This window comes from Papilio machaon, chromosome 2 (assembly GCF_912999745.1).
Source record: "Papilio machaon chromosome 2, ilPapMach1.1, whole genome shotgun sequence".
Taxonomy (NCBI): Eukaryota; Metazoa; Arthropoda; class Insecta; order Lepidoptera; family Papilionidae; genus Papilio; species Papilio machaon.
In genome coordinates, this window is record NC_059987.1 from 1,354,827 (window position 1) to 1,499,005 (window position 144,179).

Sequence of the window (144,179 nt, forward strand, 5' to 3'; positions counted from 1 at the left end):
TGTTGACTTTTTATTTTCCCTAGTTTATCCCAGTGGCACATTAAAATAGATGTGAGGAGAGAAAAAATATGCCTTACAATTTACAAGCATTTATGTCTTTATTGTACATCATAATGTTATCCATATTTAAAGCAATAATAATCCAAGTAGTCAAATACTTTTCAGTGATCTTTGGTACACGGTGTACAAGATTTATGAAAAAATTTAGCAGCACAAATTAAAATGTTAAAAATATTGTTTGTGGCAATGAGTTCATTACATTTATTGAAATACAATATACCGGACAATAACAGCAAAAACTCATTAAGAACAATTCCTTAATTCAAAATTAAATTTTAAACTTATTCTCGATAAGATTTTACAAAATCATTTTCATTTAAATAAATGACATAGTATTTAACATAAAAAAAAACAAGAATTAAAAGTTATCAATTTGTAACTTGACTTTTAACATTAGATTCAAAATGCGTGGGAATCTCAGATCTTTATTCAGAATATTTTACATGTTATCCCAATTAAAGCTAATTATTGAAAATGACTAACACTACGTAAAACAAAAATGGCACTTACTATAAAAAAAAACAAATAATCATAACGTAAATATAAAAAAAACAATTGAGCAATTTAATGTAGCATAATACATACAACAAAACACAAAATGCGTGTAAAGCGCACTTAAACTTGTCTTTTATTTCAGATCTTCAATAATAATTATATTTTAAAATACTTAATTTAATAAAGGCGGTGTATTATATCTTATAGTTTGAAGGCCTTACGCGATAAATTCTAAGACAAAATCTCTTTAGAAAACACGATATTCGTTGAAAAATGTCTAAATCAACAACTTGAGATTCATTTCTTAAGAGATTGCTTTCAAAACAGAACTGATCCCTATTACTTGGAAATTTCGGGAACGCTTCCGTACAAAAGTGCGGGTAGTACGAAAATTCATGTTCTATATCAATATATGTGTACATTCTGGAGACGGCTCGAATATCTTTTTCCAAAGAGCAAGGAGATGCTACATAAAATCTGTACTGTCTTTTATATTTATGCAACAACATTTCAGCATCAGTTAAAACTTCATCTATTTTTCCAAACAAGTCCTCTATTGGTATGGATCCATATTTATAAATGAATGTTGTCGGAGTCAATCTGTATTTTCGACCTGTGTTTTTGTCCTTCCAAATTTTTGTCGTACTCTCTAATTGTAATAAATAACTAGGTATACTATAACTGTGTGTTGTAATTACATGAGTATGGACACCATAATAACTTTTAATTTCCCGATGTAAGGTATTCGTAAAAGGGATGATTCCGCCTTGATGTATATAACCGAAAAATATAGTAAGCAATATATTTAATATATACCAAATATAACATAGAGTACTTTTTACTCTTCGCTTTATCTTTGTGTCCGCTTCATTGGGATGAAGATGATTCCCGTAAAGATAAATAAGGGGAATCAAAACGGGGATGATAAACCTTGCCTCTTGATGCGGGATGAGGGATAGCAATGCAACAGGTGTTACTAGAGAGAATAACATAAGACCTGTAATGCTTTGTATTCTAGGCAATTTACTGTACTGTCCACGGATGAACCTGGAACAAAATTGAATAATATATAATCCACATTTATCAGTGTTGATGCATTCTGCATACTTAAGCAATAATTGTCCAAGTATATGCTTATTGTTTTTATTTTCTGCTATTCTTTCAAATGTAAATGACAAACAATACACCTATTCAATAGCTGTGAATGGGAACAGAAACAGTTTTCACAACAATATGGTGTCATGCGTCTTTTTTTGTTCTACAAAATTAGCAATAGAAATTAAATTAACAATACCATTTTCTACAATGTTCTTTAAAGTTCTCTTGTAAACTTAAATTTAATCTTAAGAAATCATACCATGTATACCATACACATCTACTGCGTAATTAATTTAAAAATGTGTAATTTTAAATATTAGTAATTTTTAATGTGTATATTTGGATTTATGGATGGATGAATATCTCAACAGATTTCAATGAAATTTGCACAGATATAGAACATAGTCTGGAAGAACACATAGCCTACTTATTAAGTGTTTTTTTAATTCCGCGTGAACGTAGTCGAGGGCAAAAGTTAGTAAATAATAAAAGTAAAATTACCTGTAAGCATTGCCAGATAGGGTGATGAAAGCAATTATTCCCAAAACATTGAATAAAAGTGGTATGTTGACGACTAAATGAAGCCAACGGGGATGTAGCCCGTGTTCCTTGAGATTCTTTGTATCCATATTGTATCTGAGAAAGTTGAGCGGAGTAACAACCCAATTGTCCCATGACAGCTTTAGAGATTCCACCTCCGCACTTGTTAAGTAACCATAGTAACAAGAATCAACTAATATAAGGACTAGTGCCATGGGTATACCGCAAAGCATAAATGTGAATATTCTGAAGTGAAAATCTTTAAAACTAACAACTTTGGACCCCAATCCTCTATGCAACCAGAAGAATACTGGAGCGAACGCAAAACAGATAAATGTTGGACGGTTAAATATACCAATTACAACTAAACTAGCAAGTATAAATACCCTATTCAAGGAATGTTCAGGCAAATGTGTCTTAAGTTTAAAAATTTTTACTTTCTCAACTGGAGTTTCTGCCTTATTATATTTCTCAGTCAGAAATTCATCATGATAGATGACTTTATCCGATTTGTACATACATTCAGCAACTAACAGAAGTAGCAAGGAAAAAAATATCATTTCAAACGTATTGGAAAAACTTCTACAGCAATAAACAAATACAACATAAGAACTTGCAAATATTTTTAGTCTATTCCTAAAATTTTGACCATAAAGAACGCATATTTTGTACAAACAATAATCATTTATCAGAGATAGAAGACAGATAAAGAGTCTAGGTATAGTCAACAAGTAATATGGAGTTTGTAGATCAATATTAAGGTAGGCTTTTGAGTATGGATTTAAGATTTGTATGAAATGTAATGGCAGTCCAAGTACAATCTTTGGTACAAACATATTTCTGATTGGAAACTTTGGATTGAACTCCCATGTTCTTGCAACATCAATTGTGAAGATATCACCTGAAAAGTTACAAAATTCATTTTATACTAAACTAGCTTTTACCCGCGACTCCGCCCGCGCGGAATAAAAAATAGAAAACGGCGTAAAAATTATCCTATGTCCGTTTCCTGGTTCTAAGCTACCTGCCCACCAATTTTCAGTCAAATCGATTCAGCCGTTCTTGAGTTATAAATAGTGTAACTAACACAACTTTCTTTTATATATATAGATATATTTATTATTATAAAATTTACATTTAATGACTCATTTATTTTCTTCCAATCCATTACTATTATAATTGTATTAAACACAACAATTCATAGATCTCTCACAAATTCAATTGTTTATTGCATACTTCATGAACAATGTTGAATAAACAAAAAAAAAATGTTTTGTTAATATATTCAGTAGGAGAAATGGTTATTTATCAAAAAGTAAAGATTAAAATTATAACATTGAAAGTAGTTAAATATTACCGTTTCTTACCGGCAATAACTTCCACATTTTGAAAGAATTCATCAGGATGTATGTAGCCCAACTGCGGTAGTAAAGTTAAAACAAATCTTGTAACCACTAACAACCAATACGATAAAGGTAGTGTTATGGGTTTTTTGAATGAAATAGCCTTAAATATTTCAGTTTTTAGAAACATTTTATCTTGGCGCTACTTTACGATGATGTTGAAAGTTATTGAATGCAGGTAAATATTCCATTGAAATGAATTTATTCCAATTAAAAACGGACGTTTTCAATTGGACATTTTTCAGTAAGAACTGACATGTGACATCTTTATTATGACTTTGACAACAAGACATTTTTTTTAATTTACCACAAAAGACAAACTTATTAAGGTGTTACTCTATGAAAAGAAGGTGTAGAAAAAACGCTGGTTCCAAAAATAACTAAACACCATTATTATTCTCGATTTGTTATTTCTCGAATCAATTTCATATCAATATTTTGGTGCATAAAATAATTCTTTAAGCTGGTTGGTATAAAATATATTGAATCGCATCAATTTCCTTCAATTTTAAGAAAAATAATTGAAAACTGCTTCATGATATGCCTTTATTAGTTACATAAAATTGAGAAAAAAAATAGTAGCTAAAATTACATAGATTAATTCGATGATAGTTTAATCATTAATACTGGATGTAATCAAAAAATGCACAAACTCACACTCGGTAAAGAATACATACCATTTTACAATTTTGTTTTAGGGTTTGACAAACTTAACTGGATTCCAAAAGTGACATTATAAGATGGATATGTAACTATTTCGTAGTATGACCATATGCCACAACCGACTAGAGAAGATATATTCCTGTTACATGAAACAAATAATGTGAATTGCAATCGAACCCAAAACCCACTTAAATGCTAAGTTATTACCACTAAGCTACAAATTAGTTTTGATAATTTTTAATGATACTCGAAATACACACAGAAATGTTTAGTATTTATATTGTGCCCTAAGGTTAATCTTATCCAATTAAAAACTGGAGGTATAGTACTCGACATGGATATTTATATATCTGACATTGGAAATAAGTAGAAAAAAGAAAGCACTAACTCATAGACAGACAGTATGTTGTCTTGCTCACTCATACATACAAATCCTTAACGAATAATTAACTTTTATGAGTACCGTTGATAGTCGAATCTGGATATGCGAGAGCCTTTGTCTGGTCCCAATGGACGACCTCCATAAGCGAAAAACTCGGTATTGAACTTCTTTATGCGAGAAAAATATTGTGGGTTTGACTGTACAATATAATGTTCACTGATTGCAAATCAATTTAGAAAAACTATAAAAATAAGACTAACTTTTTTTTAATTTGTGCAAGTCCATGCTATGAAAATTAATTAACAAAAAATTTTTGATATAAAATTTTTATTGAGATTAAAAAATTACTGGCCCATATGGGCCAGTAAAGTTAAAGTATATACTTTAATACGTCTTATAGTTAAGAATTAAAAATAAGTTAAATAATTAGAATTATAATTTATTAAAATAAATTAAAAATAATAAAGAAAAAAGATGGGGTCATTGTCTTGTCACTCTATGGCAGGTTTTAATTACAGGTTGCAATATCGGTTAGATTGATGTAGTTCTTTTCATTTATCTTGGCGGTCCAAGGTCATGCGCGCGGTACGCAATGCCCTTCTCTCGCATATAATCCCCTAACATTATGTTTGCGAAGTCACGAGCCGCCGAGCCGAGATATTTGAAAATTACATTACCAATACAAACCGTTAATGTGACATTTATAGTCAGAGCTAGATGTTTAACTAGGATTTTAAAGTTTTTAATATAAACATTTAATTGGGTGTTTTATTTACATAATAAATTGTATTTTTTTTTACTTTTTTTTTCAGAATTATATTTATGTATATAATAAAAAACTTTTGTTGATAATACTTTATATTAGTCATAATTTTTTTTAGCCAACTAACTCAAATGATATGATTTTTTTAAAGATCTACATATTGAGTCAATCGGGTTTTTTGTTTTTAATTTACTTAAGCCTATTGTTATGTTGTATATTTTTTGATTAGGCCAGTTATTTGTGCAATTATAATATTAATTAAGAATACAATAATGACATAGTCACAAGTGACAATTCCTTTACTTTTTCTAAGATATATGCTGTTAAAAATATAAATGCATGTATAAGACTTTAAAATGACTAATTTTATTTATTTTGTTAGTTGAAAAACGTCTTAAGAATAGTTTTAAATGTCTTTTCTAAAATTATTTATATATATAAATACAGTCGAACCTAGATAAGCGAGTCATTGTCCGGTCCCGAAGGACATGAAACCTCTAGAAGCGAGAAAAATATCGCGGTCTCTTGGATTCTCGCTAATCCAGGTTTGACAGGACATATAAATATGATGGTAGTAAATTAAATATAGCTGAATTCCAGAAATGGAATTTAATTATAATACATAGTATTCAAGATACCAGGGCCGTATTAACATATTGGGCGCCCGAGTTAAAGTAAAACGTTTTTGCGGGCGCCTCTAAAGCCAGGCGCCCTTGCACCTTTAGGTTAATACGACCCTGAAATATTCATGTACATTATGCCATATGTATATCTGTTTTATAACACCATGGCATGTCTTCGCCGAATTTACATTTATGTGCGTTGTTCTTAGCGTCATAGAGCAGTGGGTTGTCGACATACGCGTCGCAAATGTTACACCACACGGACAGGTCGAGGAGGGAGAGGACTAACGGGTGTTGAGTTGCTCTGTGGTGCGCTTGCATGTGCCCGTTTATACTGCGACCGCATGCAGTCTGTGGAACAAGTTATGTGTTAAACCCTATTTCCACTGGCGCTGCTAGCTAATAAAAGAAAATGTCCACTTAATGCTTTGTTGTTTTTTATTATATAGGAAAATATATTAAATTGAATTATAATTTCTTTAAACTGTATACAAGATTCCGAATTTATAGTAATGACCTCAAAAAGGATGTTAATCTATCTTTTTTTATAAAGGTGTTCTATGTAGTAATAAATGTTTTTTTTCTTTGCCATAATATTAAAGAAAATTTAACTAAAAAAAAAAAAAGTTTATACTCACAACATAACAATGCAGACACACCCAATTCTCATCCTTCTCTTCGCAATCCACACATTTGACGCCTTGTTCAAACTTAACCGACTCTGGTATAGCGAACAGAGTATCTAAATGTGGGCACCACGGCACTGGCACCACTGCAAACATCTCCCCATCAACTAGAGCCTGCATATTCTCTGATAAATAATCCACAAGAGTTTGTTTCTCACTCTCTTTGTTACCTTTGTCTGAGACAGTTTTAGAACTACCCTCACCTGAAGATTTCGAACAACCCGCATTTTTATCTGTACCGTTATCTTCTTCGTCATCTGTACCACAGTGTATACCATCTGCACATTTGTTTATGGTCAAATTCATCATATCACTTTCCAGTGATTGCAGACCATTGGATGATTTAGAAGTGACATTTGATGACAGTGACTTTTGCGGAACTGGACTGCTGACAATTAAACCTCTAGAAGGTGAAGGTTTGTCTAGAACGTTCTTTATCGGTAGCGCTAATTGGAATTTGAGATTTTTCCAGTATTTCTTTTGTGTTTTGATGACGTTATTTATAGTTTCTACGGCGGACCAGTGGATTTCTTCTTCTGGGTTGTAATTGAACTCTATGGGGTCTCCGAGTAAGGCTTTTGTGCACATTGTCATAGCGTACGAAGTGCTCACTATATTATATCCGCCCTCTAAGCAGAGGATAATTTTGCCTCCCGCTAATCCTTTCAACATTTGTGTCATCCGTCCGTAGCATTCTGGTAACACTTTGCAACCTGTTTTTTTTATTCAAAATTAATGACATTTAAATTGATTATGTGTATATATTCAACATTACTTACCAAGTTTTAAAACTCTGTAATTACTATATTTTCTACAAATAAAATTGCATATTAAATTTATTTAATAACAGAGTTTATTGCTACGACTTACCGCCTAATGGATCATTGATACAGGCGTCAAATCCTGCGGAGACAATGACCAGCTCCGGATTGTATTCATAGGCAATGGGCAGCACTACTTGTGTGAACGCCGCCATGTACTCCGCGTTACCCATTCCACGCTACAATACAATCATCATCAGCTCACTATACATCCCCACTGAGGGGCACAGAGTCTACCCTAAGTTAGGGGTGACTAGGACATAGTTAATGCTGGCCAAGTGCGGGTTGACTTCACACATATCATTGAATTTCTTCTCAGATATGTGCAGCATCTCGATATTTTCCTTCACCGTAAGGTTTCGGATAAATGTACATATGTAAATCGAAAAATACATTGGTTCATGAAGGGATGCGAACCCAGTTTCTGCTAATTGCAAGTCAACGCCCTGAGCCACCGACACTACAATACCAAATGGTAAAATGAAATAAACTATTTATTACTAGTCTTGTGAAATATAGATTAAATTTGAATAAATTTTAAAATATAGATAATAATAGATTGGAAATAATATAGACGATTGTTTTTTTTTACAATAATTTATAGGCATAAGCATCTTATAGACGGAACGTTAGATAAAGTTTGACATTTAAAAGTAAGACCATTTTTAAAATCAAAATTTTAGATAAAGTATTTTCGTGTCTATTAAATGTCAATGAGTAAAATACATTATAAAGATACCTTATTCCAGGGAATATTGACATTGTACCCCTCCCCCGCCCCCTCCCCCACTGCCACGTAGTCTGCGTCCTTCGAGTGAGGGAAGAAGGTACCGTTGTCGTAACGATGTATCGAAATGTACAGAATCTAAAATACAACGTTACACAATTAAAAATATTCTAAAGGAAACATGAAAATTTATTTTTAATTGTTTGTTGTGATCCGTGATCTAACAAACATCCATACATCCATCCATCTAAACATTCTTCTTATGAGAAATCTACACTAAGGGTCGTCCTAAGTGAACAACTAAAGACACAGTACAATACTTACTCTATTATCATCGTAAGTGATCTTCTGTGTGCCATTCCCATGATGTACGTCCCAGTCCAGTATGAGCAATCTGTTGACGTCGTGCGCCTGCGCCGCGTACTTGGCCGCCATCGCCGCGTTGTTCAGTAAACAGAACCCGCTCGGTACATCCGCGTCCGCGTGATGTCCCGGCGGACGCACCACGCATACACCCGCACCCGCTACTTTACTTAAAACTGCATCTACCGTCTATTGAAAGAAGGTTCAAATTTGAATGCATAATTTTACGCCATTCAACTATACCCACAAACTAGCTATCTTAATAATACGTCTACGGTCTATAGGAATAAGGTTCAAATTAGAATGCATTTTACGTGATTCAATTATACGCACAAACCAGTGATCTTAATAATGAGTCTACAGTCTATGGAAATAAGGTTCAAATTCGAATATACCTACGATAAGACGAAGTTGTTCAATACTATGTCTATAGAAATAAAGTTCAAAATAGAATACACCACAAGACCAGTAATGTTCGTTAATACTGTGTCTTCTTCATATGGAAATAAGGTTCAAATTAGAATGCACAACGCATTCTATCATACAATACTATCTAAGTGCAAACAAATACGTAAGTCTATTAAAGAAAATTATTTTGATTTCATGTATTATTATATTTTTATGAATATAAATTGTAAGGTGACCTGTAAAACACATCCGGCGGCCACAGCTGCGCTCTCCAGTGTATCCGGATGGAAGTACACTGAGTTGTAATCATCTTTCTGACTGTTTAGATAACGCAGTTTGGTACTCGCCAACTCTTTTAGTCTAAAAAAATATTGTTACAACATAAAAAAAAATCAAGTGTGTTAAAAAGAGGACCAAGTCCTTCTAAACCAAGCTCCTATAACCAATATTAAATTGCGAACGAAAATTTATATTTTTACATTGCGTATATGGTATTTCATCGTTAATAGGTTAAGGTCATTAACATCTATACATGGACAGGCTATAACCTTGATATTTCGTGCCTATTTGATTTTTCGCCATTTTGGCGCTAACGGTTACGGTTGCGGTATCTATTTATAGAGATCCGAGGGTCAAGGTTAATTGGTGATGTACCTATCGAGATGCTTCTGTGTATGAACGGCCAGTATCTCGTGGTCTGTGGCGGGGCGCGCGGTCAGCGGGTGCAGGCGCTGCAGCAGCCCGAAGTCTCGGAGCCGCTCGTGGATGCGCATTATACGCTCCGGGCACTCCACATGAGCTCTGTGTTGAAAATATAAAATTATAATGAGGCTGTCAAATATCAAGTGTCGGTAAAGCACTTGAATTGCAATGTGCAGGTCATGGGTTCAAATCCCGCCATGTACCAATTTATTTTTGATTTACATTTGTAGATCCGACGTTCCTACGGTGAAGGAAAACATCGTGATGCTGCCCATATCTGAGATGAAATTCAAAGATATGTGTGAAGTCAACCCGCACTTGGCCAGCGTAGTTGACTATGGTCTAGTCACCCCTAACTTAGGGTAAGCACGGAGCCCCTCAGTGGGGCTGATTATGATGAAATTATGTCATATATCTTAGTGTTCAACATATTTAAAAACACTTATACAAAATTAGTTTAATGAAATTCTAGATAAAACAAATGAGACAAAAAAATCACATTTTAGTGGGCAATAAAAATGTATTTTTAACTTCAGTACAGAAATATGAAAATAAATTTAAACAAATTAAATATGAATAGTAAGTACTTACGGCTCGCAAATATTTTTATGTTTGAGCATAGCTTCGTCGAAAATGTAACACACAGCGTGCTGAGGTAATGATAAGTCCGTTACTGTAATAAAAAATACATAATAACTTAATTCTGTATATTAAATTGGTTTAAAATAATGTACATTTAATTTAAATAATGTTACCTATCCTTAAATGATTCAATCTATCCTCATTTTTTCTCTTTGTCTCGTTGTCTTGCATCGGATAGCAATCTCTAGTAGCGAACTTGTCAGGTCTAGTTTCGTCTCCCTCCCACTTGTGTACGACTATATGCTTCTGTTTCACTTCGTCGCTGATCTCCAATACATTGCCTACATTGTACGTAGGCTGATATTTGAAACAACGCCAATATGGCTTCTGTACGTAAATGCAGTTTAGTATCGATTCGCGGATCCTGGAAAATATATCAATATTTTCTATAATTTATTTAAATATTATAAAAAGGTGTGATTTTTATGCTTGTAATGAATAAATTCAAAAATTATTAGACAGATTTTAAAAATACTTTCGTCACAACTAATATACTATTAGTAAAGGCAAAACTAGGACGGTTCCCTAAACAAGGGACAAAACTAGGTATTAAATTTGTGCTGAATGATTAAAAACTAGGTTGGCTGAATTAATGTTACCTCCCACCGACCAAAGAAACACCCTCTAGACTGGCGCCATATTTGATTTATTACAATGCAAATGGTAGACAATTAAGCTTTGTGATTTTAAGATAAGAACTAGTTATTTAATAATTTTATATATAGTGTAATACTGACGAGTCGCTAGGTTCTCCAGTTTGAATGAGCATTGGTGGCGGATGTCCTAACAGCGTGCGAAGTGTGAGCGCGGCGCCTTCCGCCAACGAGGGTAAGCAGTAGCCACCCTCCAGCACCACGCACAGCGCGGGGCACACAGACATCAGTAAATGCAGCAAGGTCGCATAACATGCGGGAGTCACTTGCATCTCACCCTGAATTACCAAATATCCCCTATATTTTAATATGGACTTGAAGTCCATACGCATATATAATTTACATCAATAAGGATTTTTTTTAGTTCAGATACGGCCAAAAATTACTGAATCGATTTAAAAAATTCTATCGCTATTACAATGTTATATAATTTTTAGTCACATTCAAAAGATATCAAGTAAATGTGATATAAATAAGGACAGCTCGCTTAACATCCAAAACAGGTAAGTAAAATATGATCGAAACAGACCTAAAATTTTCTCTGCTCATAATGATTATTTGACCAAAGTTGATATTTTGATATTGACTTACTTTTTCATCGCCCAAAGCCGAGTCAAATCCCGCGGAAATAATGACCAGTTGTGGCTGGTACTGAAAGAGAGAGATATAGAAAGAAGTAATACCTCAGGACAGCCGATGGCAGCGTCGTAGCCCGCAGATATAATTATCAGCTCCGGTTGGTACTGGCGTTGTTGGGAAAACATATTATGTTAGCATAAATATGGATAGAAACTTTTTTTTAATATTTTAATGATATACCATATCATTAAAACTTATTTGAGTAATTTTACGATTGAAATAATATTAAAAAAAAAATTAAAGAACTCTGAGTTATAGCTAACTGGCTGTCACCTACAATTCCATCCGTGTGAAATTTCAAAAAACTTAATTATTAGCCTATATTTTGTTCTTTCTTCTAAATTTATGCCAAATTTCAGCAAGATCCGTTAAGTCGTTAAAACAAACATCCATCCATCTATACATAGTATGAATGAAAATTTGACAGTTTCGATTGAGTACTTCACTTAACAAAAGTAAAAAAGCTGTAATATTTACTCTTATAAATTCATACTATTCCTGCATTTATAAATAATACTGGCATTACATCGTTTGATGGTGGCATATGTTTTTTTTTTTTATTAAGATACCCTTCGTCTTTATCTATTAGTTTACTAACCTCAAAAGCCATAGGCATGAGAAGTTGATGCCATATAGCGAGGTAGTCTGCGTCTCCCAAACCGGTCGTGTTGAGTGGCACATTGAAGTTGTACCCTTTGCCGCGACCCTCCCCCACATAATTGAAGTCCGACTGACGCAGACTCGGCCAGAACTTACCGTGCTCGTAGCGATGGATAGAGAAATATACCACCCTAGGAAAAATAACCAACTCTTTAACTTTTGTCGTATATTTTGTCTTTATTATTGAAACCCGACCTAAAAATTAGAACCTATCTATTAAGTTCTATTGGACGAAGTAAACATAACATTATTCTTATGCCCGCAATTTATTTCCATTCATCTCATGATAATTTAAAACGATCTCGTATAAGTGTGCACTAAGGTTTAGGCTTAAATTCATTTAATATCACTTAAGAAATGCGTACAATTTTTACAATAGTTAACCAGAAACAATACGAAAACAATATAATAAGAACAGCTTTACAAAAATCTAAAAGTTTATTTTGTATATAAGTCACAATAATCTAAGTAGCATAAATAAGAAAAGAATAAATAAATATAGTATTCAAATTTTAATGTCGTAATTTCAGTCAAACGTCTGATGTAGTTTTGTGAAAGAAAAGATAATACTAAGATTTTTTTTGTTATAATTAATAAATAAATAAAATACCTGTCGTCCTCATAGAACATCTGCTGAGTGGCTTGTCCGTGATGTACATCCCAATCCACTATCAGAATCCTAAAAGGAAAAAAACTTTTTGACATCTAAAATTAAAGATACATTGACTTAAAAAAGTTAGAAACTTGAATCGTCATTTTATAATTGCGTCCATTCGCCAACCGAAACTATGGATACTTATTGTTAGAAACAGTCCGTGTATTCCAGCTGTTTACTTACCTAGTAAGTCCTCTATTGTCAATAGCATGTTTGGCTGCGAGTGCGACATTGTTGTAGAAGCAGTAGCCGCAGGGTTCAGCGCGCATGGCGTGGTGTCCGGGAGGCCGGACTAGAGCCGCACCGTTCTGTACCTCACCACTTACAATACGGTCTACCATGTCGATGGTAGAACCTGCTGCGAGGAGCGCTAGCTCGTGGGTACTCTATAAGAACGGGACGGGATTCCAAATTTAATATCGAAATTTTATGTTTTTTTTTTTTTAATATTTTTTATAGTCAGGACTTTATGAGATAGTGTAAGGGTTAACGCTCGACAACTCTTTACTTCATCGGCGACGTGGAGGTGAACGAGGAGTAGACGATTGCGCGTTAACCTTAAAACTAATAAAAATGGAACTAATAAAAGGATATAATGGAGATTAAAGTACACACTTCAAAACGAGAAAAATTTTGGACATCATTCTTTATTTGTAAAATTTGCGAGGTTTTGTTCCACTCGGTTATCGAATTTTGACATAAACAACAATTGAGATTAGATAAATGTTTTGTTGATAAGCAATAAAAAATAAAAATGTCCCAAAACATTACGAGGAATTCCCCTAAATGTGCTTAGTGTGTTAATGTGACAGATTAAGATGGTGATAATATTAATAAGATATATTCTTAGTTAATATGATGGAAATACATTCTGAAAATTTGGCCATACATGCATAGGGGCTACGCAGTTATTACTAGAAAAAAAACCTTTAACACATTTTTTGCACATAAGCAACTTACTTGATTACAATAGTTTACCATACATGAGCATCTCTGTTCAACTCTCTCATTAATAAACGGATTTTTGTAGGTGAGTGTGTGTGTGTGTGTTAAATATTAATCTGTATTCTTAAGATATCTTATGTAATGTTAATTATATTCAAAAGCTTGTATATACTTACAGGATGTATATAAATAGCATCATATTTTGAAGAGACTTCTTCTAAATATTCAATATCATTATTTTGGTGTGTAGCCTCCAGAGTTTCGTACACAGAAGCCGAGTGTAGGGTGAGTAGTTCTTCTTTAGTCGCCGCTCTTGGTGCATACTGCTTGCATTGCTCTATTAAATTCAACTCACGACATCTACAAGAAAACTTTAGCATGATACTCCTGGATATCTATTTTATTAATATTATAGATAAATTAAAAAATAAATATTTAGGTGGATGGCTGGATGTTTGTTGCTAGCTATCTCTGGAATGATGAAACGGATATTTATGAAATTTTGTACAGATATAGAAGACATTCTGGGAGAATACATAGGGCACGGACATAGTCACAGGCAAAATCTAGTATTTTTTATAATGTAAAAAAAAAAATTACAGTTTAGTATTTTTTGTGAAGTTGCAGATGTTAATGACAACAATATTATATATTATGTACTTACTACATACTAAGTGTATAATAAAATTTAAGTAACATTTTTTTTATCCTTATTACAAAACATCTGCATTTATTATACAGTAAACTTTAATTAAATATGGTAACTTACCTCTGCAAAACTTCAATTAATCTTTCCGGACATTCTGGATAATTCTCATCCCACAGGCACCTGTGCTCTGCCATACGAGGCTCTGTTACAAGGCCCGTGGGACCTTTGACCTTTGCTTTGGAATCCATTGCCTGTTAGCAAAAAAAAAAAAAAATTTGCAAAGTTATATTACAATTAAAACTAGGCAAATTGAATTTATTATTTTTAATATTGTGAAAAGAAATTAAATTAAGAATAAGTAGATTTGTGATCAGGTGCTTATTTAAATATAAAAAAAAACAATTTGACTTACAATTTGGTAAAAATCCTTTAAAAGTGTATCAATAACTTGTTTCTTCTTAAAATTCTTCCTCTTTGCAGCAATAATAACGGCAGATGGCTACAATATGAAAATATATATCTCATATACTTACTATCTAACAAGTCCGATAACAATGATAAACTTATATGACTGTTTAAACTGAAATTGTCTTATGTAAACATTAATAAATTTCTATTTACGCATACTACAATTTTGATTTAAGTATCAAGTTAAGTAATTAAATGCGTTTGTGTGTGTAATGCACACATAAGGTAAATGCAGAGGGGTTTGTCCAAAAAATACTTTAAAAAAATTATTTAGACACATACTGGTATGGCGTTTTATATTACCTTAGCACCTGCTGACATAGCCCTTGTTTGAATTTTTGCTTTTCGTGCACCGTTTCTTGTAAGTATATTCGACGGTGGTGTACATTTTTTACTCTCTCCAGCAGAACGACGTTGCTGTTGCGGTGGTAGAGGGGTGGACTGGATAACCAAAGAATTAATTACTGTCGATCACAAACAAAACATGAATATTAAATAAGAAATACTAACCATTATTATGAAACGTGCTCAAAAATAATTGCATGTGCAAGAAACGAAAATAAAAAAATCCTTTTAATTATTGCAAAATATATTCGAACACATCATTTTTCATTATTTAATAGATTTTTTTGAATTATAAACATTTGTCCTATTCCGTCGCAATTACTTTGACATTTGGGCATGGTCTTGACAGTTGACGTTTAGTTTAGCCTTTTAAAACTAGACAAATCTAAAAGTTACAAAATAGTTCAGCCAGAAAAACTTCAAACATCATGTATACAGGAAAAGAGCAGTTTCTAGAAGTTTTTAGTATTTATCGGATTAGTTTGTAAGATAATTCAAGTTAAAGGTAGTTTATTCCCTTACTGAACTCAAAATAACACAGAAAGTGGAAATTGGCATACTTATAAAGGACTGTCATAGAGATGACAGATGACATTTATGAGATAAAAATATCTTGCAATCTTATCAAATAATCCATATAACCTGTCTTATAATATCACTAAAGTGCGAAAGCAAATATAAGTTTCAACAGTATTTTAAATGAAAAGCTTTCTATAATCGTTGAAATTGTGACTGAAAGCTTGATTATAACCAGTATTCAAGTAATAAACAATATCACTTGGTAAGTAGAATTCAACTACTTATGTTTAGGTACTTTTACGGTTACCTTCAGAATCTTTTATAGAAAGGAAATTTTATTAAATGGTTTCCCATATTATTAATCAGGTACGATATGACTTAAGCCTTATGTATTTTATTAAAATTTATTGAATAGGTAAAAGGTTAAGTGCTCTTACTTAATTTGAAAAGTGAAAGGAATCATAACATCTTAGTGATATATGAATATCAAATCCCTTTGTGTTAAAATTCTTTAGTATGAAACTTAAATTTGGATACATTAGTGTAATGGACCTTAAATGTAATTTTTGTTTTCATTCTTTTTACTTTTTAGATTTATACATGTGGCTATGAAGCTGTTTAAGCCAATATCAGTATTGCGACATGGCCGAAAACGCAGGGTGTCACGAGGAGTCAGCACATGGTCCCCGCTGGCCACTGCCTTCAACACAAGACCAAACTCTCAGCCTATCTTTGATACTTTGAGGGAAAGAACAGTAAGTTCCATTGAGGTATATTTCAAGAAATTGTTTCAAAATTGCTCTTTTCAATAAGTTGAAATGTATCTAACTGTTTCTTTTCAGGGACTTTTTAACAAACCAGAACTAACAAGTTTTGAAGGTTTCTATACATTGAAGGATCAGGCTATTGCATCAACGGACAGATTGATAGAGGAAGCAATATCTGGTCCCACGAGGCCTATGGTGGAAGTGTTTGATGAGCTGTCGGATACATTATGCAAAGTAGCAGATTTAGCTGAGTTTGTGAGGATTGCTCATCCACAACCGCACTTTGCGAGTGCTGCTGAAGACGCTTGTATCAGTATCAGTGGAGTTGTGGAAAAGTAAGAATTTAAAAAAGATATTATATTTTTAATACTTTTAGTCTAGTAATTAAAGGGAAATATTGTTTGAACTCCCGGGAGTATCATGGATGCGGGTTGCACAGGACTGATCATCATGGCGATGTTTGGAGGAGGCCTATGCCCAGCAGTGGGCGTTACGAGGCTGAAATGATGATGATGATTGTTTGAAAAATATTTTTTTACAATTTGTTCAATATTATAAATTTATCCATGATATGTCTAAAATCTCATAAATATATTTCAAATCCGTTATACATTATTTCCAGATTAAACACGCACAAGGGTTTATATGAAGCGTTGCGTGATTCAGTCAGACGTGGAACATCTGGTGATCAGCATTTAGCCGAATTGTTTTTATTTGACTTTGAACAGAGTGGAATACAGCTGGAGGATGAGCCTCGCAAGCGAGTGGTGGCGCTCAACGACCTCATACTGCAAACAGGGCAGCGCTTCATGGCTGGTGCCGCTAAGCCACGACGTGTACCCAGATCTGCTGTTCCGCAGAATGTCAGGCAGTTGTAAGTCTATGGAAAATTTTTGTTCCTATGTTATTTTGTACTTGTATAAATTGAGAAGAAATAATTGAATTCCTGTTTTATTTTTCTTTTTGTGTAGTTTCAGCAGCGAAGGTGACAGTGTGATTGTGAGTGGGGTGTATGCGGAGTGCGGCGAAGCAGCAGCTCGTGAGGCTGCTTACCGCTTGTATCTGGCGCCTGAGCCCTCGCAGGACCGTCTGTTGCACACCACATTGACTGCCAGACATGAGATGGCCACTATATGCGGCTTCCAGAGCTATGCGGACAGGTATGTCTTAACTTCAGATGAATTTTACAAAAATTGAATTAGATTTTCAGGGTGTTTACTGGGATATTAAAATCATTTTAAAAATCAATAAAATGTAACCTGCATATTTTATTTCCAGAGCAATTAAAGCAAGTATAATGGAAAATGCGGCTAATGTACGTGAATTCCTTGACATACTGTCTGACAACTTGTATGACAGAGCAAAGATGGATTTTGATACTATGTTAAGTATGAAGAAGAAGGAAACTCCATACCAAGACTCTCTGATGTGTTGGGACACGCCATACTACACTCACAAGGCGAAGACACAACTCCTCAATGTAGCTAACTCGGATTTCAGTCCATATTTCTCGCTGGGTGGATGTATGGAAGGGTTGAATATGCTATGTCAAGAATTGTATGGGATCACATTGAAATCTGAAGAGATGCTGCCAGGTAACTAAACTAAACTGTTGATACTCTATTAGATTGTTGGTTCCTATTTTTGATCCTTATTGTGTCTGATATATGACCATTTAAACACATTTTGACTTCAGTATTATTTGTATAAAATTGTCGATATACTCTACATATCTAAATGGATGATTAAATATATATAATATCAAAGTTTCGGCAATGTAAACTCACAGTAAAAATGTTTGCAGGCGAGTCGTGGTCCCCGGACGTATACAAGCTGGCGGTGGTGCACGAGTCCGAGGGTCTGCTGGGGTACATATACTGTGACCTGTATGAGAGGCCCGGCAAACCACACCAGGACTGCCACTTCACCATACAAGGTGGAAAACTGCTGCCAGACGGCACTTACCAGGTCGGAAATCATTTATACAAGAGTCCAATGTTAAATGTACTCAAGGTTAATGTAGCATTCTAATGGTGAAAGAATTTGTGAATTTGGTCTACTTTTTGAGATTATATGTTACAAATTAAAATTAAAAACTTTCCTCTATATAACTGTCGCCCGCGACTCTGTCCGAGCGGAATTAAAAAAAATCATAAGTAGCCTATGTGGTCTTCCAGACTATGTACTATATCTGTGCCAAATTTCAACAAGATCCGTTGAGTCGTTCCGGAGATATCTTCATACAAATATCCATCCATCCAAATATCATACGAATTGGTCTCGCTCAGTGAAATATCACGACCACTCAGATGTTTATGGGCAGCGGTCGCTTCGCTATTTTGCCGAATTCATGTGGCCACTTGCTCGTTTGCCACCTTGTAACATAAAAAAAATCCAACTATCAATCCATCTAAACATTCCCATTTATAATATAAATAAGATAAGACGATGTGTTGGATCGATGGGCGAAATTGTGTGGAGATGGCGAAAGGTATGACCGAGAAAGTCAATTGTGCGTCTGGTCTATAATATTGTAATTTTGTTGCTTTCAGAACCCAATAGTGGTAATAATGTTATCACTGAGCGGCGGACACCGGTGCGGGCCGGCGCTGCTGAGTGCGGGCGCTGTGGACAACCTGTTCCATGAGGCGGGCCACGCGCTGCACTCCATGCTGGGCAGGGCTCCGCACCAGCACGTGGCCGGCACGCGCTGCGCCACAGACCTCGCCGAGCTGCCCAGTGTACTGCTGGAGCACTTCGCCTCAGAGCCGCAGGTGGTGCGCCGCTTCGCACGTCACTTCCAAACCAGGGAGCCCATGCCCGAGGACATGCTGCAGCGGCTCTGCGCCTCCAAACATCTGTTCGGCGCCAGCGAGATGCAGCTGCAGGTATTGACACTGAAAACTTGGTTTAGACCGTAATTCTCCTTTCCCTTTCCTTTTCCTTGAAGAATTTTGGTGATTTTAGTAAAATTGATGTGTAAATCCATATTTTTAGGTATTTTATTCAGCACTAGACCAGAAGTATCACGGTCCGGAGGCGGCGCTCGGTCGCTCCACAACAGACGTACTCAAACAAGTACAGAAACAGTACTACGGCTTGCCTTATGTAGAAAACACGGTATGTTGCTATTTATATTTCCCTTTTATTAACTCTTCTGCATATTAATGTAATCAATATCATGTTACTTAAAAGGCTTATAAATATAAGTATGGTTTAGTACGGATGTACTAGCTGTAGCCCGCGACTTTGTCCACGTGGAATAAAAAAATAACTTAATTAATAGCGTATGTGTTCTTCCAGATTATGTTCTACATCTGTGCCAAATGTCATTAAGATCCGTTTCGATCCTAGGGACGGCTGAGCTATAGATTGTCGGCTCGAGGCCCTTCCCCTAGTATCCCTTTACGATCTGCTACAGCATAAAATCTGCCCAGTAACTTGTACTAGATTCTGAGCCGTCAAGATATTTAAAAAAAAACGTACCTATTTGTGTTGGTTTAATACTTCAAGTATACTGACAATAGAGGGCGCTGTTATCGATATTTGATTGTCTATGCACAAGCTTAGTCTATAGCGGAACCAATATTTATGGTATCAGGCGTGGCAACATCGCTTCAGCCATCTGGTAGGTTACGGGGCGAAGTACTACTCGTACTTGATCTCGCGCGCGGCGGCCTGGGGCGCCTGGAGCTCACAGTTTGCTTCACAACCGCTCAACAGGCGCGCCGGTGACGCCTTCCGACATGGCGTGCTGAGACATGGCGGGGCGAAGCCTCCACAAGTACGTCTTTATTTCATCATCATCAGCTCACTATACGTCCCCACTGAGGGACTCGAAATCTAAACTAAGTTAGGGGTGACTAGGACATAGTTAACGCTGGCCAAGTCCGGGTTGACTTCACACATATCATTGAATTACTTCTCAGATATGTGCAGCATCACGATGTTTTCCTTCAACGTAAGAACGTCGGATAAATGTACATATGTAAATCTAAAAACACAGTGTACATGGCGGGATTCGAACCCAAGATATGCAGATTGCAAGTCAAATGCTTAACCCCTGAGCCACCGACGCTTTTTTATTTACACAAGTTAAAATAACCTTGAGATGATTTCATTATATGAGAAAAACAACTTGGAAAACTTGGATCATATAATTGTTTTTAATTGGTCGCTAAAAGAGACATAAGTGTAGATTACTTATGCTAAATTAGTCATTTAAAGACTTTGAGTGTGATTTAGTTTTCGAATGAATTTAATCTAAGATTCCTATCTATTTATCCTTTTACTTTGTGCAATAAATCTAATATTTTCTTATCAGAAACTTCTACGAGACTACTTAGGAATGGAGATCACACCGAAAGCGCTTGCCACAGCACTGACAGATGAACTCGACCACCACAAAGATAACTTGGACAGGGTGTTCAGAATATCTGAGAAATAAATATTCCTTCATTTTCTGTCTAATGGAATATATAAACATCATGTATATAGATGAAGATTTTTAGACATTTTTCATTGTACATGTACATTTCTCATACGAGTCTCATGTTTTATTTTTTAGGTTGTTAGAATTTATTTTTAGTGTTATTAGTATAGCTAGATTTTTTTTATCAAATTTGAACTACCTTTATACTCGCACTAGTGTAATTAGTTTTTTTTTTTGGAAATAAATGCATTATATATTATGAAAACTTTAACAAACTTTAATATTTTATGTAAAAATTACGGACGTAGTGTTGTAATTCTTACGGGTTTCCATTGTCGAGACACTTGTCGAAATATTGATTTTAAAACAGAATAATATTTTTAAATAAGTTCTCTGATAATGGAAATAGACAGTAGTTAAAAATTATCAAATTATAATTGATTATTTCATATATCTATATATATATATAAAAGAAAGTCGTGTTAGTTACACTATTTATAACTCAAGATCGGTCGAACTGATTTAGCTGAAAATTGATGGGGAGGTAGCTTAGAACTAGGAGGCGGGCATAGGAACTTTTTTATGTTGTATGCATTTTTTTTATTCCGCGCGGACGGAGTCGCGGGAAAAAGCTAGTATTTAATATTTGAAGATTGAAGATTTTAAATATTGTATTGTTTTGCATTATTATTTAAAATCAATAATAAAACAAAATTTAAAATTATAAATATATTTAATTGGTGATCCCTGTTGAAACTGAAATAACTTCATAAAACAGCACATTGTTATATTTTCTTATATATAAGAAATAAATTAATACAATTTTGGCATCTTATTGATTTTTCACTAAGATATGCAATAATAATATTGTATTTGCTATATGTGGAACGGCAGTGCCCCCGCCGAGTTGAACCTTTACGTAATACGTCATATAAAGACAGTAGAACATTTGACAATTACATTTGTTAATAATACTCTCATTTATTAGAAAAGCTTTTTTTATTTATTATAGAATTATCAAAAACAGATCCCAGTAGTGAATTATGTCTTTGATTTTTAAGGTTTTTCTAAATTTATTCAAATGGAAATTTTAAGATAGCTTCGACGATATCCCGACAAACTGATATAAATTAAATATATAAAATATTGTCATAGATATATGAACCGTTTATTTTGAAAGTGGTGTAAGTCCATATTCTGTTATTTCGAGAAAATTAGAGGTTAGTATATCTGTGAATTAAACAATTCAGGCAAATTATATGAAGTCTGGCAATGTCTCTATTGTTTTATAAATATTTAATTTCATTCATTAGACTACAATAATATATATGGGCTGTAAATGGACTTACACCACTTTCGAAAAAAAAAAGGTCCATATATATAAATTAATATTTTGTGTATAAAATTTTATTGACCATAGACACTACAAGTTAAAACAATTATTGTTTATGAAAACATTTATTGCACTATATTTTGGATATTGAATAATTTGGATACAATTTATGTTTCACAGAGGATCAACAATTGTCTAAAATATCACACGTTATCCTATCGTGTTAAGTTTTCAGTTATAAATATATATAAAGCGGGGGCAGCAATTAGTTCGGATGAAGCTAAATCTATCTACAATTAAAGACGTCAAAAGGGTTCAGCTCTGGTTTCAGCCGCAATTTTTTTTTTAATTATTTTTTTAATATTCACTGAACGATACAAAGTTTAGGTCACTATAGTCACTTCAGTGCGATGTCTCCTGTGTCGTGTGCGGGGGGTTGCCGCGGGGGGTGCCGCGGGGGGTGCCGCAGGGGGTGCTTGGGGGGCACGGGGGGTTCTTATGCCACGTAGTTGTACTGGTTGGGGTTGTCCTTATCGCGCTCCATGTAGTCTCTATCGATCAGCGACTCTATACGCTTCTTTAGGTCGGCGGGCTGAGAACGGATTACAAAAAAAAAGTTATAAACGAGAAAAAATATATATATCTATATATATAAAAGAAAGTCGTGTTAGTTACGCCATTTATAACTCAAGAACGGCTGAATCGATTTGACTGAAAATTGGTGGGCAGGTAGCTTAGAACCAGGAAACGGACATAGGATAATTTTTACCCCGTTTTCTATTTTTTATTCCGCGCGGACGGAGTCGCGGGTAAAAGCTAGTATTAGATAATTTTTATATTAGTTTATTAACTTTCTATTTACAGATAAAATAACTTGTCTATGGAGAATTAAAAAAAAATGTAATAAATATAGCCTACTATGTTACTCAGTGATAATCTAGCTTTCTAATGTCAAAATAGTTTTTTGTAACCGGTCCGGTAGTTTTTGAGTTTATTAGCTAGGGTCAGTAATATTGTTCTAATATGTTACCTTGACTGGGAACTTGAGCTGGTTGTAGAGTTCAGAGATGAGGAGGTTGTGCGACAGAGCCTTGCGCATCTTCATGACGCGTACAATGGCCGCATCAATCTGGTACTGCCTGTCCTGGAACACGCGCTCCTCTGTCGCCTTCTGTTCCTCACTCTGCAAACAATACAAATATAAATATATGAGGGAACAAGCTATCTTATGAAGGTCGAAGAAATGTCTTTTAGAAGGTTTCCTTAGCTACGAAGTTAATCAACTTATATTCCGTTAAAATGTATTACAAATACTAAAATTACTAATGACTCGCGGTTAGTTTCTTAGTGAAAATTAGATTTATCTGTATAAATGTTTTCAGATATCTTAACTGCTCTTAACTTCGCGCGAGTCCGCGCAGAACAAAATATTAGGTTAGGGATGCGTGGGGAGGGTACGGCGCAGGGGATGACCTTGGGCTGCTAATATATTTAAAAAGAGTTATACGTAAAATAACAATGGTAGACGCCAGCAACATCTGTTACGACGACAATGACGTGAAATACCACGACCACACAGAAGAAAAGCGTCAAGTGGAAGTAATTCCGTGTTTCAACTGATGAGTGTGGTGCCGGAGGCCTAATTTTAGTCTTCTTTCCCTTCCCAGCCATTTTCTTATAAGGAAAGGATGGGAAGGGCAGGTGGATTTGATGGAGGAGATGCATAGGAAGGTTAAGTATTCTCTTTTTGTGTCTCTCTTCCTTCGTCGATTGAGGGTAGGTAACGCATCTGCATTTGCGAATGTCCTATGGGCAGCGGTCGCTTCGCCATTTCGGCGAATTCATGTAACCGCTTGTTCGTTTGCCACCTTGTAATTTATATATATATAAAAAAAAATACTAACAGTCTCCTTCATCTGTATCTGGTTGATCTTGATGCGGAAGAGTTTGTTGGTGAATTCATTGTTGAAGGCGAAGTGATCTGCGTCGTGAACTTCGCGACCTCGCGGCGCTTTGCTCAGTACACGAGCTTTGCCGCAAGCCAGAGACTGCAGAGTACGTCGCAGCTCACCTTCCTATAAACATCAATTTAATATTGTTAGGTGTTAGGACTGTTGAGGGTAGCCACACAAAAAAAAGGTTTTATAAGGAAGTATGCGCTGCTGCTAGAGGCAGTCTCTTTCCATCCGTCATTGCGGAACGTCTGACATTTTTGTTTATTTACGTTCGGTTTGAGTTTATACTACAGCGAGGATTATTTAGAAGTAGAGTTAAATTCACTATTTTGCTGTTAATTTATTTCTTTTAAAATACTTTTGCACCAAATATCTAACAATATAATAACTAACAGTCGCCTGTGACTTTGTCAATGTAGAATTATAAATATAAAGTAGCCTATAACATTCCTGTATGCATCAGCTACCTTCCTGTCCTAGTTCCGTCAAAATCGGTAAAGTAGTTCTGGAGATTACGAGGAACATACGCGGCTATGTGGACAGACATACTACATGCAAATATGTCATATATGATTACGAAATATTTTTTTTCGATATTACATACATTCACTTCAATTTTATTAATATGTATATACAATGATGTCAATGGATACTGACATATATATTATTTCTACTGAATGTCGGATCAAATAAAATATTGCGATATTTTTTAATTAGTTAAAAATGAAGTGCAACAATTAATTGTCATCTAAACAATAGATCTTGTTTTTTATTGTAATTTACCAGTAAATTAAGTGAGTTTAAAATATATACTTTATTTATAAAATAATAAATAATATTTACCTCAATGTTAGTAGCAGTTTTAATATCTTCAAAAGAGAGATTGTCTCCGTCGTTGAAGAGAAGGAGAACGAGAGCTTGGAATAGAGATACCTGTAATTCTTTTTTACCCTAAAACCATACAAATATATTCAGTAATAATATGCACACATAAATTAATATCATATACAAAAGTTTGAATCATGAAAATTGTTATTCGAAACAGCTGTTACACTTGAGTTGGCACATCGGGTACAAGAGCACTCTACAGTCAGACGTACCAACTGCAAATATGGAGTGTTTCAATTTAGTGGTTAACCTTAAGTTCTGAACCGTAAAGATATTTAAAATAAACTATACTATAAGTAAGTTAATTTGCCAGTATTTACCTGTGCGAAATGCGCCCGCAGTACGCAATGTCCGAGCGTGGCCTGCCACTGCAGCTTCCGACCTGAGTGTTTGGCTAGATAGAACTTAGCGAAGTGGTCCTGGTGGCGAGTCAGCTCGGCCGGCAGCCGCACCTCACCAGCCGGGTATGTCGGCCAGAAACCCATCGTCAGGATATACACGGACAGCTCCAGCCCACCACTCTCTTGACTCGCAGCCAAGTGCTGAAAATATACCAAAATAGACATTAAAGTCCCGTTTAGAAAATACAACTTCTATACAAGATATTAATTCATCATCAGCTCACTATATGTCCCCACCGAGGGGCTCGGAGCCTACCCCAATTTAGGGGTGACTAAGCCATAGTCAACCACGCTGGCCAAGTGCGGGTTGACTTCACACATATCATTGAATATCTTCTCAGATATGTGCAGCATCACGATGTTTTCCTTCACCGGTTTCGGATAAATGTACATATGTAAATCGAAACACACATTGGTACATGGCGGGATTCGAACCCAGGACCTGCAGATTGCAAGTCAAGTGCTTAACCCCTGAGCCACAGACGCTATATTAATTGATTCAATTTAATTGTATGGAACTTGAATTTATCTTCTTTAACAAATAATAAAAATCAACATACCTGTTTATACGTAATATTAATATCCTTAGACAACTCCATATCTTTGAACATTCCTTCCAATTTACATGTGAAGCCTCCACCGCATTCCTGTTTCAGTTTGCTGAGCATTGATTTCTCAGCATCGACTGAAGCGGACTTGCCAACGAGCAGTCTCTTCGCCAAGTCCTTCTTGTAGAAAGCTTCGAAAACATCCTTGCCGTGTATAAACCGGAATAAAACCATTATTTTGTCAAGGAGTCTTTCCAGTTCTTCCTCTGTCGCTTCTTTGTTACCAGCCCGAAGCTTTAGATCGACAAATTTGGCTGAGAAAAAGGTAATTAAAGTTTAATGAAGCCTTTTGAACTTTAAGGAAAATGATTTATCATAACAATAATTTTGTTGATAGAGTTTTTCATACTTTTATTTTTAATATTTTAATTATATTTTGACTTCTTATACCTTAAATAGCTTGATTAAAAAAAAAGTAATTTTGTAGCCTGTGTTTAATAGTACCAAATAGAACAAATAGTTACCAATAAGTTCAGCCGGCTTGTTCTGCCGCTGGTTGATGAAGTACTCGAAGGCCTCCCGCATGGAGTACACGAACTTTGAGTTGCGTTGGAAGCAGACGCTGACCACATGGTCCAGTCGCTCCTTGAACTCCAACAGCTCAGACACCATCGTCTTGTCCCGCTCCGGCTCTATCACTATCGTACGACCTTTTTTCTGAAAAATTTTTGTGAGTTATACTAATTTTTAATTCAGAAGATTTTATTGAATGGAAGAAAAGAGAATGTTTATTATAATCTCTAATCTATATATATAAAAGAAAGTTGTGTTAGTTACACCATTTATAACTCAAGAACGGCTGAATCGATTTGACTGAAAATTGGTGGGCAGGTAGCTTAGAACCAGGAATAGGACATAGGATAATTTTTACCCCGTTTTCTTTTCTTTTTTTTTTTTATTCCGCGCGGACGGAGTCGCGGGTAAAAGCTAGTCTCTAATATGCTCATTTTTGTCTGTACATTAACAGATATATTTTAAAAAAGCGCTCCATTTTCATTTTTTCTAAATAAACCATGTAAAAAATAACTAACCTTGATATATGCATTGAAATGATTGCACAATTCATTAAGACCATCCTTGACTTTGCTGAAGAGATTGTACAGTGTAGTGAGGTCAGACAGCCGGGGTCCGTCCATAAGGGCCTCCAAGCCTTTGGTCAGTATTCCAGAGAGGTGCTCACTGAGCAACTGTCGCTCTATTGTGTGAATCAGTTGCCATCTGAAAAGTAAATACAGATTAATTTGCTTATTTGTCAGCATCTTTTGACTTCAACAGATAGACTTCATAGCTGTTTTTTTTAATTTATTTCTGACCTGGATTCAAAGTCTTTTAGCCGTACACATCAATAAGACAACTTTATACAAATCATAGCTGTTAGATATTTGAAATTACCAGAGTATGTTTCTTAAATTCCCCAATTTATGTTTAAGACATGCACGCATCATCTTAGGCTCACTATACGTACCTACTGAGAGGCTCCGGCCTACCCTAAGTTAGGGGTAACCCCCACAAATTAATTGATGAAAATATATCAAGGCCTCTTTAATATTTTTAATGTTATGTCAATATTTTTATTGACTTACTGGTAAAGATATATATTTGTTCTAAACTAGTTGTATGTACAGTCAAAACCGTTTATAGCGACATCGTTTAGAACAACATACCGGTTAAATTGACCAAAATCAAAGGTCCTGGCTGAATGTTATATACATATCTTTCCTATTAATACCTGTCACCGGTTGTTGCAACTATCGGTTTTTACGACTCAATATGAGTAGTCCCTTCGATGTCGTTATAACAGATTTTGACTGTAGTTTGTTATTTTTATTACTGCAAGCAAATAGTGCAATAGAAAACAGTGTACTAACTTAGTAGATGGGTCTAGATAGTGCAGCAGCCTCTCATTCTCCTCTTTTAGCCTCTTCTCGACATGGGCAAGGTACTGTGCTACCGAGAGCTCGCGCATCAGCCGCTGGCCTTCCGCCGCGTACAGACGTTCTGTCGCTTGCAGGAACCTACAACATATAATAATGGACTCTTAACTTGTAACATAAAAAAATTATCTAATCTGCATATCTCTTCTACTAAATGTAGACAGATACTGTCTTTAATACTACTATTATTTGGCAACTTGTCACAGTAATGTGGCCATACTAATGTACTTGCAAGAGACAACCGGTCTAATCTAGGTGAAAACCAAAGAACATAACAAATTTGAGATCGTTTGAGTGTAAACACTTGTAATTTTAACACATTAAAAGAAAGGTATGCCCGTAGTGTCTATGCCTGTAGGTGTGCTTGTATCTAGATTAATTGTACATAATATTACTTGTGTTCGAAGGCATCTTGGTATATCTGGAGATCAGAGAGCATTCGCAGCAGACTTTTGAGCAGAGAGATGTCGACAGCGTCGCCACCACGTTCTCGTTCAATCAGCAGCAGCAAGCCGTCCACAGTGCGTGTCTGCACCAGAGTGTTCATAGCTATGTGATGCCGGAACAAGTCTAGACCCATGTCCCTGTTGTAATTATATCATGTTTCATTGTGAAAGTTATTAATACATTCTATGTATGTATGTTTGTGCATAAATAATGCAAATAAATAGTGCATATTTAATAAAACATTTCAATGTTTTTAAACCAAGTTTTAGTAAGAAATGATAAATACAATTTTTTTTTCATATCTCCAAGCAGATATGCAAATCTATATATATAAAATTAGTTAGTATACACTATTTATAACTCAAGAACGGCTGAATCGATTTGACTGAAAATTGGTGGGCAGGTAGATTAGAACCAGGAAACGGACATAGGATAATTTTTACCCCGTTTTCTATTTTTTATTCCGCGCAGACAGAGTCGCGTGTAAAAGCTAGTCTATATATATAAAAGAAAGTCGTGTTAGTTACACTATTTATAACTCAAGATCGGTCGAACTGATTTAGCTGAAAATTGATGGGGAGTTAGCTTAGAACTAGGAGACAGACATAGGACCTTTTTTATCATGTGTTTTTTTTATTCCGCGCAGATGGAGTCGCGGGTAAAAGCTAGTTCCTTATAAAAATAAATAGAAGGATAAATAAATGGGCTGTAATAACATCCATACTCAACGTAATCTTATCATTATGATCATGTTTGTTATGTAAAAGAATGCTTAACTTACAAATGCATTGTGGTATATCTCAATACTGGTTATTATTTACCTTTACAGATATGGGAGCACACAGTACAACATATCTTCTAATATATAAAATTCTCGTGTCACAGTTTTCTTTCCCGTACTCCTCCGAAACGGCTTGACCGATTCTCATGAAATTTTGTGAGCATATTCAGTAGGTCTGAGAATCGGCCAACATCTATTTTTCATAAACCCCCCTATTTTTTTTTTAACTGCGCGCGGACGGAGTCGCGGGCGACAGCTAGTATCCTTATATTATTTCAGTGAGTACATAATATTCACTTACCATATAGAGTGTATACTAGGATTTTGTAACACATAAGTTCTGTCTAGGTATAGGAATATGCTGCGTATCATGATCATCTGTCGGCAGTGAGCTCGCCAGCAGTCATCCATCCTCTTGAGAAACACCTGGCGGTCCATGCTCTCCGAGAGGAACTGTTCTATGTTGGCCTTTACATGGGCTTCAACTAGGTTTGTTAAGTTGACATACAATTGCGATGCCATCTGTAAAGTTTAAATACTAGTCAAAACCAGTTATAACATTGACGGGATTAGATCAATTCAGTTGTAATAAGCTACAGTCTTTATAGCTAATATAGAATTGTTTATAAAATGTTGGTTTTGTAGCAAAATCTTTGTCCTAATCTTGAAACAAGATATGTAAAGGGTTGTTAAAAATTAAAAAAATTAGTTACGATTTTAGTTAGACCTTATGGCTGCACATATTTTCTACTGCTTGATACAGCTCTTCCAGGGAATATGCGATAGCCTTTGATGTCTGAATAGCGATCACGGCTTCTCTTAGTTTGCTCCATGTTGTTTCTTGGTAATTTTCTGGAAGGTTCGGTTTACCTAGAAAAAGTATGCACTTTTACCGATAAAATGTCATTAAGGTTAGGTCATGACTATACGTATAGCAAAATTCGTAAACACACTTTTAAAGTTTTTTATAACCAGTTTCTTTGTTGCTACACCGGGTTTAATCGTGGTCGCCGACATCTTAATAGCGCCATTTGTGTTTGGAGTTAACAAGGAGAAGTTTGATTTCTTCTCATTGACATTCATTTCGTCTAATTTTGCTCTCTTGCTGGATTGTTCGTTATTGACTTGTGAACGTTTTCTACACTGATTACCACCCTCCTCAACCAAAACAGGAGTCTTAGGTAAACCCGACATAAGAAAGCATGTTATGGTCACGGCCACAAAAGTATATAATTTGATTTACACTATTTAATTAAACACTACAAATAAAAATAATGCAGTTCGTCAATATTCTCCACAATCACCACCATTACGCTAAATTAACTTGTAAGTCTACAGATGGCGCTGAAAGCGTTGAACACCTGTCAGTTTTTGAAAAAAAAAAAACGTAAGAAACCTATGCTTTGGATACATGTCTTTTCGCAGGCTTGTGAGATGTTTATAACAGTGAAATTAAATATTTCAAAGAGTCAATAATACTACAAAAAAATTGTAACTATATAAATTTGTGTTTCATCCTAACCGAAAACCTAAATTTTTTAATAACAGAAACATGAAATTTCATACATGGCGGCCTTTCGGTCTTTACGCTTGGTTTACATTATGCCAGTACAGTAGGACCTTAGCGCTGTTCTGGCATGGACTGTTTGGGTCACTGGCGCCAGTTGGTGTTTACATTATGCCAGTTGTATGCCAGCGCTGATTTTGAGCGCTACTGTCCTGGAAATATTGTAACAAGGAATAGATCTTTTCCAATAAGCGTTTTGTATGAAAATTGACATCGCACCGGTAGAAATGGAGCCAACGACTTTGGCTTTTCATGCTACTACTATGGGATCCATAGTAACTTAAAAATTAACTAATATATAAACACTCACGTACATTTGTCTGGTATCGGCACCGACTAATTGAGTGAGAGACGGGCCGCGTCCGCGAAATAACACCAGTCCCACTCACCCTGATGAAGGGTCCCCGTTGGACTCGAAACTTGTCAGTGCCGACACCGGACAAACGTACGTGAGTGTTTTAGCCGTATTCTATATTAGTTAATGATAATTTCTCACAAAAGGTTGAATAATTTAATAACTTTAAAATCGATAAAAAACACTGTAAAATAAAAGATCTTCTATTCTATCTTCTTCTTACTGGATAATACATAAGTTTGTACAATCTAAATATGATACGGTCTTTAAACCATTAATGTTTATCATAATACCATACTGTAATGAAAGATATTGTAAAAATAAATCTGATTTATTATGGACTATTCATTTTTGTATTTTTGATTGTCACAGTCCATGTGCGAAGTAAGTCAGTTTTTAGTCGGACTAGATATTTTCTAAGTTGTGTGAATTTTGTGCACTAAACGAATCAGTGACATATATAGGTAGAAGTGTGATTAAACGAGAGTTAATGAACTTTCTATGATGCTGTGCCGAATAAAATTGTTTAATAATCATTGATTTATTTACTTCATAATTTACTTTAATAACTGATTAAAGTAAAAAATACTTTAATTTATTCAGTCCAGTATTTTGTAGTTACTCAATTTTCAACCCCAATCACGGCATATTGCTCTTTTTAGACACAATATAAAATAATATCTGTATATGTCGAATATTTTGTGCTGCTTGTTTAATATTTTAGTGCTTTTTTTTTAAAGTTGTCATTGTTCATGCTTTGGCAATTAAGAATTTATTTTGTTCTTAATTGGCTAGCTCGTAGGATTCGATTTTGATTCACCCTAGCTAAAATGTGCAGGTCCGGAGGGGCGATGGCGGGGGCGTAACAAGTGTCGGGGGCACATGTGCGTTGTGCCCAGTGCGCCCGGCACCGGCTCCGCTTCTCCATTCATTCAGTGCTCCTTCATTCAGCACAAGTGCCGGTTCACTTCGGAACGGGCCGCGCTACTGCGTGGGCGGGAATACGTGACAGGAGCGTTTCGCGCGCATTTTCAAAAGTTTTTTTTTAATGCGGCAGAGGCAAACAGTTTTTGTCTGAAAAATATGTTTGAGGTTTAGTTTTTTTTAACATTTTAAAATGGGTGAACAAACTTTTAATATCACGGACGATAATATCGAGCAGCATATTATTACGTTGTTTGAAAAATTGGAGTGTATGCGTAAAGATGCGAATTCGGATGGATTGTCGGGCAAGGTGCCGGCGCGGCTGGAAGTGAGGACTTTATCATTATGGAAGGCAGTGGTGGCGGAGTGCGCGGCGTCCTTCCTCTACGTGTTTATAGTGTGTGGGGCGGCGGGCGGCGCGGGCGTCGGCGCCTCCGCCTCAGCAGTGTTGCTCGCCACCGCTCTCGCTTCCGGCTGTGCCATAGCCACTATCACATTATGCTTCGCTCATATATCTGGTAAGAAAAATCTTGTATGCTGTTTTAGCCTTTGTAAGGTCCTTGCAAGTGATAGTCTTCTTGATAGGATTTCTAAACGTTTTCTTACGGCTAAGTATTATGTTTCGCTATCGTGTATTTGTAAGTGCCTTTTGCCTACGGTTTTTAGTAGGTACTGCGAAAGAAAAAGTTGTTCGTTCGAAATCGGACATTCGTCTATTGTTAATAAACATTTCCTCGCATATTTAATAGTTGGTAATACAGTTTAAGTTCAAAAATATGTAGTCTATGAAAACGCTCTACGAAAAGAGTAAAAATTTAAAATAACCTGCTCCGTTTAAAACCTGATGCACATATACACATTTAAACGTAGTGCTTAATATAATTTATAAACCCGTTATTCGCGAGGATACTGGCAGCTGTTTGCCCGAAGAGGATATCGCTCTGCGCCGGCTTTGGTATAAAAACAAAAAAAAAAATACAAAAGCCCGACCAACATACGGCCACGTGTTCTGCTATGTTTTTTTATTTTTTCTTTTTATACAAATTGAAAGTTCTAGTAGTTAGAAGTTATAACATATTTTTCTATTAATTTTTCAATGTTATTTTAAGAAATGAGTAACCTCAGGGTATTAGAAAATCATATTATTAATAAAGCTACAGTGCTACCTTTTCCTACTATTATTGGATTCCAAACGTATTATATATCGATAATATTATTCACAACATCAAATGTCTTTTGAGGCGGCTGCACGAGGCTTGTAATTTAGCTTCAATTGCAGACATCAGAAGCAGACGAATTGCGGTCGAGATACAAATCGACTCGCAACACGCAGATGTTCTTAATTATCTGATTTTTAACAAGCTAACCTAACGTCGGGTAAAAGTATCGTGCATCTGCTCGTCTCACAATTTAGTTATTAATTGTTTTTCTACATCCTGTATGTGTTCTTCTCCAGCCAGTTTTTCTGTTGTCCATTTAAAAAATTCAATACGATTGAAATAATTTTAATATTTATAGACACGACACGTGTACGCACCCTTCACCCTTTAGCCCCACATATTAATGGCAGGAATAATGTCATTTTAAATTGTGTTATAATATCCGTGGCATGTCGCGATCGCCTCAACAATTGAGTACTAATTCGAGTGTTAGCTAATGTCCGCGAGTTGATGTTATAAATCTTTAAAAGTTCAAGCGGTGTCCGCGCGCCCTAATTTTCACTAATGGCTGAGCAAGTGAACATCGTCCCATCCCTATTTAAAGATCGCACTAATGTACTCTGAAGTTTCGATCAATGTTCACTTCAGTTAGCGTTTAAATACTTTCGATTTTCTTTTATTTACTTTTAATGTATTTGATTATTTTTATTTTAGGCGAGTACACTATACTATTTTGCTACTTATAAAATTTGTATGAAGGCATTAGAAATACAAGTTCGAGTTGAAATTTCTTGCTTTGACGGTTTTAAAATATACACCGTAGCCACTGCGGAAATAGTAAAAAATATACAACGGGATTGAGGAAATCTGTCCTTTGTGGATTTTAAAAAATTCTCTTTTGATTTGTAACTGGAATTTCCATTGCGCTGGCTTACACAGCTTGAATACTAAAATTTCATCTCTATGACATTTGTTATTCCGCCCGTTTCTAGCCTCTACCTCTATTATAGGTGAAGTTCTTGCTACCTGTTTTTGTAATGCATCGAGGGTCGAAGCGTAGCGAACAAGGGCCATAACGGACAATAATGTTATTTATTATCTACGCTAGTAATCTATTTTGGTAGAAACCGCATTAATAGTTAGAAATTGTTTGTCTGTATCTTACAAGAAAAGTTTCTTTTATTAGTTAAATGTTTAGTATTTTGTTTGATAGTTTAATTTGAAACAAAGATAGCTTGCAATAAATGTTGGATGTTTTTGAGAGGCTACAATAAAGTTAAGAAAATGGTAGTGACAGTAGTTTTGTATACAGCAAAGTGGCTTGAACACCAGTCTGTCTAGTCAATGATTGAAACGCCGTACGTGTTTGTAAGTTTTATCACTAAGTCGTCAGTTTCCTATGGGTCCAGATGCAGAGTATAAAATTCAATAAAGCTTATTTAGGTTGATAGTAATAAAACAGGATGTTATATAAGATAGATAACCTTTATACTTCATTAACTATGTTTTTTGTAATTCCTAATATCTACGCCTGAAGTTCCCTTTAGAGCTTAGTTTATCAAATTATTTCGTTGCGACACGAATTTCATAAAGCCTAATTCTCTTATTGTGGTCTATAGACCGCATATATGTCCGTATATATGCGGAGAATAATAAAATATCGCTCCTGTGATACTACAGATTTCCTCAAGAAATGTACTTTCTGTGTTATATCACTTTGTGTTGGTACTTTATATTTAAGTACTTATCTTCTTTGTGATTGTGAAAGTTAATTTTTATGACCGATAAAGCTGTCGACAGGTTTTAAAAAAAACTTAGTATGTAGCTAATGTGTTCTACTAGTCTATGGTCTACATTTGTGCCAAATTTCATTGTGATCTGTTGAACAATTCTGGAGATACCTTATAATTAACATCCATCCATACATTCAAACTTTCGTATTTGTAATATTAGTATGATTTATAGAATTATTAAAGCTCTTTAGCAATTTATTATTAAAATCTAATGCAACATGATATTACCTTCTAAAATAATGGTTACAAAATTGATGAAAATATCTAATTTCTTTATAAAATTATAATTATTTCGTCTTCGTAAGTATAATTTTCTCGAGCAATGTTTTAGACTTTATAATTGCCGTGTATGCTTCGTATGTGAGTAATTGCTCCGTCTGGAAGTCCGCATTGTCGCGTTTTCAGCACTCGTACGCGCGAATCGCCCGGGAAGGAGTTAACACGTCCATTTCTTTTTTGAGTTCTTCAGACAACGTTATAAATTTAAGATCTAGGTATTCAGAGTTATTTTTTCTTATGTTTTACGTATTTTTTAAAGATGGATAGAGATGTGGCGCGATCAGTTTTATCTACTTTTCGGTGGTCTATTATACTGGTCTTAATTAATCCGTTTACAGGATTTTTAATAAATAATACTTGAACAAGTAACTAGGATCTTTTAAACTAATTGAAATATAAAGAAAATATTTTTTTTCGTAATCTGAACTTCTGTAAATTATTTTGGTTGTCATGGAATTCGCACACACCACATGGTGTTGCGTTACTTCACCCGAGCTTCTTTTGTTCGAGATGTATAAAAACAAGAGTTCAACTTGTTGGGAAAATATATCTGTTATTCCTGTCTGGCGTTAAATGTGAATCGACTTCAAAAACGGAAAAGAATCATCGCTACATTTTTAATTCAATGTAGATGTCTCTGTGTGTGAATTCTTTATTTTATGTAAATAATTACGTTGAAATTTATTTTCCTTTCAATTTTGGTAAATAAACACGATATTGAAAGACAAATTATAACATAAATTACTAATGTCATCTCAAAAGTAAGTAACACTCAGGGTTCTTTAGGGAATTTTGGCTCGGGTTACTGGATTAGTTAGTAAACTTGTTTGAACAATAAGTTTTGAGTAAAATAATATTTTATGTCACCGTTAATTAAAAATAAAGAAGACTATGTTAATACATAATATTTTACCCTTGTTTTTTACAAGAGGAATAAGAGAGTTGGTTAGTTTTTCAGGGTTAAACACTTAGTTAAATTAGTAACATTATTTGTTGATGCTACAAAGGTACAATTACAGAGTAGAATATGTTATCATTGTTCATATGTTCTTGTTGTGAACAGGTGCTCACGTGAACCCCGCAGTGTCCGCGGCGCTCTGCGTACGGCGGAGGGTATCACCGCTGCGCGCAGCACTGTACGTGGCCGCGCAGTGCGGGGGCGCTATCGCCGGGGCTGCTGCGATTTATGGGTAAGTTTGTTATAAATTATTTACCTTCCAGAGACATATATTTTTTAACATATAAAACTTTATTTATAACAGTGGCAAGTTTTTGAAACTAGGAATATTTTTTATTAATCCATCTAAGGAAGAGTACTTACTTTGGAATTTAACTTACCTATTAAGTGATCTCTCAGATTCATAATTGGTTCATTGTACTAACTTAAAAGCTAAAAGAAATCTTTTAAAAATAACATAAACTATGAAATTAATTTGTAACACTAATTTAATAATTAGTAACATTATTTTAATAATTATAACATGATTTATTATAAACGAGGCATTAATTGCAATAACATTGCGTTCTATTTCATTTTATCATACTTATCCGAAATCGTACACATAAATAATGATACAGGATGTTTCGCGTCTTTTGTACCCTTGGAGAGATAAGAAAAAAATGTCGGTTAAGAAATGGAGGAAGATCTTACTTAATGGAATTGAATTTTCTGCTCCAAAGATATAGACATATGCGCTACTTATCTCTGCCAAAGGTGCCTTGCTAAATTGAATGTGGATTATACTGAGATCAATATTATATTGACAAATTTTAGAGTTAAACTTAATTCGGAGAAAAACTGGAAGCTCTAAGTAGGTGGCGCCTAAGTAGGTTGATACTTCTCTGTCAAGATGTCTATATGTGATTCTAGTGATTTAAAATAAAAAAATGTATTTCTTATTGACTGTGCCAGAATTAAAAAAAAGAACCTCGAAGCCGGAATACATGTACAGTTGGAAATGAGACATTTTTTGTTTTAATAATCTATGAGTTATGTTTAAAAAAAATCTCTTCTTTTCGAATTATTTGTGTGAAAATTGACGGAGGACAATGCCATAACTACAGTCCACGGTGTAATTTGTACTTTATACATGAAATAAAGTGGTTTTTGTATATCTGTGGTATATTTAGATCTACTGTCAATCTTGATTGTGCTGACATCTATAGTGAGCAAAAGGCATTTTTTCTTTCCATTGCAAACAGATATTAACGTAATTATATTATTATGCGGTTAGTTATACATTTAATTAATAAGTTTCATTTCAAGAATATTCATAAAACATCTTATATTTTACCAAAGGACTATAAAATAATAAAAACTTCTCTAATATTACACCATAAATTAGATTTAAAAATAGCATAAACGTCACATATTTTAGCATATTCCATTAAATTTTTCTCGCGTCTAAAATTTATTCGCTGCAACGCCAGTATATCGTAAAATAAAAAACGACGTGCTATAGCCGCGAGTCTTTTGCAACTTAAATTTAATTAGGTCCCTAGCGGTTTTTTTTTTAAAATCTGGAATTGAATAATTTAATTAGTATTTTAGGGACAAAGAAACTATCGTTATAAAAATACTTCGACTCTAGAAATAATTGAATTCCAATTGATTTTATTCTTAGACCCTTATCTAAGTTTTTAACCAGTTGTTAAGACCTTAGGTTAATGTCGTTAGTCAGTGAATGTTTGGAGAAATGAGTGGGATTTAAATTTTTTGTATTTTTGATTTTATAGTTTTAAAATGGAACACATTTATGGTACGGACTTCATCAATTTACTTGTATGAACTTTCTTTAGGTGAATTGTTCCCTAAACGTTAGACTATCATAAATTTTATCGTATACTTTCTATCAGTTTGCTGTCCGTCTTGAGAAAGCAAATATTGACAAATAAATATTGGTCTTCTAAATATCTATCGTATCTCCTATCTATGCAGAAATGACATTTGAAGAGGGCCAGGACGTGTTTAAATAAGCCGACATGTTTATACTCTGTTTAAATTGTGATAACATTAAAAAAAAGAAATATAAATAAGTGTATTTGATAAACAGTATTCCTAAATGAATCAGCTTTTTGTTTCCTTGAATTTATTAAGTAACCGCATTTTGTTGGTATGATAAAAATTTCTAAGTAGACTTTTGGAGAAATGAGAAAATACGAAAATCCCAAACATCGTAGGCGGCTCTGTGGATTTTTGTAAGAATTTTTTCCCTCGACTGTATTTTACCTTATATTATTGTATGAAGCTCGTAGCTGTGGCATTATTATCTTAAGAATATACCCTTACCCTTTTTCTTACTCTATTATGGGATAAGACAGCAAACGAGTGTGTGGTTTAACTATGGTTAGTAAGGAAGTCTTCGCAAGTTATGATAGACCTAGGAGAAGATACAAGTTCAGTGTAATAAGACTTAAGATGTATTATTATTGACAACTGTATTAGAATTATATGGTGGTGTTTTTTTTTCATTGCATTGATTATATAATTGTTATATGAAACGATGACTTCAAAGTATCCACCGCTCCATTTCATCCCGGGAGACTCGTAAAAATAGTCTGCCGGAAACGCGGACGATTCCCTTCGGTTGGTGACAGATGGCGCGGAGAACTCTAATTGAAGACGATTTATTACACAGTGTAAAAATAATGAAAATCACTTTGATATCAAATACGTTCTACGGCGACAGGAAAAAAAATGCGTTTTTATAAAAGCGTCATAACCGTGGACATCTACTGGCGACATATCTGTACTTGTACTATATTACCATCGCTCTCGTTTCTATTTGAACCAACAGAAAAAACAATGTTTTAACAGTGTAAATCCACTGTAAGAGTTTAGTATCCGATGGGTAAATTGTACGTAATTAATTAAAAGGTTGCTAAAGCATCATTCATTCAACGTTGTAAAATAGTTTGTGGCTTAGTTACAAAATACAGGATAAAATACGATAAATTAGAAGAACGAGATGATAATCTTGTGAAAGTTTTTCGTAAAACAAGTAGCAACAAATTACTTTATCTTTGTTTAAGTTACGAGGAAAATCTTTGTGCGGCAATCGTTTACCCTTGGGCATTAGAACTTTATTATTCTCATTTTTTAGTAATTTTTACTCTATTAATAATAAATTAGAAAAGTAATTTATTTTACTTTACGAGATTTCGATGTAGAGTATTAGACATAGCGTTATCCTAATTATGGAGTGGTCAGAAAATAGTAGTAAGTCGACTTTTATCTTTGTCTCATCAAAGCAAGTAAGAGAAATGACAAAACTATTTTGTATATATATTTTATATCGATACATTATAGAAATAACTTTAAATATAATCTGTAAGATTTCTATAGATGTATATAGTTGTCCATACGGCAGATGAATCTCCAAGGCTTATTGTACTAATTGTATAGAGGGGGCTTTATACTTGTAACAAAGGAATGGGTGCTTTGTTAGTAAATGTGTGGAGTGTTCCGTTTCTCAGAAAAAAAGTGATGCAAGGTGTTCCAACTATAGATTTATACATTGGTAAATTGGTGAAGAGAGAGGTAAAACATAAATTGCGTAAATCAGAAAGAGATAGAAGGATGAGTTTCAACTCCACGTTTCTACACCGATACTTTAAATGAAATAAAACACCTCAACTTTAAATGTAAGAAACAATAGATCTCAATCCTCTTATAGCAAGGTACAATAACAGAAAAGTTATATTTTGTAAATCTATTGGAGTTTTCTAGAACCTAATTGCATAACTAGATTGCTCAATTTTTTTAACCAAACAAGAAACGATCGCAGTTAAACCTCAATAAAATCTTATCGTGTATTTTAAATGTTCTTGCTTCAAAAGTTACGACAAATACTTTAAGCTTTGTATGTTGTAAAACTTTTGAGAAATGTACTTTGTGTAACTAAAGTTAGTTACCGAAGTTAGTTGTAGCGTTGTAGCGTTTACAGACAAATTAGGATAGTTTTTATTAGCTGTCGCCCGCGACTCCGTACGCGTGGAATTAAAAAAAAAGTAAAAAAGTAGCCTATGTTTTCTTCCAGAATATTTTCTACATCTGTGCCAAATTTCATCAAGATCCGTTCAGCCGTTCCGGAGATACCTTTTAACAAACATCTATCCATCCATCCAAACATTCGCATTTATAATATTAATAAGATTGAATAGGACATGATAACCCGATAAGTTCGGTGTTTCAAGTTGTTAGAGAAAAACTATATGAAATGACAATTACTTTAAAAAGTATTAAAATCATTTTCTAGTAAGTGTTGCAAAAAGTAATATTTGAAAGTAAGAAATAAAATCCCAAAATCGTGAGTAGTATTTTGTAAAATTTAAAAATCATTTTTATTAAATCGAATAATTTATATAAATAAATTTTGAAAACAACATGTTAAATCAAAAATCTCATTGTAAATTTTAAGCGGCCTACGAGATTACCAATGAGAAGTTAAAAAATTAAAAGCTCGTAATTAAAATTAACCGACCCAAAAGGATATTCCTCCATTATGTAGGCTCAACAAACTTTTCCAAAAATAAAATACACCTGCAACTTTTTTTACGGTTAATGTTTAATTTTAAATAATAATATTTTGCTTTTATAATTTAGAAAATAAGCAATCCCTATTTTTACTAACTTTTGCCCGCGACACCGTCCGGGGGGAATTAAAAAAACTTAATAAGTAGGCTATGCGTTCTTCCAGACCGTCATAAAAATACCTTCAAACAAAAATCCATCTATCCCTCCAATATTGGTAAGATATACAAAGGATCGTTTGTATACATTTTAATAGAGTTAACTTGTGATATTTGACATGTAAATTCAGTTACCAAATAGATATTCAATATCGTCTCCAGAAGGGACGGCCGGCGAGAGACGAGGTAAAGAGTATTTGTTGCGAGGCGACAGTGATCGATGTACCCTTTGTTATATTTATTGGTTAATAAATTATAAATGAATCTTTAACATAGAATAATATATCAATAAACAAAGCTGTTATTAGAAAATGAAATGATTATCTTTACATGAAAGTACTATGACTACGACTAGTTTACGACTAGTTTTTGAATACGTAAAAATTCCGGAATGGGTAACCTTAAAATACATATAGAAAACCAAGCAAAAAATTTTAAAGTTATCGTTTAAAGTTAATACTAATTTATTTGATCTGATCATTAGAATGTTTAACATGTAACTTATTATATGAAAACGATGTAATCTCGTGATATTACACTGGGCTAAAACAATTTGTGGTCCATCCAGGTAATAAAGAGCGTAGTCGGTTTTCACGGTAACGACCTCCGCTAAACATTTAAGACTGATCCCACCTATTAGCCGGAATATTGCCTTGATACTTACGAATACGATAAACATTATTTTATAATATTAGGTATTTATTTCATTTGTGTAACACTGGATTTAAGTTACAACTAGCTAGAATACTAGAATTCGAACGCATTGAAATAAAAGACAAGTAGTTAGTAAAAATAAGTAGCCTATGTAATGCACTATTCCAGAGTTAAATCTAACTCAGTTCTAATTACTGTCTAGTTCTAGAGTTAGGTGGTTTAAAAATATTCATACATTCATCCAAATTAATATTAGTAAAATGTTTTATTTGCATTATTTTATCTGCCTACTATTTCCACAAAACATATTTTTGTTTCCATTATTTTTGTAAAACAAAATAAAAGAAACGAAGTAAAAAAGTTGTAACTGTAGCTAAATGTAATTTTATTTTAGTAGAAACAAATGGTGTTTAATAAAATGTTTAATAATACAATATGTTGCAATGATAATTTCTCTGGTGATGTGAGCTCAGGTGTGTCTACATTGCTGGTTACGAACAAATACTTGGTACTCATTTGTTCGTAACCAGCAGCAAACATGTGTTGTGTAATTTTTAATACAAACAGACATATTTGCTTTTGTTTTTTTATTTTTTTTATATTGTTAACTTAAAATATGACTCTTAAAAAGCTTTAGTAAATCGGAATCTTTTAGTAATCGTTAGTACTAAATTTTACAATCTATATGTCATAAAGATTTCATAAGGATTTCAATGAGTTTTATTCTACTCGTAGTACATTGAATTAAAAAGCTAAAAAAAAGGATTTTCATATTCGAAGCGCAAAGAGTAAAGATAAATTGTTATTTGATAAATTGACCTATATAATCTGTCAATGGTTTGACCGATTTTTTCCGTATTTGAATGGATAATGCCGTATTGCTGCATTTTAACATTACTCCAAACGAGACGCGGCGGGACGACTGCCAGCACTAATTGCATAGCTTTCTTTCTACGAAAAAAATAGACTTTTAAAAAGAAACGAACTAATTGTTATTTTTTTAAATTAAGATTTAAATTTTTTGTTTATATGTTGGTAATTTTTTGACTAGGAAATAATTAAAACACACAACGATTAAAACAGCTCAAGTTATTGCTCTACTGTTCATACTTATATTATAAATGCGAATGTTTAGATGGATAGATGGATGTTTGTTTGAAGGTATCTCCAGAACGGCTAAACGGATCTTGATGAAATTTGGCAAATATGTAGAACATAGTCTGGAAGAACACATAGGCTACTAAGTTTCTTTTTAATAGCGCGCGGATGGAGCCGCGGGCGACAGCTTGTAATTAACTAATTCTATTTGGATAAATAACTGTATCTATTTAAATTTAGTTATATTGGAGCGAAGCTCTAAATATATGACCTGTTAGGTCTGATCGATACGTTCTATTTATTGTCTTTGTAGTTCAAATTTAAATAGCTCTGTCTGATATATGGCTTTTAATAGACAATATATATAAAGTTGAATAATTTTAGAACTCTTTCAAAACATGGCGCAAGTCTATTAGTCAAGTAAAAAATTACTAGAACGAAAAGTATTCCAGAAAATATAAAATGGATTAAGAAAGTAAAATGTTACGCATTAAAAATAAGTTTTTATATTACGTAGTGTAAATGTTATCTCAGTAATTTTAAGTAAAGTTTGGAACATTGTTGAAATTCTGTGAAAATGTACGAATACTTCTAGTATTGTGTTCTTCTCGGTTTTTATTTTATCTTAAGCTGTAATGAGCACCAAGAGACATTAAAACATATACGAAAGTTAAAATAAACGTTTCATTTATGTCATCATTGTCACACAGTTATCCTTAATTCAGGTGTATTTATAAACATGTAAAGTCTTTTCAATAAATAAATAAATAAATTTTATTGATCCACAAAAATTTTAAAATTTTTTAGGACTCTGCTCCTGTGGTAGGTGGGGATATGTGTTACAGGAGGTAGTGCCTTCTCTTAATCTAAGTCTTAAATAGGTACTTATCTATACAATATGTTTGTATGTGTGCGCGAGCGCGCACGTGTGTGTATGTGTATGTATGTGTATGTATGTGTATGTACCTTAACGTATATCAAATCACTTCTTGCAACGATCGATTAAACTTTTATTTGTTATAATATATTATATTTGTGGTTGATATCGATACTCAGTATATCAGTACGTCTTATTTTAAAGTACTTGTATGTATGAGGCTAAATAGCGGTTGAGGTTTTAAATTCTACCTAGTTTATGTATCAAGGTAGCACGGTATGTAAAACGTTATCTCATACTAAGATAACATGTGTCTTGGTCAGTAATTACTTACCTCCCCCCTTACATTACTAATGTCCTCATCCCCTTTAGTTGCTATGTCTTGACTTCGCAGCAATTAAGCGTGCTAATTACTGGCGTATACTTGAGACTTCTCTTAGATTGCATTCAGTACTTATATTTAGATAAGTTATAAATTCAACGAAATGCTTTTGAACTTTGTTCTTTATTATTGAACTTTACTCGTGTTTGTGTTTCTCAGACTTAAAAAGTTGCAACTTGTATAATGAATATATACTAGCTGTCGCCCGCGTCTCTGTCCGCGCGTAATTTATAAAAAAAACGTAATAAGTATGTGTTCTTCCAGACTGTTCTGTGCCAAATTTCATCAAGTTCCGTTGAGCCTGTCCGTAGATACCTTCAAACAAACATCTATCTAAACATTCGCATTTATAATATTAGTAAGATTTTTTTTTAATAACAAGAAAATTTCAAAAATATTAGAAACATTTCTGGAAAATATTATGAGCATAAGTCACATCGGATTTTAGGTAATAGTATTTTAAAAGATTCTTACTTCTAATCATAATAACTTCATGCTTTTTTAAACGTAGACGAAATTGACGTGTTACTGTAAATTATAGATAGGTACAGAAGTTTATGTACAACAACTTGTATAATATTTCACACGACAAACTTTAATGTGTTGGCGGAACACGATGTATTGTTTGTGCGGAGTTCGCGTCGCCTTCCTCCACTAATTAGATATAGTTTACACAACTTGTATTTAACCTACATGTCTAGATATTACGTGTAATTAATGTTAATACCATGCTGAAGACTATAACCTACATTTGCACATATACAGGATGACCAGGAAAGACTTTTACAACGGAATGACAAAAATTCCTTGGTCGAAAACTGGAAAATATGACGATTTAACCCAACATATATCCAAAGTTACATAGTTAAGGCGCTAGAGGTCTTCAAAGTTTATAAATTATTTTATTAATTTAAATATCTCGAAAACTTAAAGATATGTGTGAAGTCAACCAACCCGCATTGGGCCAGTGTGGTTGACTATCTTTGGGTAGGCTCCGAGCTCCTCGGCAGGTATAGTCAGCTGATAATGATGAGTGTTAAAATTGCTGTGCGTTAATATTTGTTGCGCGTTCCGCCGATGTGCGCAGGTGTTAATGCACCTGCTCAATGCGCCTGCGCATCCAAACAGTCTTGGGGCGTCAAATTATAAATATAGCATTGTCCTGGTATCTTAACATGATTTATAACTTTTGTTAACACGTGTATAAATTCGGGTACAAATTAATTTTGTACAAACAAAACAAATATGTAACTAATCAAAATAAAGTTACAAATAAATGTAGTGATTCAAAATAACTAATAAGATTTGAAGTCTGGTGCCTGATGGCAATGGCAGTAAAAGCAATAAAATTGTACTTCTAAGTATGTATTATATGTATGTAGTCTGCGCAGACTTAAATATAAAACACGTAATAAGTAGTCTACGTGTTCTTCCAGACTATGTTCAACATCTGTGCCAAATTTTGTCAATATCCGTTAAGCCGTTTCGGAGATACCTTCAAACATCCATCCATCTAAACAATCACATTTATAATATTAGTATTTTTGTGTTTTAATAATACTATAGAATGTAAATTAAAATTACAGAAATAAGAAAAATGATAACAAGAACAAGAAAAATGCATACATAAAACCTTTTTTTGTCGTATAATTTGCGTTCGAATTTCACATTACGGGCGGCAGATGTCGCGTTCTTCCACGTGCTGACGCATGCGTTGTCTGACACATGCTTCCTCTGACGCACGTGCAGCCTCCCCTCATTTGCATAGCCAGTGCCTCTCTCTGCTCAACTGTGAGATGGTTTAATCCCACGCACTAAAGACTGCGTTGTACTTGGCAATATGAGGGTTAAAAGTACCTTTTTAAAGTCTTTGCAAGTACAGATTATATCATGCAACATAATTTTGTCAAATTGTAATAGTTTTCTAAAGATTAAAAATCGACATTTATTCGTGGATTATGTAGTTATGAGTGAATTGAACCACTCTTTTTTTATAAATACTTAAAATAAATAAATCTAAAATTCAAAGATTTTTAAGATATTCATTAAATATGTACAAAGCAGCATTACGACGTGAAACGGAGATGAGTAAAGACGTTTGAGTGAGAGTTTATTTTTCATCATAAGAATTTTGAATTTATTATCTATGCATAAGTAAACAGTTATGTTCAGCGTTACTTAATTCTGTATATAATAAGTCTTCTTTGATTCTATAATTAATTACATTTTCTTAAGCATTACTATACTTCTAAGTATTCACTAACGATTTTAAAGTGGATTGTGGAAGTAAGAACATTGTAGCATGATGTCAGATCGTATAAAGCCCTTTGTCGGCACATAACCGGGTCCGGTGAAATAAAGAGCTCGTAACATCCTCGATTTCTACAGCAACGGCGCGACCACATCGTACCGTATACGCCGGATCTACGCCGATAAGTCAGTCATTAAGCTCGGGATAAAGCTTGATTAAAAACTTATATATTTACGTGTAACTTTTTTTGAAATTATTTACATTTGCAACTTGTTCTTTTAACGCTTTAAAAAGCTTTACAAAGTTGCGCATTAACTTGGTTTTATACATTTTGCTCAATGTGTGTTTTCTGAGGGGTTCGCAAAAATTGGTATATATTATTACAGTCAAAATCTGTTATAACGACATCGAAGGGACTACTCATATTGAGTCGTAAAAACCGTTAGTTGTAACAACCGGTGACAGGTATTAATAGGACCTTTGATTTTGGTCAATTTAACCGGTATGTTGTTCTAAACGATGTCGCCATAAACGGTTTTGACTGTATTAATAAAATAATAAAAGGGTAATAAATAGTTCCAGAGGAATATGCATCAAAAGTTTAAATATTACGTATTATTAATTAATAATAAGGAAATTAAGCTGTGTTTGTTTATTCAAGGGTTCCATCAATTACTTCGCTGTCCAAAAGGGTTTTAGCCAAAAAAGTTATATACATACATATATAGAAAAATATATATTATAACTATGACGTTAGTAATCATTTACTAAAATAAACTTAGTTTCTTGAGACATTTTTAACAATGTAATTTTACATCGGTGCTCTGAAGATTTTAAAATAGACTTGAAAATGTTCCCTTAGAAACGTACTCAATAAATGGCGCTCATTCGAGTACAAAGGAAAACTTTTAAATCCGAGTTACGAAATCTCCGACAAATGATACGGAGTTGAAAATACTACATTTATCCTTTGTGTATATATCGTTGCCATTAACTGGGTTTCCACTATCGAAATACTTGTATCAAAACATATTGCTATTTCTTTTAATCTCTTGGAAAAAAAGAGACAATATGATATGTTACAAGTATTAAGTAAACTGCAAGGATTTTTTTTTGTTACGTACGAGTGTTGTAAATGTTTTTATTTATAAAAAAACAAACATTTAATGCCAACTTTAGCTAACACTGTTATAAAATTTAAAAAAAAAAAAAAAGGTCTCACCGTGGCTTTCTGAGTCCAAAATCTCTGTATAAAATATATCGTCATCCCTGTCATTATCTTAGACAACTGAGAGATAGCTTTATATTTTAAATACAACAGTGGTAGATCCCGCAACAACAATATTTGTTGGGTGCACGAATTGGCCGGGTCGACCGGTGCAATACCACGACCACACAGAAGACAGTCGTGAAGTGGAAGCAATTCCGTGTTTCGTCTGATGAGTGTGGTTCCGTAGGCCTAATTTTAGTCCTCTTTCCCTTCCCACCCTTTCCTTATAAGGAAAGGATGGGAAGGGGAGTGGATTTGGCGGAAGATGGGACGCATAGGAAGGAGAAATATCCTCTTTCTGTGCGTCCTCTTCTCCGTTGATTAAAGGTAGGCAACGTATCTGCATTTTCGGATGTCTATGGGCAACGGTCGCCTCACTATTGCGGCGAATCCAGGTGGCCGTTTGCTCGTTTGCCACCTTATGATATAAAAAAGAGCTTTTTAATAGATAGGTAATTTAACCTTTTTTAATTCCAGTTCGAATAGTAAACTAAAAATAAAAGCTATTCTTTTATTAAGTTTCACTACAAAGAGTTAAAAAATAAAATGTTTTCAAGTTGAATGAATTCCTGTGTTAGTTAGTGACCCGTACTGTTACATAGGCGAATAAAAGTTGATAGATCGGACAAGCTGATATAGTTTGCTAACGTTTATCAAATAAATTATTCAAAGTTTCAAATCGAGTGGAAATATTGAAGTATACCGATAGCCGTAAATTTAATGTACAACAACAATTTTATAAGTATAAAATTGTTGTTATTTATAAGTATAAAATTGTTTCATTCAACCATAACCTTAATTCAAGTATAAAATTGTTTAATTCAACCATAACAACAATTTTATAAGTATAAAATTGTTGTTATGGTTGAATAGAATAAAGTTACTTTAACAGTTAAAACTTTATGTGTGTACTACAAACAACAGCTATCACAATAATCATAGACCTCTGAAGATACTGTAGCTGCGTAGCAAATCTCGTAGCATAGATACTAGCAAGCCATCTAACAAAGGTTGTAGAAGTTATTCGAATAACAATTTCTTAAACATTTACAGTTAAAATTGTTTTAATAAGATGTTATCATGTCAGAAATCTTTCCTCGACGAATTAAAATTGTATACTTCAGTACTTACTGATCAAGTACTTTATATAGAAATGTTGCGCGTTGTTAAAATTATTATGACATATATCGATATTCATAGTATAAAGGGGGATAATTTTGTTGTTTCTTTGTTTGTTTGTATTTAAAAGCACTACACTACTGAACCGATTTGAAAAATAATTTTACTGTAGGGAAGCTACACTATTTCCGAGTGAATAGGTCATATTTATTACTAGATTTTTTTTAATTACGCACGGACGAAGTCGCAGGTCACTGCTATATAATAAAAAAACAAATGAAAACAATGATTTTTATTTGTATAGATAAACTAGGTTACAACATTTGTAAGTTATTGATACTAAATTAAATCTTAGTAATATCATAAATGCGAATGTTTAGATGGATGGATGAATGGATGGATGTTTGTTTGAAGGTATATCCGGAACGGCTGAACGGATTTTGATGAAATTCGACACGATGTAGAACATAGTCTGGAAGAACACATAGGTTACTTATTACGTTTTTTTTTAATTCCGCGCTGACGGAGTCACGACCTCTAATGCTTTATAAAACAAATGTAACACATCTAATCATCAACACTGCGCTAATTATTTAAATCAAGGTAATATTCGTGAAGTTAGAATTGTAACCACACGTGGAAACTTCCCGTAGTATTGTCTTAAGAGCGTAACATAAATTAATAGTTGGGATCGTGATGAGAACCGCACGAGGCATTTCCTTCTGCAACTTTATGGTTATGACTTTAACTTGATTAGTTTAATGTGATTACGTTTAATGATGTAATTTATTGATCTGATGTTGGTGTTTGTATGTAGTTTGTATTATAACTTTAAAAGCGATCAGTGGATTTGATTTCGTGGGCAGAAAGAATACGTAACTTAAGGAATATTTCCTAATATTCCTTAAGTTACGTATTTGTGGTACGTTCTTTAGTGGTACTTAGTGTAAAATCCTTTTTACACTAAGTACCACTAAAGAATTAATCTAATTTTTTTTCATAATAATATTAATTAATTATTTTAATGAAAGCGAAAGTAGTTTTCAATTTATTACTATTCTAAATTTTATATGACTACCAAAGGCATATGTTGATTAAAGTTTTCAATTACCAACACGCCTCGAAACCCGACGCAGTGACCTACCGCCATACACTGTTTATATTAAAACTTTGCGGTAAAATTAAATGTGCGTAAAAGTTATATTTTTTTGTTACTTTAATTCGTACCTTTATTAAAAAACGCAACTGTTATCCGACTTAAATGTGTGAAATGTAGGTATCGTTTTAAATATTTAAATAGCTAACAATTTTTTTTATCATACATCATACTAATATTGTAAATGTGAATGTTTAGATGAATGGATGTTTGTTTGGCGCAGATGGTAGAACCTAGTCTGGAAGAACACATAGACAACTAATTAAGTTTTTTTTAATTCGCGCGGATTGAGTCGTGGGCGACAGCTAGTACTGTCAATCAATATTTTGTGCAAATTGATACCAGAGACAAATTTACATAGATATGACGTTTATTAAAACTATGCAATAAATGTGGGGAATTTTACTGATCCGCCTTTTTTTATTTTACTTTTTTTCACAAACAATCAAGACTTTATCCACCTTAATGTTTAACATGTAGTGGCTCTTTATACGTAATTGGGTCTTCGTCGCTTTTACGTAAAGTCAGGTACGTTTTACTGGCACTTGACGTCGGGCTGGAGAGTCACCATCTCAACGGCCAAGTCGACCTATTTACGTGTACAACTATTTACTTACCGTACATCTTACGAGGTAAACTCACTCAAGTAGAATGCGCTGGCTAAATTGTGAATTGAAATCGTAAAGTTGCTCGTATTCTATGAGAAACTTTGAGCCAATTTTTATCCAAAAGAGCGATAAACTTTTTGACATTCGATCAAATTATATATAAGTAAATCAGTTTGTTTCCGAATTCATGTTATGGTTTATTTTATGTAAAATTTAATTTATTTCAAACATTAAAGAATAGTTAACTTTTATATGAACTCATTTACTAAAGCAAAAAATGGCAGCAAAATTATATTTTTATTGTTATACGCAAGTAAAAATATTTTTAAAATTTTAAAATCTTGCTAAATTAAACTATCAGTTAAACTTTCAATTGCTTAGGATTAAGTACGTTTTTCAGACGTGTTTTATTTATGAACCAAAGAGAACAGAAATGTCTGTACATTGAACACCTGGGAGTGACATCTAATCAATTTGTCGAGAAAAAATGTTTTTGCTTTACGAAAGCGTCGTGTTGACATCGGATCGGTGAGATACGACTACATACGAGTATGTCGAAGGAAAGAGGATTATTGCTCGTTGCTTTGGTTCGATTAGTGTCTGCGTGAATTAATCTGTTTGATATAGCCCGTTTTATTTTTTGATCCTTTTGTTAAAATTATATCGATAAAAGTGAAAGGATATATAAGTAGGATTTAGAAAGATAAGTATTTATATTTTTTAATAACAAGAAATTTAGCATAATTCCCTCTCATTCAGACTTTATTTTGAATCCATTTAAAAATAGGATTATACTTTTAAAATATGAATAGATAACACGTAAAGAAGCTAGAATTACTAAGTAAATTTTTAAGAAAGCAACCAACTTAAAATAGGATAAAATCGCTATGGTAATTCAAATATTTTCAAGAGTTCCTTTAGAACTTTTCATAAAAAAACTTGGTTACGGAGTAAAATTAATTAAAGTTTCAATAAAGTTGCGGTGGATTGTTCACGGATGAAGTGAACAAAATTGATCATCTTAACACATCCCATCTGCGGTCAGTTCCCACGACCGAGGGCTCCCAGCTTGCAGTGATCTGCAGAACAAATAATAATAAACCATTCAAACACAAATTCCCCATTCATTAACGCGATACTCGTCATCTTGGTACAAGTGTTAAATATTATTTGCTTATTCAAATAAACAATTCCATTAAACCGTGATAAAAAAAAACATAGAATCGCTGTCGCGGTAATTTAACAGTTAATTGATAAAGTTTTAACTGTTTATCTTAGTGTCGATTTCTAATATTAAATCGACCGAAGGACTTACCTCAGTGATCACTTAATTACTTTTAGTGTAATAGCGAGATTTTCAATTAATTTACCTTAAATTAGCCGTCACTCGCAACTCCGTCTGCGAGAAAAAAAAACTTAATTAGTAGACTATGTATTCTTTCAAAATATGGTTTTGTTGTTTTTTTTACATCTATGCCAAATTTCAGGTACGATTCATGTGAACATTCATCCATCCATCCATTTAAACATTCGCATTTATAATATTGGTAAGAGTTAGTAAGAAGTAATCATATATTAACATATTTAAACCTCAAAAGATTTACTGAAAAATACTTTTTAAATAGCTCATTAATAAAGTAAAGAAAACTGGACGAAGTTACCGGTATTAATTAAATGAGTTTTTGCTTAAATTAAATGAAATTCGATGCCGTGCCAGTAACAAAGCTGACGAACTTTGGACCGTAATTTTAATACAAGTTTGTGAGTTAGAAAAGTTTTAAAATTTAATTTGTGGTTGCTTGCGACCGCTAGTTAACCTCTAGACACAATGGTGTTTCTGTAATGTTGTTTATATATAGAGTACTAGCTGTTGCCCGCGACTCCGATCGCGCGGTATTAATAATTAACGTAATAAGTAGCCTATGTGTTATTCCAGACTATGTTTTATATCTATGCCTAATGTCATCAAGATCCGTTCAGCCGTTCTGGAGATATCTTCAAACATCCATCCATCCATCCATCTAAACATTAGCAATTATAATATTAAGTTTTACATGAGAACTTAAATTAGGGTTACGTTTAACAGCTGTTTATGACATATTTAAGGGTTAAATGATGTATTAAATATTTATTATTATGTATCCCCTGTGACGAATTATGTGAACCCGGAACGATAAATATAATTTCTCGACCTACAATAAACTTAATTACACATATGAGTAGTTCGAATGTCTTTGTCTATTTGGATTTTTATGTTAGATAAATAACTAGTTACATATATCTTACTAATATTATAAATGCGAATATTAAGATGGATGGATGGATGTTTGTTTGAATGTATCTCCAGAGGGGCTCAACGAATCTTGGTAAAATTTGGCATAGATGTAGATCATAGTCTGAAAGGACACATAATTAATAAGTTTTTTCTTAATTCCGCACGGACGGAGTCTCGGACGTCAGCCAGTTGGTTTAATAACTGTGAGAAAGTCATTGTATGCAAGTAGTTGAATCGATGATTCGTCTATTAAAATTTTAAATATTTTAAATATTTTCATAATCACGATAGGACTTGGAACTCGTCTCTCGTTTTTAACTAAATAATAAGCAAGAAAGGTAAAAGTCATCAGCGAACAATACGATATATATTGAAGTCAAAGGGTCCTAAAGTTTAGTATCATCTCATTATAAAATAGATAAACAAAGGGTTCATTATAACACTTAAAATAGGTGAGAAATGTAACCGCTTTGAGAAAGTCCAGAGCGCGAGAAGGGCATACGCCTTCCATCATTAGTGCTTATGTTTGCCCGTGCTCTAACAAAACAAATTTGCCCGTAAGGCAACTGCCGTGGGAACCGACGCCCACGTGCTGAGAAACTTTCACACACAATTGTTTATAACTTTGACTTTTAAGAGACTGGACCAGTCCACTGGACTTACCCATTCAAATACAAACGAGCAATAAGATCTAAAATTTCTCGATTGTGTGCTCATTTTGAGTAAGTATGGAGATTTTTGAGTCAGTATGCATTCATAGACGTTTTAATTTTACGTAAGTGACAGTCTGATATGCAAATGTGTGCCTTTACTTCGCCCCTCGCGATTCGATTTGATTAACTTAGTACATCTGCTCTTTGTCTAGTCCGTTTCTCTGCTGTCAAAGATTTTTAACAGCAACACGCCCACGGGATTATACGCCTTGACTGCTAACAATATAACTTAGTTTTTGCTTTTTTCAGTTTACACCGTTGTGTATAATGGAATGTTAAGTTCCACGACTATGATATGATTATCACGTCTAAACTTTTGTACGGATCGAGGCTACTATAAATTAGTTTGTTACATGTGTTACATTGTTAATTAGAACGCAAAAACAGAAAATAGATAACTATTTGATCTATTTTCTGTCTTTAGTCTATTTGCAACCGTTTAACTTCAAACGGATAGGTAGGGTTGTTTTCCATCTTTTACTATAAGAAAAAAAAAACAGTAATTCTGGCAATATGTGCTACATAAAAATATGTATTCAAATATGTACATTTAAATCTAAATTAATTAAATTTACTCATTATTGTACTTCTGTTGTCAGATTATGTTCGTAAATTAGAAATAAGTTACTAAACTTCGGAAATCTGAATATAATATCGATATAATGGTTTGTTAAATTAATATTCAGATATTGTAGGTGTTAATAAACGTTATGCGGTTAACTGGTATTATACGAGGTCCATTTACTGCATGTTTCAGCAGAGCAGCCGGATGCGTTGCAGTAGGAAGACCGTACTCACATCTAATGAATTATTCAGATGACTGCTGTACGCCTCCTGCAGCTGTTGTACTGTATTTATTTACTCTGTAGTTGTTTAGGCCAGTTCATTCTCTTGAATAAAGGCAGCCGCACACGTTTAGTTCTCACTGACAGTTTTAACTGAACAGTTAAAATGTTGCCTACAAACACACGCAGAACTGAACGTCTGTCGCGGGATTTATGTACTCGCCAATAACGCGATTTTATTACATAATTTGCAGTAATTGACACTTTTCTTCAACGTTTGTTTATAAATCTGAAGGTTTTAACCTGGGGAAGTATAAGAAAAACTTCCATATTAAACTGTTGTAGTTTTCGCTAAGCGTGAATGTTTACTAAACATAACAAGAAACATCCTAAACAAACAAAATTACAATCCACATTTTACCGATATTCTATCTATACTTTTATCTGATTATTAAAAATAAATGAAATTACAAAGAACGATTTATAAAAAAGGGAAAAGAATAGTTTATATTACAGGTAATAAGACTTGTAACCACATGCATGAGGTGAGTTTGTAAGAGTCATGTTCCTTTGTTAAACAAATGAAGCGTATCTGTTACTGAAGACCACTGTTGTGTTCAATTTAACTCGAGAACAAAGGCACTGGCAGCTTACCGTTTAATTAACTTGTTCACAAGCAAATGTTTTCAGTTGTTTAAGTTACCATTGAATTCCACTTGTAATATTGCATATTTTCATCGCTTTAACAAAACAGACAACAATATGCATTAATACAAGTACAGTCAAAACCGTTTATGGCGACATCGTTTAGAACAACATACCGGTTAAATTGACCAAAATCAAAGGTCCTGGCTGAATGTTATATACATATCTTTCCTATTAATACCTGTCACCGGTTGTTAGAACTATCGGTTTTTACGACTCAATATGAGTAGTCCCTTCGATGTCGTTATTTCGATATTTCGATGTTTCGTCGTCGATTTTGACTGTATGCAAATAAAATTGCTTATTAGAATATTAAGTATGAATAAAACATACTATTTGATTTCCATTTGACTACGCGACTCTGGCCGCCTTTTACATGAAGTCACGTGTTTTATTGCCGCGGTTGCTATACAAAATTACAACCGTACAAAGTTAAAGTCGCGTCGTTAGCGCTTTTAATAAGCACTTAAAGGCTGCTAAAGATTAGGCTACCTTTAAAAGATTTAACTATAAATTACTTTAATTTCTTTGCGTTATAATCATTATGTTTAAAATTTGTCAATATAAAATAACTAGCTTTTACCCGCGACTCCGTCCGCGCGGAATAAAAAATAGAAAACGGGGTAAAAATTATCCTATGTCCGTTTCCTGGTTCTAAGCTACCTGCCCACCAATTTTCAGTCAAATCGATTCAGCCGTTCTTGAGTTATAAATAGTGTAACTAACAAGACTTTCTTTTATATATATAGATTATGGCAGACATAATAAGTTACTTAGAATACCAAAGTTTTCATATAAAAGGGATTATCTTAACGTGGATGAGTGAAGCTTGGGGCTTAAACTTTATGAAGTAATGATTTTTTAATATCACCTTACAAGCTCTTAATGCGTGGTATAAAGCAAGTTACTTTGTTATGCACAGAGTAGACATGCAATAGACCCTCCTAAAAATATTAAATTAATTCATTTATATAACAGATACTCTACAATTATTATAATTGTTTAGACAATGTTTTTGAAACACTGAACATAAAATTTTATTTTAAGAAAATTACGGCTTTTCTATTTTGTTTCATAGCTATGGTTTTTAATCGGTAATAAAACTTAGAAGGTATTTCCTACCCGTATGAAGCTTGTAAAAAAATGTTATTAAGTACCTGATAATAAATATCTACTTGATAATGTAACAAGGAGTTTTATTGTTTTTTATCTTGTGAAGAATATCTGAATGAGGGTTCTGTTCTGTAGATAGTCTGTGCATCCGGGAAGTGCCTTATTTCTACGCGAGGAAGTTACAAGGAATTATTAAGAGACAACCACCTTACTTCTACATAAAAGTACTGGCCCACATCCCCCGCCCTGTTTGCTGATATTGTGACGTTTAGCTTAGCTTATTCTTTCGTTCTTATTTATATATCTCAGTGTATTCTAAAAATAAGTAAATATAAGTGACTTTTAAATTATGAATTTGTCTCTAAATGTCTATTAAAAATTTAACAGTAAATTAACTAGGGACTGCAAAGAGTCTTGACTAAGCAGCAACTATAAGATAAGATCCGTAGAGCTCTCCATTTCGCAATGCAGCAGACTGCACAAGCGGCTTAAAGCATTAATTTCTGCGTTCAGTAAATTGTTCTGCGAATCTTTAAGCTATTATTTGTAGATAGAAACGTAAATGTAGGTCTAAAAGGAGAATTTATAAAATAGTGTCATAGATTAAAAAATAAAACGGTTACATTGCTCTTTAACCGACTTCAAAAAGGAGGTTATGTATACGATTTTCATTTGAAACCCAGTATTGTTATATACTAAAATCATACTAAATAAGCTAAGTTAGTAAACGGTACGTTCAAAGTTTCCAATTACCACATTTAAGATGGGGTTCATAGAATAACAATATTTATGAAATCATGAAAAATATAAAAATAGTTTATACATAGACTATGTCTATTTCTATACATAGAAACTATTTTTATTACTTTAATGAGTATTACCCTTCTGAATTACGGATGCAAGATAATACAAACGGAAACTACGACCAGAAACCTCGTATCAAATGTAACATCATATTACCGGTGTAAGATATCACAAATCCACCTGTTTTACAATAAACAACCGACCACAAATATACACTATGACAATGTGGTAAGGGTGTTCGATGACAAACACCTGTAGCACGAACTGTCGAACTCAGAGACGTTAATTGGTCAATTAGGAAAACACTTAATTTAGATTTAAATCTTCTAAATACAATAAGACAAAATACTTGTGATAAATCATAGTGTTAAGAATAGAGAGGGATAAGAATATGTTCTTATGCAAGTGTGTGTGGAAACCCACAGATAATTAAACTGCCATTAAAGAAATAAGAAAGGCGTTAGCGTCGTCTTTCTAAACTTTAACGTTTTGTAATTTTCAAATAGTCGTCATGCGGAAATACTTTTAAGAATGCATTTAGAACGATTTGGAACGTACGTTTTAGTGTTTTGAATATAGAATAGTACATTACGAGAGACACATTAAAAATTTATTGCAATTTAATATCTAAAAGAAACATACTCCCAAAGTAATTTGCGATAACGTATCGTAAATCATGTCGTGTAATAAATATATGCTAAGCAAGATTTTTTACAAGAAAAACAATATTGTTATAAATAACGAAAGCTTTCATCGAAAAACACTTACACATAAATCCACATATTTTTTCTCAAAGCTCATGTTCACGAAATTTTATATTAAATATTCATAGTATTATATAAACGTATTGGCGAATATCATATTATGTATTTTTTTCTTTTAAGATGGACTGACAGTTAAAGGTTGCCAGAATGCGTAGAAACTACATTACAGAAAAGAGTAAAGATGTAAAAAAATATTAATAGGCTTGGTAATTAATTTTGAATTAGAGGAACTAATACGCAGAGAAATATTTCTTGCGCAAAAACTAGTATAACAAGCAATTTCTTTGGTTAATTCCTTTGTATTAAGTTCTTAATGTTCTCTAAGGCGTATATTAATAGTGTTCTCTGTTACTCGGCCGCTTTGCTCTATCTGTTAATTATGACGTCACGGCTCTCCCTTTGCTCTTTTGTCTTCGCTACAATATTTATCGAAACATTCATTTTATATGAAACTAGCTTTTTCCCGCGACTCCGTCCGCGCGGAATAAAAAATAGAAAACGGGGTAAAAATTATCCTATGTCCGTTTCCTGGTTCTAAGCTACCTGCCCACCAATTTTCAGTCAAATCGATTCAGCCGTTCTTGAGTTATAAATAGTGTAACTAACACGACTTTCTTTTATATATATAGATATAGATAGATTGGATTTTTTATATTTTTACTTGGTTCTGTTTGTTACATTCTAGTTCTAGTGTTACATATTAATGTATTTAAGTAAATCAATTTAATATAAAGAAGCAATCTAACTTGTATTTTCCAAGATAAAAATAAAATTGCATAGGAAGTGAAAACAAAAATGCGCAGTGAATTTTATTTATCATTTAGTTTTATGTATCAAATGTAAAGTGCACACCGCAGAAGAAGCGTCTCGTAAATAGTTGTCTAGTGCAAACACTGGCTTGCAGATGGCTTGCACAAGGCTTGCGCTTGGCTTATACTCACGTCAGCGTATCTACGGAGGACGAATTTGTTAACCGCAGTGTTAATTAACTCTTACTTCGCTCCTTTATGCTCTCGGCTTTACGATGTGTAACAATTACGTTATTTGTATTCCTTTATTTCCTTGTAGTTCGCTGAATAATAAATGAATGTAGTTTATTAACGTAAGTAGAGGTAATTTGGGAATTTTATCTTTCACGGCTAATTTGATGATTTTTTGACCATACCTAATTCAAAATTTCGTGTAAGTTGACATATCTAACGAATTATATTATAATATAAAATAATATTATTTCTTGTCGAATTACTAAACTGAAATACATTGTACGGTTGAATTTAGAGCCATTCCTGTTAGTTATTATATCTGATCTATTATTTGTTTTAGAAAATAGCTCAATTCGGAAATAATGAAGTGTTTGTTCTTTAGAAATATTAATATTAAACAATACAATAAACATTTATGATACACACAAACAATAGAGCGGAAGTAATTATTTTTCATTGAATAGCTAAAATGTGTATTAATTTAATCAAATATGCCCGATAATTATGCCCATCGAATAATCCGCGTAGCAATTTTAGTTTTTGAATTATCCATTGTTATGATTAATCTGAGGCTATGATTGAATGCAAAATGTTGTTGAATGTATTATGTATGTTGTTTATTAACTATATATATACTATATATAATACATAATTCAAATTTTATCCTTACAAAAATAACATACGAGTTTTAATACAATTTGAAGAACATCAAACATGTAAACCCTAGAACGTAGTAAAAACTCCGAAACAACTCAGTAATTCAAAAAGTTCACATAAATCTTATTTTAATTTTAATGAAAGTCAAGTTAAATATTTTAATCCTATTCAATGACTGAATGAATCTTCAAATTAAGACAGTTCATATTTCCACTACTTGCAATTTGATCGAGCTAGTCACTGCCTTAGTTATATCTAGAAGAACGTATTACGTAACTAATATTTATCTTCATGAATATTGAGAATACGATGCTGCTAGCTATTACCTACTTACTAGCTATTTTACCTATACTTGTCTATCTAATCTATGCTTTGTGACAGTAAAATCAATCGATGTGTTGTATAAGGGCCAAAGTAACAAATTGATGATTTTTACTTTTTTATATTAAAAGCTACTTCTTATTTTAGTTAACAACATGCACTAAACACAAATGTACATTTACAGGTGTAAACGTGTTTTTTTTGCTATAATAAAAGGGCGGCATCTTTTCCTGCATGGTTCAAACTTTGAAAGCCTCTCCTGTAAAGTTGTCAATTTGCACAATGGTCTTTATTCGTAGGAGCCATCGCGATCATGATTTATAAATGCGTTGTATACTTTATGGCTGAAGTGAAATATTTACTACTACTTGTCGAGAAAGGTGAAATGATTAATAAGGGAGTGGTGACTGAATTGATGAAATATCGATCTGTAGGTCAAAAACTAGTGCACTGTCCGCATATGTGGGATAAGGAGAGGAATATGATCATTTAGGTACTATTACTTATCTTTCGAAAATTTTAAATAAATTTCTTAATCTTCTTCTATTCTTCTTAAAATAACAGAATGAATGCTTTAATTCTTTTGTTATCAGGTTCTCTTTCGATCGTGATTCGCTGCGAGTTCGGAAACGCAATCACGGCCATTGTCCAATGGAATGGTTTATAGTTCGTAGACAGTAATGTACTTCGTTACCTAAATGTCTTTTCACAATTTAAAATCTTATTTTTAAAGGAAAAAAATAGTTTTTTTTGAAGGATTTAACTTGTGAAATATATATATATAATACATGAGAAAAATTATTTTAGTTTTAGACTTTGACGAAAAAAAATAAGCGTGCCATCAACCGTTGGTTTCTGAGATCAAAATGTCCGTATAAAACATATGATAAACAAAGATAAAAAACTTTTTAAACGGGGATTATGATCTCAGAAACCAAGGGTTAGAGAAGTACAATAAAAAGTATTTATTAAGTACACAAGTGACATAACTTTAACGTCAAAAGCGTAAGTGTTGTAACACAATGCGGCAAGTTATAGGCAATAATTGATCGGCTTGCCTTTGATGTGTGAGCCGCAGTTGTCGTAAATTAATAACATTGCTCTGGAATGTCAGAGTCACGCGACCTCTGTTAGCGGCAAGACGAACGCTTTACGAATTAGTACATACTCGTACATACTTACTCGTATACATATGTGTAGGTAACCTTTATGACTCCAATGAATATGTAATAATATATCTTAATATTACAAACATAAGATGTACCTATAAGGGTAGTTAGTTAATGTGGCGCAAAGAAAGAAGATATAAAGGACACAGGTAGAATGATAATGAAGTTTGTTGAAAAAAAATTAAGTACTGTGTAGAGCGGACGTGGCTTACACTTCTGAGAAACTGGAAATGTGTCAGACAGGCAGCAGGAAAGTAGGATGCTTCCCAGGGCAGTCTCTGTGACGTCCTTTCACTCGTGTTCCTTTCACGTCGGCTCATTCACGCTTTCTTTATACCTCGTTTAAGTCTCCGAAAATATGCCAACGTGAAGTTTCATTATGATTGTACACGCAAGTGCTCTAATTTTAAACTCGCAGTGTTATGACAATTAAGCAACTAGGTTTTTTTTCGATCCAGGGATTTTTGTAGATGTTTGCAAAACGTGTCTAAAGAGTCTTGCCATCTTAGTCTGCATGACGTGACCTAACGTAGGCGAGTGAAAGATGAGTTTTTATCACAGTTCGTTGTCACGTGTATGATATTAAAATATTGGCTAGGTGCTTTTTGCTAGATTTAAAATGTACTTTTTTTGTAAGTACAAAAATCAGATGTTCATTTATCGAAGCATATTGAATCTGTAACCCCTTTTATCGTAAGCGATCATTTATGTCGTTGGCAACGCCTTTATTCCATCAATTCTGAGCTGATTCTTTTTTGTCTACACAGCTGTCATACAAGCAGCCATCAGCATCTCATTTGAATAGGATTGAATTAGAAGTACACTGTTCTATATTTTAAAAGAATGGAACAATTCAGCAAAATTGTTTGCTAGTAAGATTCAAAAGAGGTTGTATCGAATGGCTGCAATAAATAATTAGTTGCTAAAGAGCTGTATATTTATCATACTAAATCTATACTAAAGTAAGTTTAAGTAACGACTCTTATTGCAGCAGTTAATTTATTATTACTTTTTTTAATAATCGAGGACACAATAATTTGTGTGATATCAAAATATGGAACATAAAATTGTTTACGAGCCATAAAATACAGCAGGATGAACATTTCATATAAAGTTAATTGTCATTTTTGCTAAGCTTGTATAAATTGATGATTGAGGATGACTAGCCCTTTGTTGCCTTGTTCTCTCACAGAACCCCATGGGAAAGGGAACACGATGGAGAAGGGTTATTTGTTCGCGTACTTCACGCTAACAAAGGAAATTTCGAAATATACTTAGTGTTCAGTTATTATAAGTTTGTCTACAGATCTTAAAGTCATGGATTCATTTTCAGTTACGTTCCTTCCAATTTTTTTTTATAGCTAATGCACCAAATATAAAATTTGTCTTAAAGTTGAAATGAATGCTGACTAAATCTTGAAGTATAACTATTATTTCTTTATAAGCACTAACACTCGTAAATCTCTACACTTCATAAATCTCGTAATAACTAAAGCAATTTAACAACTCTACTTACCGAACGTAAGCTCGATCAATTTCCGTTCCCAATATTTCCAAAGGCTTCTTTTCCGTTTGGAGCTTTATTTAAACGGAGCTTCGACTTGGTAACTTTTTGTCTCTGTCTAAATTTACCCGGAATGTTGAAAAGGTCATCAGCTGCTAAGTTTTGAGCAAAAAAAAAAGTGGTAAAAACATTTTTTGAAGAGGGTGCCGCGTACGTAATTAGGGGATTATGGTTGGCCCCGTTCTTCTGACTCTACTGTCGTTAAGTTTTTTGACTAGTAAACTTATAATTTTCATTTTTAAAGTTATTCCAAGGAATATTCGGATATATAATTTTAACTAATCACGGTCATATTTTAGTACAAAAACAGTACAAAACGTTATTGTGTGATTTCCTGTTACAATTTTTTTTGTGATCTATTCACAGCGGAAATAATTACTTTAACCTAAAGTTTTCTTACATGTAACAACACAATTACATAATAAGTAGGTTTGTTCATATTGTGGTTTGTTTATATTTTTCTTTTTAACTCTATTAACAACATTACAATTTGTCCAAATACAATCCGTTCATTTTTACTAAATTCTTGATACACGATCTTTGGATAATTCGGATAATATATCAAGAATCCATGATAGCTTAAACTTTGAAATATATTCTATCAAGGTAACGATCCGTGACTCGCATCGTTCGAAAACCTTTTGTTGAAAACCCTTGAAGAGATTTAATCTAACCGACTTTCTTAAAGTAGTCGTTATCAAAGTTAAATAAAAACACAGTAACAACAACATTATTGAGGCAATTCCTTGTTAATGTGTTCGCCATTGTAATATATTAAACTTTCATTAACATTTTGCAATGAAATCCATCCGAGTAGAAGTAATATCAATGAATCTAATGATGACCCGCACAAATGTATGCCGCACCGCCATCATTGCCATACTGTTACATTATTCATTTCATGAATTGCGAATGAACTATTACAGTCTCTATTATGTTACCTATTTGCATTATCGGCGAGGTAATTAAAATTTTAAGAAGTCGAATAACGAAGTCGAACATTTTGTGGGGTTATCCTTAGTATTAAATAATTTAAGCCATTAAGTATGTCATTTTTTTCTATATATATTTTTCTTCATTGTCTTTTCTTTTCTTTATTTTTTATTTTTGCTTATTATTACTATTATTTTTTATAAAGGTGCCAGCTGAAAACCAGCGCAGGGGCAGTTTAGTCTGTCCCTGCTTCGCTGAGTTGGCTCCCTTTTGCCGCACTTTGTGCTTTGTATGTGTGTTTTTTTTCTTTTTTGGTTGTATATTTCTTTTTGAGTGGCATTAAATGTTTTTTCTTTCTTTCTTTCTTTCTTTCTTTCTTTCTTTCTTTCTTTCTTTCTTTCTTTCTTTCTTTCTTTCTTTCTTTCTTTCTTTCTTTCTTTCTTTCTTTCTTTATTTCTTTCTTTCTTTCTTTCTTTCTTTCTTCTTTCTTCTTTCTTATTTCTTCTTTCTTTTTTCTTCTTTCTTCTTTCGTCTTTCTTTCTTTCCTTCTTTCTTCCAGTAGTCTGATTAGCTGGTATGTTAAGTTATAAAATCCAGGTCGAATAAGTTCAGATTTATATCAAGTAAAAGCCGGCGCTTGAGTTGGCATGTCAAGCAGAAGATTTGACAGTTCTTTTTACTCTTGTCGCTGACGTATCAAATCATATTCTTGGGTCTGCCTCTGTTAGAAAAATGTGGATACAACAGACTCATACGCGTACATACGAGTTGATGTTTTCCGGTATATAACTTTCGTTCATAAATCTAAAAGCCATGTATTTTATTCACACACTCGAAAAAGCACACGTTTTTATTTTTAACTATAAACATACGAAACTGAAATACGAGGTACGTGAATGTTGCAGGAATTTTGTAACGAACGTATAAAATCTGATTTCAGTTAGTTTGTTAAAATCAATGTTTTAATTCAGATTTCCTGCTAGCTCCAGAACGTGCCTGAAATGTGTAATGCCTACGAAAATACTAGAGTTCATTACGAACTATTACGTGTTGAAAACTTTGCATATTAGTGTACATAGTTAACAACGTTAGTTATAAATAGTCTCTATAAATATAAACATAAAGGATATATTTGTTTGCATTTGATAAATTTTGAACAGATGTTATTATTTTTTTCGCTAGGGGAACATACTACTATCTTGTTATAAGAGTCGTGAAGTGCTAATTAACAACGGATGTATTTTAACCTGGGTTTGTACTGTACTAAACTAAAACTGTCTTTCATCCCTTTACTCTCATTTAATAAAAACAAGATATTATTTTATAAGTAATTCGACAGTGAAAACCAACCAGTCTTGTCTCTAGTGACTCGTATGTTCCAACATACACATAAATCCATTTTCCATAAATTGTTAATATCATGTAAATTTATTTTATCCCAAAATATTGTTATAAATTGTCAAGCTTAAAGTAGATCGTAAACTTGTCCGGAATGTCCCAAGTGTGCGGGTAGCTGTAACATAAAGATATATGTAACATAGAACGACGCAGGCTAACTCTCGCACGCCCCCTGGCGGGTAATATTCGTAATATTGTGTTTTAATGAAAAAATATAAAGAGTTTTCAGTAGTTTTATCACTCTATAAGTTGGTTACTCGTTTAAGAATGAATAATTGAAGAAATTGTTAAGACTCTAAAGTCATTTAATTTTGCTGGTGTTATCAAAAATTGGTACCTACAATTGTTCGTTAACAAGAATTTAGTAGAGTTCGTTAACTCTACTAAATTCTTAAGTAATAGACATAAAACTTACATTGTAAAATTTAAAACGTATCTAATTAATTTAAAAAAGATCTTCAAATAAATCTAGCGAAAAATTTTCTCCGCTGTGAGTCGCAACCCACAGCTACTTACACTCAAATGATAAATAAAGCGCGGGCACTTCGCGCCTGTCTCCAGATAATAATGTTACTTTTACACAAGGGCTGAATAATAAAACAGAAGAATAGGATAGTACAGTTCTGCTATTGAACGTACACTTACCAAAACAATACTCTTCTCTTTCAGAGTTAGGTTATTAGTTAATACTGCATTATACTAATGCTCTACGTAACTGTATACCCTCGTGTGAAGATCATAATACATCAAGACGTACCAACGGAAACGAACCTGCGGCTCGCTCCATTGTGCTGCGGTCCAAGCGAAGTGCTTTCTTTTAACTTAATTTCAAGTTACTAAGTAGGTTAATGAGTGTTCTTGTTCACGAGTTTTGGCTGGCAAATGAGACAATTCACCTAAGGGACGAATAATACGACGTAGAGAATTTTGATGTAGTTCACTAATAAAAAAAAACTTATTGTAACGTTCCGTTCGGTACCTTTTCATTTCCATTTCTTTAATAATCACAACTTTGCATATTAACAAAAGTTCTGAATAGTAGTTTTATTGATATTTTTCTTCGGAAGATAAACGAACGGAAAAAATGTGACGATTCGAACTGTGATCAGTGACAGAAACTTTCGACGTAACAATTCTATCTTTGTTTTTCAGTCTGAAATCTATTGGCTAATAATAAATAATTTCTTCGAAAAGAAATGAAGTCAATACAAAGATGCAGTTTACTTGATAATAATTATTACGAAGTAAACTTTTTTTATTATCGAATTCGCCGAAATAGCGAAGCATGTTTTAAATCCTAAAACACATACAAATTCATTAATCATTTAACATAAACATTAATTAATTATCGAACAATGACATTCGTAAATTCCGCAACGCGCAACGGTCAAATTCAAGCCGGTCGTAAACGGATATATCCGGATCACTTGGCAACCTGATTATTGTCCGGACACACGGATATAATGTCGTTACATGCGTGTATCGCTTTCGTCTGCCCTCAGCATATCCGGGTCTAATGCAATACGATATACCCGGATTATACGATTTGTATTCCAGAATAAGTTAACTGGACAATATTGAACTAATTTTGTGTTTCATAAATTGTGTTGTGTTATCTAGAATATGTTTTATACTCGTAGTAGTGACTAGTTGTCGTCCACGACTTCGTGCGCGCAGCATAAAAAAAACTTAGCTAGTAGCCTATGTATTCTTCCAGACTATGTTCTATAATCTATGCTAAATTTCATCAAGACCCGTTGAGCAAATCTGGAGATACCTTCAAACAAACATCCATCCATCTAATAAACATTCGCATTTATAAATTTGTATGATTTATATAATAATGTATTAAAATTATTATATATTGTTATCTCATGATAATTAAATGTATTTTGTCATTAATAAAAAATCCTAAACTGTAGAATTATTTTCCTCGATTAAATTAATTGTACTTTGAACTTTGAATTGAAACTTAAATCTGCTTTAGTGAACAACCTACAGAGGTTGAAAGATCGCGAAAGAGCTTTTAGCAAAGTTCAAAGGTATAAATCATTGCTAGCCCTTCACCGCACCAAAAGGCTAAGCTTTATTGTATGACATAAGAGAAACCTTACCATTTCTAATTAATTAATCAACTTTTAAAGAACAAAAATTTTATATTTTCTAGAAAATAATTTACTTTTAGCTAACTTCAATCATATGAAAATGAACAATGAAAGCCTTTGTTATATTGAAGAATTTTTTCTTTAAGACTATTTATTACATTAAATAAAAGTAAAGAAAAACGTATTTTATTCGATGTTTCAATATTGTTTTTAATAAAAAAGGAGTCTCGTAACGTTTAACATATCTGTTTATTTCTTTTATTCAACCTTTTTTTTCTTTTATAAAGCCTGTAATCTTTCTCTCCGGCCATTTAATATTTAAGACGTGCCTTTCTATTATGCTACACATGTCTTCAGTAAAACCTTGACATACAATGATGCGAGACGTAGCAAAAATATGTTTGCGTAATTTTTTTTAAATAAATATAAAGGATATAAATTTTACCTTAATATTCTGTATTGATTGTTGATTTTATTTTTGTTTTGGCAAACAATAGTCATTAACATCATCAGGTATAGTTGAATTGTATACTTATGATTAACTAATGAATTTATCTTAGTTCTTACTAATATTATAAATGCGAATGTTTAGATGGATTGATGTTTGTTTGAAGGTATCTCCGAAACGGCTAAACGGATCTTGACTAAATTTAGCATAGATGTAGAACATAGTCTGGAAGAATATATAGACTAATTGTAAAGTTTGTTTTTAATTCAGCGTGGACGGAGTCGCGGGAGAAAGCTAGTCGTTTAATAAAATAATTTCAATATTGAAGTAGAGAAGTTGGTATTTGAAAGCTTGTTTTTTTCGTTCTTTGATATAGCTCACATTGCAATGAACCGTAGCAGTTCCTACAACTGGAACAAACTCGCGATTCAATTCCGCTTCTCTGAACGCACATGACTGCGCTCTCTAGCGATGCACTTTATATCTAGTATTCGTTCTATACAAATAGAGATTAGTTTAATTTAGGTTAGAAAATCCCAGTACAAAATATTTATGTTTATGTGAATAACAATAAAAATGTTTAGTATAATATTGTCTTAGTAGAAGTCTTAGCCAATGTACATCATTTTTGAATTTCTTTATTAAAATACTTATATTATTTATATTTATAAAAACTGAAGCGAGCGAAAATACAGCGTTGATTGGGAGTTGTACGTAGTACATTTCACGATTCATGTGTCCGTTGTAAATGACAAGCCATGAAAACATGCATACAACAGACTTCAAAACTTAACAACATTGATTGGAATTCAATAAAACAGCAGTGAGCTTAATAAATGTACAATTCTGTTAACCAAATTCAATTAAATATACAAAGGATTTACATAAATGTCTTTGATTCTTCTTTGTAAAATATTTTTTTAATTTACTCTGTGCTTTAATGTTTTATCTGTATGATTTTCTTGCTTTATATTTAACTATTTATTTAATTAATTCCATATAACTAACTAACTAACTGGGGTGACGCAGAGACCCAAAGTGGGCCTTGGCTTCCGACAACAAAAGTCTTTACTTTCTCCGATCCCGCGCCGTCCCGACCCAGTCTCGGACCTGTAGGTCTCGAAGATCTCTATCTACCTCATCCATCCAGCGATATCTGGGACGGCCAACTGGACGCCGACCACTCGGTCGTCCCATATATGCGCGTTTGACACCACGAACATCATCCATTCTTTCTAAGTGGCCGAGCCAGCGGAGTCGTTGCGCTTTTATCTCGCCAATTCCATATTACATATTAATTAAAAAAAAAAAGAGTATAGCCCTATGTAATTCTGGAGTAAAATAGGAATCAAATAACACGTAATTTGTCAAAATCGGTTCAACCGTCATAGCTACAAGTCATAAGAACAATGTGCGAAAAACATTACAAACGCTCTTGTTTGTCGATTAAAAAAAAATTGTCTGACAGAGCTCGAACAAGACGAATTTTTTGCCGACATTAATAGACAATTAATTAAACGTTGACCGCAAAGACCGCCCAGACTTGTCTACAGGACGTTTCAATTATTCCGCTTCAACATTTCAAGGGTCATTAAGCCCGCATACAATACAGGCCGGATTTGAAGGACTGCCTTAAGGGAGATGCCACACAGGGAGCGCCGCGTCTTAGCTACTCCGCCCGTGTGGCATCACTCTAATAACGTGTCAAAATTGTAGAACAATACTAATAAACAAATTAAACATTGTATGCTATAGTATTCTTTACTATAATCGAGGGAAAATATTTAAAAATAATGTCCTGGAAAACATGCATTAAACACGGCTGCGTCCATGTTATTTATTCAATAAGGCCTCAGTAGTACATTTTACGCAAAGTTACTACGTTATGCGAAAATTAAACAGTAATATTGATAGCATTTATTTTAAATTTATATTTAAGACATATAAGTGACTTTTTTTTAAATTTATTTACAACTAAAATTTACTTTCTGTGAATAAGAAAAAAAAAAACAAGGAAGTATATGTCTTGTATTGCCTTAGATTTTCATTTTAGAAGCACTCATACAAAAACGTGTTGTCATCCCTCTGATTTATTAAAAAAAACGAGATAACAATATCTATCTATACAGGTATCGGCAGTGAAAACACGTTTATATTGTGTTTTCGTTAGCCTGTTGTTGTGTTTTATGTAATTGTTTTCCATCGTTCCCCGGAACTCATTAAGCCGCTCAAGTCGAGCGTAAAGCTGATCATCTCGATTAATGAAATGTGATGGAGATAACTTTAATTCTATTCGATGAGTTAAAATATTTATATTACTGGCTGAACCTAACTTGAGTTGCATTGAACCGTAAACAAAAAAAAACTAAATATTAAATGAATGTCAAAGATTAATTAATTAAAAGGCAAAGGAATTCATTACAATAAAAAAACACGATACTTTAATTATATATAGTATATTGAAATAAATCTGACTTAAAACTCAATCAAAGAGAAAAAAAGAAGCTTTTAATTGTTTAACAAGAGAGTTTAACAATTAAAAAGAGTCGTGTCTTAACAAAACAATAGAACGGTCCGAATGGAAATCTCGACAGATGAGTTTCAGATGAAACAAAACAAGCTCGTCAATCAATCCACATTCCGCATTCACGAACTATAAATGTAATTAAAAACCGTATCACATTATATAAGTAGGTTTATCTACTTATATTGAGACAAATAAATTCAATAAATACGTCGCGATCAGTTTTATTAATTATGTTTTTAATGTTTCATTACTTTGCTGCATAATTCATTGTTAACCAATTAATAACCATGCACCTGATGTATGGTGAATTAAATACAAACTTAAATTCCAATCCCTTTTAATTCAGCAAAGAGATCGATAAACCAAGTAATGCACTTTAGAAGCAATTTTTATAATATGTTTCATTAACAATATATAGGTATTTTCAATATAGACGTTTGTTAACGTTAACTTTCTAACTGAGCTAAAAAGTTTAACGTACAGGACAAAGGGTAAGTTTAAATTGTGCCTCACGTTAGAGCATCTCAAACAAGTTGGGAAACTAACTTATGTACAATCGCTTTGGTCAACTTTGTATTAATTGAGTGCAACAAATTGAAGTTGTGTGAAGTTAATGAAAACTATCTGTGATTAAAATTAAGGTTTAACATATTAAATGTAAGAGTATTGATATTAATAAATAGATAAAAATATATATAAATGAAGAATAAAAAAATGGAAAATAATAAATGAAAAATAATTGTTTATTCGATAATTTATAAATAGCAATAAAAAACAGTGCTGTAGTTCGTGCATATCCTTTGCTATTTTAAAATAAAAAGGTGGAATAGCCGTCACTTTCTGTATAGTAAAAAAAGAAAAAAAAACTGAAAATACTTCATGATTTAAATGAAAATGTCAAAGATAGACATTGAAATTAAAAGGTCGGCCGGCACTTCTCCGGGTCAGCGCGTCCTCCTCCCACCTTCCACCTTCCACCTGCAATATAGCGAGCTTTTTACTCCTATTCAGTGAAAGCTTAAATTAAAAAATAGATAAATCTTAAACTAAATATATACTCTTTAAAATAGCTTTTAAAGAACAAAATATTTGTATTAAACAGTCATCCCAGTCATTATCTTTGACAAAAACAGAAATATAAAAATAGGTCTTAAACGGAGATTATGATCTTAGAAGACCACGATAAGTAGTTAAGCTGTAAAAATACAATTTTATCTGTCAAATTAAATTTGTTTCACAAATAATCATTAATCTATGGTTAAATTACTTCCATTACCTTAAACTGAGATCATAAAACCATAGTTTTTGACCATACGACGTGCGATTGTTTACGAGGTTCCCATTCAAGCACAAATATAATATGAACCATATATTATATATACAAAAATAAACTACATGCGATTAACACCGGCTTCAAAATGTTGCACTTCTCGATAACTTTAGTACGAACCACACCGATCGATTAAAACTTTCCCATCCTTAGAACTTGTTACATGAAAGTGTTTTCGCTAATGGAATCAGTTACGAACGAGTTAACATTGCTACGAATTAGAAACTTTGACTGGTCTGACTTTGTAGAAAGTTTTTTCTACAAAAAAGAACACTTAAAATTCTATCGACTTGTCAAAGGGCTTTTGAAGACTATTAAACTTGGTTAGGTCATTTGTTTAGTTTTAAATTTTTATTTTAAATATATCTTTGCACCTTTTGGCATTCATTCTACGTATCACCAGTTTGCTTACTTATCTAAATAATCTCCTTTGTCATTTTGTCACAGATTAACTAATGTTTGAACGAAACTGATTGAATCAAAATACAGATTACATACATAAATGGTAACTGGAATACATATGAACTCAGCCTGAGAATGTATTAGTAACAGTACTATTTGAGGCCTGTTTCTACTCCTTAAGATACTCCTACAGAAATAATACTTAAGTTCACTCTAATACGTACATTGGTACTACAATTTTTACGAAGAGTAATCGCAAGTCGAGTCGGCACTTAACGTGTTAGAACGAGTGTAGATAAAATTGAAAACATCACTATTCTGTTATTACCAAAGGTGGGCATTAACTCGTTAATCCGTTAATCGTTAATTAACGAAGTTAACATTTTCCTTAACGGATTAACTTTTAAGTTAAATTCAAAAAGTGTTAACGCTCTTGTTAACTTCCGTTAAATTCTACTTCCGTTTATTTAGTCCGTTAATTGTTACAATAGACACTTATTGACGTGTTGTCATTTTATTTAAATTATGCATCAGGCCGCATTCGTAAGTTCGGCTATGTTCGGCGACCGTCGGCGAGTCGAATGGTGAGCGAGAACGAGAACGAGCGAGTGTGATGCATGTTATACAATACACCGAGCGGCCGGGATAGACGTGATCAAAAGAGTACCACAGAATCCTTGTTCGAAAATAGTGACAATTTAAACAAACTTACCTCTATCAAATATTGCGAAGTTTAGGCGCTAGATACCTTCAAAGTTTATTAATTATTTCATATTTACACAAATGTCTCGAAAAGTTTTTGTTACATTTTATTCACATTAAAACTAGTTTTCATTTATTTAACATCACTTTTTTTAGAACAAGACTTTGTTATAAAATCAACATAAGGTTCGAAAACACTTTACTCTTAATACAATAATTGTTATACGTGAGACGCAAAATCTATTAAAAAGATAAACTGAATTGCAATCAAAATAATCGAGAGTGCATTACTCTTCAACGTCATTCCTAAAATACAACTAAACTTTGTTGCAGACAAAATGTTTATTTTAATTTTGGAGTTTAAAGACAACAAAAAATATTAAAAAAAATAGTTTATGGTTCATTTGAAAAAGCGTACAAATAGGATTTTTTTGTCATTGCGTAGATAAGAAACAAACAATGAAAAAAAAAAAAAATTCGAAAGACGAAATGTGCACGCAATAAACGTTCCTCAAAAACAAAAGGGATTTAGGTGTTTATTACCGTCGTTTGTTTTTTTGGGGCTTCTTCATAGTCAACGAAAAATTATTTTACATTTTAAAAATATGAACAAAGGATCAAATGGACAGCCCGCACAGAGAATACGATAACGAACACGATGGATTTATGGCCCCAACCCTTCTAATTGTCGGGGATGCACGTGCGCTGCACAAAGACAATAGCGAAGATAATTTGTTTGTTTACAAAAAAAAGTATACGACAAAACGAGAAAGAATGAGGAAAAAGATAAAATAATTATGTTAGTGAAATAATGTTAAACTGTGTTATACTAAATTTAATATGTGAAATTTCGCCACAAGTGACCTTTACAAAAAGACATCGATTATTTACGTATATCGAAAGTTTATTTTAAAATTAATCGAATGTCGTTGAAAATTATTCAAAACATATTCTTACTAATTAACTATAACGATATTATAGGTGATAAGAAAGAGAGACGACATCACCCGCGATCGGTTGTTTTCGTTATGTCGTGTAACTTATGCTCTATACACTGAGAGTAATTTAACTTGATTTAACATATAACAATAGATCGGACGATAGATCATTAGATGATATAAGTTATCGAAGGCATCTCAGTTGTATAGTTTGATGCGTTGAGATGTATCACTGGATTAGTTATATAGTTTACTTATCAATGTTATGATAAGTTTCCTCTGATGTTAGAAGTTTTATTAATAAATCTATATTAATAAATAAAAATTACGTAAAAAATGATAAGTATGTTCGTGGGTCCTTAGCTAAAATAAAAAAAAAAGATTACCAAATTATACATAAAATTAAATGTTCAGTTGTTGGAGTATGAGCAAATGAATATCCGGGAGCAAATAGTAACAGATAAATGTAAATACTGCACAAAAGTTTTGATTGTTTTTTTTAATATTATCACATGTCTTAACTGTTTAATAGAAAATTTGTGTTGTCTAAATTTAGTTAGCTCTCTAATTCCGTGACGTCGGATTGTCGATAAAAAATTGACTGAAAAAGTCAATTGTCCATCATTGTCAGTGTAGTATATAAGTGTGTGTAACTAGTGCATGCTGTGTCATTATTATGGTACAGGCATTAGTACATCGCTTCTATTGTCTAAATTATATTTTAGTATATTATACTAGCTGTCGCCCGCGACTCCGTCCGCGCGCAGTAAAAAAAACTTAATAGGGTTATGAAAAATAGATGTTGGCCGATTCTCAGACCTACTGAATATGCTCACAAAATTTCATGAGAATCGGTCAAGCCGTTTCGGAGGAGTACGGTGACGAAAACTGTGACACGAGAATTTTTTATACAGCGAAACTTGGTTATGTGGGACCTGGATAAGTGAGAAACCTCCATAACTGGAACTCATGCTGAGGTCCCAACACTTTGGCACTGAATTACCTCTGTTAGTGGGACGAGGTAAACCTCTATATCTGGGATTTGTTCTTTCGATTTATCATCATAGTTACCTCTATAACTGAGACAGCGAGTAAATTTTATATGCATAAACCTCTGTAACTGAGATAACATTGTATGTTTACTCATTCATAATCTACCCACAAATTCCACACGTAATTCCAAATACGTAAGTACAAATTTTGAGCTTCAATTACCTTCAGTTTTAGTTTCGCTTTACTATCATACAGATGTTTATTTGAAAAATGTCAAAACGAAAGCTACAATCGTTATCATTACGTGAAAAACTGAAGTTAATATCCGTTTATGAAAGTGGGAAGACACGCGAAGAAGTTTGTGCCGAATTTAATGTGCTAAAATTTACTCTTTGTAGAATAATTCAGAGTAAACATAAAATTGAATCACTATGTTCTGAAGGACAAGGAAAACTTAAACGTGTACGTAAATGTAACCCTCTGTAAATGAGACAGATATTTATTTATACCTGTATATCTGAGACACTGGGTAAGTGGAATACCTATATAAGTGAAACGACATTGCAGGTCCCTTGATGTCTCACTTAACCTGGTTTCACTGTATTAGATAACTAAACTTTAGACAGGATTAGCGATCGCCCGAGATTTCGTAAGCGCAGTAAAAAAATAGCCTAAGTTCTATTGAAAGTCTCGACAAAATCGGTCGATACGATTCGGAGATTATTCGTATGGCCATTTCCCGCTTGCGCCTTATACTCGTAATATAAACAAAAATTAACTTTAACTGTTAACTTTAACTTGCGTTAAATTTTCCTAAATTAAACGCTTTAACGGTTAACGAAGTTAAATTTTTATTTAACGAATTAACGATTAACGAAGTTAAGTTTTTGATTAACTGTGCCCACCTATGGTTATTACAATAGCAAAATACAAATGTTTTCTTACCTTTAATGCAACAATTTACATAAGTAAACAAGTATTAAATCACTTACTGGAAATAGCTTTGTACATAAATTACAACAAAGGTTAAATATAATGCGGGCTACATAAGTTAGGTTTTACATTACGGTTGTAACTTTAAATACATAAACTACTGGCAAACCGGGTGTTGAGTGAAGTGTATTCTTTGGTAAACATGGAGTTTCTGCTCTGTCAAAGAGGTGGCTTACTGGCCACCAAAACCTTTGCCTTTTTAGTTAAGGAAAAATATAGATGACAAAAAGAAAATAACGCGGGAAGTCGAATTATTAACAACGAGATATATGTAGGAATGGAAAAATTTGAAATACAGAACAAAAAAATATAAAATACATAAAAGGCACAAACTTAATATTGCAAAGGATGATGGCAAATTAATGGAATTTTAATGGAAAGATGTATGTAGTTTTATTAAAAGTGATTTTAAAAAAGAATAAAGCATTTTCGCTGCCGTGCTGGTGTTTTCAATTTATACACACACGTTAGCCGTGTAGCCTGGGGATAATAGAGTACATGTACAAATGCAATAGCGCACGTTCAAGAGTTATTCGAAATTAAACGTACAATGTACTCGTATCTAAATGTGATTTTAATTCAAAGTGGATGAAATGATAAAGTACAGTCCAGAGGATTGTGAATAAATTTTATTTCTATTTGTTATACAGTTTTATGTGTTGGCTTGTTGCTGAAACTTTTCATTTTTTAAATTTCAAATACACAGTTGGTTTAGAAATATCTAGATATTTTTTAGAAATATGATGTACGTTTTGGGAATTAATTTTGTTACAGACAGTACATTTCTGTTTAGTTTAATCTTTATTTTTCTTATAATAAATTTTAGGACAAAACTTCTATCCTGTAAATAATATCTTGTGGCGAAATTTAAATAAAATTAACAGAAACAAATGAATTCCTTTGTCTACTTTCTACATTTCTTTAAATTTGTTTAAATAATGTGATCTAATTTGTGTTTATTTTTTAATTTTTCACTCACTTCTACGTAAAAAAATGTGCATCAATAAATTACGCCTATGCGAGATTTCTGAACAATAGCTAGCAATTTTCGATCCCGGCCACTAAATCATACAGTACGCAAATAGCACCATATGCGACCAACATCCGCGCCCAACTACCCAGCTAATGCGCACACAGACATTCGCAATAAAACACATATCAACCACAATAAACGCCCAAACCCAAAGTACGCACATTTCTATAAAAAAAATAACAAAAGAATAAATAATTTTGTACCTTAATATAAAGACATAAAGCTTAAAATCTATTTTATTATGCGGATTGTCATGAAATAACAATCATTGATATTATTTATGAGTATTATGTTAAGAGGACATGTGCCGAAAAGGGTTAACGACGGGTTAAAACACTTTTGTTTACTCTATCTTTTATTAAACAAAGGGCAAAGGGCAACAAGTTCGCGCCCGCCACCCGCTGTTATTTCGCCGCACGCGGTTTGCAAAAATGGTATTAATGTCAAAAAATATTTGACATCTTCATATGAAGGGTTGCAATTTCATTGTTCTGATTAAAGATTTTACTTGTAACAGTACAGCAATAATGATAAAGTATAGTACTACGTATATATCACAGTGACATTTTCTTTTGGTCTGTTTGTTTAATTTTCAAGTGTTTTTTTCCGTTGAAAATGTTTAAATATAGTATAAAATCTTCATCATCAACGTGTTTAGTAAATTTTTATCAATAAAAAAATTTCACATCCTAATTCCTTTCACATTATCACCGTAACAACATAGGCGGGCTCCATTTCAAGGATCGTTTTGCATTATTTCTCTCCTAAACCTTATTCAATTCTATTACAAAAGCATTAAAGTTGATAGTTCAATACTTTGGGCCTACCCCGGAATCCAAATGGTACTTTAATACAATTGAAATTTAGAAAGGGATTTTGATATCCACTTGAATGTGTTTTTTAACAAATGTCGCGGTAGATTATCTGCGGTATAAAACATTGTCTGTGGCGGGCTGCAGCGGGGAGCCGCCATATTGGACCACTTTAAACATGGCGCCGTAAATTAAATGTAATTGTTCACTTGTATCAAATGGGGGTCGATTTAATGGGATTTATTTCATTTTGTTAATTCAATTTTGGCTATAAATTTTAATATTCCGTGTAAAATTTATATTTTGTATCTATTCCTACTATATAAAAGTTTGTTTTGTATATTTTTGTAACGAACATGCTTAATTTTATTAAACATTTAACCGTGTTAATATTTTTAGACTAAAAAATTCATAATAGCGAAAAGCACAAATACGAAAAAAACATGATAAAAGTCTTGATACTCTTAACTAAAATAAATGGAATATCTAAATTTAAAACTTACGTAAAAACTGTTTAATAATTTATAAACATATTCTCACAAGTAAAACATTATAGATATTGTGGTACATGTTGATGTGACAGATTTCTAACAATTTGGAAAAGTAAACTAAGTAAGATTATATAAACTCTCGACTGAATTGAGTCATAAATTATTTATTTTATCATCTCATACTCGTCAATTTGTTTTTCTTTTTCGTTCAATAACTTTCAAGGCTGGTTCTCTGTTGTAATTCAAACCACGAAGTTCATATTACAATTTGTTGTCAGTATTTATCACCGAAATATTTCATTATATATTGTTATTTATACTGTTATTTTGGAATATTAAAAATTATGTTAAAAGTGTAGTTGTTTAATGAAAATTTGTATTTCGAATATCCTTTGAAGATTATTAAAATTTATACGACGCAATTGTGTATTTTCTTTCATGAAAATTTCTTTTTTATTATTAAACACGTTCCATGCATTACGTTTTTTTTTAATGAAAATAACCTCACTAGGCGAACCGTTGGAACATGCTATTCACAATGCGCAAACAGCCAGTATCAAGTGTAGAAAACTTCAAATAATGCCTAATTTGTAAGACGTCGATATAATTTTACAGCTATGTCGGTATAGCAAGTTGTTGGGAATGGCGCAAGAAAGTTTTATCGCGCTTCTAACTTTTCTCAACAGTTAGCTTAGAGATAATATCAAATGATTAATATACTGAAAAAAGAGGCCTTTGTTCCGTCGTCCATAATCATCGTGTTTTTTTATTTTAAATTGGGTTATTTTAATTTTCACATTAAATGAAACACAAAAAAATATATTTTTTATTGAATACTAGACGGCTATTGACAAATAATTTACATTAAATAGGTTATAATCCAAATTAAAGACAGTAAATTCGCAAAATGAAATAAACAGATTTTTATTGATGAAATTATAGTATTTTTGTGTGAATATTTTCACCAAATATACACAAATATATTTTTCAAAAATAATGCTCCATAAAAAGGCGCGTACTAATAGGATTATTGTTCTCACCCCCGCTCCGCTTTCGGACTATTAAAAAAACTAAGCCAGTCACGACATAAGGTGTCAATGTTCACCAATTTACTGACCATTGATAAAACACGCATAAAAGATGCGCCCCAAAATGTCCGCGTCCCGAACCCACTTGACCCTAACGCGCATAAATTATGCATAATCATCCACAGACAATAAACGAACGAATTTGTCTATGGACAGCCAATGACACTTGGCATTTATTACGCGGAATTATTTAGTATTTAAGTATATCGAGAGGATATATCATGTCTAAAATTATATTAATAAATTGTTTAATGATCATACTTCATACTATACTAATTTGTTTGGATGGATGGATGGATGGATGTTTGTTTGAAGGTATCTCAAGAGCGGCTGAACGGATCTCGATGAAATTTGACATAATACATATATTTTGGAAAAATGGCACATAGACTACTAATTAAGTTTTTTTTTATTCCGAGCGAACAAGGTCGCGGGTGACAGCTAGTAATTACATAAAAAAAATACTTAAACAAAAAATTACTCTCTATTATAATTTTTTTTTAGGTTGAATTCATACAAATTTCCAAAAACAAAACATTACAAGTATCTTTCGAATAAAGAGAGAATTGTAAGTACAAAAAGACAAGTAGCTAAAATGAAATTATATTTCGTTCAACCCTTGTCAAACTGTTGACATTAATTCCTTGCATTTTTGAGAAGATATTTAGTACTTACATTACACGTAACTTAAAAATTATATCATTGTACACTTTTATTTTATTAAATACATACTTTTAGAGGTTAAGAAAGATAAGGTTTAAAAATATATAATAATACGTAATAGAATACGTTTAGTATCTTCAGTTGTTAATGGTAAAAAACCAATGAATGCTTGATTTAGACGATATCTTTAAAAACTGCACTTTACTCTTATCAGGAATGAACATCGCTTTTTTGCACCAAATTTGTTGATCTGTAAAAAAGAGCATTTGTGGTATAAAGTAATCCGAATATGTACGAATACACGTTCAGATAAATTATTCCATTGGTTCCAGCAACGGGGCAGTAATCTGTTAACAAAGAGTATTAGAGGCGATGTTAGAATTTGTTTATCTAATGAGCTCGCTTAGATTGTATCGTACGCAGGTGCAAACTGTATACGTAGCGTTTACAAAACATTTCACAAACAAACATTCATAAATATCTACTAAGCGTAACGAATGTTAAATGGGAATATTTAATAGTAACAAATACGCGCTTAGTGTAATTTTATAATTCAAAATCTCTTAGTAGACGCCTTCTGACTTTGAGTATGGCAGTTTTTTTCCCGACATATCTACCAGCTGAAATATTATATTATAACCTTAGTTAGACCTGCAATATAGGCTACTTTACCAATATTAAAATGGTTAAATTATACTAAATTACCTATTTACTTTTAAGAAACCAATACCAGCGATTGAGATAATGTAACAATTGATGTGGGTATCCCTTTATTTATTGAGATTTTATTAGAAGAATTTGCATAGAATCAAGGGGTCTTCGAAAAAATTGAAGCGCATTGAAAGACAAAGAGAGTTACGATAAAGTATATTTAATATTTCTCCTTCAGCTCGGGCATTTTCTATTATGAGAGAAAAGTAGCGATTTATGGACGCTATGGATATTTTTACGAGCGTTTGAACTTAGAGCATTTTTGTTTTATTCGCTCCTCGCTTCGGTGCGGGACGGGGTATTGTTTTCCGAAGATATTTTACAGTAACTAGTCACACCTTTTGATTTTTTAAATATTGTATTAACATAAAACTAAATACCAAGCTAACAACATATTAAACTGTAAAAAATAAGACAAAGAATCTGAATTTGAAACACTTACTTTGATTAGGTACTACTTAAATGCGACATATTAGTACCATTGTCTCGTTATAGTTACTTGCATTAGTGTACACTGACTGCTTCGACTACAACAACTGCAACTACCAGGATAACGACGAGTTTCGGTAAAGAATAGCTTCAACTTATGGAAAAGGAATTATCCACCGTTCTACTTCCACACCTTATACATTCGCTTCTTTATTAAGATATTTTGATTAAGGCAAAATAACGCAACAAATAGTATTAAGAGAATAAATGAGTCGACTATTTGGTAACAATGGGTTTAAGGGTTGGAATGTATAGATATCAAATATAATAAATAAAGGATGAAAAAATAAAACAATAACAGAACGTACCAAAGCTGTATTGGAAAAAAAGTGTACGGAGAGTTGGAAAGTGTTGATAGGTTAAAAATGAGTTCCACAATTGACTTAATGTTGCCATAATTAATATTAAATTAAATGTTGTTGATTACATTTTCCAAAGGAGTGCATGTAGTACTTGAAATGAACAAAATGAAATGAACAAACCAATAACTCTGCAAATGACTATATTTAAATAAATAACAAATAATTAAGAAATAGAAAGAACAAGGGTAATCGACAGCCAAACGTCAAGAAAACAAAAAAATATATATATGTAAATGTGATTGTCAATAATAGAAAACTACATAAGCTATCAAAATAGCAAAAAGGTCCGCAACAGTACTTATTCCACAGTATATTAGAAACTGTCATAAGACTTTTGTAATTAAAAACACTTAATAATGTACAATTACTTTAAAAATAAGGTTACCTATATAACTTGGTCGAGAAACAAAACGAAAGCATTGTCATCAACGTCATAATAGCGGGGTTCTTTAATTGAATGCGACTCGCTTCAGCCGCGTGGTGACCCGCATCCCGCTTTTAATGAACAATAACCAGATAAAATATAAAGTTATCTGTATAATAAGAGTAACTTAGCACTGGCTATTTTACTGCTGAGACAGATATAAAAACATGTTGCTATCCCTCTCATTCTAGAAGAAAGAAGCAACATCTTGTTCTACTCGCTAGTCAAAATTCACAGGTAAGGTAAGGTTTCTAATACATGCAATGTCATTAATCTTACTAATATTATAAATGCGAAAGTTTAGATGGATGGAAGTGTGTTAGAAGGTATCTCCAGAACGGCTCAACGAATCTTGATGAAATTTGGCACAGATGTAGAACATGGTCTAGAAGAACACGTAGAACAAGTAGAACAAGAACACGTATTAAATTTATTTTAATACCTTGCAGATGAAGTCGCGGGCAACAGCTAGTTTAGTAATAAAATTATTATAAATTGCAATTTTTTTCAAATTCGAAATTCAATCAATGAAACAAAGTCAGTACATACCTTTTTCCATCTTTAAAGCTTCACTTAAAGAAAGAGAAATAATAGCAAATTATTCAATGAAATATTCCAGTTTCAATTTCATGTTTCATTAGTCACAAGTACGAAGAAAATAAAAAAGATAAAACAGTCTATCAATGTGGGAGCAGGAGGTAGCGGGGGAAGGAACTGTTCGATCGTTTTTTCCATTAAACACATATTAGGAGACATAGACTGACTAGGTTTTTTGCATGAGAGAACCTCTGATACTTATTGATAGTATCCTAGTTACAATTTAGAAAAAAATAAATGTGAAAAATAAAAAATAAGTTTTTATAATAAATTTTTAACTCAGGTAGTGTTCGATTGAAACGCTCTCCGTAATATACCCTAATTAATGGTCCAAAATATTTGTTCTATGTATCTTTGTGAATTGTTGAAAATATTCTAAAACAATAAATAACAATCGTAGCTTTCGTAGCACCGTAGCTCTATAAAACTCTATGACATAGAACTAGATATAAAAATTGTAGACTTATAAATTCGTTCGATTGCTATTGAACGGAAAACAATCTTTTTTATTTAACGTAGTAGGTAATAGTAACGATTGTCAAATAATTATCGTAAACTTTAACTTTAAGATTGTTCTTTAAAATGAAGTTTTAATAGTAGTACTTTAAATAATTTATATCTCAAAATATTTGATGTTTTACGATAAAATAGTGGGCACTTCATTAAAAGCAGTGATTTTTTATTAAATGCGATATGCTCACGCGATGACGTAACAATTCCGATCGCTGACAACTTGTACACGTGTGCGATAAGAGGGCACTTCATTTGTGTACAAGGGCATCTACGCACTGGGAAGAACTTCCACGAACCAAAATCGGAAGGGAAGAAGGACAATACATCACTGTCATGTTCTTTGTTCATCAAGACAAGGGATGACCGATTTAAAGGCAAGAATTAATTAAAATTGAATTAAAAACAAAATCTTTTAAGCCAGATACATTCAAGATTATAGCATATTTATTTTAAATGGAATATAAAAAAGGAAATTCCAAATCATGTTATTCATGAAATTTTATCCATACTACGTGAAATTAAGAAGAAGCTAAATTGTTTTAACGTACCGGGAAGTTAAACAAAACAAAGAAACTGTTTGTAACTTCAACTTATTAAGTTAACAAAATGTAGTACGCAGCGCCAAGATAAACAGGCACCGTAATGGCACGAAATAAAATGAAATTTAAATTAGTAATTACTTCTCTTAAAAAGAATTTAATTGTTTTACTTAACTGCAAAAGTTATTTGTTTTTTTAAAATACATTTTAGAATTCTAGAAAGTAAAATTAATGTTATAATATTAGAAGTTAAGAATAGAACAGATTCAATTTATTATAAAACCCAAGATTTTGTATTTGTATATATAAGTATGCGTATTCTAAGCAAAATGTTCAAAAGCTTTGCCAAGATACGAGGTTGATTTATTAAATTCCATGACATTGATTAAGCCTCGTTAAGAGCACCCCTTTTGAACTGAACATCATAATTGTTAGCGTTTCTTAGGTCACTGACACAAACGACAGATGTTTACCCCCGCAATATATAAATAAAGTCATAGAATTTAATTTACATCCCACTTAGTATAGAACAGAGGTGTCAAACTCAACTTTGCAGAATATATTAAATTTTGAAATCGTAGATGGGCCTGATTGAAAATAAAAAAAAATTACTGAATTGTTTTAACATTTTATTAATTAATTACTACTAAATGGGTCTGAAATAAATGTCCTTTGAAAATATTATATTTCTTATCAGAGTAAAGAAAATAGGCAATCAACTATTGTTATCTCTTTCTGATTAGTTATTTGCAGTGTTGCCATGTTCTGTAGTTTATAGTTTGTGGAGTTCGATTTACTGCAGGGAGTTGTGCCAAGTGACCACAACACCGGTGCCTTACAAGATACGAGTATGTCTATTAGAAATTTGAGCTTTGCATAATGGTAAACACACTTAAGAGACTTATTAGAGGGGAAAAAACAAATCTTTTATATCTCTCTTGGTTTAACTGTCTGTCGACGAATGATATTGTGATATTCTTAGAGAATTATTAACAGGTCTGCTGTAAAATTTTAGAAGTCGAAGGCTGCTGTTTTTTTGTCGCAACGTAATATTTTGTAACACTAAAATTCCTGTCAATCGTGGCTAGTCATAAATTTAGTATGTGCTACATATATTTTAGACAAAAATAAAACGAATGTTAAAAATGTTAAAAATGTTAAAAATGGAACGAATGCAAATGCACAAAAATTTTTACGCCATCGGACTTTTGTTGCTTTATTGTAGTACAAGCCGTCGATTGCGACTCTGTCCGCGCGGAGTTAAAAAAAACACGTAGTAAGCACGTGTATGTGTTCCTCCAGACTATGCTCTTCATCTATGCCGAATTTCATTAAGATTGAGCCGTTCCGGAGATACCTTCAAACAAACATCTATCCATCCATCCATCTTCAAGATAATTAGATAAATAACAAAAATGTAACCTGTGTCTGTTTACGCATCTTTATTGTTTATACTTGGTCTTGATATTCATGTAAAATAAGATGTTCCGTGGAAAATGCGAAGATCTACATTTTCTGTTTTTTTTTAGAACATAATGTAAAATTTTCTGTTATAGGAAATTGTAAATTCGCTTTTTTTAGTAACCAATGCGAAGCGCTCTCCGGGATTCAAACAAGTCGACCCACTTAGTACTTTTATTATTCTGAATTTTGCTCGTCTCCGAGGAATACGAACGATATACCGTATAAGTAAATAATGAACTGTTCTAACTAAATATTTACGTAACAAATAATGTCTTATTTAAGAATATTACTGGATCTCAACGTTACAGTGCAGAGTAAAAACACATGAAAATATCTTCAATATCTATCTTATATATATAAAAGAAAGTCGTGTTAGTTACACTATTTATAACACAAGATCGGTCGAACTGATTGGACTGAAAATTGGTGGGCAGGTAGCTTAGAACCAGGAAACTTTTTTACGTTTTCTATTTTTTGTTCCGCGCGGACGGAGTCGCGGGTAAAAGCTATTATTTTATACATAACAAAGTTTGACCCGCATACTACATCAATGAGATAAGCCTAGAGCTTATCCTAAGATAAGAAGCCTTTCATTAGGATGGCACGAATTAGTAGATAAAATGATGTCGTAAAACTCGGACAGGCAGAAAAGTCTATTATGCAAATTATGTTCTACAAAAATATAACCTTTCATGAACCTTACAAGTACAATAACGAAAAGGATAATTAAACTAGAACTTTATCCAAATACGTAATAAGGATTTCAGTATTTTACAAACAGCGTCAGAATCAATGTCTTTCTGTTTTCTAAATTATTGAGATAAAAGCTTGGATAAAAGTAACATAACAACAGTAAAATTTAAGGAAAAAACAATAGTAAAATAAAGCTTATTCTAAGATTACGTAAACTAAAGTCACCGCTATCATTTAGTTTCTGGCAGTTGGCATGGTAAGAAGCGATAACAAAACAAAACCCGCATGGCTCAGTGATTTATTTCTCATTGTTGTGAAGGAGTATAATAGTACAGACAAATATTATGTCTATTTATCTCGCAGCCTAAATATTAAAGTGACCTGTTAACTTAGCAAAATTTATATGTCTATGTTACTTCATTGCATGAAGACCATATAGAACCTCCTTTCTAGCATCCTTATATTCTTCTTCTTTTCCTTAACTCTTTCTCTGTACTACGAGTCACTTAACATCAAAGTCCTTTATCTTTGTTTTATCTGATGTTTCTTTGTTTGTAACCAATACATGTGTGGTATCCATTATCAAAAATCGGTTTCAAAATATAGAGTTATGTCAGTTTTCTTCAATATATTATATGGTATATCAATATGTTTTCGTTTTACAATATCGACAATACAAATCAAGTAATTAATAACTAATTGTGTGCAGTGTTAGCGTGCCAGGCTACGCGGGCAGTCTAGCCGCGGCGCTGCCGGGCGGCGGGGCGGCGGCGTGGGAGCGGCTGGGTGCCGAGCTGCTGCTCTCGGGGCTGGTAGCAGCCGCGCATTTCGCCTGCATGGAGCGTCGCTGGACGGGCGCTGCACCTGCACTCCTCGGCGCTGCATACTGCGCTGCAAGCTTCGTCTCTGTAAGTCTATACATAGTTTTACAAGTGGGAACTGGCTAGGTGCTAATAAATTGTGTCCTTACCCTACTAATGATTTCAGCATACAGTACAATAACTGACTCCAAAAAAACAAATCATGTGAGCCCTGAATCGAAAATAAGAGTTAATTTAAATAAAATTGTATGTTAAAGTTTATTTCGATGTACAAATTCATAATTTCTACTTTTAAAATAAAATTACTGTTCATAAATCTCTCCAGAAATTACAATATCAAGCTCGGAGAATTCTCTGAATATTCGTAGAATTAATTACAATGTATTCATAAATCTCTGTTAAATAAAAATTAAATGAAAAATGTTAGAAATTAACTATCTTAAAATTGTTTTCGAATTACATGGTAAATTGTCAGTAGACTATTTCAAGTTCTTTCTTTCTTCAATTTCCTTTGTTCACTTGAAGTGTCGTGGAGACATTAATTACATTTTAGATTGTAACTTCGAGGTTTTAGTGTTTTCAAAATTTACTTAAATAAGATCACCACTCATAATAGTTTTACAAAATCTTTATAACTAAGAACTTAATACGTTTTAATTTGATTAAAACTCGGAATTATTCATTAGATGAGATCGAATCAGTAACATTTATTGGGTCTAACAGCCGATCTTTATGTGGGTACGCCCTCAATAAATTGTACCCAGTCGGACTGGCTTGTTTTACGAGTTTCTGTTGAGTCTAATCGGTCCTGGCATACTGATTACAATATCCTTTACAATACTTAGGCATTGACCATAGTAGCTAAAGACACCTAAATAAATAAACTCTGATTCCATTCTGTTAATTTTATGATACACCAGCCAAAGTAATTATTTATTTACTTACTTACTGTTCACTTACTCGTCGAATAAGTAAAGAATTGTAACAGTATTAATGTTTTCAAAAATAAACTTAAATCGTATATCATCGCCGAACTGTAATAATCTTTCCTCAATATTATCTACATAAATAAGTTTGACATTCCTGTCAATTTAAATGCTCTTCTATAGTTGTGTTAAGGTTTATTTTGTTTTATATTAATCCTGTATTGTGTATCTATATTACGTATTAACCCGCAAGCCTGTATGCATTTACTTCTTTTTTTATTTTTCTCATTGTAAGTGAAACATTGTGTTTTTTATGAGAAATAAAGATCTTTAAACCTAAACCTAAATTATCACAATTTTTTTTTTTCAAGTAGCAGTTACAGAGAAATATCGTAATAAAGAAACTAAAAAATTTCTAGAATAATCAAGTAAGCAGTCCGCAACACACGTTACGTACACAACTATTTTTTAAGCCGTAAAAATATCGGGCATTGCTTGAATCATAAGTAGCGAATATATAGTGAGTATTATAGTGAATATTGTATGGCGATCCTTCGCCGATTCATCGAGGATTAGGCTAGGGCTGCCACTTCGTTCTGTCTGTCGCAATAGAACATGGTCAACGAGGGAACTCCTTGTTTGGCCAACTTTTCTGGTTTGCATGGTGCATATTCGGGCTACGGTTTGGCAATAATGCGAAAAATGATCAAGAGTGGACGACGTTGTTTCAAGTCAAGGGTCATTGAAATTAGTGGATATATTAAATTTGGCAACCCTAAATGATACTCGTCTCGCCTACCTGCGTATTGTATCGGCCTCTGCCGGCAGATGCTGGATCCGAGGTTTTTTTCGCTTCATCTGTCCATCTGTCGAAGAGAGTGCGGTGTAAAAAAAAATCGCCCGAATGTACAAAGATTCCTTTTTCTTACGTAACATGCTTTATATTTATTTATTGAGCGTACAGTTGTGCGGGTATATTTTAATATTGGATTTCCATCATATAAAAATGTAACATGTATGCTATCTGTACGTAACTGAACTTTACGTAACAAATTTTTTTAATTAAATTTGTTATAAAGTAACTGACTAATAATTCAGCAAGCAATTTTTTATCAAACTCGTCCATAATATGAATGACAGACACATAAATAATTTACTTTCACTTATTCTTTCTCAAAATTGTGATAATTAAGACCGAAAAAGTCGTATTTCAAAATTAATTACACCTCAATAGAGCTTGAGTCCGCGTCGTCTCTGTTGCAAAACGTTTCAACATCAACAATAACTCTTTGTCCGCGTCTTAATTACCAGATATTACGCCTCTCCAATGGAAAGGAATTTATTTCATGCCATCTCATGCCTCACGGCATTCCTTAAGAGCTATTCTGCGTCAAGACTCAGCATTTCAACTCGTGTTGGCAGGATCCAAGACAAAATCATCAAGCGTAACAAGTTCCATTTTGACTATTGTACTTTGAAACACGAGATGATTATTTTGAGCATAAATTGACACTAAGTAAAGCATACAAGTACTTGTGGATGATTACTTAATAAAAAAAGCAACTGCATTGATAGATTTGGTGTAAAACAAATCTGTTATAATTGCAGAACTGAAAATAGATTTATGTCATCTAGTTTGCGCAGTTCTATTATTCTTACTGCGATTCGATTCATTACATTAACCAATGATTTACCTGTGAACTGCAAAAACTGTCGCTATCAATAAATCAAAAGTAGAAACGTAACAGACGGACAAAACATTCATTGTATAAGATTGTAGGGCACACGCAGCGCCCGCAGGTAGTCTGCATTTGTTACGTCTTCGTACCGAGTAATTGCACGGAGCCCTTTGAATGGAGACATTTTTTTTGAATCGCTCACTCGTTTCCGTTGCTATATAAAAGGTAAAAATTGCTCGAAGCATATGCCATTAATTGTAGTCCTTGTGCTCATGTGTATAAAGACGCGATTGGTCTGAGAGAGTAGATAGTATGCATTCTGCAGGTATAGCAGGCTGATAGCAGCATTGTTCGATCAGACAGCTTTTGAATAGTTTACTTTGGAACAATCGGCGTCGGCGCTGTTCAGTGAGCAGGTAAAATCGCCTGTCGATTGTGACATCGAACACAGAAATAAACTACGACATAAAAATAATATACGTACGTTGTATAAGTGAAAATACATAGTTTAAAATGGCTAGTCATTAGAATTTATACACTACTTTTTTATTTCAGATGCCTTCACTGAACCCGGCTCGATCGCTCGGCCCATCCTTCGTACTATCCCGATGGGAGAGCCACTGGGTGTGCTGGGTAGGCGGTCTGGGCGGCGGTGTGGCCTGCGCGCTGCTGCACGAGTGGGGCACGCGACGGCCCCGTGCCAACACTAACTCCCGCGCCTCTTCGCCGAGGGACCTGGACGAATTAGACAAGCCGGCATTCCCGACGCATCACTACCGACACGCGCCCTCGTACTGCTCTGCGACGGCCCCACGACCAGACAACACGGAGCCCCTGTACTCTGGCAGCAAGTCGCTGTACTGCCGCTCGCCGCCGCCCGCGCGCCACGCGCTGCACAGGTCAGCCGACGGATCAACATGTCTCACGTAACTATTGGTGTTGTGGCTCTTGTAGTTCGCGTAGTCAATAGACATTTAGAGTAGCTCCTAGTCTCTACACCTAAGGGCCAGTTTCTGAAAGCAACTTTAATCGTCGTTTAATACAGATTTTTGGAACGTGTGTTTATGTGCACTAATGATTTTTTTTTTCACATAGCGATATGTATTTGACATAGGATTGCTAGTTGAATGTAAATTTTCAGAAACCGGGCATGTAGGGTAAATTTAGGTATGGGTAATATGAGCTCAGCGAAAAGTGGATATCTTCTCTAAATTATCTTTACGAAATTATTTAGTAAAATTGGAATAAAAAGGTATTTAACCACCTTTACCTGTGCTCTGGCTAACGGCTAATAAACAAAAGACAGGTTAACATATGCGTATCAATATGCGTATAGTAATATTATAACATTTTATGAAAGTGTAGGTCAACAGTATTTGACCACGATTTACTTTATACATTCGAAATCCGTTGAGATAAGCTTCCACGTACAAATTCCACCAATGTTACGAATCTCAAACATCAGCTGAATAAGCAAAAGAGCTTTCGCAAATTTAATAAGGTTAGCCTTATCTCATTACGATGCGAATTCGAGACTCCGTGTACAATCTAAAGATGGAAGGCAATAGAATAAAGTAGAAAGTAGAAGATTTTTTCATCTAAAATATACTAACTATAAAAGTATCTCCAAATCGATATTCGTATTTTGACTCCGTAAAAAAACCAGACATTCGTATAAATAAGTTGTACTCAGGAATCTGTAAATAAAGTTATCCACGAATGGAAAATATTTTAAACAGTGCAAACAACAATATACAAGCTATGAGCCGAATGTGTTCAATTTGTTATTTAAATTGCAAGTAATTAAAGTTAAAATTTAACGTTTTAAAATTTTTACCATAATAGTTATATTAAAAACTATAGTTTTCGACCATGTTTGTCACCTGAGATTTATTATTTATTACTACACTAGTTCAAAATATAATCCAAAATTGCGACGATAATTAAATGTCTAAAGCAGTCTTGCTTATATAATTATAAAAGTGCAGTTATAAAATTAAAACTCCTATCAAACAAGAATTCATAGTAAATTAAGATATTGTCAACAAGAGTTGATTAAGTTAACGAGGTCCAAATAGCAAAGCGAGTCGGCGCATATGAGTAAGAATGGGGGTTGAGGAGCCGGGAGGAATGGGCAGGAGGGTCCAATTAAGGCGGCACACGCGTGCCTCACACGATCCGGCATTGATTAAACAACGCCGGAGAAAAACTAAGGCTTAATTAAACCATACTTTATTCGGCTCCTCAAGTATGCCGAGTGCCATTTTATATAGTTACATACCAGAGTATTAAAACATAATTTAACAAAGCTTTGATACTTGATTGCTAAATTATATCAGAATGATTTAAGAGTATAAAATGCATAAATATTCAATTTCACATTCAAATGTGGTACAGGTAAGTAAAAATTAACTTTCCTTTGGGATATTCGGGTTCAAAATGCAACTTTCTAACTGAGGAAATATGACTAGTAATTTATAGTGCAATTGTCCGAGTTCTTGCTTTATACATCGTTTAAGTTGTTTTTTGTTTTGTTGTTAGGTCACAATCGGTGTACAGCAAGGGTAGCAGCGCGGCAGGGGTTGGCGCAGGGGGCGGGGCGTTGGCAGCGGCGCAGTCGTTGCTGCTGCGGCCGGCCGCGCATGCTCTTGCTCTCAACCAGAACGCACACAACGCACAGCGCGACCCCGCCTACGGCACCGCGCCAAACGGCATTCGCCCAGGACCCGCAGGTGCGTTACCACACATAGTGCCTTCCACACATAGAGCTTGGTAATACAAACATTTTAACGTTACCACCACTTGTCTTAAGAAGCCCTTGTTTAGTTCGTCGTAAGGTTTATCTTTTCATTGCCCTAAAGACAAATTTGTTGTCCCCTTCAGCCGCTGTATTGTTCACAGACGCTGGTCAAGAAAACCAAACTTATTGTAAATTTACCGTTTTCTTGCTTTGAACATTAAGTTTACCAATTACAGGTGCATCAGGACAAGAACGTCGCGAATCAGTGTACAGCTCGGGAGCGCGACGCGGGCCTCTGTCATCCGAGGATAGTGCGTACGGCAGCTACGCGACGCACGGCACACTCACACACGGCACGCACGCCGCGCATGCAAACCACGCTAACCACGCGGCGCACGCGCACGCGCACGGACACGCCACACAAGCTCGCGCGTTCCGCGGACCGCATCCACCCGAACATTACTAGCGACGCGCCTCGCAGCACAATATTGCGCTGCTCTTTGACGTTTGAACGATTTCTTAATCGCGCGAGTTTAATTCGTGATAAAGTGTGTATGTGTACTGCTAATACTACTCGTGAGTGTTATTTTTGATGTACAGCAAAACGCCTGTAAACTAGAAAATGTTGACTCATAAACTTTATTGTAACAAACCTTTGCTTATATCTTACATGTGGAAATTACTGATATATTAATTAAACTGTTGCAAATTAAATTGTAACATATAATTTACTTTATAAATAAAATGTTATCCAGTAAATGAGTAACATCAATCTTACTATAAGATGAAGATAAGACATATAAATAACCTACTAATTTAATATATGCCAAAGTGCTAGTGTATAATTGAATTTGAACTATTAATATATACTATAAATATGAAATAATTCTGATATAAAAGTTAATTATGGGTTTCACCCGTTGGGCCTATCTGCCTACTGAACAACCGGCTCAATGGGAATTTTGATTTCTTATTGTGTCAATAGACGCCATAGAACCAATGTGGATTAGATTTTTATTTTTTAATTTCCGATAAGTGATAGATATAGATAATTTAGGTAAAAGTAACATTGTAATTATATTAATTAAAAACATATTGATCAAATTGTTGCTTCCTAAAAATTCATGTTGTATAATGTTAAAATCTTATTGAAATTGTAAAATATATTGAATTATAGAAGGTTGTTAAAATATCTTCAAGTATACTAAGGGCCGGCGTACACGGATTGTTACGATTACGTTACGACAATTGCATTTTTTAGCGGCGACAACTTCAGCCATAGTGGCTGACTTAGGCCCACTGTCCACGGAGGCGTAGCTGCATAGACGCTTCAAAATATGCCGTGCAGCTTATGCAGCCCAGCGTACTGATCTCTATCCACGAAGCGTATTGCAAGCGTACATTGTCAATCATTTGTGAGAGTGCAGACGGACGACGAAGACGTTATTTTGGCTTATCTCTACATTTGAAGTCGACGAAAAAGACGATTTTATTAGACCCATCCAATATAGAAAGAAATATCAACTGTAGATTTCTTTCGCTACCTCACTGCAAGCCTTTTCAGTTAAATCTTTTCTAGCATATTCAGCAAGATTAGTGTTATACAAACACGGATATTTTTCTATGATCTGAACAAATTTGGCAGCCGTTCCCGCCATTTTTTACAATAAAAATCACGTGCGTTCACTCCTTGTACGCCCAGGCGTACGACAGGCAGTACGGCAGGCGTCATGAAGCTTGCGTGCAGCGACGCGAGCGCGACGCTGCCGCTCCATCGACAGAGTTACATTGTTTTGTATGTAAGCTGCAAGCAAGCGTACACCAAGCGTATAATGACGAATACGCGTCTATGAAGCTACGCCGCCGTGGACAGTGGCCCTTAAAGTTGTTTCTTTCTGTTCGATGCAGTCTGTGTATGGCGGCCCTTATAAGATTTAATAAAAAAAAATTATAAAATACTGTTTGATAACTTGTAAATGGTAGATTTTATATAATAGAATTTCTATAAAAAAAATTGATACTGTTGTAAATATTTTTCTGTTCGTAGGTACTTTTCACTTAATTTTAAATGAACTAAATTCCAATAAAAGTTCTTCGATTGGAACTTCTTCTGTTGAGTTTCCACTTACGAAACACGCGTACAAAACACAATATTACATACATGCGTAATAACATATATATGTATAAGCATTCCTGCAGTGAAAACTGACGGTTATTATACTAATATTATAAAGTCGAATGTTTAGATGGATGGATGTTTGTTTGGTATCTCCAGAATGGCTGAACAGATATCTATAAAAATTTGGAATAGGTGTATAACATAGTCTGAAAGAACACATAGGCTACTTAATTTTTTTTAATTCCACGCGGACGGAGTCGCGGGCGAAAGCTAGTATAACTATAAATACCAAAAATATTATTAAAAAAGAAAATTCTAGTGTTTCTAAACAGTCGCTTCTTGACTCAAGTTATTGTGCCATATATCTAAAAAAATAAATAACAAAACTAGGTTATGATTAAAAGACTACATTTGATTATTAAGATCCTAAGTATAAATATTAAGTCAGAGACAAATAAATAACATTCATACTTGTACGTTAATAATTTAGTTTTTTATCAACAAGACAAATGTATAATATAATTCTATATTTACTTATAACATCTGTTTGGTCAGATTTAATTTAGTGTTCCTCTTTTAGTAATTTTAACTGTTTATAAAGTGAATCCAAAAGTTATCTAACTAATGCACAACGAATTAGTAAAAAATACTATGGAAATTCTACATGTCTTATCTGTTTAAACCAGTGTTACAAAAAAAAAATAAAGGCAATTATTTTGTAAATATAATACAATAAGATATAAACTTGTTTCATTATTAAGATGGCTCTTACGTACAAGGGCGAAAGTAACAAATTGATGATTTTTACTTTTTTGTGTTAAAAGTTACCTCTTAGTTTTGTTAACAACATGCACTAAACAAAATATAGGTGTAAATGTTATTTTTTGCTAAAGTTTTTACTTTAGCAAAAAATAACATTTGGCCCAATGCGACCTATTTTCATATATGGTTGAAACTAGACCCTATCCTGTAAAGTTGTCAATTTGCACATTGGCCCTTATTCGTAGGAGTCATCAAATAACGGATTTAAAGAAACATTATTTGTATATAATTTTGAATAAATCTTCCTACAGACTATACGTATTTTGATTCCAATCAAATGGTATATCCATCTTAAAGATACAGGAAGAGAAGAGGTCGTGACATTGATACATCAGAGGGTCTAACACGAATATTTTCTAAATCCGTTTTCGTAACGTCATCGACAAAATATGTCATTTGCATTTGTATGATATTAGTCGTTGTACTTTACGCCCTACCTAATACAAATTTTGTCTATGATGTTACGAATATTTTCTCGCAAATGTTTCGTACCCATAATCTGTAGGCACTAAAGACCTCTATACGATTCTAACCAACTGTCTGGAATACTACAAAAAAATCCTTAACTAAACTTTTAACAGGGAGCATAAAATAAAACATGTCAGATATTTAAAATGCTTTTAATATTTGGAATATTATGCTAATTTTAAATTACCATAAACAATATTATCTATTACGAAGCTAAAGCACGTTCGTACATAAGAGACAATCCAATACTTACGGATTGACTAAAAATTATTGCATACAAAACATTCAAATGCTATCATATAAACTAAGAACCATATTTAGACCGTTTTAGAAAAAAAAAAACACTGCGGCAGTGAAACTGGATATCAAAAATCATGAACATTTCATATTGTCTTACATTTAAGTGAAATATTAAACACAAAATCACACCCATCAAGCTATCAATCTGGCTTTGCCTTACACAAAAATTAACATCGTAATATTATAAATATATTTTCATATTTATGTTCACTGATGTTTTTTTTTCTTATAATTAAATCATAATTGTTATTTTTATTTGGTTTATTATTTTCATATTTGGTATAGTGCAATCCACATTTTTATGACGGCTTTTAATTTTGCACGTAACGCTGTTAGAACAGGGACAAACATCCGACGTAAACTGTTATAACTTTTTAAGAGATGTAACTCCTTTCGTTGGATAGATGGTACCTGGCAGTTTATCAGGAGCCGCCATTAAGTTTGTCTTTTTTAATTTGATCATAACTGTGTGTTCGGTACAGTTGCACTGTAGTTCGCTACTTTTGAATTTGGCGGTTTTAATTGTTAGAGAAGGTAGGTCGACTCATTTTTATTCTCCCGCACAAGCGGGTAGTTGAAAATCCCTCTCCGCTACGGACGGGCGCGGGGCCTGCGGGGGGCTTGTGCGGGGAAGGAGTGAGTCGACAGAGCGCATCGAGTCAGCATAAGAAGTGGTCGGCAGTTGGATAGTTCATCGGACGTGTCTTATATTTAGCGTACAGGGTCGCTAAGTTTACGGTTCCGCGTTCGGTTCGGTAAAGGACGCGTCTATAGGGCGCTTACGGGAAGCGGTGCATCGGGTGCATCAGGAGTGCAGCATTGCTGGCGCCTTTAGACTGTATGACAGTGACTTACTTGACTCGACTGACACCGACAGAGTGACCAGGCACCTGCAGGCGGTGAACGGGGCATCGAGTAGGTGAGTGCCACTTCATATATTTACATTATTTACGCCAGGCCTTGTGATACGTAGTCTAAGGCAGGTTGTGCCGCGGGACCCGAACCCGTCGTGTACGGCACAATTCGATGGTAGCAGAGCGTGGTTCGGTTAACACGTAGGTTATAACCGCGTGGTTATATTCGGGTTACGTGTTTTTCGGGTACGTATTTACATTGCTTGGCGAAATATTGTAGCGTCCTTCTCGCCCGGAATATAACGGAATACAACGGAATATTACAATATATTACGTCGTACAATTAGGTAGGGTTTTAATCAGGTCGTTTATGATAATTTTTTAATTGTACGATTGCTACGTAATATTTAATTATACGGCGGCGTTTAGGGTTCCGTTTATTGATTTCTTCTAGTTTTATATTTTGATTTAGTAATTTCACGGTTTTTTCTAGTATATTTAAATTAGGGCTTTTTTTACGTAACGGTTTTTTTGTAGTTTATGTTACGGTGCATTTAATTTGGTGATTTTTTAATTTGTTTTTTTTATGTTACGGTTAATAATTTAATTTAGTATTTTTTTTTCGTTTGGTAGTTTTTATGTTACCGTCGATAATTTAAGTTGGTTAGTTTTCATTACGGTTGGTTTTTTTGGTTTTATTTTTTTTATTTTATTAGGTAATTCTTTGTAACGGGTCTCAACCATTTGATTAAGGGGAGAATTATCTACCCACCATTTAGATTTTTTTTTCCTTTATCGACCATTTGTAGTAAGCGGTTTCTGGAAGCGTCGACAATTTTCTACCTTCGATTTTTTTTTTTTTTTTTTTTTTGAAATTTCATTTTATTAATCATGGCCGGCAAATATACCGCTAGGATAACAGGTGTGCTGAGATGGCTCGGCTCAGCGGTTTTGAATATTTCTAGGCCGGACCGTGAGCAAGCCCTTATGGCTAGATATCAGGTTCTAGACGATCAAATGGCGGATCTATATGCGGCGTACCGTGGCATTCTAGAGTTAGGTTTAGAAGCGGATGCCATGGCGAAGATTAATGCTGACATTGATCAGGCCGACGACCTGGCTGATCAAATTATTCAGGCTGTTGGTTGCCTTAAGGGGTCAAGCGCTGCTGACGCGCGCGTTACTGCGGAGTCGGAGGCGTCACCAGCGCTCATGAGTAGATTGCCGCTGCTCGATTTGCCACAGTTTAACGGTGACTTGGAACATTGGGTTGCTTTTAACAATTTATTTGAAAGCATTGTTCACAGTCGTAGGGATTTGACCCCTGCTCAGAAGCTTGCCTATTTGTTGGCGTCGTTAACGGGAGAGGCCAAGGGTCTTGTCCAACATTTAGGTCTTGTTGACGGTAATTATGATATCGCCCGGGACTTACTCAATCGTAGGTATCAGAATGTTCGGCGATTAGCAGATAGTCATGTTGCTGCTATTCTAGGCCTACCTAGGATTTCGGTTACGCAGTCGTTGCGCACACGACTTCTAAATCCTTTGTTAATAGCGGTCAACGGTCTCAAGGGTTTGGATTTACCTGTGTCCACGTGGTCGTTTTTATTATTGCACATAATTCTTTCCAAATTACCATACGATTTACAACATAGATTTGAACTGGAATACGGCGGGGACTCCGCCATTCATCTTCCCAGCTTTGACAACCTAATTTTATTCCTGGAGGATGAGTGTCGTCGAACGGAGAATGTCCCTCCTCCTCCTCCTCCAGAGCCTCTCGTAGTTGCTCCTAGAGCGAGGCCCGCGGGTAAAGAACACCATCCACCGGTTTGGGCGCATAGTAGGCCGCGGATGTTTAACGCAGCGGTACGACAGGCACAGGACATTCACTGCAGTTATTGTCGGGATACAGGACACGGTGTTACGGGTTGCCCCAAGTTCCGGGAACTACGTTGGCAAGCTCGGCGCGGTATTGCTCGCCAACGGTTTTGGTGTTATTGCTGCTTGGGGGACCACCTTGTCTCGCACTGCCAGTCCATTCGTGCGTGCGGTCAGTGTGGAGGTAGGCATCATCTCCTACTGTGTGGGAACCGCAACGGCTCGCACTCGCCAAACACTCGGGGACTTGTAACTTCCCCTGTTCACAATACAAATACGGATGAACATTGGTCTGGAGCTATGCAGCGGACATCAGGTCGCCGTGATGTTAGGTCTCCACCACTGCTTAGGGCAAACCACGGACGGCAATATGTTCAGGGTTTACCAGCGAGCACGGGCGGGGGGGCGCGTGACTCCTGTAGCGCCCCTCAAGCTGCGGCAGAGGAGCCTTGTACGGCCGGAGCTCGCTCGCCACTTCACTTCATGGACTGGCCTCGGTTGGAGCGTCGCCGGCCGCATCGATCGGATCATCAGGTGGTAAGTGATCAGGATCGCTCTTCCTCCACACCACATATAAATAAATCTTCGCAGGAACGATAAGTCGTTCCACTTTTCCATCGCAATGCATCTCATCGCTTAGTACGGTTTCACTGTCCACCGCTCAGGTTCGCGTCGGTTCTCTCGGAGTAAACAGGTAACCACGCGCGCGGTTTTGGACTCGGGGTTCATAGGGATGCATTGTTTAAATACGGTCGGTGGAACATTTACGGTCGCGGATCGACCGGGTACGGATTACGGATTTATTCGCGGAACTGGTAAAGCGAATTGGATGGTCACATAGATTTTATTAGGCCACTTGGTGGTAAAGCGAGCAGTGGCAACTCTCCCCCAGCTCGTTTAATTTTGGGTTTCGAATTACGGTTTTAGACGCAGCCAGATATCGTCTGGCTGGGGCGGGGGACTGTTCGGTACAGTTGCACTGTAGTTCGCTACTTTTGAATTTGGCGGTTTTAATTGTTAGAGAAGGTAGGTCGACTCATTTTTATTCTCCCGCACAAGCGGGTAGTTGAAAATCCCTCTCCGCTACGGACGGGCGCGGGGCCTGCGGGGGGCTTGTGCGGGGAAGGAGTGAGTCGACAGAGCGCATCGAGTCAGCATAAGAAGTGGTCGGCAGTTGGATAGTTCATCGGACGTGTCTTATATTTAGCGTACAGGGTCGCTAAGTTTACGGTTCCGCGTTCGGTTCGGTAAAGGACGCGTCTATAGGGCGCTTACGGGAAGCGGTGCATCGGGTGCATCAGGAGTGCAGCATTGCTGGCGCCTTTAGACTGTATGACAGTGACTTACTTGACTCGACTGACACCGACAGAGTGACCAGGCACCTGCAGGCGGTGAACGGGGCATCGAATAGGTGAGTGCCACTTCATATATTTACATTATTTACGCCAGGCCTTGTGATACGTAGTCTAAGGCAGGTTGTGCCGCGGGACCCGAACCCGTCGTGTACGGCACACTGTGTAATAATAAAAACTGCAGTGAATAGAAGCAATTTCAGTATACTAAATAATAATAACTTAAATCAAAACCTGGAATAAAATTACATATAGAAATAAATATAAAATATTACAAAATGAAATACGAATAAATACGGCAAGCTGTTTGTGGAAATAAAAATTTCATTTACATTATCTTAAGCCTCATATTAGTGACATATATAATTCAATAAATAGTTCCTACGTAAATAATCGTAATGCAAATTTTACAGGACTAATTACATCGCAGTAAAAGGAACAAAGGATAGATAACGAAATTATTATTTTGTAATTTTACTTTTTAAATTAACAAGGATAGTTAAGTAGCAACTGTAAACATCACTTTAATTAAAAAAAGAACAGTGTAAAAATTGTAAAATCGTGACATATGATTTTTTAAGTAAGAACCATCGAACTGTGTGTTCAAACACTGTTGCACTTACATTCACATTCAATCATGTTTCAAAAACAAAATAAAATCGTCTCGCAAACTTGCTCCCCTCTATTCCGTGCCCGTGAAGTCCTTTACATATTTTACCCAGTCTTAAGTATTTCTCCTAAACTTCTACCACAATATTAGAATAAAGAACGCCGTTTACATTGTAACCCGTAGAGTACAACGCCATGTAAATGCGCATTCAAATGGTGCATTATTCGGTACACTTGCACCAATTAGCATTCATTTTACATACCACGAACCTTAAGAACTTGACCCGCTCCATACACATGAATTAGAACAATATAAATCAATAATACTGGTAAGCGAACAGAGACATCTTACAATAAAAAAACTGGCATATGAACTTAAAGGCCCAAATAATGAAATTTTTATCAAAACCTTTAAACAACACATGCTTGCTACACACGTAAGATTAACTTCCTTATTTGTTCGGTAATTCTACGGTAGATTGCGTTATGCATTTGTAATAATCTTGTAAAGAGTTGCATAAGCCTGGATTTATACATTTTAGCGACGTGTGTAGCGGCCATAAAATATTTTATTTTGCATTTAGGCACAATTCGGTCGTAAATAATAAATTTACATATAAATTTCAAGGGTCATTAGTTTCAACTAAAATAGTAATGTAAGTTCAGTCCGATATTTCTATAGTCACTATTAAAAATTGTGCTAAATTTAACAAGAATCGAAATAGAAGAGATTTAGAATTAATTTCCTACTTGCAGTAAATCTAATTAATACTGTGATACATTCGAGATCAGATATTAAGAGAACCATTTTTGTGCTAAGATTTTACACAAAAAACTATGCAGAACATCTTTCTAGTCTGTCTATCCGTGACGACAACCATGTATGGAAGTAAGTGTAGAGAAATGTTATATTCCGATCTGCATTTGTGTAGTAATACAAAGAGTATCCAATATTAATCTACAATTATCCAACTAAGATATATAACTCTAATTAAATCCAAGACAAAGACATAGCAAACAGAGTTTACGGAAATGCACCTTATTTTATACACCAACTATGCTACTCTTAAAGAGGTTTGTTGTAAAAAACTTAAACTGTCGCGAAATAAATTTACGCACACATTCAAAGAGAGAACACACCGCGTTATTTAAACGCAGATTTGCGCAGATATCCGATACGAACGCCCGTTAGCATCATTGTTAAAGTACGAATAAAGACACACACAGCCTTGTATCCCGTAAACAATAGGATTTCGATTCTTTCTCTGAAAATGTATTGTTTCTTTAATTAGCTTCCATGTTAATAAATAACGTAAAATAAAAATAACCATGTCAAGACGATACGAAAAGGCGTACAAGGCATACATCGCACGGTTTACTCTCTGAAGCGTTTATACTAGTGTGCTGTGTGTAGGCTGTAAGTGACTTTAGCGACACAACAACAAATATCTTTATTTACGCTGGCTGTACTGTACGAAGGAGATCGCGGAGGGGGTGCGTATGTCGACAGGGAGTTGGCGGGGGATTGAGAAGCGATGTGCGCGGAAGGTGCGGGGTAGGCGCTCAGCACACGCAGCCGCTCTCGCTGCCTTCCTGCTCGGAGCCCATAGGCGACTGCGTCTGCAGGTCCACAGCTACACACTGGGTTAAGGATATCATTGGAAAATATGTAGATTATCCATTTAGTATGATTCAATATGATACCAGGAACTTTGATAGCGTCCCCATCAGTCGTAAAGTACAACTATAAATCTCATACAATTTTTTTTTTATATATTTAGTCAAGAACGTTACGAAAACGCATTTCGTGACAGACTCCTTGAACCCACCCTAAAGTGTACTTTTCTGTATATGTCCACAAATACTAATTAAAATTACTTTCGTAATTTTTTTCAGTATATTATGCTGAACTACGTATATATATGTAAGTTATAGTCCTGTAAAGGTCTCTTTACTGAAAATCCGCGAAAAAGGTAAATAATTAAAACCATATTATTCAAGTGTTTTAAAGTTTTTATTTGAAATATTATCAGCGTGAGGTTCGGTATTTGCTATTTACACATGTCAACGTGGAGATTATCAAATCGAGCAGACATTAATAATCTAAAACGGTGAACAATCTTCAACTCATCTGAAAAACTGTACGGTACACAAAACAAGTAGAAATGTACGACCAGCAAATTCGTACATAATTAAAAAAAATCACAAACATAAATAAACTTGGAATTCATTAAATATTGCTCATCGTTTGAAAATATAACTAAAGAAATAAGTTTTATAATTATATAAAAATTCAAAAGAAATAATATATTAAATCACAATATAAACAATAAATCTATAAATATAATGAAAATCTCTTCAAAATCTGCAACGACCATGTTCAAATGTTACCGAATAGAAAGCTGGAATGACGCGTCTCAAATACACAAATAATGTGTACATTAAATACATAATATACTAACGCTGTTATAAAATGTCATAAGAAGGCTAGCGGTGAAAATATCACTAAATAGAAAAAAAATGTAGTTTAATTATTTAAGTCATAAGATTTTTTTTTTTGCCTTAAGCACTAAAGTAATAAATAATACTTAACATACAATTACTGCTGGACCTCCTTTCTAAAATATATAATAAAGTAAATTGATGAATCATTTATTACTGCTGATAAATTATCCAAAAAAAAAATTGGTAGTTTTTATTAGTAGAGGTCCACACAGATGCGTGCTATATACAACACAGAACAGCTCCCAAAAATGCTAACCTAGTGTAGTCTACGCTTGGCGCAATCGTATTCGCAATCTCTCAATCAGAAAATCGTAAACAGCCCTTAAATTTATACTAACTTTTAACTAATTTCATCAAAGAAAGCGTCTCGTTGATTGAGTTGATAAGAAATGGTAATAAAATCGCACGACGTAATAACACCTCGTACACAAAATCTCAATCCAAAGTGTCGTAAGTGTACATATTGCTTTATTAAATTGACATTTTTGTTACAGCTTGAAACAACGAACATAACATTTTTTAGCAGCGGTCCGTGTATGGCTAAAGTCCAAATGCTAATTACCTAACTGCTTGAAGTAGTCCGTGTATACCAGCCCTTATTCATACCGTCGATGTAAGACGTTACAAAAGCTCAGTCTTAAAGACCTAAAATGATTTAGCTTCACATTTATCACGCGGTAAGCAAATATCTGTAATATATACATTATACGATGGAACATAACTATTTTAAAATCGGTTACACAAAAAACGAACACTATTGTGAAGACATATATATAATAGAGCTGTTGCTATTCATATGCGTGGAATTTAAAAAATCTAGTAATATAGTCATCCAGGGATAGTGTTTCCCTACAGAGATAGAATTTTTGATAACGGTTCAGTAATTTCGGAACAAATTCGATGCAAACAAACGAATTACCAAATCTTTTCTATTTATACTAGTGTTCTGATTAAATGTACAAAAAAAACTTTCCTTTTATTTTTTATTTTTTTCATATAAATTTATAAACCAATAATTTATAATTATTAATGTATTTTCATAAATTAGAAGTTTATAATTATATTAGTTTATTAAAGTGAGAAAACTTGAAAAAAAATTCTTGAAACTTTTTTTTTAAATTATCAATAAGAAAATAGTTGCGTTACAACGTATAATATTTTGAGCCAGATCAGTTGAAAGTACGCTATCAACTAATATCACTAAGACTGACACAGAGAAGCACATTAAAATATTATATAATAAGTTTTGTCGCCTTAAACAATAAAACAAACCACTGGTTACAAAATAATATTGAAAACCAAACCAAGATATAGACAAGAAATAGAGTAGTATTAAATTAAAAATGTCAAATTAAGAGAAGTACGAATAACCGTAAGGTTTCACTGCCGATACGTACAAAAACTTAAATTATTTTGTCAACTTTTTCATGCTTAGAATCTGAACAGTGTTTATTTTTTCATATTTAAGACGACAAATACACAAAAATGTTGATTACACCATTTCATATTTTCAATTAATTTAATTTAGCGAGATGGTTGCGCGATATTGAACCTTAATACAATGATTTAAAGTTCCATTTTCTTTGCTCACAAGATATCTCAGTAACCTAGTCCCTGTTACGATGTTATCCTTAGTAGCCTTAAAAGTGGTTCCCAAACTTTTGAAATGCACACAAAGAAATTCTTGAAACCAACTAATTACGACTTTAAACTTCAACACACAATCAAAATAAATATAGCATTTCTTTAAATATCTCTAATAATCCGGTGAAAAGAATTACATCAGTAAATAGATCTCATAAGATATGTAACTCTTTACATCGGACAGATAATGTCGATATTTATCAATGTGCCTGTCGTGATTAAAGTTGGGCTGCACTAAGTAGCAGTAGGGCGGAGGGCGGAGGGCGGAGGGCGGAGTCCCGGGAGCTAGCAGGCACAGCCGCTGTCGGGCTCCTTGCTGTCGCCGGGAGCCTGGCGCAGAATCACTTCGTGCACTACACAGCATTAAGGAATATACATCAACTAATAGACAGAGAAGATGAATAAAATGTACTGTTTACACTATCTAAGATTCGGCGGTATTATTTTATATATTATTAAAAATATTTCTAAAAAAAATAGTCCTTTAGTATTAAAAGGATTAGGCCTAATTTTAGTCGTCTTTTCCTTCCCACCCTTTTCTAAGGAAAGGATGGGAAGGGGAGGTGGATTCGTTGGAGGAGATGCATAGGAAGGTTAAATATTCTCTTTTTGTGCGTCTCCTCCTTCGTCGATTGAGGGTAAGCAACGCATCTGCTATTGCGAATTGTCTATGGGCAGCGGTCGCTTCGCCATTTCGGCGAATTCATGTGGCCGCTTGCTCGTTTGCCATCTTGTATTATAATATAAAAAAATATCGTAATTTTAGTGTTTTCAAAAATGATGACATTTATAACACGTAACACATTTAGATTAAAATTTTAATCACTTCAAATTATCTTTTAAATAAATGGGATAAAATAAATCATTTAAGAGAGAATTAGCTAATAATATTTGTTACAATTACGTTGTTTGCCGTCTCTTAGATAATGTATACAAGTGAATTGAAAATGAGATGAAAGCTTAATTACACCTTAAGTTATATGTTGGGATATTTTTATGTATCTACACTACACTTAAATATAGTTACATGCAAAAGATAGGAAGCTTTTGTTAAAATATGACAGTGTACATTTATATTAATACCAAGTGCTAAAGGAAGAAAATTATAAAGCTCCTAATAATAATGAAAATTATATTTCTATATAAGAATTCTAATTCTTATTCTTACTAAAAATAACTTTAAACGTAACTTTTAAATACGTTTTGATCTTAATCAATCGAAATATATCTTAAGAAGTATAACTTTGTGTGTTAAACACGTGAACAAACTTTGCAACAATAAACTACATCTAATTAGCAATATAAATTAAATAAGCAAATGAAAGTATAGACGAAAATAAAGGCAATGTTTACCAACATACGGGAAGACATTAGTAATGTTAAGATTTACTTACAACATAGATGTTAACACGTTATTACCACCACCGACACACGCGACCATGGGGGCGCCACTAGCGCAATAACAACACAACTAGTGTAAGATTAGCAAAGAGATTACTAAATATTTTTATGATTCTAGAAAAAGGAATAAAGGAACTCTAAAAAAGGTAAAATCTGTGTCTTTTTACGTAAATCCTTTCATCTTCTTGCCTATTATAACTGAAAATAAGTTGGCAATTTTAAAATCATGTCACAAATTCACATCAAATGTAATTCTTCTAATTATTTACTGTAAATAAGTAGATTTGTCGTAGGGATTGTTTGTTAGTTTGTACGTCAAGTCTTCATTGTCTGTACTTTTAAATTGTACCTCATTACTAATCTTACACTGGAACAAACTATTTAACACGTCAATTCAGATTAAAAAACACTCCGCGAACGTCCATTAGCCGTTATTTCGTATACAACATAGCGGTTACACAAGTCCAATATATAAAGTTACGTATATAAGTGTTCAATACTGTGCGTGTATGGCGCGAGTGATGTATGGCTGGGGGCAGGAGAGGGAAGTTGTATGGCTCGTGTATGACGCTGTGAGTGGGCTGTATGTGAGTGTAAATACGTGGTATGGTAAAAAAGGATACTGTCTTCGGGAGGCTTGTTCTCCGCCGAGTCCATGCCGGGTAAGGCGGCGGCTACTCGTCGGAACAGCTGGAAATTGAAGGTCTACGGTTAAATATAAATCTTTAATACCTATGTAAGCAAGAGTAAGAGAAATCTAGTAAAAAAGATCTTGTTTTTTGAAACATTATAACAAAACAAATATTAAAACTATATATGTACGTATTTACGTTAATAATTTCATCAATCTCTAATAATTACTGCATAATATCGTTGTTAACACTTCGATTTCCCGCGCGATTCTCCCATTGTTACATATTTTTTTCTAGATGAAAAAAGGCAAAGGTCTTAGTGGCCACTATGCCACCTCTTTGGCAGAATGCAAACTCCTTGTCTATCAAAGAGATCGGATACAAAATTATTCCCTAAACAGATCTAATAAAAAATAAAGTGAAGATGACTATTGCCTACCTGCTTCACATTATATCCTGCCTTGGCACTAGTCTCAATGAACATCACGTTGAGCTCGCGCGCCTTGCGGTCCCCGTCCTCAGTGGACACCTGCCGCTTGTCAGACAGATCCGTCTTGTTGCCGACCAGCATGATGATGACGTCGGAGCCGCGTTCCGTACGTACATCGTCGATCCACTTCGACGTCTGGTGGAATGAGTTTGCATCTGTAAAAAGTATAAGAGTAATCGTTAGTAGTTGACTCAGCAAAAAACATACATAACAACAGATCAGAATATTTAAAGATTTGTTGGTAAGGAATACAAGTTTTGAAGCTTTTCCCTTGTGAGTAGTCCCATATTTTTAAATAAACAACGCTTTAAATATAGAAAACGTTACTTCAAGTGGACTTGTTTGCATATGAGACACCGTAAAAAAGTTTCCTAGTCTTAACATGAGATGATTTAACCTGTTTGACTCATACTTTCTTTAAGCTCTAAGTTTTTTCACAGATATCGATCTTATAGCATTAATATTCAGCGTCTGAAGAGTGAATGCGTCGGAGCAGCGGTCGTAAGTCGTGACGCACTGGCCTAGCCTACAGAGGACAGCTTTACGAGCAATTAGCCACACTTTATCGCTTTTATACTCGCCCTACAAACGAACAGCAATCGTAAAACATGCTTGTTTCACAGTTGCTCAAACAGATCGTTAAACAATTAGTGATGTTTGTACGAAACGTACACAAAGACATTGATTAAGACGTAACAAACGTATATTTCACCTTTTATCTCAATATCAAATATTGGAGGTAATAAAGTGAAACATAGGGTGTTTATGCTATCAGATACAGTAGCTTTTTCGATAGAGATAGAGCTCCAAACGAATAGGCTAGGAATAGTGCTAGTTTTAAACCAAAGCATTAACATTTAAATACGAAAATTAAAACATTTTGAACCTATGACCTCTGTTACATTTCGAGTTCACAGACCGTTTTATCACACATGAATTAATTAATTAATTTGCATAACATAAAAAAAAATGTTGGAAAACATAGAGATAATGTTTATATGATAACAATACAATGATATACATTTACGGCTCAGAGGATTGCAATGAAATCCACCCGCGTAATACTATTTTACGAATGGAATGAAATGGATACAAAGGATTATACGTGAGGCGGAAACAATACCATGTATAGAGCTTCTGACAAAGTATATGATACTAAATAAATGATAGGTTTAAGGACATCAAAAAAAAAAAAATTTAAGAGCGAGAGAAATTTTACATTGAAATTATACAGAATCTAAAGAAAACTAGGATGTAGCCAATACTAGTATAACTAAGACATAAAACTATATGAGACAATTTCAATATAACTAGACTTAAATCTTTAAAATCCATACATTATTGAAAAATATTTTCATTTCTTTCATATTGGAACATCGAAACTTTCAATAAAGTTTTTATTTTAATAAAAAAAAACTGACTGACTTTTCTAATAAAGCAAAAAGGTTTCGTGGATGGCCCATTTAGTAAATATTTGCCCAGCGCCAATATAGGGCACACAACAAACTAAACCATGTCAAACACTCAAATAGAGAAATCACAAACACAAAACGAATTTACTTAACTCTGATCACACTTAACGTGTTAGTTAATTTGGTAACCGTTTTCTTAATTAAATTGTAGGTATTTAACCTCTTGTTAAGAACTGTAACTTAAAATATGTGTATGTGAATTTAGTTCTACTTCCTGCCCACTGATCTCTATAAATGGGTAGGCGACTGCTTTGAAATTACAGCTTTTTCGTTCGAATTTAAACGCGTCTATTGATGTTACGTGACAATTAATTTTATTTACATAAGCTAGAATCAGCACCAAAACGGCGAAAATCAAATAAGCACAAAATACCACGTCTTATAGCCAGTCCATTTATAGAGGTCAGTATTAATTTTTATAAATGAGTACATGTGTAGATAATGCAAACAGAAGCTGAACGGCGGTTTTAATTTTAAATGTGGAACACGTTTTATCTACATTTTAAAACTGTTGCACAGTTGCCACACTGATTACACGTACACATATTTCAATTTTATATCGTCTTAATTAGACGCCGTGACAATTCTAAAAAAAAAAAAACTATAAAACCGGTAGTACAATAACAAATTAATTTACGCATGGTAATGATTTTATCCCATAAATTATAATTTCCAAAAATCACAAAAAAACTCCAACAAAACATATAAAATTATTGTACAATTTGTCGCAATGCCGTACGTAAGCTATTAAACTTGGCCGGCTGTAATATTTACTGGATTAAACTTAGGCTCACTGTCTAGACATCCATTGACATTTATAGCCATACATAAAGAAAATTATTTATTTTCACCACTATTCCTTTTATAGCTTTTACGGTTTATTTCATTAATTAAACTAGCTGTGACGGAGTCGCGTTCTGTCCGCGTGGAATTAAAAAAAACTGAATTAATAGCCTATACATTCCAGGCTATGTTCTACATCTGTGCCAAATTTAATCCATATCCGTTTAGCCGTTCCGGAGATACATTCTAACAAACAACATCTATCCATTCATTGAAACATTCGCATCTTATATATATATAAAAGAAAGTCGTGTTAGTTCGATCTGACTGAAAATTGGTGGGCAAGTAGCTTAGAACCAGGAAACGGACATAGGATAATTTTTACCCCGTTTTCTATTTTTTATTCCGCGCGGACGGAGTCGCGGGTAAAGCTAGTTTATAATATTAGTAAGAAAGTAAGAAACAAGATAAAACAAATTTAAATACATTATATGTCATATTTACTGGAATGAGAGAATACATAACGATGACTCATAGCATAAGATACTTCGCATTTATTCGTTTTCAACGCAGTCTCGATGTTTTATTTCTTTTACATCTATCTATATATATATATATATATATATATATATATATATATATATATATATATATATATATATATATATATATATATATATATATATATGTAAAAGAAAGTCGTGTTAGTTACACTATTTATAACTCAAGAACGGCTGAATCGATTTGACTGAAAATTGGTGGGCAGGTAGCTTAGAACCAGGAAACGGACACAGGATAATTTTTACTCCGTTTTCTATTTTTTTATTCCGCGCGGACGAAGTCGCGGGTAAAAGCTAGTTTTACATAATTTTATAAAGACGTACTATTTTAAAGTACGTATGGTAGTGATTTATGCCAGAGGTTTAAATGTTGCGTAACAAAATTATACTTTATCTAATAATGTATATGGTAAAACTAGTCGCAGGCCTTTTGAGGACCTCCTCCCACTACACACCCATCCCACACAAAAGCTATTTTTCACAGAAGTGTAAAAGTTCAAGGTTATCTGGTACCCACACATAGATGTTTCTTCATTCGATTAAAATAACGTGTTACATCATTTTCGTCACATGTACACCTTTATATTTTAAAGTGAAATAGTAAATGAAGCGCCTTAAATATTTCGGCTGGTGTACCCGTAGGAGCTAGGCGATATATCGCAGGCTTTATACGACAGCCTCACTGTTCACACTGCCCAAAACATACACATATAAACATGTTGTTATCTCTCTCTGTCTGACGGGAAAAACTGACACCGCAACATGATTTTCTGTAAATTACGATCTCACGGTAACGTAAAGTCGCACCATTTCTGTTCCCATCCAAGAACTTTCCATTAACGACGCACTTTGTTTTTTGTGGCGTGTCTCAATGGACTGCTATACGCACGTACATTTATTACTTGTTTTTTTTTTTATTTGAATAGAGCACATCTTACGAATTCGTTGGTAATTGTCATTGTTGATATTAAGTAAGACATTAAAAATGGGTCATCCACCTTCATACGTAGTATGCCACTGCTGTTACCACATTAACTATTAAACCATTATAAACATTTCTTGTTAAATTCATTAGAAACAACTTAATAGCTACAATGATGCTGATAGATTAACCCTATGACACAGAGCAGTAGAGTAGATTAGTACGTCTATTGTCTATTAAAAAAAAACATCAAACTTTAGGAGAAAACCAAATATGACAAACTCTAAGCCTTTCACCACTTTAACATCGATGACAAAATATTGAACACTCGAACTGACACTTAAAATCGAAAAGTTCAACTGTTAAAATAAACCGAAACTTCTGTAGCTTTAAATTCTCTGTGTACTAAAAGCTTTATTAAGCTCCAGAGAAAAGGCATCAACTATAAAATAAATTAACTCGCAGCCACATTGCGCTGGAACGCGTCTTACATCATTACAAAATTCACGTCACATCCGTTCGTTGAACCCGAAACTTTAATTATAACATGGCATTTTTTTCCGACAACTTTATCATTTTTTTTTTCATAAATAGGTCAGCATTATCCTTAGCGAGTTATGAAAGTTTCAAAACTTTTTAAGCGTTAGAAATTTTACCGTATTTGAATTTTATTTTACTTAAGGGATTTTATATACTTGAACGAATTAACAAAATTAATATACACAAAATATATTTGTCTAGATCTAGAAGTTTTCAGTGACACTGTCACTTTCGTAACATCTAAGTAAAAAGAAAAGAAACAGATATTCATTGTGTGGGGGTAATAAAAGATTGCAACGTGCAGCAACTGCAACAATAGGTGGTGTGAAAAGATTCGATTGCAGCCTGAAACGCTGAAAGTGTGCCGGCGACCTCGCAACGCGCACCGCGTCGTAATACTAGCGGTAAATGGTTATACAATGCTTGGAATGATCCTAAAATACTTAGTAAATATAGTATAAATTACGAATGTTTAACTAGATAGATGTTAGAAAGTATCTCCAGAACAGCTCAACGGATCTTGATAAAATTTGGCACAGATATAGAACATACGCGTAGTCTGAAAGAACACATAGACTACTTATTAAGTTCTTTTTTTAATTCCGCGTGGACGAAGTTGCGGGCGACAGCTAATAATTTAATATTATAAAAAAATATTGATGAAGAAGGCTTGATAATGCGATAAAGTAAATGTTATGCCACTACAAGCCCTATTTGAAAACTATATCTATAAATCTGTTTACCATGTTTTTCACCAACTAAACAACACAAACCTATAAAGTCAAACAAGCAATTTTTACAAATACTGTTGCAAAAGTTTCACATCTTACAATTAAATAACCTTAAACTATTGTGTTGCGTTATGCACGCGCATATTTTAAAACGAAAAATATCTCGGCTGCAATTAACAGATCCAATTTCAATATCAATTCACAAAAGGAGTAAAGGCAGGGTATGTTTTTATACAAGTGTTTTAGTGGAAACTCGCATAATGTTTTTCGTTTCGAATCATATCTATTAACTTATGTAGAGCGTTCAAAACATTCAATATAATAATGTAAATGAGTTGAGAGTGAATTTTAAGCGCTGACGTAATTTAGCCCGTCTAAAATTCAAAGCGCGTAACATAGCAATAAAAGTAACAGTTTTTACGGAACATGTTACATCGTAAGTCGTAATGGTTTTTTTCTTGATAATAGCATTTTAAGTTATATAGCAAACGTGAAGAATGTTTATTTATTAATACTCATTTAATGTGGGTTTGGTAGGGACAGTTGTGACAATTGCCTTCGTATCGTCATCATTAATTATGTCAAAATTAATGTGAAATTTTTGGTGTACGTTACGTCTGATAGGGGGCGCTGCACAATTGTCTTTGACAATACGTTGGCGATTATAACAAATATTCGTGCTCGGCTTATTGAACTGAAAGATATAAACAGTCATTCATGCGAATGTTTGGATGGATGGATGTTTGTTTGAAGGTATCTCCAAAATGGCTGTACGGATGTCGACGAAATTTGGCATAGTTGTAAAAAATAGACTGGAAGAACACATAGGCTTAATAAGCTTTTTTTAATGCCACGCGGACAGAGTCGCGGGCGAAAGCTAGTAGTGAATAAACGCTAAACTACTAGATTACAAATTTAATTTGACTTTAATTTAAACCTTAACGTTGACATTGCTGACAACATTGAATCTTGGTAACTGTTTAAGTTCGGACCGGAATAACATACCGGATACGATTCGCCGGCCATATTAAAAAGGGAGACCGTCTCATATTTAGACTAACTATCATCACAATACTTCCGATACGTATGTTTATATTTTATACAGTGATATTTGAAAGAAACATGAATTTACCATATATTTAAAAAACGTTAATTAACTAGAGATATTTCGCGCGCCCCGCTATGAGTCACGCTCACCTTTATTTAAAACCAAAGTGGCAGTAAGGGAGTTCAATTTTATTATATTAAAACTTAACCTTAATTCTCGTCTTGTCTACATAAAAAAAAAAATTACTTATACATCATTATCATCATCATCAGCCTAAGTTCAACATCGAACCTTCCTCGTTTACTTACATACTAGATCTCATTCCTTCTGTTCTACCTAAAATATTTTGATTGTATTTTTTATTTCCAAGTAAAATATTTTATTGCTTCAACATTATCATATCACGAGCTTTTGCCCGCGACTTCGTCCGCGCGGATGTTAAAAATAAAACTTAGTAAGTAGCCAATGTGTTCTTCCAGACTATGTTCTATATTCATTTAGCTGTTCTGGAGATACGTAATAATATCCATACATACATTCGCATTTAAAATATTAGTTAACATTGTTATTGATAAAATTTCTAGTTAATCACACATTCTGACGAATGACGACCTCCGATATTGATTTTATCATAGAATTCATTATTCACGTCTCAATGTCAAATTGTAAAAAGCTAAACTAAAACTATATTGGTATATGTACATATTTTTGTATACTTTATGCAAAAACTGTCATTTCAGTTTTTCAAGCAGAATAATATACCTGCTTGGGTAAGTGTTAGTCAGTTTTGGCAATAATAACGTAAAACATGGACATGTAAATCAACAGTGATGTCAGAAAGTGTTGACTTTATAATCTAAGTGTAAAAACTGTTTATTCAAACTGGTTCATTGAACTGCAGTCGTGGGTCAAGTGGTAGAGCAGTGCCGGCAACTCCTGTCGGTTTTCAACGTCTAAAACAACTGGATGTACACAAATGTACAGTGACGTCATCCGTAATTTACTTGGACTTTCAATTGGCTCTAATAAAAATATGTTATGTAACAGACAAAGATAATCGTAATTAAATTTTAATGACACAATAAAGGCTTTAAAGAAAAAGGGAAGAGACAATGACGAGGTTATTAAGGTTGTATTAAATTGATATCAACTTGAAATAATAAGAGAAAAATTAAAAAATTTATACTAAAACTAGCTGTCGCCCGCGACTCGGTCCGCGCGCAGTTAAAAAAAATGCTGGGGGGGGGTTATGAAAAATAGATGTTGGCCGATTCTCAGACCTACTGAATATGCTCACAAAATTTCATGAGAATCGGTCAAGCCGTTTCGGAGGAGTATGGGAACGAAAACTGTGACACGATAATTTTATATATAAGATTCGTAAGTTGAATAATATAGTCAGATGAAACTGCACTAGATACAGTAATACAATATGTACCGTCTGAGGTTAAACTCTAGTCGCCGGGTGTACGTCGGCTCGGGAAAGAAAATCGATGTTGAGCGGGCTCGTAAAAATGTTTAATAAACTTCGGGCAAGGCTCGGCGTTCTGTAACTACGTCACAAAACGTAAATAAAATAAATACATCTTTTACTGGTAATACTTTACTCTGACAGTTTTGCCAAGCAAGCTTGCCAGTCAAACCTAACATTTTCTGACGAAGATATTAACTATCACGTATCAAATCTACACCATGATGTTATCTATATCTACATATATAAAAGAGGGTCGTGTTAGTTACACTTTTTATAACTCAAGAACAGCTGAATCGATTTGACTGAAAATTGGTGGGCAGGTAGCTTAGAACCAGGAAACGGACATAGGATAATTTTTACCCCGTTTTCTATTTTTTATTCCGCGCGGACGGAGTCGCGGGTAAAAGCTAGTATTTTAATAATCATATAAAAATATTTGTCGCAGCTAAGTGTCGAACATAGCATAAGGTACCGAAAGACGTAGTAAATAACGCTAAAATTAGGCTCTTCGGAAAGTAACTTCAATGTACTTAGAAACTTCCTAATAATTATAACAGTCTTAAGTGTCGTTAAAGTACAATAACTACAGTACAAAGTACTATATAAGTATTAGTTAATAACATCTGAAGACTTTGCCACACACGTCTTGCGGTGTCGGTGCGCGAGGCCACTCGTTACAGCCACCGCAAATGCAATGTGATAGCACAGAAGTATATAAATAATATCCTTACTGCATCTCGTATTTATATCGACTTAAACTTAAGTGTTAATAAAATCACTATCAATGATGTCGAGACAAAATATTAAGGAAGTAGCTGTACGTAACACAAATTACCAAATGAACCCTACAGTTCATTCTTTAAAAAAATTTTTATACAATTTAAATTTTTTAAAAAATCAAAAATTCACGAGAAAACAAAATATCCAACATTTTTCCGGGTGTTTATCGTGTTTACTTTTAACAGTATAAATTCGCGACGTTTAGAGTACTTTGCGCCACTCACGGTCACAAGAGGTCTGAGATCTACCTTCTTGACATACATAGATGATGCCGTCATATAACTTTGTCTGTTAGCTAATCCAACGTAACAGACTAGACCAGTTTTAAAAACAAATATATATTCAAATAAAGAATTACATACAATTCGTAATTATTTTACAGGAATTAATACTTTTTAGTACTTTATTTGTTTTTTTTATTTTTATTCATCAGATTCCCTTGACTAAAATTCAATTCCTAAATACAAATCTTCTGATTGGCACCAATCCAATTTCTTTTGTGACTTTATTTCAGATTGAGACTTTATATGGTATCGGGCTAAATGTAACTTACAAACATTCCCCTTAGCGTGGATTTCCTACTCTAAAGTCTCCTTTAGTAATTAATCTAATATATAAAATTCTCGTGTCACAGTTTTCGTTGCCATACTCCTCCGAAACGGCTTGACCGATTCTCATGAAATTTTGTGAGCATATTCAGTAGGTCTAAGAATCTGCCAACATCTATTTTTCCCCGTTTTTTTTTAACTGCGCGCGGACGGAGTCGCGGGCGACAGCTAGTAAAATAATGTGATAATTAGTCTTAATTCCACAAAATTGCAGGCAACAGCTATTTTTATTGATAAAGTTAAGAATATAAGCATACTCACTGGTAATGTCATAGACAACAACAGCAACTGTAGAGTCTCGGATGTACGATGGTATTAGAGAACGGAAGCGCTCCTGTCCCGCTGTGTCCCACAGCTGCAGCCGCACCGTACGGTCCTCCAGGTACATTGTCTTGGAGAGGAAATCGATACCAATCGTTGCCTACAAACAAAACAAATGTTGAATATTCCTAGACACATCTATTAACTGTTAACACAATTGAAATGTAAAATTCTTAGACTCTAAAGATGTCAATTGACTAAGTTCTGTATATTAAATATATGAATAATTAAAATTTATACAATGATAAAAATATGACAGAAAATTTATTGTCTTTATCTTTTTTTAAGATTAAATAATAAAAGTTTATGCCTCATGTATAAATTAATATAATGAAGCAATATATTTTTTTTATCCTTTACTATATACTCTATTCCATGCTAAGTTTTATTTTAATTTGGATGAATAGATAATTGTATGAAGTATACACACTCCTATTCTTGCAATCAAATGGTTAAAATATATCAAATTAATAATAATAACAATCCAATCTCTATTATGCCATTTCTATTACTAGAAATAAAATTGCATTTCAATGTATAGTAACTACAGTTGTTACCAAAGAAGGATTGGCGGCAGACAGGCAATAAGAAAAAACATTAAGGTATTGAAAACCTTGTGACCAGACCCCTCATGAGTGGAATAAGGCCATGGAGATGAAGTATAATTCATACAGCCCTTGTAGCTTAACATATGATGAATCACCATAGTTTTCATTTTTAACCTTTTGTAAAAGATAAAGTTGACTATATGATAATGCAATTAATATAACATCATAACACACTTTAATATGTATGTATTACTAATTGTTTATGTGATTAAAAAATATATTGTCTGATAAATCAAAATAGCATATAAAAAGTAGACAAGGACAGTTACATTTTTAAACTTTCTGTTTTATGTTTCTTAAGTTATAGGCAAGTGATAATATGGATAGTGAGTACATAATTGAAGTATTTATTTAGGAATAAATATGAAAAACAATAAAATACGTCTATCGCAAATATAAAATGATGTAATGATAAAGTGAAAGCAAGTAAATTGGTCAGATATAGTTTATTTCATCATGAATTATAATTCCAACAGTAATAAAGTAGTTTAATTAGATCAAATAAAAATACAAATTAGTACATTACCAAACTGACTAAGAAAAGTTATGTACATTACAACACGAAATTCTGTTCATATAAAAAATGAAGATTAATTCAACCATTTCTATCAATAACAAAATCGCAGCAATACATTGAAACACAACTTCACATGTTTATAAATTGAGAAGGCGGATAAATAGAAAAAAGAGTATCTTAGTGACTCACCTGGTATGTGTTGTCGAAACTGTCGTACATGAACCTAGTGATCAGCGAAGTCTTGCCCACTGAAAACACACAAGTCTAGTGTGAGTGCGCCAGATCGGTCCACAAGTTATTATCAAAGGCCAATTGATATAGAAGCCAAGAGGTTGCGTGAGAATTTTATGTAGTTCTGATGCCATTCGTAACCTACATCTCGGAACATCAGTATTACAAAGCCAAATCAATTTCCTATTGCAGCATGATTTAAGTACAGGGGACGTTCAATTTGTTATGGAAAAACGTCTATTATTTAATGCAATTGATCGGCATATAAATACGTGTCGTAAAACACAAATCTATGTATTAAAAATGTACGACGGAAAATTTTTCGACGACCACTTACCGCTTTGCTCTCCAAGAAAAACGAGCTTGAATTTACGTAAGGGATTACCGAATTCACCAGAAGCAGACATCGTGAAGAGTATAATTAATTTTAGTGCGCTAAACTATAATTTCACAGTAATTCTTATCACAGAAAACTACATGAACAATGACAGTTCGGTTCGGGCCACTCCTGCGGCACACACGAGCGCAGCGCCGCCACGTTACGGCAGACTGACGGCACAGTGTTTGAGCCAACTCAGCAAAATTTTAATATTGAATGATATTATTTTTTATAAAGTTGAGTACAAAATATTATAAAAATGTTTTATAAACAACGTTTCGTTGTGAAATATGATTTTGCAATAAACACAATCCAAATAAGACGCAAGGAAAGTTTCGGAAATTTTAGCAAACTGATTGAATTCTGAACGCATCTTAACGTCAAATTTTAAGCAAAGACTATATAAAGATTTTTCGCTTATACTGTTATATAAATATCAAGCGATTAAAATTCAATTTTAAATTAAAGTTTAATACATTAAAATAAATTGTTAACAAAGCTTTATTCAAAAAATTTGCTGTTGAAATTCTTTGGATTTTCAAAAATTAAATAGAAAATGTAAAGACAACATTAATCATTTACAGTAAAAAGCAAGTTGCCCTTATTCTAATAGGTATACTATTTAAAAATTTGGTATACAAATAGATATTAAACAAATTCGACGTGTAATGGATTAAAATTAAACGACACAGCATATGTATTTTATTTTTATTTTACTAACAAAAAAATATTTACAAAATAATTTGAATATCACATAATTTAGACTCAATAACTTTCAATAATAAGATAGTTTTGGTATTATATTCCCTACATTTACACTTTTTCGTGGTCATAGCAACCTGAAGACAAAACGACGTATTCAATAAGCTATAAATACAGTAGTAAATATGAAAAGTTATGAAACACCCATTTATAATAAATGCCATAAAAAAACGATGAATAAAAATCCTAATCAAAACTATTTAATGTCAGGGGTTTGTTTGGAAAACAACTTTGTTACATATTATGGGAATCAAACATATGTACAATCTAAATACAGGGAGTATTTACATCATTTTATTTAAGGTGCATGTCTCCTTGCTGGGTACATATTCTCTTCCACCACAATGACACCACATAGAATGTCATAGCCTGTGCGATTATGACTGAACACAAAAAGTACCACACATAATGGAAATAAAAGGGAAATAAGGAAGTTTTTCATTAAAGACCGAACCAGTGCTAGGAGGAACGTAAGGGGACGGCCAGGGTATAACAGAACAGTTTCTTTGGGGCGGCCTTCTACTGGAATAATAGCAGATGCTGTTACAACTCGAAGACCAAGGAGTGCTTTTCCAGGTGTTGCACCACCTGTACGACCAACACTGCCACATAAACAAAACGCCTGAAACGGAAACAAAATTTGTTAATTTCAGAACACAAAATATTATTTGTGTAAAGAAAATAAATTTTGGTTTATAATACAATTAAATTTACCTCAAAAATACAAACTAAAATCCTGTAAATTACTTCCAAAAATAAAATTTCAGAAGTTAACTCCATTGCATACTTGTAGTCATCATAATGTTCACTAAATTCGTAGAAATCAAATTTTTCCAAATCGCTGGAAGGGAAACAAAGTATTTAAGTCTTAGTATTGAGTAGAGAAGGACAACAAAGTAACTGTTTCATAATTTGAATTTAATTATTGGCTTGTATTATAGATATTGAAATGGAAGCTACTTCATTCAATAGATTTGTGAAAAAGAACAGAAAAGAATTTGTTGTAAGTCTACAACTCACAGTTTCAATACATGTTTTTCTTACACTTATTTTAGACAATTCCAATTGGCTACTTACATCAACTCAAACATATCCACAGCTATAAATGTGACAATTAGTTTAAGAATGAACAATAAAATGAAATCAATGAACTCTGCCATCAATCTCTTGTAAAGAGGTGGTATGATATATTCATAACCGCCGTGCCTTGCTATAACTGAAAAAAAAAAAAAATCATGAAACTCTGCATTTACAAAACGTAAATATTACTATATATTATTAATATTTTTTATGTATAAGTTTAGTTACCTTCGGCAGGGGTAAGATTTTCTGCTGGATTTCGGTTTTCGATTACTGGTCTGAAATTTGGCATTTGAAATGGAAATTGCTGGCCTTGAAACTGGTAGTTATTGTTTAACAGAGGTACATTTGTCGGATTGTTTTGGAAACCCTGAAAGGTCATCATGTAATAAGGGAAGCAGGAGGAAATACTTTGGTACATCTGAGCTTGTTGAATCCACATTTGAAGTGCCTGAAAGTATGCTTCACGATCAGAAACTGCGGCGGATGAATCGGCTTCCGCTTTTGAGTTGATATTTTCTCCTGATATTGCGTCATTGCTAACATTTGCATCACCATCAGACATTTTTAAATTTGTAAATAAACACACATGAAATTTTGATTGTAATTTTTAACAAATTACACGTCAGTTTTATTATTTATTGACAAGTTTTTGCGATATGTTTAGAACTGACATTGGGTGACATTCACAGGACAAATTTGACATTTTTCATTGATTTATTTTAACATCTTCGTTCAGAAACAATTTTCAAAGTGGACCAATTTTTTTACGGTTCCAATCAATTTTAATTTACATAAAGTTTTATGTGTGTATGATTTCTTTAAATTCATTTGAAAAATCAATACTATTTTTTTTGTGAACGTAATCGATCAGCGAAAATTATAGTAACAGGTAACATAAACTGTTTAATTGTCAATTTAACATAAGTCATACAAAGTCATATGTCATTTCAACGAACTTGATAGATGCGTGCGCAATATTCCCTGGATTTTGTGGTGTGGACCACTTTTGTGTAAATGATTGGTATCTTCAGTCGAAAGCGACTCGCACGGTTTATAGTTAATTTTTGATTCCTTGTATTTATTGCTGTGAGTTCGTATTTTTCATATATAGAACGAAGAAATTACTAATCTACTTATCCTCTGATTTATACAAATTGTTCGCTACAACGATTGTGACAAGACCAATCCGGTAATTCATTTTATTTTTACGCAAAGTGAATATGTTGTGCTCAGGATACTACTAGTGCCGAAGAACTGGATATTTCCTCTTTCCTCAAGTGATAACCGTAAGTAACATTTTATATTTTTGAACGAAGAATGGCGTACGAATAGCCTCTTATTTTGACCCACGAAAATGTTTACGGAAAAAATCCACCTTTTCCAGGCCACGGTAATTATGTCAGTTGACGACTCGTAAAAAAATGATAATCTTATGTAGCTATTAAAAACTAGTCTCCAATAGTTTGTTCTTTGTAATCAGTTTAGTTTATAATGTTTGTCACATGTTGTTTACTTATGTGTAGTGATAATATTATCTCTTCCACTCTTATAGTAAAAAGTTCATTGATACAGAAAAATGTGACACATCATGTTTATAAAGAAACTTCATTGATATTTATGACAATAAATCGTAATTAACCTGCTTTTGGAAACATTTCTTGTCTTGTCTTTTACTTTAGAAATCATGTGATGTTTAATTTTTACTTGTTACTTTAATTCAACAATGTGTAATCCTAAGTTACTGGACTTACAGCTGATTCTGAGGTTTCGATTTTGATGAAAATTATTTTGGTTTATTTACATTATGATAATTTAATTTTATCTTAATGTTTTTATTTTTAATAATTACTAGCTGTCGCCCGCGGCTACGTCCGTGCAGAATTGAAAAAAAACATAATTAGTTGCCTATGTGTTCTTCCTGACTATGTTCTACACCTGTGTCAAATTTCATCAAGATCCATTGAGCCGTTCCAGAGATACCTTCAAACAAACATTCATCCATCCATCCCTCCATCCATCCATCTAAACATTCGCATTTATAATATTAGTAAGAAATACACATGTTTCAAAATAAAATTGATAATCCCTTATTCCATTTTATATTGTCAAATTGTTTTAATACATGTAGTTTACTGTTGCTTTTCTCCACTTAAACATGTGTTTATTAGACATGGGTAAGTCAACTAAAATTAATGACCTGCAGATCAGCTCATCATTGCATCAAACCAGCTTGGTAACTCAGTTAAATTTGTAACTGTAGAGTTAGTTTGTGTATCAAACAAACATTTTTTTTATATTGCACTGATGAAGATATAAACCACTAGTGCAAAAATATATTCTTACATTGCTTATTCATATAAATGAAGTTAATATTTAGAAAAATAACTTTGCTTATCTGTACTTACAAAATTATGTAAAATATATAATACACTAGCTGTCGCCCGCGACTCCGTCCGCGCGCAGTTAAAAAATGGGGGGGTGGTTATGAAAAATAGATGTTGGTCGATTCTCAGACCTACTGAATATGCTCACAAAATTTCATGAGAATCGGTCAAGCTGTTTCGGAGGAGTATGGCAACGAAAACTGTGACACGAGAATTTTATATATTAGATTATTTATTCAATAATAATTCAATAATAAAATATATTTCAAAACATGGATATATAAATTGTTAACAAATATGTATATAGTAGGTTCCAGTCTGTTTCCTAGGGTACTTAGATAGTCTATTTAAATGGTGACTTTAGTCCTAAATATACAGAACCAAATTGTGTTATACTAGTTATCGCCCACGACTCAATTGACATGAATAATAAAAAATTGCAATGAATAGACAACCAATACATAACATGCAATGTAGGTAAAGTGTGAAATGATTATGTTTAATTGAATGATTATGTTTAATCATTGTTTGAAATAACCATTATGACAATATTAGTGTTTTTGTTGCACACATCAATTCATTATTAACTACAGATTGTACGGACAAATATATTATTTTCATTTATTTTCATATGGCAATTTGTAAAAGGTAATGATTTGAAGGTTTTGTACAAATCACTACCATTTGTCATCCAAATGTATATTATTATTTAGTAAGAGTTATTGATATAATAATAAATTCTTATTATTTATCAATGATTACTTTAAGCTTTTTTTATTTTATTTTTAAACTAGCTGTCGCCGGTGACTTAGTCCATGCGGAATTATAAAAATCTTATTAAGTAACTTAGGTATTTTTCAAGACTGTGTTCATCAAAATCCATTGAGCTGTTATAGAGATACCTTTTTTAAACAAACATCCATCTAAACTTTCGCATTTATAATACTTAGTAAGATGGATTGTTATTTTTTTTTGTGATTGAAAATAAAACTAATTCTATAAATTTTTCTTCATTGACTAAACATACTCCCAATATTTGTTTCTAATATTTTTATACAAGCCACCAATAACTTTAAAATGTAAAGACATACAACCAACAAATACTTATGGTCTTTCATAGGAGAAAAATTACCATTTGACTGTTAATGGAATTTTTCGTAAAGCGAGTACGAGCGTAGAGTGGTGCGATCGCGCGTGACGTGCATCACAATGTGTCCTAACAATAGACGCTTTTAACAAACTATTTTAATGTTAACACCGAGCTTAACTTTATGCTGGTATGGACTCCTAACCCTTTGTTTTGTAATGTCTACCGTTATGTGCAATGTTTGTTAGAAATTAGATGGTGTATTGAAGCACGTGGTTTATTAGTAAATTGAATTTTAAATATGACTAAAAATCACAGTAACTTGGTCTTAGTATACGTGGTTTCGTACTATGATATAGCAGGTACAAATGCTTCGACTTTATACTGGACTATAATCTATATATATAAAAGAAAGTCGTGTTAGTTACACTATTTATAACACAAGAACGGCTGAATCGATTTCACTGAAAATTGGTGGGTAGCTTAGAACCAGGAAACGGACATAGGATAATTTTTAACCCGTTTTCTATTTTTTATTCCGCGCGGACGGAGTCGCGGGTAAAAGCTAGTATCGTATAAAAGTGAATATGAAAGGATGATTCTTAGTACGTGTGAAGTTTATCATAACGCGGCCAGCTGTATATAAAAAGTAAAAAAACAAAACTAGCCCCGACCGGCGACCTCGCCTGCGCTCGCACTGCAACTTGCTAATTAACCCGCCTGCCCAGACGATAGTCGTGTTTTAAGGCCGCTTCACACTAAACCCTAATGCCCTTAAAGCTTACAATATTACCAACAGTTGTGTAATCCAGATCTTAAAATTCCTTAATTAACATTATTCATATTCATTGAGCAAAAAAAATAATAATCGAAATATATAAACTTTTTCTTTTGTATGTAGAATTATTGGTGGAACAACCAATGGTTACTTATAACTTCAGCGGCGTTTCCTGAATTTGCCGTACGAGACTTTAACTACAAAAGGATTGCTGAATGAGTTTTGAGTTGATGCTAGAGGCAGTGTGAATAGTTTGTGAATGTGAAATTGCCTTTATCTCTATTCAAGTGCAAAATACCTGACGGCAGTCGCGTAGTCGAGTTTTCGCTAGGTATGGATTCTCGATTTTGATTGCACACACCTGCTATGTGGCGCAGATTTCATTAAGTGAATTTCCAATATACAGAAGGTAAATTTCATTCATTACAGCAATGTTGAAATTGTTTAATTTTTGTAAATACGTACGCATTTGATAGTTGTCAATGATTTCACGAACGTTATTAAGTTGCTGTCCTTAAAAGGTTACTAAGTAGTCCGTCCTAATATAGAATTTTGTTACTAAAATGACACTAAGGGGGAACACTAAACGACCCTGAGTTCCGTAGTAAGACTAAAAAATATGTAGTTATTGAATACGACCAATAACTAACATTTTATTTCTTGTATACTTTTATGTTATCCTTGATTTATCTGACAAGTTTCTTCTTATTGAGTAGATTTATGTTGGAGATCTATTAAATCGAATGCGTTATTACGATGACCTCTTGTAAGTTGGAGTGTGGTCCGGCGGGGAATGGGGGGAGGTTTACGATCTCGGCGTCCGTTTCTCGGAAGATCTCATCTCCTTCTCATTGGTAGTACGCTGACTCACGCGGAATTCCTTTAACTAAGGCCACTCGCATACTTTAAGCTTACTTAAGATTTTTACTTTCTAGTGGCATATTTCGTTTGTATTTTTATTTCAAAGCATGCAAAGTAAAACATCCAAAAAACTTCCTACGGTAAAAAAAACAACCAATAAATTTTGAAAGACTTGTCTGATTCCTATGTATGAATATGCAATGCCAACTCGATAGAAGTGGTATGAAAAACAAAAATCAATATTTATTTTAAAAATACAACACTTTTAAAATGTTAGTGACAGCTTGACTGTCTTGTTGATGCGAAGATGCTGGCCGCTGCCAACAACTCATTCATCATTTACAAATTGCTCCTCTATATAAATGTAGTTACTCTTTTTTTCAGCACAAGTCATACGAAAGACATTTTTTTATTTCTTGTAGTGAGAGTACTCGTACTCGTATGTACTCAAACATATTAAATATGTGCATATAAGTATTTACTAATCAGATCAAAGATTGTCAGGAAAGAAATCAGTAGTGGTTTCAACGCTTCGTTTTGCACAACTGCTAAAAGATTGCACTTCAATCGATTGTTATTATCAAATCGTAGCAATAATGAACACAAATAACTTGAGGATTATCTTATCTACTGATATGTAATTCCGTTTGAGTTTCGCTAACAAATTGTTATCAAGTAAAATTTGTTCCTTCAACACGACCACACGACGGCTCGTCAGTGTTATCTGCGTTTGATCGGCGTCGGTGTGGCGAGACCTTATCAAGATCAGTCCGGTGGTGTGAGGTGGTCATTCTTTCGACCACGTCTCGTTATTCCGGCTTTCAATTTATCTTGTTTGTGCTCTGTCTTTGGTATTGTATATGTCAATATCAACGCTTTGGTTGACATATCTCCTAATTGTCAATAATCAAAATGGCAACCCTGGTACAAGATTCATAAAGGAAGCTTGTGATCTAATAATTCTCTCTAAATTACTATAAGGGTAAGCCTCAACCATAGTGGACAAAGCAAGCAGTGGTTCGTGTTTGGTCTAAATTCATCTCAGATGGTTCGAGAGGATTCGCTCAGTAATCTTCTAAGACTTTGCTTGCGTTCATCCTGATATTGAAATATATTATCTAATGTTGAGTTGATATTTGATGTACCAATAACCATCATGCAAGTATCTTTTGACGTATGTTCAGCCTATGACGCTTGTTGGAAATGTGATTTTAATAGGTTTTTAATAGAATCGTTAATTCAACCTTAATTGCTATACTTTGATAGAGTCAGAGCTTTATTTTTTTTAATTCTACCCTACAAGCTACAGGTAATTCATATTTCAGAAGTGTCATTATTTTTTTATTTTAATTATCTTAACTGCGTCCAAAATCTGGAAACTTCGAACCGATCGTCTGATAATACCAAATATGCTGAAACTAAATCACTAGGTATATGCTTTTTAGTACAATAGAATTGTTAATATAGGTTTTAGATTATTTTTTACAAAATAAAATAGGTTACATATTCCATTTCCTGATTGTGTTCAATTCTCAAATTTATATTTCATGTCATGTATTTTGTTGACCACATCAGGAAAGTCATCCTATCATCAGAAGGCAACGCCTTGCGATGGGTGTTATTCAACCGATCGCTCGGTCATTTCCCACGGGCTAGCTTGCAAACGAGATAAGGGAATAACACCTGTCTACCACACAATTAAGGGTTAGATTGGCTTACGTTCATCTCACCAATCCCAATGCCCCATCGGTAACGGTCACAACAATAATTGGTTCCGCTTTATTTGCCAGCCCATACCGATAACAAGGTTATGTCATCTTGAAAAAAAAGGTACGCACACGCAATTCTGTCCCGTATTTCCTGTAACGAGGGATCATATTTCTGCGTACGAATACCATTCGATGACGTAATTGATAATTTTAATAGTACAACGAGGTGATAATTTCCGCTTGCACTCAATAAAGTGCAATAAATGACTGTTAATTTTAATTAATACGAATAACGGGTTTAATTGCTGATTGCACTTATATACTAAATACTTTATAGAATTTTTACACTACAATTATAAGTAACTAGCTGTTGCCCGCGACTCCGTTCGCGTGGAATGAAAAAAAAAACTTAATTAGTAGCCTATGTGTTCTTCTACACTATGTCGAAATCCGTGCCAAATTTCATCCAAATCCCTTGAGGCGTTCTGGGGATACCTTCAAACAAACATCTATCCATCCATCCATCTAAACTTTCGCATTTGTAATATTAGTAAAATTATTAAAATGTTGGATTAACAAGTTTCTAAACCGGTCGGAATATTGTTATTATGGAAAGAGAAGGGCATTTTTAAACTTGGTGAATAAATAAATGAAAAAATAATATCTGTACATTAGTCATGTTGCAGTTTTACTTTAAATTCTTCCTTTTAATAGAGTTATTTTTGCCATTCATGCCTATATAAGTATACATAATAATGGTGTATTTAGTAGGATAAAATTATACTAACCAGTTTTTCCTGTAACTACATGCATATTTTTTACAGCGTTAAAATTTAAGTAACTTTAAATATTTTTTTAATACAATTTTTTATCTGGAAGACTGTAAATTAGCAAGCGGAATAAAAAATCTAGAATTTAAAAGAAACATTTTAATTAAAATTGCGCTTGCAAAATTTAGACTTGACGTTATTTTCACCAACATTGTAAACGCATTTTTCTCACAACGGTTAAACTAGTATACGATAATTTTCTATTTTTTTTTTTTGGTCCAACGATATTTAAAATACCAAGTATTAAAATGAACCTTTCCTTTAATAGAGACAGTATGGATTGTAAAGTTAGTTTAATGCTGCATTTAATATCCGCTATCTCGGTCGCGCGCATCCTCTCTCATCTCCGAAGGCGCTTAGCGTCGACTGAGTTAAATGAGTCATAAAACTACATCGTAAAATAGTGGGTGGTAACTTTATGTAGGAACAGACTAAGAAGTGGGACCCGTTTTGATATTAGAATATTGAACTACGCCTTTTTAGTGACACCAAAAAAGTTTAATTTGTTGACCATATGACCACGAAATTAACTCCTTAAACTGTTTGACATTTCTTAAGTCTATGGTACCTACACCAATAGAAAGAACAGAAATAATGTTATTAGTCCATTAAGATTTTGTCTAGTTGTTCTATCTTACGAGTATGTCTCGACTTTACGATCCAATACCTGGTTCAATATATGGCTGTAATCATTGTTATTTTTGAGTGAATTATTTCAATGATTATAGTCGCTGATGGCCTATATTGTACACAGGATAATGTTGGTTGGGGAGCATCTGCCTCCCCCAGATCATTAATATTGCATAAGCGATTGTTTCCGTTCCGTCTCCGCTCTTCTATCGTGTACCAAAACATGCAATATGAACATAAACTGAGGCGAATCGTGATGATTTGTTTCTAATCTATAGGTTTTTTGCGTGAGTTTTAAACAACAGATATCGTATGACGTCACATATGATGTCATGGCCACGATGTGTTCATAATGATTTAAAAAATCAATAGATTGTCTTAAACCTGGCACTTATGATAAAGACCACCTCAGTGGTTTTGAAAATTGACGTAAACGAATCAATGTTGGTTATCGTTCTTTGTGAAAGTCCTCTCATGTGTAGCGGTATTACGATAAAGCTGTCGACTATAAATATAAAATAGGGTGGAGTACGCGAGGAATGCGCCGCCAGCCGAAAACAGATAGCGCGCTGTGGACGTGGAGTGATGTCACACCATCGAATATTTGTGATTGTAAAAGGTGCCATGGTAAAATGAGCGACCCTGAGTACCGTTACCCTACCTTAAGGTGGCTTACAGAAAATCTGTCAATACGCAGAATAAAAGTAAAGTGTTAAGTTTCTATCTGATAAATTTATTTTGAATTATTTTTGTCATTTCACTTTTTCAGTCACGTTCACTACTTTAATATTAACCACGATAGTTCCTAATGTATTTACGAAACTTAATTTAAAAAATAAAGTTCCCTTACATTTTTTACCCCAGGGCAGTGGTTGTGAACATTTCGCTCATGATGAATTTATGTGTGAATTCTCATCTGACGAACTACGCCACATCATTGAATCCCCTGTGTTTTTGTCTAAGAAAATTTATTCGTTATTTCAACGAAACGACGTATTTTATTATGACAGCGGGCCAGTTCGCTTGAAATCTTTTATTATTCATCCGCCGCCGGCGCCATGTCTCTGGTTACTAACGTAGCAACAGACTGTTACCTTTCAATTGTTTAGCCACTGATCTCTAAAAATTGATAGGCTATTGCTTGGAAATTACAGCTTTTGTGTTGTTTCGACTTAAACGCGCCTGTTGAAGTTCCTGACACTTAATGCTGTCTCTATTATTAATTCGAATGGTCACCACCACTATCAACCGCAACCGTCAGCGTTTCCGCAAACTCAAAGGTTCAACCACTTAGGTAAACAGGACGTCCAAACAGTTTTCCTTCAGAAAATAGCAGTCACACCTATTAATGTGTATTTTTTACTACATTGTCATCACCATGGTCATCAGCTATAGTTCGTCCGCTACTGAACGTAGGCCTCCACCATCGATTGCTATAATGCCCTGTCTTTTGCCGCTTTTTTAGTACAAGAAAAAGTGAAATTGTTGCTTTGTCCCATATTCATAGGACTCATCAATATCTAATTTATCGTCGGTGTGATGTACTTTTTTGGCTGTTGCTAATTGCCACTATTATGTGCATTATTCCTTAATGAATATTCTAGAAACATTTTTAATCATAATTGTATAATGTTCAGAATTCACGTTAGTATTGTGACACGTGCGACATTGTTTTGTATTCACCAACTAAGCTTTGCTAGCTGTATTATAATCATATTTAAATTTAAATATATCAGTTCGACTTCCAGTCACAAAAACAACAACACAATTTATGGATATATATTTTTTTTGTTTAACGCCTGACATTTACTGACGATTATAAAAGCAGTTATATTAATAAACTGAATTTAAATTGTTATTGATATTTGTTAATTTATACAATAATAACATCGACCTAGTAAAAGTTTATTGACACGTTTCGAATATAAATAATGCATTTTCAGTAATGATTCTAACTAATCTATTTTATTTGGAGTACCATGTAATGATCAGATATTAGTTGTGTGTTACATAGGATGTCTTTTTTATATTACAAGGTGGCAAACGAGCATTCGCCGAAATAGCGAAGCGACCGCTGCCCATTGACATTTTCAATTGCAGATGCGTTGCCTACCCCCAATCGACGAAGGAGGAGACGTACAAAAAGAGAATATTTAACCTTCCTATGCATCTCCTCCATTAAATCCATATACCCTTCCCATCCTTTACTTATAAGAAAAGGGGTGGGATGGGAAAGAGGACAAAAATTAGGCCTGCGGCACTCATCAGACGAAACGCGGAATTACTTCCACTTCACGCCTGTCTTCTGTGTGGTCGTGGTATTTCACCGGGCGAACCGACCAATTTGTGCAACTGATGTTGTTGTTGCTGGCGTCTACCACTGTATTTTTTTTTTGTAAAATTGTATTTTTCATACTATTCTTAAGTCATCAATCAGAATAATATACATGATGTCTTATTTTAGACACACCCCTACTCGTGATTTTCGTGATTTTTTTCGGAATCCCTTTTGAGCCTCACGTGATTAATGGACGATCCTATACCAGGTCTGTCCGTGTCCACCCTGGCCCCTCCCGGCTTACAACGGGCATCTTGAAATACCTATTTTATTTATACTCGTCATTATTTCTGTCCATACTTACGCACACGTTCTCACAAATTATATACACGAAAGCATTTTAATACTATCTAAATATAATCATCCGACCGGCGCTACGTTCACGCTACAACTATTTATTTTTCCTATCGCACGCAGACTAGCTGGGAATAGTAGGATATTTAGAATACGATAATTCATCTCCGCCTACATCCATCCGTTATTGATGATGGACTAGACGCGATTCCATCTGAAAACCGATCGCGTTTTTTACGCGGTGACCATATTTGTGTTTACTATAGGACTTGTTTAATTAAATTGCAACAACTCTACAGTTTTTATTTCGTACGACATAGTTAAAGTGCATACAGCAATAACAGAGATGAGAACGATATAGCTAGAGTTGAATTCACCAATTTATTTTGCCAGTTGTACAACGTTTTCTGGTCCCATTTTTTTAATATATAAGTAAATATCTTACAAAAAAACTGTTCAGTGTAGAATATTAATGTCTCAAAGTTCTTTGACCGTAGAAAGTTTTTCTTTTGATCCGAGGTGAAAGCTTTCGCAGTCCCTGTAAGCCGTGATTCTCTTAAGAGCTTTTCTCTGAATTCTGACAAAGGTTAATGTATAAATAAGTTACAACATTATTTTATAACTTGAGAAATATGTATATTCCATGAGATTATACGATACGAATATTGTTTGTATATTTAGTAAGGAAAAATAATTGTTACATGTTTAAAAGGACAAGTTGTAAATGATTTTTTTAGGCTAGAAGTCATAGTCCTTTAACATGATCTCTCTCTCTCTCTCTCTCTGGGTTCAGAAAGTCGACTGGATGAAGACAACAAGGGCTATGTATATGGCATGTAAAAATGTTGACAGATGATAATGATTGACTGCTGTTGAGGAGAATACTCAAAGATTTCTATTTAAGAACTAACATAAAAGGGACAATGAATCCAAGAGCTGCATTTTATTTTTAACAAAAAGGTTAGAAGCCTTTTAATTCACGTCAAATTATAATAATTTTTGGTACCAGACTAATGTTTTAGCTTAATTACCAAAAGTAGTTAAAACTTTATTTTGCGCGCAAGACCCGTTGTATTTTCCAATTAGTGCGAGCTAAATTAAGTTTTATGATTTGGGCACCTTTACCAAGCACATCAGAGTTTTTAATTATTTAAATGAAAATAATGTTTCTAATAGGATTTCTAAAGTTGAATAAATAGATGTTACCGAAAACTGCCTTGATAAAATATTGAGGAAAGTAAAAAGAATAAATTGCAAAGCAGAGTTTTAAAATGCAGCATTTAAAACTAAATCACTTTGTCTATCACAGTATGCATGAAAGCATTCTGCACTTAATGACTTTTAAGATATTTTAACGGTTCAAAGAACTTCTAATTTAACCGTACTCTTTATAGCCAATCAAAATAAATTCATGCAGCTATTTAATTATTCCTGTCTCAATCTATAATAGAAACATGTTTTCATAGTCTAAAACAAAAAGTAAAATTCAAACATAATCTCATATGCTTGTTATTCCACTACTTAGTTCCCCAGCTTATTAATGAATTATTTTATGTACTTGTGTAATGATTACTTAGAGTCGTGTTATTGTTAAAAATCAGTAACCCAAATCAGAAGCGTGACTTGTTGATGCAAAGTTATTCAAAGCCTCTTTAAGCTAAATGTTGATAGGATTGTATGCATCGTTAAGCATACTTCCAAGTGACTGTTGATTTCGTAGTTAGGGTGACCATACTTTCGAGAATGCAGGACAATATCATATTGATACAATTAAAAAATCAAACTTGCTATATTTTTTTTGTTATCTACGCGTTCCTAAAACAGACAGATTTTGATAACACTGGTAGGATTTTCTGAATATGTGAAAAATGGTGTGGCTTAAAAAACAATTTAATGAAACGTTTTGCTTGCAGTGTGGCATTATTTTTATGTGGTTTTACAGCCAGTAGGTACGTAATAATTATTAGATTTGGCTGTATATGGAGTGCTATGTCAAGTGCTTTCGTACATTCTGAAATAATATTTTTTTTTTCCTATTGAAATAGGAACTTTTAAAATATCGCTCATATTTTTAGTTTTTGTTGAATGGAAATTTCTCATAGTATTGAAATTTCAGTGTGAAATGAAATTATTAAAAAAAAATGTAAACGTAAGCTTCCACTACCCAACATCCATGTTAACATATTATTGTGATTTGTCAGTAGATAACTATGGTCATGAACTTAAAAACGGATCTTGTAACAATAGAAAATAAGTGCCAATGTTTGATTTATTCCAAAATTATACAAATGCAAATAACTAGTTGTAAAAGTTCCAAAAGTTATAAAAAGTGCAAAGACTCGATGACTAATTTCACTAGAATTGTTATTCTTAACTCTATTAATTTACATTTCAGTGAAAAGAAAAGAAAATTTTCTTAGTATTCTTTTCACTACGGGACATTTCTCTTTGTAAAATGAACAATTGATTTCTTTGAGTTCTTTCATTGTTAAATACCAGCTTTTAAGAATTGTGGATCGAACGTAATTGAATGTTCTTATAAAAGTTTTATATTATTCAAAATTCTATTTTACAATTCCGTACTGATATCGGAAGGTGCTTTTGTCCGTGCGACTCTACTCTACCTTTAGTTCGGGCTGCGGACGAAGCGAGGCAAAGCTATAGAATGCGTAACGAAGCGGCCCGCTTTGTAATGCATGGCCGGTTCGAATCCGTGTTGCTCGTTATGTCTTTCCGGCCCCGTGCTGCCTATTCAACGAGAATTTTTACATCTCAGCCTATTCAATAAGCTTATAATGTTATTCACTTATTTCATTGTATTTTAAATGTAACGTCTCACTTAAGTACTGTAGTGAATGTAAAACTGTGTAGCTGTGTTGCCTTTTTCTATTTCTACTGGGGAAATCATCTATTCTATTATATATCTGACTAATATTATAAATGTGAATGTTTAGATGGATAAATGGATGGATTGGATGGATGGATTATTGCTTGAAGGTATCTCCGTAACGGCTCAACGACACTTGTAATTTGACACAAATGTTACGTTTTTATTAATTCCGCGCGGACGAAGTCGCGGGCGACAGCTAGTATATTATAGATATTTATTCGTTCCTTTAAAGATACAAAAGTTTTAACAGAATTTCGCTTTTACCAAACATTTCCTTTTCGGCTCTCAGCTTGCGTAAGCTGTCGCTAACTATATTTTCCTAATGAATTTAAATGTCGTACGGATCGCGACGTTTTATGGTTTCTTAGTCCTAAAATAGCAACATGAAATGGAATTTTTTTAATCAAGATTGAGGGAAAAGTACCAGTTTCAATTTTAGGCGATACGAGATATGTATATTTTAAGACTGTTTTGTTTGTTTGATGAGAGAATTTAATTTCGTCTTATAGAGATCGCTTTTACTGTAGTTTTTATATGGTTTTTTATTGACAACTTAATAAATTTCCATAGTTAGCAATTAGCTGCCATAGCAAAGAATCCTAACTTATTGGAAAGACCTTGAATAAAATATCAAAGATATAAAAATATAGTTAACTAGTAATACTTTATTTATTTAATGTTACTGGCAATATTAGATATTTTGACATTAACTCTCAGCATAATAAATAATAATATTCTATTATCTCTCAGCTAAATATAGTAGGCGTTACCAAAATTGGCAGCGGCGATGAATCCACGTCGGTTGCGATCTGTATCACGGATTCTACAAAGCTATCCATAAATACAACGGATATATACAATTACGCAAACGCCATGTAAACTGTTGGATAGATAACGTCTGTTTTATTAGGCGTGCGCCTCATCGCGTTACCCGTTTTAATGCTTGTTCGGGATTTACGCGTCGGGATTTCTTTGAAATCTTCTGACGGATAATAAAACTAGTCGATTTGTGCAATACACCAGGCCGAAGTCAGTCGTTAAATAGATAAAATAATGAAAAGTTGGCACATCTGGATCAGAAAGATTCACAGATTTAATAGATGTAAAATAAGTGAATATTGTACATTGTGGATTTTATGGTTATTACCAGAAAAATTTATACAGTATTTTAAATACATCTTAGCTTAAACGTACGTCAACCCTTTTATAGGTACTGTCCTAGCGCTCTGAAGGGATTTTTTACATAATCATGGTTAATCAATCACTATTATGCATAGGCTTAAGAAATGTGATCTTTACCAATAAATAATAAAGTACTTATACCGATAGCATTTTGATGATACATATTTATGGTCAAATATATAACAAATTTGAGGTCAATAATATCAATCAGCGGCGATCAAAGGGTTAAATAATGTGTTTAAGTAAACAGTGTCTAACATAATTTTTTTTTGAGTAATACAGCAATTCCTATGCTTTTAAAATATAACTGACTTCCATTTGAACGATTCACATTTGCAATATATAAATTTAGAATTCCACGACCTTAGTTCATCTTCGAACTCGTAGGGAATAAAAGTATTTTTTATTTGACATTTATTATAGGATCTATAAATTATGCAGTTGCAATTTTTTTAATGTAAACAAATATATACACTGTATTCATGCCGCGATGCATTGTTATGTAATTCACCTTTTCACCAAATTTCAAAAGGTTCGTTCCATTGGCATTTTTTTCTAGCCATTGTTTTAAGTTACATACAGTAGATTGTAAATTTTTTGAATGTAACGGATTCAAAAATTCTTTGTACAAGCCTAAATGTTGGCCATTCCAATAAATGTAAAATATTTTATTTTATTCAATATTTATTAAATTCTAAGTGTACTAAACACGTGGCTTATACATAAAAATATATCTTTACAAAAAGGAATCAACAAGAAAAAAGATAAAAGATTGGAAATATTTACAAATTGAAGCTTAAAGCTTTACGTCACTTATTTACAAATTGAAGCCCACCAACGTAGACTACATTAGAGTGTCGTAAGCTCGTGATATCTCAGCCGAAAAAGCAAAGTTAAAATTAAAACAGTAATCTAAATAAGTTCTAGAACAATCAAGGTCGTAAACCGATCAATCGCGAGAGATGTTTTAAAGTACTGTCGTATCACATTCCAGAAATAATATTTGCGAGCTAAAATCGAATGCAATGAATTGACCACCATTTACATGTCGATATGAATTGTTGGCCATTTGTTTTGTAGTATCAATAGCGATACGATAAGTTTATCTGAGTACCCACTCGATACATTATACATTACGCGATACCTTTTGTCACCGATATGTACTCGGCGCATGGATGTTGCTAGGTACCTATTTAACACATGCGTTACCTCGTTTTGTAAGTTCATTTTCATGTAAAATAATACTGGCATGGAACGTGTTAACTTGTCTAATATAATCGATAACATTTTCCGTAAACAATTAACTAAAATTTAATGTTAAATAATTTTTAATCTGCTGAAAGTACTTTTGCGTCTGTTATAAGCTAGAAAGCTTTACGTGTTTAATGCTGTAATTTATATGCGATTTAAGACTATTTATTTTTTGTTTTAATTCAATTTACTGATCGTATATATTCTATGTTATTACACTCATATTTAACTTAAACACTTGTCTTTCAATAGAAAAATAGGAAAATTCTTTAATCAAGTGCTGATTTACCGACTTCCAATCGATACATCGCGCTTTATTATCGTAGCCTTTCTAAAATTTTTCTAAATGAAAACATATTTGTGTCAAGTGTTTTTTGTGACGTCAACATACATCCAGATAAAACATCCTAGCTTTAGATCACGATCGTACGTATCGCGAGTACAAATGATACGCCTTAGATAGACTCATCTCGTCAAATGCAGTCATTTGTCGATCGTGACGCGCGTGAAAACGCTCGTATTTATATGAATTATTCAAACAAGCCTGTCTTGCATGAAATACGTGTTATAACACATGCTTGTCGCAAGCTATCGTGCGCATAATCGTACAAACATACATAATTGAGCTGTTTTATTTAATTAACAAGCACTTGCTACCTTGAAGCTGTAATGAGTCGCATTATAAAATGGAAGTCCTTAACATGATGTATATTATACAAGTAACGTAAGTTATATATCTGGATCGTTGAAATGTGAAACCTCTGATCTACTTCTTCAGATACAATGATATGAATGCTTAGTACTTTTCATAATTACTATGTATTTAAATACAAAACATATACATTATGTGCAAAGTTCATATAATTGAACTCGTGTGGTATCGATCCATTTTCACGTTACTTTAAAAATAACTTGGCCCGTACAGTCGCTAGCCATTTTGCAATCTAATGATTAATTACACCTATTCCTTTATTTTATTTGAAAATATAATAAAAACGCAGCCTTCATCATACCTACGCGTGATCGACACGAGTGTATATATATTTGTTTGAAAATAAAATCTAATAGGTAAATTATTGCCTATTAGGCTCAGGGGTTAAGCACTTGACTTGCAATCTGCAGGTCCTGGGTTCATGTACCAATGTGTTTTTCGATTTTCGATTTACATATGTACATTTATCCGACGTTCTTACGGTGAAGGAAAACATCCTGATGCTGCACATATCTGAGAAGAAATTCAATGATATGTGTGAAGTCAACCCGCACTTGGCCAGCGTGGTTGACTATGCCCTAGTCACCCCTAATTTAGGGTAGGCTCCGAGCCCTCAGTGGGAACGTATAGTGAGCTGATGATGAAATTATTGCATTATATCGTAATAAAAAATTAATACATTTCCAATTTTATCAAAGGTTTGCAAATGTACTCTTCATATAGAAACTGGTACCAATCCTTATCATTTTTTATGTGACCTCGATAATAAAATAGTTGCCCTTATACGTGATCGTTGTATGAATGTCACAATTATTTGGCTTCCGCCTTTCCTTTGTGCTTGGACCCGAACTGAATTTTATATATAGGATGAAATAAATTTTGATATTCTGTCAACAACGTTATCTATAAATAATTCAGTAAGTTACGATTATTGTGACGTAAATGAAATGGCCATGTATGGGCAAACAACAACAACGTTACAAAATTTTATAACATAAGATAAAAATTAAGACAGAACTACATAAACAACTTCCTTGTGTGTATGATACCACAATGGGAGCTGGTGTAGAAACACCCTTATGTGTTTGTTATTTTCCGAATTAATTAATTCCGATTTTAGTAAAAAAGCATAGCTTAGCTATATTTCTAAATGAGAAGATTTAATTTATGGTCTATGTAAAATTAAACTATATTTTTAAATTTCACAAGACACTTGTCAAGTTCATATTTACAATGGTATATTTATGAATGCAAATAAATAATAGTTACGCATTTATTACTTTGATGACAGTTATGCAGCGGGTTCGATTACAGGGCGTCATAGCGCATGCGAGGCTCTGTTAACGAGCGGTGTTTGTTTACAAACTTCCTCGAATTGAGTGGCCCTAACTTCTGATGTCCACGGATGCATGTTTCATTCAGTTGTAAATGCTGTGGTCATTAACATCTGAGGCTGTTTATTAATATAACCAGTGGCGAATGACGTATAGTCAAAGAGTCAAACGATTCTTGAAATACACTAGGTAGAAGTTTCTATTGTGTAGATAATGACTTAATTAATCTTATTATTTAAAAATATTTATGTATACTAAATCAAAATAGACATTCATAAAAAATACTCGGATAAAGTCGAATAGCAAGGTATTAAGCATCTCATTGATACTAAAGTAATGTTGAGTTATTTTTCAGAAACAGAATCTGAACGTCCTTAAATAAATTATGTTTTTTTAAATAATTTTTTGTTTTTTATGTTGGCATGTATATGCAATTGTTGATAGAGTTTGTTTCTAGCTTGTTTGATATGAACCTATTTTATCCTTGTGCCAAATTGTTGGCTCCTGTACTATGCCAATATTGTTTCATTGTTGTATTCAACAATGAATAGTGTTTAATATTCAATTACTTGTGATCAATTAACGTTCCTACATTATCTTGCGGTTTATAAAGCACATGTTCTATATGTACAAACTTGTCACTATAAAGCTGGCTATGTAATCAGTGAAGTGTATTTTGTTATTAAATATAACTGGTCTAATTTTAATATGTTATATATTAGGTCCTTACATATGAAATTGGCGTTTTTCGTACTGGCAACTTTAATCACGAATTTCTTCTCTTTGGTAAGGAATTCCAAATTCAAATTTGTATAGCTATAGACTCATGTATTTGTGGTTCGATGACCGTCATTCATTTGTTTTTTTTCTTCTGTTTTTTTCTGTTTGCGTCACTCATTTTACAAAATGGAAAACTTAAAATATCGCATTATTTACGAGTACGAGTTCCGCCGTGGCACTAGTGCTGCGGAAACGACTCGAAGGGTGAATGATGTGTATGGCGGTCGTGTTGCAAAAGAAAACACAGTTCGTTTTTGGTTCCAACGTTTTCGTTCTGGAAATTTCGATCTGCAGAACAAGCCCCGTGGACGGCCTGAGACTCAAGTTGATAATGAAGAGTTGAAGGCTATTGTGGAAGCGGATCCATCGCAAACCACGTCCGAGTTAGCTGCAGGCTGCGATGTTAGTGATAAAACTGTTTTAATTCACTTGAAGCAAATTGGGAAGATTAAAAAGCTTGAAAGGTGGGTACCTCACGAATTGACTGAAGCAAACCGGCAAACGCGCGTCGACTGTTGCGTTACATTACTAAACCGGCACAATAATGAAGGTATTTTAAACCGAATCATTACGTGTGATGAAAAATGGGTTCTTTACGATAATCGGAAGCGCTCAGCGCAATGGTTGGATCCTGGCCAGCCAGCCAAATCCTGCCCCAAGCGAAAATTAACCCCAAAAAAGTTACTTGTAAGCGTTTGGTGGACTAGTGCCGGTATTGTTCATTAAAGTTTTCTCAAATCTGGCCAGACTATTACGGCTGATGTCTATTGTCAGCAATTGCAAACCATGATGGAAAAGCTAGCGGCTAAACAACCTAGGCTGGTCAATCGCTCCACGCCACTGCTGCTTCAAGACAACGCTAGACCACACACTGCGCAACAGACGGCTACTAAATTAGAAGAGCTTCAATTGGAAAGTCTAAGACATCCTCCGTACTCCCCGGACCTTGCTCCAACAGATTACCATTTTTTTCGAAATTTGGATAACTTCTTGCAAGGGAAAAAATTCAACTCCGATGGGGCAGTCCAAATCGCCTTCAAAGATTTTATTGATTCCCGTCCGACTGGTTTTTTTTTAGTAAAGGGATCAATGAACTACCTATGAGATGGCAAAAGTGCATAGAAAATAATGGTTCATACTTTGATTAATTAAATATATTATATTAAAAAATATTCGACTTTTTGTTCCTCCCATACAAAACGCCAATTTCATATGTAAGGACCTAATATTTGGTACTGTGGACTTTTATATACGTCAAATATAAGGAAAGTGCGCCGAATTTGACTGAAGTTTCCTTGTTTATTTCCAACTTTATGTATATACCTAGTGAGTTGCTATAGATAATATATTGTCCTTTTTGATATGGATCGTATAATAATTAAATCGATTTTCCAGAATCTGATCATTTGCTTGACTACAGTAAAAGATGGATCAACTACATTAATCCTTATTTTGTATGAATTTTAAACAGTCTGTGTGACGTTTCAGACGCGTAGGAAGGGAAAATATTCTCTTTCTGTGAATCTCCTCCTCCGTCGATTAAAGGTGTCTCCTCCGTCGATTTACATATGCGAATGTCTATGGGCAGGGGTCGCTTCGCCATTTCGGCGAAATGAGGTGGCCACTTGCTCGGTTGCCACCTTGTAATATTAAATTAAAATTAACATTTCCTAGTTAAACAAAGAGTAATTTTACGTTCGTGGAAAGTTCCCTACTGACATTTATTCCTTGCAATTTAATATTTAACTTGTATCAACATGGGGTGAGGGCACACTGTCGGGTTTCCCTCCGGGCCAATATTCGGAAGTGGGTCGGCAGGGACCGTCCGGAGTGGCGTCCGGTAAGGAACCAGAAACAAAACTTTTATCAAGGTTAAACAAATTTGTTCTTCAAGTCAATAACATTTTTGATTAATGTGGAACAATGAAGTTGAAATTGTATTTTTAATGTATTTAATATTTTTATTAAGCAGTAGAAATAGAAAAAGTTTTGCAGAGATGATGACAGGGATGATGAAGTGTTTAATACAGATATTTTGGTTTCAGAAATCCACGGTTAGCCGTATAAGAAATAACATACAATTAAACCATATGTGGGTAAAAACAACTACATGCAGTAGAGTAAAAATAAAACTTAATAGTGAGTAACAATGGTAAAATCTGATATTCTTAGTGCCTTCAAGTATACCATTGTCGGTTTAAATAGTACATCTATTATTAATAATAACCACCGATACACGCAACGCAACCGGCCGGTAACCCACGTCACTGTAACGTCGTGAATAATTCATCCTTGCGCGGCCACGACTCGACACAATGCCTATCTGTTTGGTCACCACCGCGGAACGGGCACGTTCTACGCACTTGATTCTTAAACGCAACTAACTTAAACGCAATATAACAGTGAGTTGTCACTGCCGAAACATTTGTACAATGGGTTGTTGATTTTCTTTGGATAGTTGGGTTGGCTGAAGTAAATCTTACAACCTGTGCCCACGCGCAAAATACGCACTAATCGTGGAGTTGCGTAAAAGTTTTTCGAAGACAAAGAGATGGATTAAAATGTGTTTTTCCACTGGTGTTACGTATTGAAAACAGTGGAAAATCATAAACTAAATGTGTTTTATAAACATTCTAATTCTAAACGTGTTTAGCTTTGTTTGATCAACTTCCGATCGACTAGAACGTAAATCAAATGAATAGTAGAAACAACACGGTTATTGGTTTTAGATGTGTTTTTGAATCTAGCTATTTAATAAATTATAAAGTGGCTTCTTATGCAAAAGTTTACTAAAACAATTTCAAATTAATTTTTTTCATTTAATACTATCTTGGAAAATAATCAATGTTCCATCATATCTGATGAGTAAATATACTCAACTGTCGGTTACATAATCCATGTTTAATACATTCATAAACGCTCGATTATCCACGTGTCGTGATTGTGTTTTAAACGGCCAATAAGGTGCAAGATATTAAAATGTAATTCTACTTGCAATAAATACAGCTGCGTCAGACACGGCAATGGACGTCACAGTATCCTTATAGGGGTAACACATTTAAAGCTGTATTTAATTAACTAAAATGTAAGTTTTAATTTTTATTAAATTACTGCCGAGTCGATTACTTTAATAGCTGCTATTATTTCTCTAGGACTCCCTTAGTGACCAGTTAGTGACCACAACATAGGTATTTAATTTATAGCGTCAGTAAATTTTAATATTAACAGTAGATAAATAAAAAATCTATCATTATGCAGTGGCAGTCTTGATGAAACTGAATGTTTTTAGCAACCCTAACTGAAAAGAAGCTGCCGGAATATATTGCTGACATTGACTTACGCAATGGCTTAATTGTCGGGAGCAATGTACCAGGTTAACGGGTCATTGAATCGGGCACGCCCGCGCCATATCGATGTTGCCTAACTTGCCACGCCTTGACTTTTAAGTACTTATTACAAGTATATTGTTATCTTTACCGTATATAACAGGAATCAGGAATGCTAGAAACAAGTTAGAAATTGCAACTTTTTCCATCTGAATTAAGTGCCCACCAGAACGAATTTAACTTTTAAATTTTTGTTATGTAAATCACAGCGACTCTTCAAAATGGTGACCGGTTTAAAATTAATTTGCTCTCGATAAAAATGAAAGGACTTGTGTGTTGTTTGTTTGGACAGTGTCAGTTATCTTGCACAGCTGTCGTACGGAATGACGGCCGTGGAGAATGCACGCTTTGACTGTTACGAACTATAAATACTCTCTACTTAACGTCGTATGTATGGAGCTTTAAAATGCCGTACAGTCATGCTTTGTGGCTCTCTTTGACTAGTTCAGAAAATGCAATGACTGATTTACATATGACAACATGAACAGTGACGTTTTTAAGCACCGTGTTAATATAGAAGTTACGATAAAGTCGGTCTTTGATCCCGTTTCAGTTGTCTGGGTCCTTTAACTTTACGAAATTATTGACCATCTTTATAAGTAGGTTTAAATTATTCAAACTTTCGTGAGACATTATCACTAACTTATATAGAAACGGCTAAAACACTCACGTATACATATCCGGTGTCGTCACCGACTAGTTTCGAGCCCTTCGGGGGCTCTTCATCAGGGTGAGTGGGTGAGAAACTCTAATAACAACACCAACACTGCTTTGGTATCAACCTCGTCAACGACGCCGGCGCACCCCGCGCCCCCCGCCCCCTCAAGACGCGCCCTAAGAGCGCAGGCGCGCAGTGAGCGACGGGCCGCGTCCGCGAAATAATACCAATCCCACTCACCCTGATGAAGAGCCCCCGAAGGGCTCGAAACTAGTCGGTGACGACACCGGATATGTATACGTGAGTGTTTTAGCCGTTTCTATATAAGTTAGTGATAAGTAGGTTTGTTTTGGATGCTACATTATAAAGAATAGTGTTTCAACTTTTAGGTTAAGTTTTGGATAAATAACGTAAAGGTAAAATAGCTCGTAAATAATAATACTTCAAAGTAACACTTGATATCTCCACAAAGTGTATAACAGTTATGTCCGAACAAATGGATATTTATACAACTGAACTGTTCCCTCTCGTGAAAACATATTGTATTACAAAGCGGTGGCGTATTGTTCGCGGTGGGTAGGTTGGTGACGTCACATGTGCTCTGACGTCACGAAGGCGAGGTCGCTGGGTGCACGTTGCGTGTTGCACGCTTTCCGCACTTCCGCCTTGCACCGATATACGTCACGTACAAGTTGCCAAGGACAAGTTTTAAGGACTTCTCGTGATAGGTCGCACTAGCTTATACCTGTTATCGTATAGTGCTAACGTAAGTCTATACTTAGCACTTACAACATCGAATTACTTTAAACCTATACTCTAATAGAGGTTTAAAGTAATTCAATTTTAACGTATTAAAAATAAAATTATCACTCTCATAAGCGAAAGTATTAAATTACAGAAATCGCTATTTACTCAGTAAAAATTGTTAATTTAGTTTTTAATAAAAATTATTATTGTACGATTCAATCTCTATGTAATCTCGACTTTATGTAAATCATTTCTATTCTATGTAAGCATAAAAAAACAAAAAAGAACAAGCAAAATTTTATTAATCGCTATTGTTTTGTTTTTGATAAAAAATCCTACTATTATATTTTATTAACAATATTCGGAGCTCGTGATCGAAATTGTTTATCGAACGCTAACATTGTTTCCATTTAATTTCGTAGATAATTTTTGTTCGCTATTATGTTTATCAGCTATTACGGGAATATATATTTTAGTAGAGCGTTGATGGCTCAGGGGTTAAGCACTTATAATCTGCAGGTCCTGGGTACGAATACCATCATTCACCAATGTGTATTTCGATTTTCGATTTAACAACATATGTAAATTTATCCGACGTTCTTATGATGAAGGAAAACATCGTGATGCAACCTGCACATATCTGAAAAGAAATTCAATGATATGTGTGAAGTAAACCAACCCGTAACTATGGTATAGTCACACCTAACTTAGTGTAGGCTCCGAGCCCCTGCCGTGGTGGTGTGCTATTGCGTTCCCACGGCCCCATCACAAGCGGAGAAGGCGGAACACCGTTGGGTTTTGGTGAGTATACCCGGCGCCCCTATTGGCGCCGGGGGAGCCTCACATAACCGCCCGCCCTTTGGGGGTTACCTTAACACATTTCCCAACGTAAAAAAAAAAAAGGCTCCGAGCGCCTCAGTTGAGATGTGTAGTGAGCGAGTGATTATTTCAGTGAAATAATTTCTTTACGTTGTCCTAAAAATAATATGATATTTACCACTATGTTAATTTTTTTTTATAACATCACTTTTGTTTGTAGCAAATTTATTAAAATACGTAACAAATACATATCACTTCATGTCAAGGATTTTGTAAATATATTCAATGTGATTACATTCATAACAAG

General features: G+C 33.7%; 8 protein-coding genes across 13 annotated transcripts in view; 3 read left to right on the forward strand and 5 right to left on the reverse strand.

Annotated features, from left to right (window-relative positions):
- Positions 1-745: 745 nt before the first annotated feature.
- LOC106715995 (GPI mannosyltransferase 4) lies at positions 746-3,858 on the reverse strand. Its single transcript, XM_014509410.2, has 3 exons — positions 3,561-3,858; positions 2,155-3,094; positions 746-1,602 (listed from the first exon to the last, which is right to left on the reverse strand). The coding sequence occupies exons 1-3, from the start codon at positions 3,724-3,726 to the stop codon at positions 750-752; spliced, it is 1,959 nt and encodes a 652-aa protein (XP_014364896.2). The 5' UTR covers positions 3,727-3,858; the 3' UTR covers positions 746-749.
- Positions 3,859-5,928: 2,070 nt separating this feature from the next.
- On the reverse strand, positions 5,929-15,735 carry LOC106715989 (histone deacetylase 6). 2 transcript variants are annotated; one of them, XM_045684834.1, is made up of 19 exons: positions 15,556-15,735; positions 15,349-15,486; positions 14,990-15,076; positions 14,698-14,828; positions 14,105-14,288; positions 13,167-13,369; positions 12,939-13,007; positions 12,267-12,459; positions 11,621-11,680; positions 11,114-11,307; positions 10,490-10,740; positions 10,326-10,407; positions 9,687-9,833; positions 9,269-9,392; positions 8,586-8,813; positions 8,274-8,399; positions 7,584-7,713; positions 6,666-7,426; positions 5,929-6,378 (listed from the first exon to the last, which is right to left on the reverse strand). In XM_045684834.1, the coding sequence occupies exons 1-19, from the start codon at positions 15,556-15,558 to the stop codon at positions 6,160-6,162; spliced, it is 3,330 nt and encodes a 1,109-aa protein (XP_045540790.1). In that variant the 5' UTR covers positions 15,559-15,735; the 3' UTR covers positions 5,929-6,159. The 2 variants fall into 2 exon arrangements, with proteins under 2 accessions (XP_045540790.1, XP_045540788.1); XM_045684832.1 differs by lacking the exon at positions 11,621-11,680 and adding an exon at positions 11,713-11,772 and having other exon boundaries at positions 5,930-6,378.
- Positions 15,736-16,022: 287 nt separating this feature from the next.
- LOC106715991 (mitochondrial intermediate peptidase) lies at positions 16,023-21,214 on the forward strand. Its single transcript, XM_045682230.1, has 11 exons — positions 16,023-16,171; positions 16,502-16,664; positions 16,752-17,011; positions 17,299-17,550; positions 17,648-17,836; positions 17,955-18,271; positions 18,481-18,644; positions 19,229-19,564; positions 19,674-19,796; positions 20,278-20,460; positions 21,001-21,214. Exons 2-11 carry the CDS (start codon positions 16,518-16,520, stop codon positions 21,121-21,123), a joined length of 2,094 nt encoding a protein of 697 aa, XP_045538186.1. The 5' UTR covers positions 16,023-16,171; positions 16,502-16,517; the 3' UTR covers positions 21,124-21,214.
- Positions 21,215-22,768: 1,554 nt separating this feature from the next.
- LOC106715992 (cullin-4A) lies at positions 22,769-30,774 on the reverse strand. Its single transcript, XM_045682298.1, has 13 exons — positions 30,409-30,774; positions 30,183-30,325; positions 29,757-29,977; positions 28,623-28,811; positions 28,162-28,308; positions 27,325-27,511; positions 26,758-26,950; positions 26,246-26,547; positions 25,605-25,826; positions 25,240-25,347; positions 24,346-24,516; positions 23,472-23,624; positions 22,769-23,033 (listed from the first exon to the last, which is right to left on the reverse strand). Exons 1-13 carry the CDS (start codon positions 30,647-30,649, stop codon positions 22,938-22,940), a joined length of 2,373 nt encoding a protein of 790 aa, XP_045538254.1. The 5' UTR covers positions 30,650-30,774; the 3' UTR covers positions 22,769-22,937.
- A 1,539-nt stretch (positions 30,775-32,313) lies between these two features.
- On the forward strand, positions 32,314-91,929 carry LOC106716002 (neurogenic protein big brain). 2 transcript variants are annotated; one of them, XM_045682305.1, is made up of 6 exons: positions 32,314-32,819; positions 36,597-36,723; positions 85,850-86,048; positions 89,122-89,492; positions 91,108-91,298; positions 91,543-91,929. In XM_045682305.1, the coding sequence occupies exons 1-6, from the start codon at positions 32,495-32,497 to the stop codon at positions 91,770-91,772; spliced, it is 1,443 nt and encodes a 480-aa protein (XP_045538261.1). In that variant the 5' UTR covers positions 32,314-32,494; the 3' UTR covers positions 91,773-91,929. The 2 variants fall into 2 exon arrangements, with proteins under 2 accessions (XP_045538261.1, XP_014364903.2); XM_014509417.2 differs by having other exon boundaries at positions 89,122-89,465.
- A 7,766-nt stretch (positions 91,930-99,695) lies between these two features.
- LOC106716011 (ras-related protein Rab6) lies at positions 99,696-117,547 on the reverse strand. 2 transcript variants are annotated; one of them, XM_045685217.1, is made up of 6 exons: positions 117,316-117,547; positions 116,937-116,995; positions 115,563-115,722; positions 106,333-106,538; positions 105,885-105,951; positions 99,696-101,345 (listed from the first exon to the last, which is right to left on the reverse strand). In XM_045685217.1, the coding sequence occupies exons 1-6, from the start codon at positions 117,383-117,385 to the stop codon at positions 101,275-101,277; spliced, it is 633 nt and encodes a 210-aa protein (XP_045541173.1). In that variant the 5' UTR covers positions 117,386-117,547; the 3' UTR covers positions 99,696-101,274. The 2 variants fall into 2 exon arrangements, with proteins under 2 accessions (XP_045541173.1, XP_045541180.1); XM_045685224.1 differs by lacking the exon at positions 99,696-101,345 and adding an exon at positions 103,712-104,213.
- A 626-nt stretch (positions 117,548-118,173) lies between these two features.
- LOC106715998 (protein FAM8A1) lies at positions 118,174-119,884 on the reverse strand. The gene is made up of 4 exons (XM_014509414.2): positions 119,428-119,884; positions 119,197-119,335; positions 118,834-118,960; positions 118,174-118,741 (listed from the first exon to the last, which is right to left on the reverse strand). Exons 1-4 carry the CDS (start codon positions 119,762-119,764, stop codon positions 118,418-118,420), a joined length of 927 nt encoding a protein of 308 aa, XP_014364900.1. The 5' UTR covers positions 119,765-119,884; the 3' UTR covers positions 118,174-118,417.
- Positions 119,885-120,159: 275 nt separating this feature from the next.
- LOC106719022 (beta-arrestin-1) overlaps positions 120,160-144,179 on the forward strand; it is a 53,970-nt gene continuing 29,950 nt past the window's right edge. For all 3 annotated transcript variants that reach the window (XM_045682057.1, XM_045682050.1, XM_045682060.1), the window contains exon 1: positions 120,160-120,488. The gene's annotated coding sequence lies outside the window, so the exon portion shown is untranslated. The remainder of the gene's footprint in view (positions 120,489-144,179) is intronic.

Excerpts from the sequence above, each read along its gene's own strand:
- LOC106715995 (XM_014509410.2), bottom strand. The coding sequence starts at position 3,726 with ATGTTTCTAAAAACTGAAATATTTAAGGCTATTTCATTCAAAAAACCC. Across the intron at positions 3,095-3,560 it reads AAATGTGGAAGTTATTGCCG|GTGATATCTTCACAATTGAT; the intron begins GTAAGAAACGGT and ends GTAACTTTTCAG. Across the intron at positions 1,603-2,154 it reads CTATCTGGCAATGCTTACAG|GTTCATCCGTGGACAGTACA; the intron begins GTAATTTTACTT and ends ATTTTGTTCCAG.
- LOC106715989 (XM_045684834.1), bottom strand. Across the intron at positions 15,077-15,348 it reads CTATGTCAGCAGGTGCTAAG|CCATCTGCCGTTATTATTGC; the intron begins GTAATATAAAAC and ends TTCATATTGTAG. Across the intron at positions 14,829-14,989 it reads TAAAGGATTTTTACCAAATT|GCAATGGATTCCAAAGCAAA; the intron begins GTAAGTCAAATT and ends TTTTGCTAACAG.
- LOC106715991 (XM_045682230.1), top strand. The coding sequence starts at position 16,518 with ATGAAGCTGTTTAAGCCAATATCAGTATTGCGACATGGCCGAAAACGC. Across the intron at positions 17,012-17,298 it reads ATCAGTGGAGTTGTGGAAAA|ATTAAACACGCACAAGGGTT; the intron begins GTAAGAATTTAA and ends CATTATTTCCAG. Across the intron at positions 17,837-17,954 it reads TTCCAGAGCTATGCGGACAG|AGCAATTAAAGCAAGTATAA; the intron begins GTATGTCTTAAC and ends TTTTATTTCCAG.
- LOC106715992 (XM_045682298.1), bottom strand. The coding sequence starts at position 30,649 with ATGTCGGGTTTACCTAAGACTCCTGTTTTGGTTGAGGAGGGTGGTAAT. Across the intron at positions 30,326-30,408 it reads GGTTATAAAAAACTTTAAAA|GTAAACCGAACCTTCCAGAA; the intron begins GTGTGTTTACGA and ends TACTTTTTCTAG. Across the intron at positions 29,978-30,182 it reads AAAATATGTGCAGCCATAAG|ATGGCATCGCAATTGTATGT; the intron begins GTCTAACTAAAA and ends TAAACTTTACAG.
- LOC106716002 (XM_045682305.1), top strand. The coding sequence starts at position 32,495 with ATGGGTGAACAAACTTTTAATATCACGGACGATAATATCGAGCAGCAT. Across the intron at positions 36,724-85,849 it reads GGGGCTGCTGCGATTTATGG|TGTTAGCGTGCCAGGCTACG; the intron begins GTAAGTTTGTTA and ends AATTGTGTGCAG. Across the intron at positions 91,299-91,542 it reads CATTCGCCCAGGACCCGCAG|GTGCATCAGGACAAGAACGT; the intron begins GTGCGTTACCAC and ends TACCAATTACAG.
- LOC106716011 (XM_045685217.1), bottom strand. The coding sequence starts at position 117,385 with ATGTCTGCTTCTGGTGAATTCGGTAATCCCTTACGTAAATTCAAGCTC. Across the intron at positions 106,539-115,562 it reads TGTTGTCTATGACATTACCA|ATGCAAACTCATTCCACCAG; the intron begins GTGAGTATGCTT and ends TACTTTTTACAG. Across the intron at positions 105,952-106,332 it reads CAGGATATAATGTGAAGCAG|CTGTTCCGACGAGTAGCCGC; the intron begins GTAGGCAATAGT and ends TTCAATTTCCAG.
- LOC106715998 (XM_014509414.2), bottom strand. The coding sequence starts at position 119,764 with ATGTCTGATGGTGATGCAAATGTTAGCAATGACGCAATATCAGGAGAA. Across the intron at positions 119,336-119,427 it reads AAATCTTACCCCTGCCGAAG|TTATAGCAAGGCACGGCGGT; the intron begins GTAACTAAACTT and ends TTTTTTTTTCAG. Across the intron at positions 118,961-119,196 it reads GTGGATATGTTTGAGTTGAT|CGATTTGGAAAAATTTGATT; the intron begins GTAAGTAGCCAA and ends TTTCCCTTCCAG.